Here is a 144179-nt window from a genome sequence, read left to right as displayed (position 1 = left end):
GGCTCTGTTGTGGAAAGACTGATACATGTTTGATAGTGGTAGTAGACACCCTCACACATAAGGATGGCTCTGTTGTGGAAAGACTGATACATGTTTGATAGTAGTAGTAGACACCCTCACACATAAGGATGGCTCTGTTGCGGAAAGACTGATACATGTTTGATAGTAGTAGTAGACACCCTCACACATAAGGATGGCTCTGTTGCAGAAAGACTGATACATGTTTGATAGTGGTAGTAGACACCCTCACACATAAGGATGGCTCTGCTGCAGAAAGACTGATACATGTTTGATAGTGTCTTGATGCTGTATTGTTTGTCCTTCCTGTTCTAATACTTTAATGTTACCCCTTCCTTGTGTTTTTTGTAATAAATAATTATAACAAATTTAAAAAGGTGTGGCTTCAGGACAAGTTTCTGAATGTCCTTGAGTGGCCCAACCAAAGCCCGGACTTAACCCCGATCTAACATCTCTGGTGAGACCTGAAAATAGGTGTGCAGCGACGCTCCGCATCCAGCCTGACAGAGCTTGAGAGGATATGCAGAGAAGAATGTGAGAAAATCCTCAAATACAGGTGTGCCAAGCTTGTAGCATCACACCCAAGAGGACTTGCGGCTGAAATCGTTGCCAAAGATGCTTCAACAAGTACTGACTAAAGGGTCTGAATACTTATGTAAATGTATTATTTAAATGTTTACATATTTGCAAAAAAAATATAAAAATGCTTTTTGCTTCGTTATTATAGATTATTGTGTGTAAATTGATGAGGGGGAAAAAACAATTGAATCCATTTTAGAATAAGGCTGTAACGTCACAAATTGTGGAAAAAGTCAAGGGGTCTGAATACTTTCCGAATGCACTATAACTGCACATACTTCTGTAGGATATCCACAGAGCTTTAGGGTGGTATTACAGACACAGCCTGCGTAGATAGTGTTCATATGTGAAATGTAGGTTGTGACATACATGCACTGGTGAGCAGACGGAGTACAGTACGGGCAACAGCTAACGAACATGAGTTATTAATAAGTACGTGCAAATACAGCATTTTGTCTTGAAATGTGTGAAACAACAACATATGATGAGAAGTGAACTTAACACCCTAAGACATAACAACACACACACACTTTTTCAGTCAGCTGACTATTGTACGTAGTCCTGACAGTATTTCAGTTTGTCTTAAATGAGGAATGACCAGCACAGCTCTGAGATTACTTCTTGCTCAGACACGCCAGCGTTTTCACAGATTCAACAGAACACTCTCTTGCCCTTGGGCCACACAGGGATTGGGATGGAAAGCCGTTGGAGATTCCCCCAGTTAGTTTGAGGTATTTCAACCCATAATGCACTGCTCTACAACTCCCTCCTGGATTTTAGTCCTCACACCCATCCCCCATTGCCTTTTCCTGTCCTACAAATCCTTACTTGCTTTGTCACAGCGATACTGTGGGCAAGTGACAGCAGCACAGACTGAGCGTTAATGGTTTCTCCTGCCCGAATCAGATTTTTCCATGCAGGGCCATTCCCCTGTGTCCTCATTGGTACCCTGGTAGGAGAGAAATGAAACTTGACACGCATGTGCATTACACAATACATCATCATTTTCTCTTTGATAATACTACAGTCTATCTGTAATACTATCACAGATAGAACCAAGGGCCCCCCTTTGAACAACACCTATGATACCAGATAGATATGGTATGTTATGTATGTTTATTATAGTGTATCATTGGAGGCTGCTGAGGGGAGGACGGCTCATAATAATGGCTGGAATGGAGTCAATGGAATGGTAACAAACACATCAAAGATGTGGTTTCCATGTGGTTGATATATCTCCATTGACTCCATAGCAGACATTATTATGAGCCGTCCATCCTTCAGCAGCCTCCCCTGTAGTGTATGTATAACATACTGTAGGTACCCATCAGAGATCAATTGAAATGCTTTATGATATGCCTCTCTAGGCCTCCACCTCAAGAGCAGGTGCCGCCATAATATATTGTGTTGGGACCAGGGGTTGGAACCTAAATTATTTTCCAATCGTTTCGTTCTGAACAGAACCCTTATGTTTTTTTTGTTCCTTTCCACTGTTCAAACTAAAAAAGTAATATTTTATATTGTTCCTTTCTGTTCCTTTTTAAACCTCTGAAATCATCATCATTAAACCTGTGAAATTTATATTAATTCAACATTAAATTACTTCATTGCCAATCAATGCGGATAGTGCAGCTTGCTATGGAGCACGCAAGCTATTTACAGATGAGTGTTGGGCGCTAGATTTGACTGAAATTTTGCAGCTGGAGAGAGTGCGAGAGAGGGTGAAAGAGTAGGCCTGGCTTAAAGCACAGGGCATCTAGCTTTTATTTAATGTATTATCTGAATTAGGCTCACAGAATTATACCTATGGAGGAGTGGCTTCTATGAAGCAACTTTGAATGTCTTTGAACTTGGACCAGCTAGCTTGTGTGTACAGAGGGGAACAAGAATTCAAATAAAAACTTCTTACCTTTTTGTAGTTAATAAATCCAATGTGAAATGTGGTAACTATAGTATCCTTAACGAGCATTGAAAATGTGAATCCATTCTTTAATTAAAAATCTCTCTACTTAATTTCTGAATCATGCTTGTAATGTCAACAGGCTATTTGACTATGCTTCAGTGGGGGAGGGGCCTACACATGAACACACACTGGCAAAGATTTTTAGCTGGCAGGCAGACACTGGAATAAGTTTCAGAGTGACAGAGTGAGGGCTTTGCATAGGTGATTTGTTATGGTTTTTGAGGGACTGGAAAAAATTCCCGGAATGTAAATTTATGTTATTAACCGGTTCCCATGGTTTTAAAACAACAGTTATATTCCGAAACAATATACAGTAGATCACTTTATTTCGTGGTGCTGATTCTGTTCCTCCCAAAATGTTCCCTGAACTGGTTCCAACTCTGGTTGGGACCAGAACAATCAGAACAATCTTGTCTACTCATAATATGGGGCCAGGGAAATAATAATATGTAGTGATTTACATTGCACAATATCGGCTTCATACATATGAAGCAAATTAATGAAGACATGACGAATCCCCAAGAAAATCCAACTATAGTGGTTTCCTCTCCTCCTCTTCTTTCCTTCTTGCACTGATATGAAATCAATTGGACAGTCAAAAGGAAGTTCCTGGTTCTTTTCCTAATTAGGGAAGATGAAGGAGAGTAAATGTGGAGAGTAAATGTGGAGAGGAAACCACTTCAGACTATGGAGATGCACCCAGAGACACCTCTAGAATGAGACTCTCACCTTTCCTCCAGGCAGATTGAGGTGAAGGAAGTCCCAGCCAGCCGTCTCACTGGAAAAATGGGAGCATGTTACCCGTGGCAGAGGAAAAATCAGAGCACCAAAAATGGAGGCTCAGAGGAACCCTGTGACGCCATCTGAGGAGGGGGGGTGCTAAAGTCTGTTACGCTAAAACCACCAGAAGGGTACAATACATTGACTGACACGGTTATCTAGATTTTAGGCACCATAGATGAATGGCACGGTCATCTAGGCACGGCAGATTTCACACTGTTGGCATCCCTCATTAGTTCCTATTTTCTCAAATATCAGCGGTACCACTAATTGAGTGCCAAATGAAGTGCACCATGAAGGGACAATATGTACAATACAGCTGAACACACATGACATTGTGCACACAATATGCACTCAGAGAAAGGTTGCAATATCAATAGACAGACATTGTAGGACCAAGGACAGGCTCAGTAGGATTAATCTAAGTGCTGGTTGAATTCCCTCCATCAGATCGTCCTGGCTGCTTCTGACCTTGGCAGACCATACACAGCTGGGAAGAGAGTGGAGAGAGGCTCTTCTTCCCAGGCCTGGATGTCGATACAGTGGAGCTTCTGCCCACAGAGAGAGAGAGAGCGAGCTCAGCCAGGCTCCGGTAATGGCTCTCATGGTGGAACAGAATCAAGGCTGATTGGTCCAATCAAAGACCGAGGCTAAAATAAACTCTTCTGGGTCTGTGGGGCTACATGGCACAGTTCAGTTCCGCTCAGTCCATTGTGGCTTAGCCCAGACATTCCTGACAGGCAGTGTTTCTTCTACTACAGCACACATGCGCACACACACACACACACATTATCATTTCAAGAGACAGAATCATTAGATAATTTGTTTTGGGACTGTCCATATATAGCTTGTTTTTGGTCACAGGTCCAGGAAGGGCAGAAGAATTGCAACATTTACCTGGAGTTAACTCTGCAGATAGCACTACTGGGTGATTTGAAAAGTCATAGTCAATCAATCAATAATATAATAATACTTTTAGCAAAAATGTTATTTTTAATTTACAATCTGTATAAACTATGAGAACGTTCGTGAAACATCACAGCACAGTTGAAAAATATATGGCAAATAGAAATCCAAAAGAGATGGTGTTAAGCGATAGATGGGAGGGGTTGAGTGGAGATGAAGGGTGGGACTAATAACAACAAGATAACTAATGTATACTGTGTCCAGAAAATGTATATAGGTTCGGTACTTTTGTGAAACAGCACAGTTAAAAATATATGGCAAATAGAAATCGAACTGGATGGTCTTCAGAAATAGATGGGATGGGTTGAGGGTAGCAGAAGAATATAGGAGTAAAAACAAACAAAAGATAAATATTGTTAAATTGTTTAAGCTTGAAGTATGGAAGGAGTGGTAGGGTTAGTGGAAAATAATTAAGGAAAATATATTTTAAAAATATGTGTATATGTATGTATGTATGTATGTATGTATATATATATTTATATAGTACCAGTCAAAAGTTTGAACACACCTACTAATTAAAGGGTTATTCTTTATTTTACTATTTTTTACATTGTAGAAAAATAGTGAAGATGTCAAAACTATGAAATAATACATATGGAGTCATGAAGTAACCAACAAAGTGTAAAACAAATCAAAATATATTTTATATTTTATATTCTTTTATATTCTGTCTTGATGACGACAGCTTTGCACACTCTTGGCAAAAAAAGTATCATTAGAACCTTCATAGGAGCATCGTTAAATCTCTGAGCTGTTTCCCAAAACCATTGTTATTAACGTTGCTCGTGGTCTAGCACCTGGCTCAGACCACCTGTAGAACAGTCAAGTGCGTTGTTAGAGGCTTTTTTTGCTCTCTCGCATCACTTTATACACAGAAGATCTCCACTAAACATAGAATAACATGATTTATCCATCTCTCTATGACTGCTGATCATTTCAGAACAAAGTTGACTACAAATACAATGTTGCCAATGTCTTTGCAATTGATACAAATAAGCAACGTATAAAAGGATGCTTCAAATTAAAACAGAGATGACTACATTCAAACATAAACAGTAGGCTATCGGCCTATTTCAGTCATATTGAAATAAAAAATGTTGTTCAATCAATGAAGTTATATCACGATGTATAGCCTAACATGTGCGCAACAAAGTGCTAAATCTGTGTTAATTTCCTACAGGGCACACAGTGGTTGAATCAACATTGTTTTCACGTCATTTCAATGAAATTACATTGAACCAATGTGAAATAGACATTGAATTGACGTCTGTGCCCAGTGGGTTGTATTGGGTTACCATAAGTATATGCCACCTCAATATTTGCAGCCGTCGGTGGTAATAGGAGCTTATTGCCCCAGCAAGTTATGACAGCCTCTGGTCCTGTAACAGACAAAAATAACATTTGTAGTGCTTTTAATAACCGTTTGTCTAAGCTGACCATCTTTTTGGGAGAATGGTTTCTGAAAATACTTCAAGTTCCACTAGAGGGAGTCCTTTATTCACCTCTGAACAGATGGCAGATAATAATGCACTTTAAAAAAGAAACTTTCACAGCATGCATACTGCCCTGCATCCCACTGCTGGCTTGCCTCTGAAGCTAAGCAGGATTGGTCCTGGTCTGTCTCTGGATGGGAGACCAGATGCTGCTGGAAGTAGTGCTGGAGGGCCAAAAAATGGTTGCTCCCTTTCTACTGCAGCTTTCTGCCCCCCTCATTGTAGAACATTTGACCCACATGTTTTATTTATTTAACAATTACTTCTGGTGCTATTCCTAAGATCTGGAAGGCGGCGCATGTCCTCCCCCTTCACAAAGTGGGGATCCTTCTGACCTAGATAACTACCACTCCATTTCTAAACTATCTTGCCTTCCAAAAATATTAAAGTCACTGGCAAACTGTCAGCAAAAAACTGTTTTTTTTTACTACAAATGATAATGTTAATGTGCACCAGCCTGGTTTAAGACCTTGTCATAGCACCGTTTCAGCAGTTACGCTTGTCTTAGATGATGTGTTAAATTGCTTAGATCATAGGAATTACTGTGCTGCCATATTTACAGCCCTATCCAAGGCCTTTGATACTGTCGACTATCTCCTACTCATGCAGAGGTTGTCTGAAGTGGGACTCGACCAGGCGTCTTGCAAGTGGTTTGAGAACTATTTGTCAGACAGGAAACACAGTATGCTTTCTGATGGTGTCAAGTCAAGCTGCCTCGATATTTTTAAAGGAGTCCCGCAGAGGTAGATTTTGGGACCTGTCCTCTTTAATATTTACTGTATATAAATAATATTGGTCTATCTGCAAAAATCATCTGTATGCATAAGACACTGTTATGTACTCTTTTGCCCCTACTATTGACCAGGATGTTAGAGCTGCAATTAGATTTTGTTGCCTTGCACAAAGCCTTGTTGATTTAAATTGGTACTTAATGAGGAAAAACTAAATGTATGTGGTTTTCTAATTCTCATAGAAATATTTCAAATGGTTTACACATTTATGCATTGAATAGTTATTTTATTGTGCAGATTCCTGCCAATAAATATCTGGGCTTTTGGATTGACAAAAATTTGAATAAAAAAAAAACATACGGATGAGCTAGTTAAGAAGCTGAGATTTAAAATAGACTTATTTTATTTCACTAGATCATGCCTCTCCCTAAACAGCAGGAAGCATGTTGTACAGGCAACCTTCCTGCCAGCTTTTGATTTTGGTGACACCATTTATCAGAATGCAACAGCCACTACTCTAAATTCCTGGATGCAGGACACCATAGTGCACTTCGCTTTATCACAGGTGACAGGTTTAATACTCATCACTGCATGCTTTATCAGAAGGTTAGCTGGACCTCTCTTAATTTCCATAGATCACTTCACCTCTCCCTTCTTGATTACAAAGCTGTTCTGCACAAGCTTCCAACATATCTCACTTCTCTGTTAAAGTATACAAATACGGGGCACCAAACTCACTCACAGGGTTGGGCCCTCGTGTCTCTACCAACCTATGTAAATCAGCCTTTAGTTTTAAAGCCCCCAAATGTTTAGAATAATTTACAAACATCATTCAATCTTGGATCTCTGGTGCCAATAGGGCAGTTTAGAACACTGATGAGGGATGAATTCAATGAGGTGTGCAAGAGTTTTGGTTGATTGTGGTGGTTAATTAACACTATCGTTCAAAAGTTTGGGGTCACTTAGAAATGTCCTTGTTTTTGAAAGAAAAGCATTTTTTTTGTCCATTAAAATAACATCAAATTGATCAGAAATACAGTGTAGATATTGTTAATGTTGTAAATCACTATTGTAGCTGTAGATTATTAATGGAATATCTACATAGGCGTACAGAGGCCCGTTATCAGCAACCATCATCCCTATGTTCTAATGGCACATTGTGTTAGCTAATCCAAGTTTAGCATTTTAAAAGGCTAATTAATCATTAGAAAACCCTTTTGCAATTATGTTAGCACAGCCGAAAACTGTTGTTCTGATTAAAGAAGCAATAAAACTGGCCTTCTTTAGACTAGTTGAGTATTTGGAGCATCAGCATTTGCGGGTTCGATTACAGGCCAAAATGGCCAGAAACAAAGCACTTCTTCTGAAGCTCGTAAGTCTATTCTTGTTCTGAGAAATGAAGACTATTTCATGCGAGAAATTGCCAAGAAACTGAAGATCTCATACAATGATGTGTACTATGTGCTTTTCTTTCAAAAACAAGGACATTTCTAAGTGACCCAGAACTTTTGAACGGTAGTGTATGTTGTTGAGACGTGTAGTAGTATAGCGCCGGAGGACATAGCCGCCGTTTAACGGACTCCTAACCAATTGTGCTATTGTGTGTGTTTTTTCACGTTATTTGTAACTAATTTTGTACATAATGTTTCTGCCACTGTCTCTTATGACCAAAAAGAGCTTCTGGATATCAGGACAGCGATTACTCACCTCGTACTGGACAAAGACGCAAAGGATTTACTTCAGACACCCGACAAGGCCCAAATCCCCGTCATTCACATGAAGAAGAGACAGAGATATAGGGGATGTAGGTCGGGGTGCCTTGTAAGGATCCGACGGTGTGTACGTAATCTGCCTCTACCATCAGTCCTATTAGCCAACGTGCAATCATTGGATAATAATAATGGATGAGCTCCGATCAAGACTATACTACCAACGGGACATTAAAAACTGTAATATCTTATGTTTAATCGAGTCGTGGGCTGTGTTTTCGGTGCATCGGCAGCTGCCTCCGGTAAGACAAGGGGTGGCGGTCTGTGTCTATTTGTAAATAACAGCTGGTGCACGAAATCTAATATTAAGGTTTTACTCGCCTGAGGTATAGAATATCATGATAAGCTGTAGACCACACAATTTACCAAAAAGGTATTCATCTATATTTTTCGTAGCTGTCTATCTACCACCACAAACCAATTCTGGCACTAAGACTGCACTCAATGAGCTGTATAAGGCACTCCTAGTGGATGGGGACTGTAATGCAGGTGTCGTGTCTTCAGTATCCTTAATTAAATGTGAAGACTTATTTTATCAAATCAATTCTCTATGTATAATTATTATTACATGTTTAAACTAATCATGTAAACTTTAATTAACTAGGAAGTCGGGGCACCACGGAAAATGTTGAGATTACAGAGTTATAATTTTCCAAATATAACTCTTCAGATATTTTATTATCTGATCAATTAGTCTTCTATTAATGAATTATTACATGTTACCTTCCGTCAGTCTTATCTGAACGTTGTACAATTCTTGGTTATCTTCACGAACCCTAGCATAAATTATAAATCAGCGATATACAAATTGGCTTACTTATTTATTTACTAACTATTCAAATCACAGAAATACAAAATACAACAACCAAACAGTAGGTATTATACATTGGGTTGCTACATGATACAAAGAAAAGTCCCTAGCGGATGAAACCGATATGCGGCTTGGTAGACAAAAGAAAGGGGTGGGCAGTTCAAGAGCAGAAAACTCAGAGGATATTTACACTTGTAAAAATTGCTAATACTTTACATGAACGACCGCTCAATCGAAAAGAAATTGCAAATTATATTTACGCCCGTATGTCGTTGTTGTCTTCTCTGTGAACTCTGGTCCGAAACGCAACGAGTCTCTCTCGTTGCGTTTCCCCAAAAATCAAAGTATTTCGTGGTTGTTAGAATGGAGCTTCGGAGTACCATTCAGAAATGTTCTCATAGATAGATGTTTCGGCGGTTGTCTGTATTCTCGTCCTAAATTTATGGAATTTCTAGCTGCAGACTAGTAATTTGTGTCATCTAGAATTTCTCACTTATTCTATAACGAATCGATATTCTCAGAGTTTAACCATTTCCAGCTGTGTAGCCAATGCTCCACGTGGTATAGTCTTGTCCTTTGGTAGAGTTGTAGTTTAAACCACTTCACACACCAGCGTCACCCGGCATGTTTGGTCTTAGAAATTTAACCATTGGCAACTTTAGCTTACACTGGGGTTTGCGTGGTCTGGTGTGAATTTCATCAGGAGTGGGTTTTATACGTTTCAGTAGAAAAGGGCGGTCCATGACACCTTATGTGATGTCTGGGCTCATGGGGGTGTGGCCACTGACTAGTTCATCTTTATATAAAAATCCATACTCTCATTTAGAAGGTTAATATCACATTAAATCTTTTCACAAATAGTTTCATGTTTAATCACATACTTTTCACAATATTTAGATGTAAACCTGACAGATGGGAAATGTACACTTTAAGAGATACTGTTATGTGTGTTTCCTGTCCTTCATGAGATCACCAAATGAAACACACTCCTCATAACTGACGCTTAACTGTCCACAGAGCATTCCCACATTCTCAAAAGTCTTCTTCCCAAATGAGCGGCGTTGTGGCATTAAGTGATGGTTGTATGGGGAACTTGTTAATGGCTCTATCACTTCCTAAGTGTCAAAGAAAATTAGGAATGAAAGCCTAAACAAAAGAAATACAAAATATAGTTATCACACCTTAATCATCTGATTGGACTATTTTCTACATACACTCAAAATCTTGGCAAAATGACCCTATCATGGCACTCTCTCACTCTCAGAAACTGAGAGAGGGTTTCTGCCAGGAATTTATGACCTGAGATAACAACATTTGGGTTTAGGTGAGAGAGTGAGGGGGGGGGGGCACGATCTAAACTTAAATCCGTTTTACAATTTTTTTACCAGAATGTTACATGTGCAACCAGAAGACCACCTTTACTCCACACACAGAGACACACACAAAGGGGCGGCAGCGTAGCCTAGTGGTTAGAGCGTTGGACTAATAACCGGAAGGTTGCGAGTTCAAACCCCTGAGCTGACAAGGTACAAATCTGTCGTTCTGCCCCTGAACAGGCAGTTAACCCACTGTTCCCAGGCCGTCATTGAAAATGAGAATATGTTCTTAACTGACTTGCCTGGTTAAATAAAGGTAAGAAAAAAAAAAAAAGCTCTCCCTCGCCTTCCATTTGGCAAATCTGACCATAACTCCATCCTCCTGATTCTTGCTTGCAAGCAAAAACTAAAACAGGAAGTACCAGGGACTCGCTCAATACGGAAGTGGTCAGATGACGCAGATGCTAAGCTACAGGACTGTTTTGCTAGCACAGACTGGAATATGTTCCGGGATTCTTCCGATGACATTGAGGAGTACACCACATCAGTCATTGGCTTCATCAATTATTATACCTTTATTTGAACAAGGAACACTGACTGAGACCAAGGTCTCTTTGTTATGGTTTTCTTCCGTCAAAAGAGAGTCGGACCAAAATGCAGCGTGGTTAATACGATACATGTTTTATGACGAATAAACACAACAATACAAAAACAACAAACGGAACATGAAAACCTATACAGCCTATCTGGTGACAACTAACACAAAGACAGGAACAATCACCCACGAAACACTCAAAGAATATGGCTGCCTAAATATGGTTCCCAATCAGAGACAACGAGAATCACCTGCCTCTGATTGAGAACCGCCTCAGGCAACCATAGACTTTGCTAGAACACCCCGCTAAGCCACAATCACAAAACCTAAAAAAAAACATACATAAACACAACACAAAATAAACCCTTGTCACACCCTGGCCTGACCAAATAAATATAGAAAACACAAAATACTAAGACCAGGGCGTGACAGAACCCCCCCCCCAAGGTGCGGACTCCCGGCCGCACACTTAAACCCATAGGGGAGGGTCCGGGTGGGCGTCTGTCCACGGTGGCGGCTCAGGCTCGGGACGTGGACCCCACTCCAACCAAGTCTTAGTCCCCCTGTAACGCGTCCTTTGATTGGCGACCCTCGCCGCCGACCTTGGCCTAATAACCCTCACCAAGGACCCCACTGGACTGAGGGGCAGCTCGGGACTGAGGTAGAAGCTCGGGACTGAGGGGAAGCTCGGGACTGAGGGGAAGCTCGGGACTGAGGGGTAGCTCGGGACTGAGGGGTAGCTCGGGACTGAGGGGTAGCTCAGCACTGAGGGGAAGCTCAGCACTGAGGGGAAGCTCAGCACTGAGAGGATGCCTAGTACCGAGAGGAAGCCCAGTACTGAGAGGAAACTCAGGCAGGTAGTAGGCTCTGGCAGATCCTGGCTAGCTGGTGGTTCTGGCAGATCCTGGCTAGCTGGTGGTTCTGGCAGATCCTGGCTGACTGGCGGATCCTGGCTAGCTGGTGGTTCTGGCAGATCCTGGCTGACTGGCGGATCCTGGCTGACTGGCAGATCTGGAAGATCCTGGCTGACTGGTGGATCCTGACTGACTGGCGGATCTGGAAGATCATGGCTGACTGGCGGATCCTGGCTGAATGGCGGATCCTGGCTGAATGGCGGATCTGGAAGATCCTGGCTGACTGGCGGATCCTGGCTGACTGGCGGATCTGGAAGATCCTGGCTGACTGGCGGCTCTAGCTGCTCTGGCTGCTCCATGCAGACAGGCAGCTCTGGCTGCTCCATGCAGACTGGCAGCTTTGGCTGCTCCATGCAGACTAGCAGCTCTGGCTGCGCTGAACAGGCAGGAGACTCCGGCAGCGCAGGAGAGGAGGAAGGCTCTGATAGCGCTAGACAGGCGGGAGACTCCGGCAGCGCTGGAGAGGAGGAAGGCTCTGGCAGCGCTGAACAGGCGAGGCGCACTGAAGGCCTGGAGCGTGGTGCTGGCACTGGTGGTACTGGGCCGAGGACACGCACAGGAAGCCTGGTGCGGGGAGCTGCCACCGGAGGACTGGTGTGTGAAGGTGGCACAGGTATATACCCCAACCAGAAGCCATGGATTACAGGCAACATCCGCGCTGAGGTAAAGGGTATAGCTGCCGCTTTCAAGGAGCGGGACTCTAACCCGGACGCTTATAAGAAATTCTGCTATGCACTCCGACTAATCATCAAACAGGCAAAGCATCAATACAGGACTAAGATTGAATCGTACTAAACCAGCTCCGACACTCATCGGATGTGGCAGGGCTTGCAAACTATTACAGACTACAAAGGGAAGCACAGCCGTGAGCTTCCCGGTGACACAAGCCTACCAGATGAGCTAAATTGCTTCTATGAATGCTTCGAGGCAAACAACACTGAAGCATGCATGAGAGCATCAACCATGAAGTGCTCTGAAAGTCCCAGAAATTCTAGACCCACTCCAATTTGCATACCGCCCCAACAGATCCATCTATTTTTTTATTTATTTTTTTATTTCACCTTTATTTAACCAGGTAAGCCAGTTGAGAACAAGTTCTCATTTACAACTGCGACCTGGCCAAGATAAAGCAAAGCAGTGCGACACAAACAACAACACAGAGTTACACATGGAATAAGCAAACATACAGTCAATAACACAATAGAAACGTGTGTGCAAATAAGGTAAATTAGGGAGGTAAGGCAATAAATGGGCCGTAGAGGCAAAGTATTTACAATTTAGTAATTAAACACTGGAGTGATAGATGTGCAGAAGATGAATGGGCAAATAGAGATACTGGGGTGCAAAGGAGCAAAAAAAAAAATAACAATATGGGGATGAGGTAGTTGGATGGGCTATTTACAGATGGGCTAAGAACAGGTGCAGTGATCTGTAAGCTGCTCTGGCAGCATATGCTCAAAGTTAGTGAGGGAGATATGAGTCTCCAGCTTCAGTGATTTTTGCAATTCGTTCCAGTCATTGGCAGCAGAGAACTGGAAGAAAAGATGGCCAAAAGAGGAATTGGCTTTGGGGGTGACCAGTGAAATATACCTGCTGGAGCGCGTGCTAAGTGTGGGTGCTGCTATGGTGACCAGTGTGCTGAGATAAGGCAGGGCTTTACCTAGCAAAGACTTATAAATGACCTGGAGCCAGTGGGTTTGACGACGAATATGAAGCGAGGGCCAGCCAACGAGAGCATACAGGTTGCAGTGGTAGGTAGTATATGGGGCTTTGGTGACAAAACAGATGGCACTGTGATAGACTGAATCCAATTTGCTGAGTAGAGTGTTGGAGGCTATTCTGTAAATGGCATCACCGAAGTCAAGGATCGGTAGGATAGTCAGTTTTACGACGGTATGTTTGGCAGCATGAGTGAAGGATGCTTTGTTGCAAAATAAGAAGCCGATTCCAGATTTAATTTTGGATTAGAGATGCTTAATGTGAGTCTGGAAGGAGAGTTTACAGTCTAACCAGACACCTAGGTATTTGTAGTTGTCCACATATTCTAAGTCAGATCCGTCCAGTGGTAATGCTGGACAGGTGATGCTGGACAGGTGGGCAGGTGGTGTCAGCGATCAGTTGAAGAGCATGCATTTAGTTTTACTAGCATTTAAGAGCAGTTGGAGGCCAAGGAAAGAAAGTTGTATTGCATTGAAGCTTGTCTGGAGGTTAATTAACACAATGTCCAAAGAAGGGCCAGAAGTATACAGAATGGTGTTGTCTGCATAGAGGTGGATCAGAGAATCCCCATCAGCAAGAGCGACATCATTGATGTATACGGGGAGAAGATTCGGCTTGAGAACTGAAACCTGTAGCACCCCCATAGAGACTGCCAGAGGTCCGGACAACAGGCCCTCCGATTTGACACACTGAATTCTGTCTGAGAAGTAGTTGGTGAACAAGGCGAGGCAATCATTTGAGAAACCAAGGCTTTTGAGTCTGCCTATAAGAATGTGGTGATTGACAGTCGAAAGTCTTGGCCAGGTCAATGAATACAGCTGCACAGTATTGCCTTTTATCGATGGCAGTTATGATATCGTGTAGGACCTTGAGCGTGGCTGAGGTGTACCCATGACCAGCTCGGAAACCAGATTGCACAGCGGAGAAGATACAGTGGGATTCGAAATGTTGGTGATCTGTTTGTTAACTTGGCTTTCGAAGACCTTAGAAAGGCAGGGTAGGATAGAAATAGGTCAGTAACAGTTTGGGTCTAGAGGATGACCGCTGCAGCTTTCCAATCTTTGGGGATTTCAGGCAATACAAAAGAGAGGTTGAACAGGCTAGTAATAGGGGTTGCAACAACTGCGGCAAAAAAAAATTGCAACCCTTTCAGAACATCAGCTATCTGGATTTGGGTGATGAAGAAATGGGGAGGCTTGGGCAATTTGATGTGGGGGGTGTAGAGCTGTTGACCGGGGTAGGGGTAGCCAGATGGAAAGCATGGCCAGCCGTAGAAAAATTATTATTGAAATTCTCAGTTATCGTGGATTTATCGGTGGTGACAGTGTTTCCTAGCCTCAGTGCAGTGGGCAGCTGGGAGGAGGTGCTCTTATTCTCCATGGACTTCAGTGTCCCAGAACCTTTTGGAGTTTGTGCTACAGGATGCAAATTTCTGTTTGAAAAAGCTAGCCTTTGCTTTCCTAACTGCCTGTGTGTATTGGTTCCTAACTTCCCTGAAAAGTTGCATATCGCAGGGGCTATTCGATGCTAATGCAGTACGCCACAGGATGTTTTTGTGCTGGTCAAGGGCAGTCAGGTCTGGAGTTAACCAAGGGCTATATCTGTTCCTGGTTCTACATTTTTTGAATGGGGCATGCTTATTTCTGATGGCGAGGAAGGCACTTTTAAAGAATAACCAGGCATCCTCTACTGACGGGATGAGGTCAATATCCTTCCAGGATAGCCGGGCCAGGTCGATCAGAAGGCCTGCTCGCTGAAGTGTTTAAGGGAGCGTTTGATAGTGAGGAGGGCTGGCCGTTTGACCGCAGACCCATTACGGACGCAGGCAATGAGACAGTGATCGCTGAGATCCTGGTTGAAGACAGCAGAGGTGCACTCCACACTGCCATTTCCCACCGGGACAAAAGGAACACCTATGTGAGAATGCTATTCATTGACTACAGCTCAGCGTTCAACACCATAGTGCCCTCAAAGCTCATCAATAAGCTAAGGATCCTGGGACTGAACACCTCCCTCTGCAACTGGATCCTGGATTTCCTGATGGGCCGCCCCCAGGTGGTAAGGGTAGGTAACAACACATCTGCCACGCTGATTCTCAACGTGGGGGACCCTCAGGGGTGAGTGGTCAGTCCCCTCCTGTATTCCCTGTTCAACCATGACGGCAAGGCCAAGCACACCTCCAACACCATCATTAAGTTTACCGATGACACAACAGTGATAGGCCTGATAACCAACAACGATGAGACAGCCTACATGGAGGACCTCAGAGACCTGGCAGTGTGGTGCCAGGATAACAACCTCTCCCTCAATGTGATCAAGACAAAAGAGACAATGGTGGACTACAGAAAAAGGAGGACCAAGCACACCCCCAGTCTCATCGACAGGGGTGTAGTGGAGCAGGTTGAGAGCTTCAAGTTCCTTGCTGTCCACATCATCAACAAACTATCATGGTCCAAACACACAAAGACAGTCGTGAAGAGGGCACAACAACGCCTGTTCCCCCTCAGGACACTAAAAAGAGTCCTTAGATCCTTAAAGAGTTCTTCAGCTGCACCATCGAGAGCACCCTGGTTGCTTCACCACCTGATATGGCAACTGCTCAGCCTCCAACCGCAAGGCACTACAGTACATCACTGGGTCCAAGCTTCCTGCCATCCAAGACCTCAGAATTGCCCTAAAAAAATCCCTAAAAAGACTCCATCCACCCTAGTCATACTGTTCTCTCTGCTTCCGCACGGCAAGAAGTACAGGAGCTTCTACCCCCAAGCCATAAGACTCCCGAACAGCTAATCAAATGGCTACCCAGACTATTTACATTCCCCCCCCCATTTTTAAGCTGCTGCTACTCTCTGTTCATTATCTATGCATAGTCATTTTACCTCTACCTACATGTACCTATTACCTCAATTACCTCGACTATCAAGTGCCCCCGCACATTGACTCTGTACCAGCACCCCCTGTATATAGCCTTGCTACTGTTATTTTATTGTTGCTATTTAATAATTTGATATTTTTCTGTTTTCTTCTTTTTTATTTTTTCATTTTTTACTTTTTACTTTCTTAACACTTATTTTTCTTAAAACTGCATTGTTGGTTAAGGACTTATAAATAAGCATTTCACTGTAAGTTGCACACCTGTTGTATTCGGCGCATGTGACTAATAAAATGTGATATTTTTGGTGTGTCTGTATGGTATATGCTGTATCTTGTAGTTTATTTTTGCTGTTTTATTGATTTATTGAATTATCATGTTGTGAGTTGTTTGTTCTCAGGGCAAAATTATGAATGAGATCCATATCTAAATTGGGCTCCCCTGGATAAATAATATTTGTCAGTTCCCCAGCTCTGTTCCCCGCTGATGCATTGATTGTTTTTTTGTCTTTGTTTTCTTCTATTCTGACGCTGTTCCTGTCTCGTTCCATGTCCGTTCCTTATTAAATGTTTGACTCCCCATACCTGCTTCGTCTCTCCAGCGTCAAATCATTCCATGTGATAGTTACATCTTCGCTGTTGTATGAAAGATGCATCGTTAAAAACCTGGAAACCTAAGTTCCATTGCTATTGGGAAACCGGGCCCTGGCCCGTGCTATGTCTATCTCCACACCAGCAGGAGTATAATGGAAAAAGCACACAAATGAGTATGGCTCTGGAAGAGGCTGAACCCAGCATGCCAGCCCAGGGCCCGGTTTCCCGATGGTTTTGGGAAACAGCTCAGTGAGTTAACGATGCTCCGATGAAGGTTTGTTTTAACAATGAACGTAGCCTTAAGATGCATTTGGTAAACCGGGCCCTGGTATAATCATCCTCACCATCTGCGGTTCAGCTGCACCTTTCAACACTCCTTGCTAAAGTCTGCACTCACACACAGACACACCACCACCACCATTGGATCTCATATGTTTGCAGAGAATATTCAACCACTCCTCCTGTTTGTACAGTATGAATTAAGGTGAATCATTTGAGTAATTGCACTGGTACAACCTATTGAGCTGCTAGACTGGATTTTTAAATTTATCTACTCAGTAGTGCCCTCTGCTGAGACTTTACAGTCTCAGCAGAGGGCCCCAGTGCAGTCAAAAACATGATTTGCCAATGTTTTATATATATTTCCAAACTATGGGGTTGGAATAATACTGTGAAATTGTGAAAATGATGATCACACCCTTTTACTGTAATAGATGTTTGTAAAGAAAATTTTGGTGGAATGGAGTTTTGGCCTTCCATGATGACATCACCATGATGTAAATTGGTTAACCTCTCTGCGCACCGAACCCGTTAGCGGGATGAAATTCGACAACATATGGTGATCGCTACATAAATAGTCATATTAAACATTCATGAAAATACATGTTTCGAAAGCCTAGAAACTTGCTAATCCAACTGCGTTGTCAGATTTTAAAGAGGATTTACTGCAAAAGAATACGATGCGATTATCTGAGGATAGAGCCCCATAAAAAACAAATATTTCAACCAGCACAGGCGTAACAAAATCACAAACTGCAATAAAATAAATAGTTTACCTTTGACGATCTTCCTCTGTTTGCAATCCCAATGCTCATTGTTACACAATGAATGGTCTTTTGTTTGAAAATCCATTTTTATAGCCTAACACGAAACATTTTGTGAACCACTTGTGTCGTGAATTCCGTCTCATTCCATTTTCGACGACACATTCGATGTAAATACACACACTAAACGGGACTTTTCCACTCATGTTTGGTTTCATTGCAATCAACTGATTTGTTTGTAACACAACCAAACCTGATGGGTCATTTGAAAGTGTTAGTTTGTAAATGTGAATGTAAATGTAAATATTTTTTTCATGTTTTTTCTCCATTTTTTGGGGGGTTGTGGTATTTTGTATATAGTTATTATAATCAAAATGTATAACTTCACCAATTTGGCCACTTGGGTACATTTGGGCTACTTGTGTGGGGACACCTGGGTGACTTCATGATAAATGTCATGTAGCACACTCATTTTGGAAGTTATCATTCTGAAACTTTGCACAAGTACTGTTCCCTCTTATGTTTTTCACTGAAATTGCCCCCATCATCCTATCTGAATGTTTGTTTTGTCTTGTTCATTTTTAAAGATGATGATACAACAATAAAAATGAAAAAACATATGTTTTTTTCATTGTATTATCTAAACCAGATCTATTGTTTTAAATTCTCCTACATTCAATTCACATTTACACCAACTTCAGAGTGTTTTCTTTCAAATGAAACCAAGAATATGCATATCCTTGGTCCTGGGCCTGAGCTACAGGCAGTTAGATTTAGGTATGTCTTCCGGCGGAAATTGAAAAAAGTAGGGGGTAGCTGTAATTAATAGACCAATAAGAAAGATAGTTCCTAGCCTTTCTGCCAATACCAGCAAATGTTCAGTTACCCCCTTTCCCTGTCAGACCACTCAGACCAGACAGTCCTACAAAATTCATGCTTGAGAAATTTCCCTTTGCTAAGAAACAATTTTATTTGTATTTTTTACCAAAACAATCACAATAAAGTACTGAATTGTTACCCAGAAATCATTTGATATTGAGATTAAACCAGCTGCATTGGATCTTTAATACAGTTAGTGTTCAATCTAAATTAAATTCAGAGGGAGAGAGAGAGAGAGAGAGAGAGAGAGAGAGAGAGAGAGAGAGAGAGAGAGAGAGGACATTTTCCAAGGCAAGCAACACAGAAAACAATTCCATCCCAGCTCAAATAACCAGCCTGTGACGAACGTTGTTGTAAGAATCGGACCAATGCGCAGTGTGCGTAGAGTTCCACATGTTTGTTAAATGAAACTCACAAAAACAATAAAGAGTAACGAAACGAACGTGAAGCTAGGCAGTGCTCAAGGCAACTACACACAAACAAGATCCCACAGAAACCTAGTGGGAAAGGGCTGCCTAAATATGATCCCCAATCAGAGACAACGATAGACAGCTGCCTCTGATTGGGAATCATACCAGGCCAACATGGAAATACCAAAACTAGAGTACCCACCCTAGTCACACCCGACCTAACCAAATAGAGAAATAAAAAGGCTTTCTATGGTCAGGGCGTGACACAGCCAGCATATTTTGCCACTGCCATTGACACCCAGGAGAAAATGGATCACGGTGTATTGATGAAACAGAGACTCATGTGAGTAGAGGGGATTTAAGATGAAATGGCAATGTCTGCCGCCCCAGTCTGTCTGTGGTAACATCACTGTGTATCCTTCTCACATATCCTGTCTCAGTGACATGATTGATGCGGAGCTAACACTGTGGTAGGAGGACATTTATATGTGACTGTGTATTGCACAAATAATATTGATGATATGAACCATCGCATAAATATAGACACAGAATGGTGGACAGGGTAAATAGTGTTGGGAAAAGTATAAGCTGGTTTAATTTAACTCATGAATTGCATTCTATCATCATTTCGCAGTAAATGTTGTGGGAATATTTTTATTAAGCATTACGATTATTCCGATTGATAATGATTTATTACATTTACAGGCGGATACCTTCAGGGCAGGCATTTAACCCAGCTAGCACATAACGTTCTGAGAACCATATGTGTCTTGGATTTTGGTGAGAGTGCAGTTGTCCTATGGTTATTTTGCATACAACCTTCCCACAACTTTGTGGGAATAGTGAAGGATAGTTGATTGGCTTTGGAAGCAAAGTAACAACACATTGTGGTCAAAGACTTAGTAACTTAGTTGTAACTATAAGTAGGCCACTCAGGAACATTCAATGTTGTCTTGATAAGCAACTCCATTGAGGATTTGGCCTTGTGTTTTAGGTTATTGTCCTGCTGAAATGTGAATTTGTCTCCTGGTGTCTGTTGGAAAGCAGACTGAACCAGGTTTTCCTCCACAATTTTGCCTGTGCTTATAGCTGTATTCTGTTTCTTTAAGTCTTTAAAAAAAATCCCTAGTCCTCGCTGATGAAAAGCAAACCGATAACATGATGCAGCCACCACCATGCTTGAAAATATTGAGAGTGGTACTCGGTGATGTGTTGTGTTGGATTTTTCCCAAACATAACACTTTGTAATCAGGACAAAAAATTAAAGTGCCTTATTGCAAACAGGATGAATGCTTTGGAATATTTTTATTCTATACAGGCTTCCTTCTATTTCACTCTGTCATGTAGGTCTACATCTACCATTCCAGTGTTTAAATTGCTATATTGTAATTACTTCGCCACCATGGCCTATTTATTTCCTTAACTCCCTTATCTTACCTCATTTCCACTCACTGTACATAGACTTTTTGTTTTCTTTTGTTCTGCTGTATTATTCACTATGTTTTGTTTATTCCATGTGTAACTCTGTGTTGTTGTATGTGTCGAATTGCTATGCTTTATCTTGGCCAGGTCGCAGTTACAAATGAGAACTTGTTCTCAATTAGCCTACCTGGTTAAATAAAGGTGAAATAAAAAATAAAAAAAATAAAAAAATGTATTGTGGAGTAACTACAATGTTGTTGATCCATCCTCAGTTTTCTCATATCACAATAATTAAACTCTGTACCTGTTTTAAAATCAAAATTGGCCTCATGGTAAAATTCCTGAGCTGTTTCTTTCCTCTACAGCAACTTAGTTAGGAAGGAAGCCTGTATCCTTATAACGACTGGGTGTATTGATACACCATCCAAAGCCAAATTTATAACTTCACTATGCTCAAAGGGATATTCAGGGTCTGCTTTTTACATTTTTACACATCTACCCATCTTTGCGAGGCATTGAAAAACCTACCTGGTCTTTGTGTTTGAATATGTGCTTGGAATTTACTACTCAACTGAGGGACCTTACAGATAATTGTATGTGTTGGTTACAGAGATGAGTTCATTATTAAAAAATCATCATTCACCACTATTATTGAGCACGGAGTGAATTGGTAAATGCCAATAGTTCGGGTAGCAATTTTTTTAGATGTTCAGGAGTCTTATGGCTTGGGGGTAGATGCTGTTAAGAAGCCTTTTAGAGCTAGACTTGGCGCTCCTGTACCGCTTGCCGTGCAGTAGCAAAGAGAACAGTCTATGACTAGCGTGGCTGGAGTCTTTGGCAATTTTTACGGCCTTCCTCTGACACCGCTTGGTATAGAGGTCCTTGATGGCAGGAAGCTTGGTAAAAGTCATGTACTGGGATGTACGTATTACCCTCTAGTGCCTTGCGGTCGGAGGCCGAGCAGTTGCCATACTAGGCAGTGATGCTCTAGATGCTGCAGCTGCATAGCCTTTTGAGGATCTGGGGACCCATGCCAAATCTTTTCAGTCTCCTGAGGGGGAATAGGCATTGTCATGCCCTCTTCACGACTGTATTTGTGTGTTTGGAACATAACATTTTGTTGGTGATGTGGACACAAAGAAACTTGACGCTCTCAACCTGATCCACTACAGCCCCGTCGATGAGAATGGGGGCGTGCTCGGTCCTCCTTTTCCTGTAGTCCACAATCATCTCCTTTGTCTTTTTCACCTTGAGGGAGAGGTTGTTGTCCTGGCAACACACTGCCAGGTCTCTGACATCCTCCCTATAGGCTGTCTCATTGTTGTCCGTAATCAGGCCTACCACTGTTGTGAAGTCGGCAAACTTAATGATAGTGTTAGAGTCATCAAATAAAATCAAATAACATTTTATTGGTTGTGCTTTTAAATTGAGTTTCCTGGCAGTGCAGTAATATCTAAGAAGTAATCTAACAATTCCCCAACAACTACCTATTACACACAAATCTAAAGGGGTGAATGAGAATATGTACATATAAGTATATGGATGAGCGATGGCCGAGCGGCATATGCAAGGTGCAATAGATGATATAAAATACAGTAAATACATGCAATATGAGTAATGTAATATATGTAAACATTATTAAAGTGGCATTGTTTAAAGTGACATATACATTCCGTTCTCAGCATCAACAAAACTATTTCTATCCTCCATCTTGTTAAGTGTGTTCAGGTGTGTTGGCCGCACCCACTAATTGCCATACCTGATCTTCCTTTAAAATGGGGTCTGTTTCAATAGACTAAAATGAATAGCTCTGTATGCATGGCATGCTAGCTCCATCCTGGTGGCGCAGTGGAGTAATTTGATGAATAGAAAGCAAAAGATTATAGGTGAATCTCGTCGTGTCACAACAAGAAAAAAATCTGTTTGCATGATTAATGCCTAAGGAAATTAATTTACATCTGCGCTTGGAGTTAAAATATGCTACCAGTGTCATTAAGTTTTACGGAAGTTATTCAAAAACCTCAAAATAACCTATCATTTTGATTTATATTCTCAGAGCATTAATATCTATAATCTCAGAACCAAAGTAAAACATTCTCAGAACCTCCCTGCAACCAAAAAATAAATGTTCCCTAAACAGGTAAAATGTTAATTATGTTCTCGGAATGTTGAAAAAAAGTTCAGTTTTACCAGTCAGGAAACTTATGGCTTCGCTCCCAGAATGGGAAACCAGAAACGTACGTTCCCACAACTTCCAAGGAACTAAATGTGCTAGCTGGGACTCAACCATACCAAGTTAAGCATTAGTCATGCAAATGACCACTTGATATATGAGCTGAAGTTGTGGAAGTGAATGCATGCAGTATAGGCTATCGGTGATATGTTGAACAGTTGAGTGTACATTTCTACTGGGCAAATGAAAATAGAGATTAAACAAAATGGACTTTACAGAATAAAACTGTAGCACATTGAAGCAGGCAAACACAACATTTGTCACACCCTGACCTTAGAGCTTTTTATGTCTCTATTTTGGTTTGGTCAGGGTGTGATTTGGGTGGGCATTCTATGTTCCTTTTTCTATGTTTTTGTATTTCTTTGTTTTGGCCGGGTATGGTTCTCAGAATAGAGTTTGCATATGATCAGTTAGTAAGCTGTGCTTAAATATTTGTATTGGTCTTCGGATGCACAATGTAATTTGTAATTGTTGACTCTCCACATCTGAGGGCTTTTGCTCTCTGAGGTATCCGTTCAAACTGCTTCAAAACCTCTAATTGGTCAAAAGAATTACCAGTAAAGAGCTACATTAAAAAATAATGTGAAGGTTATAATGGTACCAACTTATGTTTACCTATGTGAGCACCAATGGAAGGCAGTTCTTATTTCTTCTCACAAAGTTAGCTTAGCCACATCCCACAAGTTGCCTGCTCCGCTGCTCCTGTTTTTCGGATAGCATCTTCCCAGGTCCAGTAGAGTAAGCTAAACTCTGTGTGAGTTGTGTGTACTGTCAGTCTGTAACTAACAGCCTGTGACCTGTGAGTCGAAGCGTGAAATTCGCTCTCCCAGGCTGTGTGAGCTCTCCCCTACTTATCCCTTTTATACAGGAGGATATTGGGCTTCCTTTTCTTGCACTGACTTAGCCCCCCAGCTAGTGTGTGTGTGTTGGCCACCTTACTTCGGTGCTAACTTTGTCACGATATCATCCACTGTTGTGCTCATTGAGGCCACTGGGCACTAGTTTTAAAACTATTTAAGGAAGGTTGTTAGCCTAGCCAGTTATACAGGCATCCTTCTCCCCTGGTATTACTAGAACGCTACAAGCTAGCTAGCTAGCTTAACAACTCAACCTAGCTGCCATTGTGTGTCGTCAGCTTGGCTTACCAAAACGACGGCACTTAAACATCTCTCCTGCTCCAGCTCTGCAGTAGCTAGGCTGTTCAATTTCTACCAGGTAATTGTAGCTCTCTACTTTTACTGTGTATTGTGGTAGCTACTCTGTAAGACACTTTCCTGGTTTCTATTGTATTAGTTAATTGGATTAATTTGTATATATTTGCATCATATATTTTTGTTATTTTTTTCTTCACATTCTGAGCTGAGAGAACACAGCTGAGTATGCAAGGCTGCTCCTCTTGTGAACTACAAATGGAAGACGGTCATGACCTGTGCCCTGTCTGCCTAGGCATTGGTCACCTGATAGAGTCCCTCTCTGATCCCTGCATTAACTGCCTGTGAAGCTGAGGGAAGTGCGGCTAGCCAGAGTTGAGGGCCTGGTTGCCATTGTTCACCAGGAACCATCCAGGGAAATCAAAAGAGGGAAATCCCACAAAGTGCCCAACCCTCCACTCAACGCACTCTCTTTGAGTCCTGTCTGCCTATGAAGAAAAGCAGACAACCTAAGTGTGACCTTATGGCCCAATCATGCCTAAGGTTTTATTAACCCTTCACATCAACCAAGCCACCGAGCCTACTGCACCCCTCCTTTCCAGAATACAGAGGAGTAACAAGCAAATATCCTGTGTCGTTTGTTCCCTCAAATACTATATGCAAGCCTTTGAGCACTACAAGAAGTCAGACCAGCTGTTCCTGTGCTCCGGTGAGAAGTCAAAAGGCCTTGCATTGCTCGGCTTTCACACTGGGTTGTGGATGTCATTGCTCAGGACTACAAGGGTATAGGGAAGCCTGTCATCGATCGGCTCATTAATCAAAGGTTGGCAGTGCTATTCCTCACGATCTTGTTGATGTGAGTCATCCGTACTTTCTTCCGTACTGACGGTCTAAAGGGTATAAAGTAGAACGGAAGTTACAAATGTAATTATGATTCTACAAATACCTGAAAGACCATCAGTACTTTGCTGTCACTCTGAATCTTTGGGCAAGAAGATTCTCTGAGACATTGCATGGTCTGACGTACGTTTTTATATGAACCGCTGGGGAACATCTTCCCATGCTGTTACGTCACCGTGACTTTGACTTTGTGACTTTGTTGTTATTATTGCTTGCCTGCGTGGAGTGTGAGGGATACAATCCATACTTTCAACTGTACTGACGGTCTTCCAGGTATTCGTCTCATTCAACATGCCCAGCAGACACACTGTAAGTAATAAACTTGTAGATTCAATTAAATGTTCAATGTGACTAATGGTGAATTAATGTTTACTGGGGTTGTACGCTCTTCCAATAATAGCTCTGTTCTCTCCCCTGGGTCCCCAACATGCGTCTCTGGCTTATACAGAACAGTTTTCCTCACCATGCTGATTCGCATCAATAGAAAATGAATCCTCCTTGCTTTGTCAATTGATCGCACTCCGCTAACTCTTGCACTGTTGAGGAGAGGGACCATGGGACTGTATCACAAAAGCTTTGGAAAAGACAAGTGGTTCTACAGTATATAATTCAGGTTATAAGGGCACAATGCGAGACACAGATGCAGACGGTTTGAGTCTTTGATATTTATTACATCCAAAAGAGGTAGGCAAGAGAATGGTCATGGACAGGCAAAAGGTCAAAACCCGTTCAGGAGGTACAGTGTGGCAGGCAGGCTCAAGGTCAGGGCAGGCAGAATGGTCAGGCAGGCGGGTACAGAGTCCAGAAAACAGGCAAGGGTCAAAACAGGGAGGACTAGTAAAAGAGAATAGAAAAAGGCAGGAGCATGGGAAAAACACGCTGGTTGACTTGGAACACACAAGAAGAACTGGCCAAGAGAGACAGAAAACACAGGGATAAATACACCAGGGATAACAAGCGACACCTGGAGAGGGTGGAGACAATAACAAGGACAGGTGAAACTGATCAGGGTGTGACAGTACCCCCCCCTAGAGACGCCACCTGGCATCCTACCTGGGCGCATACCTGGTTGACCGGGGTGTCGGCGGTGGAAGTCGGCGATGAGGGCTGTGTCCAGGATGTCTGTAGCAGGAACCCAGCACCTCTCCTCTGGGCCATAACCCTCCCAGTCAACCAGGTACTGGAAACCCCTGACCCTTGGTTGAACTCCCAGGAGACATTCCACTGTGTATGCCGGATGGCCTTTAATGACATGGGGAGGGGGGGCCTGGGGACAGAAGACAAAGGACTGTGTGACACGGGCTTAATCCTACGCACATGGAACGTACGGTGAATACGGAGGGTATGGGGTAACAAGAGATGGACAGCAGTGGAACTAAGGACTCTAGAGATGGTAAACAGACCAATGAAATGGGGGAACAGTTTGCGGGACTCTACCCGAAGGGGCAGGTCTTGTGTGGACAGCCATACCCTCTGCCCAATGTGGTAGCGGGGAGCTGGAGTCCGGCGGCGGTCCGCTTGTTGACGATCCCTGGAGTTGGTCTTGAGAAGTGCTACCCGAGCTCTTCTCCAGGTATGTTGACAGCGGCAGACGAACATCTGGGCCGAGGATATGTTGACTTCCAGTTCTTGTTCTGGGAAGAGTGGAGGCTGATACCCCATGGAGCACTCGAAAGGCGAGAGTCCCATTGCTGAACAGGGAAGGGTGTTCCGGGCATTCTCCACCCCGACCAGTTGTCGACTCCAGGTAGTGGGGTTGGCTGAGACCAAGCATCTTAAGGTGGTCTCCAGGTCCTGGTTAGCTCGCTCCGACTGGGGGTGGAATCTGGAGGGTAGGCTGGCTGATGCCCCAATTAGGGTGCATAACGCCTTCCAAAACTGAGATGAGAATTGAGGATCCCAGTCGGAAACCATATCCACCAGGAGTCCATGGATCCGGAAAACGTGCTGCACCATGAGCTGGGCCGTTTCCTTGGCAGAGGAAAGTTTGGGGAGAGGGATGAAATGAGCATCCTTAGAGAACCGATCCACCACTGTCAGAATTACGGTGTTGCCATCAGATGGGGGAAGCCCAGTGACGAAGTCCAGAGAGTTAACCTCTCTGGGGTAGGGGGCAGTATTTTGACATCCGGATGAAAAGCGTGCCCTCTCCATGGGCACAGAGAGGCTGAGTGGGAATACCAAGCTCTGAAGCTATCGTTGCATCCATAAGACATTCATCAGCCCCAGAGTCAATGAGCACTCAATGAGTGCAAAAAAAAGGTGTGCGGGTGATGGGAATTAGGGAACTTCCAGTCTGGCTCACCAGAGTACTTGTACCCACCAGAGACAAGGGTTTCCTAACAGGGCAGGTAGCTATATAATGTCCTGCTCCCCCACAGTACAGACAACAGTTTGAACTCAGCCTACGTGAGCTTTCCCCAACCGATAACCTAGCTCTTCCCAATTGCATAGGCTCAGGAGTATCCAACTCATCCGTCATTGATGATTCACAAGGGAGCTCGGGTGGCTTCAGATCCTCTTGGAAAAACTGCCTTCGGGAACTTACGGATTCCTTCAAAGGTGAGCGAGCCATAGCAGATGAACGAGTGTGCCCGAGACCTTCTCTCACTCTTGCGTTCCCTTAGGTGTCTATCAATTCTAATGGTAAGGGCAATGAGGGAGTCGAGGTCCACTAGTAATTCCCAAACAGCTAGCTCATCTTTTACCATCTCAGATATTCTGTGAAGAAAGGTATTGAAAAGAGATCCGGATTCCAGGCACTCTCGGCGGCCAACATGCGAAAATCAACCACGTAGTCTGCCACACTACGGGAGTTCTGACGTAATTCAAGAAGTTTACTGGCCGCCTCTCTCTCGGATACTGGAAAATCGAATACCTTCCTCACCTTTGCCATGAAGTCCTCCAGATGACATCAAATGGTGGATTGTTGCTCCCAAACTGCCGTAGCCCAGGAGAGAGCCCTTCCTGACATTAGCGTAATAATATATGCTATCGTCGACTGGTCTGAAGGGAAGGAAGATGGCTGCAGCTCAAAAATAAGGGAGCATTGAGAAAGAAAACCCCGCAGATTCCAGGATATCGCTTCGGAGGTAAGCAGGGTTCTCAGGGAGCCGGGGTAGGCTGTACAAACCCACCACTGATAGTAGACAGGTTACTGGGTGGTTGGGAAGTCTCGGAGGTGGCAGGCTGCCTATGAGCTAACTCACGGATTCGCTCCATGATAGCCTTGAACCCTTGGTCGTGACGTTGCGTCAAGGAACGAAGTCCTTCCAAAAGCTCCAACAGTAGCTCCTCATGCCTCCCTGCAGGGAGACTGCATGGTGGAGCTGGTCCAAGTCTGCTGGGTGTGTCATGGCCAGTTCGTACTGGTTTGAGTCTTTGGTATATTATATTTATTACAGAATGGTCAGGCAGGCGGGTACAGAGTCCAGAAAACAGGCAAGGTTCCAAACAGGGAGGACTAGTAAAAGAGAATAGACAAAGGCGGGAGCATGGAAAAAACACGCTGGTTGACTTGGAACATACAAGACAAACTGGGACAGAGAGACGGGAAACACGGGGATAAATACACCAGGGATAGCAAGCGACACTTAGAGGGGGTGGAGACAATAACAAGGACAGGTGAAACTGATCAGGGTGTGACACAGGTGGATAATAAATCCACTGTGAACAATTAGGTGAATATACAGTATCAATATCTTAATTGGCCTGCCATACTAAGTGACTTTCCCATGCATTAGTGCTAGGAGATTATTGTCACAGATCGACTGAGATCACACTGCTGCTCCAAATATGAACCCCATTCATCTTCTCTGCAGAACAATACAACCCACGTTCTCTCTGCGATGCTGAATTGTCTTCAGCCGGCCAATATGGGGCTAATGAAAATCCACTAGCTGAAGGCTGGGAGAGGCAGATTGTTTGAGAGCTTTGGTCTGTGTACAGGGCTCAGAGCCTTAGCTCATAATACAGGAAAATATAGCAATTTGATGCAGAGGCAGAAACCACTGTCAATATCACTGCTCCCCTAACTTAGACACACAGCCAACAAACATCTCTGGCTATTATTACATTAGGCAAAAGTGCAGCTATCTGTGTACCTAGACTATTGACAAAAGACATGTGAGGAAAACAAGCATGGTATTTCGTCTGGTCCATTCTATTTTAGACTTATGAGGTTGGTTGTATTCACAGACATGGGGAGCAGCATCAAAGGATGAGAAGCTTTACAATAAAGTGGGTTAACTGGTCTAAATATACAGTTTTTAGCGATAGGCAGGGCATCGTCCACCTAGCAGGATAAACGACCCTGGTGAATGTCTACTTGTAAATTATCCATAGACTATATGGACTATTGTTTTCCCCCATTGACTCCAGAAATGACTGTCTAATGCTATTGTTCCTCTCGTTGTTTCTTCCACACTTTTAGTCAATATCTCTGTGGTGATGGATCACTTATACCAACCACTATGTAGCAATACCTGTAAACACCCACCTTACACATTCACTGTCGGACCCCCTCACACAGCTGTGGCACCACCACATTCACCACCTTCATCATCCATCAACACCCCGTCCACACACCTGTTGACCCAATGAACACAAATGAAATGCTCCTGAAACTACTCTTCCTTGATCTCCCTGCTTCTTTCATCTCTTTATCGTCTGGCATCTCTAGGGAGACCTGCATGGGCCGTGTCTCAGTGGCTGGGGAATACATTGCTTTTGTCAGGCTCCATTTCACCTAGCAGACTGATCTCATAGACTAGCGTAACATAGTAAACATAAATCTGATATAGTGAAATTAGAATATGTTACATTTGGCATGGCTACATAAGACAGAAGGTTACTTAAGGCAAACAATGAAAGGAGGGTGGTTGGTTGGTTGTAACAGTCTCTGTTTCATGGAAACATGGCCCACTTGGGATATGTTGTCAGAGTCGGTACAGCCACCGGGTTTCTTCATGCATCGCACCGACAGAAACAAACACATCTCTGGTAAGAAGAAGGGCGGTGGTGTATTCCACATGATTAATGACTCATGGTGTAACAATAACAACATACAGGAAGTCAAGTCCTTTTGTTCACCTGACCTAGAATTCCTTACAATCAAATTCTGACCGCAGAATTATCTCTGATTATCTCGTCGGCCCTGAAATAACTTCACTGGACTCTATGTAAACTGGAAACCATATATCCTGAGGCTGCATTTATTGTAGCTGGAGATTTAAAAAACTTTGTAGTTTAATAGCGATTAAATAAATCACTTACTTTTGAAGATCTTCCTCTGTTTGCAATCCAAAGGGTCCCAGCTACAACATGAATGGTCGTTTTGTTAGGTAAAATCCTTCTTTATATCCCCAAAAGTCAGTTTAGTTGACACCATCAATTTCAGTAATACACTTGTTCAACATGCAGACAAAGAAGTCCAAAAAGCTACAGCTAAACTTCGGCCAAACAAGTCTAATGACATTTCTATTCAATCCTCAGGTACTCTAAAATGTAAATAAACTATCATATTTCATACGGAAAGTAGTATGTTCAATAGGAAAGGAAAATTAGGAAGTGCACACCCTCTCCCTTGCGCGCCGAAAGAATGATTTTGTTCCGGTGCTCTTCTCACCAAAACTCCAAATCTTGCTTGTTTTTCAAAAAACAAGCCTGAAACCTTGAATAAAGACTGTTGACATCTAGTGGAAGCCATAGGAATTGCAATCTGGGAGACGGATTTTACATAGAAACAATTGGTTTCCATTGTAAGAAGCTGGGACCCCAAAAAAACATTTTTTTTGCTTGCCATATCAATTCTGTTATAGTCTCAGAAATTTTAACAGTTTAGAAACTTAAAAGTGTTTTCTATCTGCATATCCTGGCTTCTGGGCCTGAGTAACAGGCAGTTTACTTTGGGCACATCAGTCAGGCAGAAATTCAGGAAACTGGACCCTATCCCTAACAAGTTTTAACAAAGCTAATTTGAGAACAAGACTACCTAAATTCTACCAGCACATTGACTGTTGTACCCGCTCGAGCAAACACTCGACTACTGCTACTCTAACTTCCATGATGCATACAAGGCCCTCCCCCGCCCTCCCTTTGGAAAATCCGACCACGACTCCATCTTGTTCGTACCGTCCTATAGGCAGAAACTCAAACAGTATGTACCTGTGACTAGAACCATTCAACGCTGGTCTGACCAATCGGAATTCACGCTTCAAGATGGTTTTGATCACGTGGACTGGAAAATGTTCCGGGAAGCCTCAGACAATAACATTGATTTATACGCTGACTCGGTGAGTGAGTTTATTAGAAAGTGCATTGGAGATGTTGTACCCACTGTGACTTTTAAAACCTACTCCAACCAGAAACCGTGAACCACCGCATTCAACCATGGAAAGAGGTTGTGGAATATGGCCGAATATAAACAGTGTAGTTATTCCCTCCGCAAGGCAATCAAGCAAGTGAAATGTCGGTATAAGGACAAAATGGAGTCGCAATTCAACGGCCCAGACATGAGAATTATGTGGAAATTACGGACTACAAAAAGAAAACCAGCCACGTCACGAACCCCGACGTCTTGCTTCCTGTCACGTCCTGACCTTAGTTCCTTTTTTATGTCTCTGTTTTAGTTTGGTCAGGGCGTGAGTTGGGATGGGCATTCTATGTTTTGTATTCTATGTTTGTATTTCTGTGTTTGGCCTGGTATGGTTCCCAATCAGAGGCAGCTGTTTATCGTTGTCTCTGATTGAGAACCATACTTAGGCAGCCTGTTTTCCCACTATGATTTGTGGGTAGTTGCCTTCTGTCATTGTATGTAGTTTACCAGACAGAACTGTTTCGGTTGGTCTTTTGTTACTTTGTATTTTTTATGTTCAGTTCAGTTGAATAAAATGACGAACACTTACCACGCTGCATATTGGTCCGATCCTTCCTACTCCTCCTCAGAAGAGGAAGAAAACTGTTACACTTCCAGACAAGCTAAACACCTTCTTTGCCCATTTTGAGGATAATACAGTGACACCGACGCAGCCCGCTACCAAGCACTGCAGCCCCCCCCACTCTCCTTCTCCGTGGCCGAAGTGAGTAAGACGTTTAAACGTGTTAACCCTCACAAGGCTGCTGGCCCAGACGGTATCCCTAGCCACATCCTCAGAGCATGCGCGACCAGCTGGCTGGTGTGTTTACGGACATATTCAATCGCTCCCTATCCCAGTCTGCTGTCCCCACATGCTTCATTGTGGCCACCATTGTTCCTGTACCAAAGAAGGTAAAGATAACTGAACAAAATAACTATTGCCCCGTGGCACTCACCTCTGTCATCATGAAGTGCTTTGAGAGACTAGTCAAGGATTATATCGCCTCCACCCTACCTGCCACCCTAGAACCACTTCAATTTGCATACCGCCCCAACAGGTCCACAGACAATGCAACCGCCATCACACTGCACATTGGCCTATCCCATCTGGATAGGAAGTTAACATACACATAGGTTGGAGTCATTAAAACTCATTTTTCAACCACTCCACACATTTCCTGTTAACAAACTATAGTTTTGGCAAGTCGGTTAGGACATCTACTTTGTGCATGAATCAAGTCATTTTTCCAACAATTGTTTACAGACATATTATTTCACTTATAATTCACTGTATCACAATTCCAGTGGGTCAGAAGTTTACATACACTAAGTTGACTGTGCCTTTAAACAGCTTGGAAACAGCTTGGAAAATTCCAGAAAATTATGTCATGGCTTTAGAATTTTCTGATAGGCTAATTGACATCATTTGAGTCAACTGGAGGTGTACCTGTGGATGTATTTCAAGGCCTACCTTCAAACTCAGCACCCCTTTGCTTGACATCAAGGGGAAATCAAAAGAAATAAGCCAGAATAATTGTAGACCTCTACATGTCTGGTTCATCCTTGGGAGCAATTTCTAAATGCCTGAAGGTACCACGTTCATCTGTACAAACAATAGTATGCAAGTATAAACACCATGGGAACACGCAGCCTTCATACCGCTCAGAAAAGAGATGCGTTCTGTCTCCAAGAGATGAATGTACTTTTGTGCGAAAGTGTAAATCAATCCCAGAACAACAGCAAAGGACCTTGTGAAGATGCTGGAGGTACAAACAGCTACAAAATATCAGCAAGGAAGAAGCCATTGCTCCAAAACCGCCATAAAAAAGCCAGACTACAGCTTGCAAGCCGAAGAACACCATCCCAACCGTGAAGCACGGGTGTAGCAGCATCATGTTGTGGGGGTGCTTTACTGCAGGTGGGTCTGGTGCACTTCACAAAATAGATGGCTTCATGAGGGAGGAAAATTATGTGTATATTGAAGCAACATCTCAAGACATCAATCAGGAAGTTAAAGCTTGGTCGCAAATGGATCTTCCAACTGAACAATGACCCCAAGCATACTTCCAAAGTTGTGGCTAAATGGCTGAAGGACAACAGAGTCAAGGTATTAGAGTGGCCATCACAAAGCCCTGACCTCAATCCTATATGAAATTTGTGGGCAGAACTGAAAAAGTGTGTGCGAGCAAGGAAGCCTACAAACTTGACTCAGTTACACCAGCTCTGTCAGGAGGAATGGGCCAAAATTCACCCAACTTATTGTGGGAAGCTTGTGGAAGGCTACCCAAAACATTTGACCCAAGTTAAACAATTTAAAGGCAATGCTACCAAATACTAATTGAGTGTATGTAAACTTCTGACCCACTGGGAATGTGATGAAAGAAAGAAAAGCTGAAATAAATCATTCTCTCTCTACTATTATTCTGACATTTCACATTCTTAAAATAAAGTGGTGATCCTAAATGACCTAAGACAGGGTATTTTTTACGAGGATTAAATGTTAGTAATTGTGAAAGACTGAGTTCAAATGTATTTGGCTAAGGTGTATGTAAACTTCCGACTTCAACTGTATATATTTGAATGGGAAGAGACTGTCACTGGCAGACATGGTTACAGAACCAACAACAATATTTAGTATCCCCTGCTTGTGAAGGAAAGCACATGAGCTAATTATAATACACAAAGTCAGCAAAACAATGAAATCATTCTGTCATTTCCTAAAATTATGAATAAGATACTAATGAGATAGGCCTACACCACATGACCAAAAGTATGTGGACACCTGCTCGTCTACGATCTCATTCCAAATTCATGGCGGCTGCTCGGCCATTGATACCCATTTCATGAAGCTCTCGATGAACACTTATTCTGCTGATGTTGTTGAGTGAGGGACAACTTCCGGCGCTGACAGAGATGGCCGCCTCGCTTCGCGTTCCTAGGAAACTATGCAGTTTTTTGTTATTTTACGTGTTATTTCTTACACTAGTACCCCAGGTCATCTTAGGTTTCATTACATACAGCCGAGAAGAACTACTGAATATAAGATCAGCGTCAACTCACCATCAGTACGACCAAGAATATGTTTTTCGCGATGCGGATCCTGTGTTCTGCCTTACAACCAGTGTAACGGAGTGGATTACATGCAGCGACCCAAAAAAACGACTCAGAAAAAGAGGGAAACGAAGCGGTCTTCTGGTCAGACTCCGGAGACGGGCACATCGTGCACCACTCCCTAGCATTCTTCTCGCCAATGTCCAGTCTCTTGACAACAAGGTTGATGAAATCCGAGCAAGGGTAGCATTCCAGAGGGACATCAGAGACTGCAACGTTCTCTGCTTCACGGAAACATGGCTAACCGGAGAGACGCAATCCGAAGCGGTGCAGCCAGCGGGTTTCTCCACGCATCGCGCGGACAGAAACGAACATCTTTCTGGTAAGAAGAGGGGCGGGGCGTATGCCTTATGACTAACGTGACATGGTGTGATGACAGAAACATACAGGAACTCAAATCCTTCTGTTCACCTGATTTAGAATTCCTCACAATCAAATGTAGACCGCATTATCTACCAAGAGAATTCTCTTCGATTATAATCACAGCCGTATATATCCCCCAAGCAGACACATCGATGGCTCTGAACGAACTTTATTTAACTCTCTGCAAACTGGAAACTATTTATCCGGAGGCTGCATTCATTGTAGCTGGGGATTTTAACAAGGCTAATCTGAAAACAAGACTCCCTAAATTTTATCAGCATATCGATTGCGCAACCATGGGTGGAAAGACCCTGGATCATTGTTACTCTAACTTCCGCGACGCATATAAGGCCCTGCCCTTTCGGAAAAGCTGACCACGACTCCATTTTGTTGATCCCTGCCTACAGACAGAAACTAAAACAAGAAGCTCCCACGCTGAGGTCTGTCCAACGCTGGTCCGACCAAGCTGACTCCACACTCCAAGACTGCTTCCATCACGTGGACTGGGAGATGTTTCGTATTGCGTCAGACAACAACATTGACGAATACGCTGATTCGGTGTGCGAGTTCATTAGAACGTGCGTTGAAGATGTCGTTCCCATAGCAACGATTAAAACATTCCCTAACCAGAAACCGTGGATTGATGGCAGCATTCGTGTGAAACTGAAGGCACGAACCACTGCTTTTAATCAGGGCAAGGTGTCTGGTAACATGACTGAATACAAACAGTGCAGCTATTCCCTCCGCAAGGCTATCAAACAAGCTAAGCGCCAGTACAGAGACAAAGTAGAATCTCAATTCAACGGCTCAGACACAAGAGGCATGTGGCAGGGTCTACAGTCAATCACGGACTACAGGATGTCTTGCTCCCAGGCAGACTAAATAACTTTTTTGCCCGCTTTGAGGACAATACAGTGCCACTGACACGGCCTGCAACGGAAACATGCGGTCTCTCCTTCACTGCAGCTGAAGTGAGTAAGACATTTAAACGTGTTAACCCTCGCAAGGCTGCAGGCCCAGACGGCATCCCCAGCCGCGCCCTCAGAGCATGCGCAGACCAGCTGGCCGGTGTGTTTACGGACATATTCAATCAATCCCTATACCAGTCTGCTGTTCCCACATGCTTCAAGAGGGCCACCATTGTTCCTGTTCCCAAGAAAGCTAAGGTAACTGAGCTAAACGACTACCGCCCGTAGCACTCACATCCGTCATCATGAAGTGCTTTGAGAGACTAGTCAAGGACCATATCACCTCCACCCTACCTGACACCCTTGACCCACTCCAATTTGCTTACCGCCCAAATAGGTCCACAGACGATGCAATCTCAACCACACTGCACACTGCCCTAACCCATCTGGACAAGAGGAATACCTATGTGAGAATGCTGTTCATCGACTACAGCTCGGCATTCAACACCATAGTACCCTCCAAGCTCGTCATCAAGCTCGAGACCCTGGGTCTCGACCCCGCCCTGTGCAACTGGGTTCTGGACTTCCTGACGGGCCGCCCCCAGGTGGTGAGGGTAGGCAACAACATCTCCTCCCCGCTGATCCTCAACACTGGGGCCCCACAAGGGTGCGTTCTGAGCCCTCTCCTGTACTCCCTGTTCACCCACGACTGCGTGGCCATGCACGCCTCCAACTCAATCATCAAGTCTGCGGACGACACAACAGTGGTAGGCTTGATTACCAACAACGACGAGACGGCCTACAGGGAGGAGGTGAGGGCCCTCGGAGTGTGTTGTCAGGAAAATAACCTCACACTCAACGTCAACAAAACTAAGGAGATGATTGTGGACTTCAGGAAACAGCAGAGGGAACACCCCCCATCCACATCGATGGAACAGTAGTGGAGAGGGTAGCAAGTTTTAAGTTCCTCGGCATACACATCACAGACAAACTGAATTGGTCCACTCACACAGACAGCATCGTGAGGAAGGCGCAGCAGCGCCTCTTCAACCTCAGGAGGCTGAAGAAATTCGGCTTGTCACCAAAAGCACTCACAAACTTCTACAGATGCACAATCGAGAGCATCCTGGCGGGCTGTATCACCGCCTGGTATGGCAACTGCACCGCCCTCAACCGTAAGGCTCTCCAGAGGGTAGTGAGGTCTGCACAACGCATCACCGGGGGCAAACTACCTGCCCTCCAGGACACCTACACCACCCGATGCTACAGGAAGGCCATAAAGATCATTAAGGACATCAACCACCCGAGCCACTGCCTGTTCACCCCGCTGTCATCCAGAAGGCGAGGTCAGTACAGGTGCATCAAAGCTGGGACCGAGAGACTGAAAAACAGCTTCTATCTCAAGGCCATCAGACTGTTAAACAGCCACCACTAACATTGAGTGGCTACTGCCAACACACTGTCAATGACACTGACTCTACTCCAGCCACTTTAATAATGGGAATTGATGGGAAATGATGTAAATATATCACTAGCCACTTTAAACAATGCTACCTTATATAATGTTACTTACCCTACATTATTCATCTCATATGCATACGTAGATACTGTACTCTATATCATCGACTGCATCCTTATGTAATACATGTATCACTAGCCACTTTAACTATGCCACTTGGTTTACATACTCATCTCATATGTATATACTGTACTCGATATCATCTACTGTATCTTGCCTATGCTGCTCTGTACCATCACTCATTCATATATCCTTATGTACATATTCTTTATCCCCTTACACTGTGTATAAGACAGTAGTTTTTTTTAAATTGTTAGTTAGATTACTTGTTCGTTATTACTGCATTGTCGGAACTAGAAGCCCAAGCATTTCGCTACACTCGCATTAACATCTGCTAACCATGTGTATGTGACAAATAAAATTTGATTTGATTTGATTTGAGTGTTGCAACCGAGGACAGACAATTTTCCCACGCTACACGCTTCAGCACTCGGCGGTCCCGCGGCTAAGCTGTTGTTGCTCCTAAATGTTTCCTCTTCACCGTAACAATAACAGCACTTACAGTTGACCTACTCTAGCAGGGTAAAAATTTGACGAACTGACTTGTTGGAAAAGTGGCATCCTCAGACGGTGAAACGTTCAAAGTCACTGAGCTATTCAGTAAGGTCATTCTACTGCCATTTTTTGGCTATGGAGTTTGCATAGCTGTGTGCTCGATTTTATACACCTGTCAGCAACGGGTGTGGCTGAAATAGCAGAATCCACTCATTTGAAGGGGTTTCCACATACTTTTGAATATATAGTGTATATAAGCAATATAACAATTGAGATGTACAAACTATGGCATAAGGGAATGATGAGCTGATAAGAGGCATGCCGTAATATCGAATAAGACATTAATGAGTGAGCTAAGATGGACGTCTTGAGATGGTTTGGGATAAGTTGGACCACAGAGTGAAGAAAAAGCAGCCAACAAGTGCTCAGCATGTGTGGGAACTCCTTCAAGACTGTTGGAAAAGCATTCCTCATGAAGCTGGTTGAGAGAATGCCAAGAGCGTGCCAAGCTGTCGTCAAGGCAAATTGTGGCTACTTTGAAGAATCTCAAATCTCAAATATATTTTCATTTGTTTATCACTTTTTTGGTTACTACATGATTCCATATGTGTTATTTCATAGTTTGTATGTCTTCACTATTATTCTACAATGTAGAAAATAGTAAAAATAAAGAAAAACCCTTGAATGAGTAGGTGTGTCCAAACTTTTGACTGGTACTGTATATACAATTTTATTTTTAGCTAAACAGGTGGGGCTTGAAAAAGGTAACATATCATATGTTCTGCAAATTCGTAAAATATTGTATATTTTGCTCATTCGTAACAAATATCATACAAATTGTAATCACAAATTAATAGACTTCTCAGGTTTACGTACAGAATAATATGAAATGCTCCAAGACCAGGTTGCCGTTTCCCTCTCCACTCCACTCCACTCCCGTCCCCTCCCCTCCACCACACTGGGGAAGCAGGCTGATTTGTGAATTTAACAATTGGTTAAGATCAAGGCAGAAGGCTCCTTTTAACTTCTTTGTCTGGGCCAACTTATCTCCGCCGCTGACCTATAAAATAGATGTGAGGGCCGGCGGTGCGGCGCTCTACTGAGTGCCGACAAACTGACTTTCTCATTTAATGATCTATTCAGCTCTGCCCACTTAGATAAAGATACTCTTGCAAATGAATGTCTTTGCTTCAGGCCATGCCGTGTGTGTGTGTGTGTGTGTGTGTGTGTGTGTGTGTGTGTGTGTGTGTGTGTGTGTGTGTGTGTGTGTGTGTGTGTGTGTGTGTGTGTGTGCAGCCGCACAGGATGCATTAGCTATTAACTGTCTTTATAAATGTGTAACTGATCCTTAGTCATTGGTTGCATATCTCAAAGTGCAGGGTGCTTGGTTATGAAAGTTAATGAGGATAATGTCCCCCCACACACACAGAAACATTAAGCCATTCATGGCCTGATAGCTACTGAGCAGATAACAAAAGTGAAATAATTAAATTCAATATGAGTATGAATATGAATAGAATTAACATGTCAGTCAACCATACACTGACACTGAACAACACACTGACACAGATAAAAGGAAAAGCAGACACAAAACTGTCAATATATCAAGGGATTGACATCCTTCCACAGTTCAGTGTTCATATATCTTGGTAGCACCAGCCCTCAGCTCAGTTAATGACAAACGCAAGGAGCTCTTATCTGCACATCTTGTAACTTAATCCAAGGTCACAGAGCAATAGTTACAAAGAGGATTGCATTACATCTGGAGAGACACTTCTTGTGTTTTCCAATTACACAGATTCTTCATTGGCTAGACATGGGTTATGGGTCCCCAATCCCTATTTCCCTACATACATGCGCTTTGCAAAACAATTGCTGTATTTTTTATGTGATGATTTTAGATATGGTGTGATTGTGACTTGACTTGCCATTTTCTTAATTAAATAAATGTCATTATATTTAACCCAATTCCGTTGACAATTTTCCATTTGTCTTTAGCAACAACATCATACAGTATCTTCCCTTTCATTTTCTGGTCAATGATTTAGAATGTCTGACAGAACATAATTAGTCATTGGAGATAGTAAATCAGGGTGTGTGTATAAAGCAACAACAATCATATATGGAACTACAAAACAAACCATGAGGTCAGAGAAGGAAAAAAATGTGACAAGGAGCACTTGTTGCCATACCTACCCCTGGTTTGGTGGGGTAGATAGGTGGAGTTTGTCCTACACCTGAAATATAAGCTGACCTACAGGTAGCCAAGAACTCATTGAAGGAGTTTTCTTCCTTCTCTCTCCTTTTTGTTCTCACAAACTGTCCTAAATATAATTATGCCAAAGTTCAATGTGCATAAGCAAGGGCAATAGAGGAGTGGGGACATTGTGGAACTCTCCAGGAAGGGTATTACAGCAGGTTCATGTTGCAGATTATAACTACTGAGAACAAGTGAAGCCACACACCTGAGAAGGCAATAACACTAAATGTGAGTATACACCTTCCTTGTATTTTTAAGATCTAGAGGGGTAAAAGTATATTTAATGACATAAGACATTCTACAAAATGCGTTGCTGCCTGCTGAGTTAATTTACAACTTCACATAATTGCTTATTAACCCTGGAAAACAATAAGGAAAAGAATATTCCTAAACTTTCCGTCACAAGGAGCTCTATTATTGTACTTGCGGTGTCATGCTAACTGGCAAATAAAGAATCTTAGATTTACAAAAATGTAATGGTTTTGCATATAATATTAAAGAGACCCTGTTTGAATGTACAGTGGGGAATACATACAGTATTACACAATATTTAGACATTTGAGGAAATGTTTTTGGCTCAGTGATGTACTATACATATGTCAACATCAGATGGAGGACATATCAAAACGGTTAGTCACATATGCTCGTTGTGAAATTAGGTGTGTGGAGATATTTTATCAATCTCCTAATTCCTGGATTAAACCAACTAACTAGTAGCTCCAGTGAGAATGTTCTTGTTACTGACATTTGTCCAAATGCCAGTTAATGCTTGAACTATTCCTGAACTGTGTTACCTACTGTGTCCTAGTTTGTTGCAATTGACTAACATTGTTACTTCTTCTTTTTCAGCCTCACTGCTTGCCATGCAAATAGGTTGACAAACTATCAACCAAAGAGAACACACTTAAGACCAATATGTCCACCAAGAAGGCAGATTTCCAGCGGAGGATTGTCTCCAAGGATGGACACAACCAAGTGCGCATTGACAATGTGGAGGGCATGGTAAAGCTCTATCTCCATGACATCTGGACCACGGTGGTGGACATGAAGTGGCGCTACAAGCTCACACTGTTCTCCTCCACCTTCGTCATGACCTGGTTCCTCTTTGGCGTAATCTTCTACTTCATCGGCATGGGCAACGGTGACTTCAAGGGTGAGCTGCTGTCCAACCACACGCCGTGCATCATGAATGTTGAGACCCTTACCGGCGCCTTCCTCTTCTCCCTGGAGTCGCAGACCACCATTGGCTACGGTTTCCGCTACATTACCGACGAGTGTCCACTGGCCATCTTCGTCCTGGTGGTCCAGCTGGTCACCACGGGCCTGGCTGAGATCTTCGTGACCGGGGCCTTCCTGGCCAAGCTGGCACGACCCAAGAAGCGGGCCGAGACTATCAAGTTCAGCCAGTCGGCGGTGATCTGCCGGCACGATGGCAAGCTATGTCTGATGGTGCGTGTGGCCAACATGAGGAAAAGCCTGCTGATCCAGTGCCAGCTGATTGGCAAGCTGCTTTCGCCCAACGTGACCGAGGAGGGCGAGAAGACTCTGATCCACCAGACAGCTGTGGACTTCTACATGGACTCATGCGGGGAGTGCCCCTTCTTAATCCTGCCCCTCACATTCTATCACGTGTTGGATGAGAGCAGCCCGCTGGTGGGGCTGACCGCGGAGAGGTTGCGGACGCGCGACTTTGAGCTGCTGGTCACCCTCAACGCCACCATGGAGTCCACGGCAGCCACGTGTCAGAGCCGCACATCGTTCGTTCCCCAGGAGATCCTGTGGGGCTACGAGTTCAAGCCCGTGCTCTTCAGCACCCCCAGTGGCCGGTACGTGGCCGACTTTAACTTCTTTGACAAGGTGCAGTTAAGCAGCGACCCGACACTCCTCAGCAACAACACAGAGAAGCTGAAACTGGAGGAGGTGTACAAGAAGGAATAAGGGAGGACACTCAAACATGTTGGACACACTGGTAACGAACATGATACACTTTAATGGTTGTTTTACCATAGTTACTGTCTAGAAACAATTTGGAAATACACCCAGCTAGCAAATTTGGTTCCTTGGAAGTTGTGGGAACGTATGTTTTTGGTTTCACATTGGTTATGGGAACGAAGCCATATGTTTTCATAAGTTTAACATTTTTACCTGTTCTGGGAACATTTATTTTTAGGTTGCAGGAAGACCCTGGGAAAGTTTTACTCTGGTTCCTTTAAAGTTTTTCTGGGAGGTTTTATTAAACCTAAAACCTAGCTTAGTTTGGGTTAATGTTATTGAACTCCAAGCATTTCCTTAAAGCATTAATCATGCAAACACATGTATTTTTTATTGTGACACAGCATCTGTGGGATTTGAACCTTTGAACCTTTGATCTTCTGTTTTCTATCCATGGAATTAGTCCACTGCGTCAAGGAGCTAACATGGAATATTTTTTACACATACAAAGCTGTTCATTTTAGTATGCTCATACACACCTAATTTCAAAGGAAGCGAGAACTCATTAATTAAGATCAGACGTGACCAATTACTGGCCGCGGCCAACACACCTGAACACACTTAACAAGATACAGGCTAGAGAGAGTTTTGTAGATGCTGAGAACATAATGTATATGTTTTTAAATATCAATCTTAGAACATTCTCTAAACGTTACAAAAGTTTATTTGAGGATTTGGATAGAATGGATAGAATGGATGACTTTAAATATAACCATGAGGAAGCCTGTAGGAAACATTATACTGAAGTCCTGAAATTCCCACAGAATAACATTGTTTCTTAATGTTCTTGGAACAATTCGATAATGTGACTTTGAACATGACCATGACCACACATTGACTCTGTACCGGTACCCCCTGTATATAGTCTCGCTATTGTTATTTTACTGCTGCTCTTTAATTACTTGTTCCTTTTATTTCTTATTCTTATTAATATTTTTTTAAACTGCATTGTTAGTTAGGGGTTTGTAAGTAAGCATTTTACTTTAAGGTCTACACCTGTTGTATTCGGCGCATCTGACTAATACAATTTGATTTGATTTGAGGAACTGTAATGCTGAAGTACTGAAATTCCCACAAAAGAACGTTGTTTCTTAACATTCTCTGAACTATTTGAGAACATTCCCAATGTCAAACCAGTTGGAGAACGTTTCTAGAACATTACCACCATTAAAATGAAATGTAACCATGTTTGAACTTTTAGGAAACGTTCTGTTAAAGTAATGAAATACCAAGAAAATAAGTTCCTTAAATGTGCTGAGAATGTTCCAAAGAAACTATCTTGCATTAATCCCAGAAAGTTGTGGGAAGGTTGTTTCTAAAATAACCATAGGACAACCACACTCTCAACAAGCTCTAATAACCATATGGTTCTCAGAACGTTATGTGCTAGCTGGGCACAGTACTCATAAACCTAATGAGTGAATGCTGACAAATTTACACAAAATAAATAATGTACCTGATCAGTGTGCATCTGGTCAGAGTACATTCATGTGCTGTGTACTGTATATTTGGCATATTGTTTGTATTTACAAGCTTTATAATAGGAGTATGTGGACATGCATTCAGAGTAAGGACTGCGTCTCAGGTGCTGGTGTTTGTGTAATTGAATTTGTGGCAGTAACTGTATTAGAAAAAAATTATGGAGGATTCCAGAAAAACAGGACAAGATGTTGTTACTTTTTATCACGCAAGTTGTATATTTTAAGGAATTATACATATTTCACTCAAAAGGTAGATGGGGATATAGCAAAACTAGTTTGAGATAATGGCTGTGTAATGCTTAAAAGCTGTGTTCCATCTGTATCTCTGAATAAACCATTGGCTTTCAAGAATATATGATCCATATACCATAATGAGATTGAAGGGATGTTTTATCTATAAAAAAGCTCTAGAAGATTCCATTACCCCCATCCCACACTGCTCTACTCCTCATCTCTGTTGTTGTGGCAACACTCAGGGTAGAGCCAAAGGAGGTTTGTCGTTTGGTTGTTGGAACACATCGACTGTGTTGGGTCAAAATAATGGGGGCAACTCCTCTTTATACTGCATGCAGACAGGGCACAATAACACACAATCTGTCACCTTCCGAGACAAGAGAGGACAACACTTTGGTTGAAGATACTTTATTAGAAATGACACAGTAGAAAATCTATCAAAGTATATCATTTTTATGGTCCCTTTAGTAAACAATCTCAGTATCTCAGTCCTGTTTCTCAGCTTACAAGGCTGGCAGCTTATAAGTGTTCTACCCAAGCCTGCATCCCATAAAATAATACTGAACAGGTCTGAAATGACTTGCCTGGCCGACACAATCAGTTTTATATTAGTATATATAGTTTATGTTGTAAACTGTTTACAGAGCATAAAGTTCAAAGGCCACAACTGCCTTCTTTAGTCTATTTCAATGACTTTTTTGTCACTATATCTATTATAAAAACATTGTCTGTGTCTTTGGCTGGCTGAGATCAACTCGTAGTGTATATATTGCATAAGTTATAAATGTATCATATAAAAAGAAATATAACACTGACTTGTATACTTCAATCTAACAAACGCACAGCGTTCGCGACTCAGAAAAACAATAATACAAAATTGGAACTTTGTAAAATCTCTTCAGCTGAACTGGGAGTTTCTGTGGTAAGTCACTGTGGTCAAGAAAACTCCTCCTTCCTTATAAAAAGATTTGAGGTCACACACAAAATTTTACGAATCGTGCTTAATTCCAGTTTTTCAAAATTTCCAAAACACAGATGAATTGATTTCAAGGCACTCTCTTTAAGAATAACAGTCAAGTAAAACAATCTTCCCTTTACGTTCAATAATGCCATACGCACTACTATGTAGTATAATAATACTGATAAGACATAAGGCAGTTTATATCCAAAGGAATAATACTTCATTTTTCACATATTTCAGTGTCTTTCATGATCCGCCGTCCTCTCTGATGTTGCCCCACCTTTGTTCACAAACAGTCTGTGAGTACATGCATGGTCATGTGACATGACCATCTAGCACACATCTACCCAAGGTGTTTCCTGCTGGTGCTTGTTTCACAGTTTACTAAAGCCAAGTTTAGTACTTCTCCCTACTTCCTCTGAAGTACACACTCATCTGCCACACCACACCCCTCTCCACACTTACATCTTACTTATCTTGCCTCATCATTACAGTCTTTGATATGTTTACTTCATTAAATAAGGTAGTTTAATAGTTTTAAAACATATATAATAAGTAACTGTTCATGCAGCTATTGTATTTTTGGGGTATATTTAGCGACCTTTATAAAAAGGACATGATCATGTTATATAGTCCACTGATAACTCCCTTTTAATTCTACTCAAAGACTTATCTTTCACTGTTCTCAGAAGCTACATGTCGCACAATGCCCTTGCTCATAGTAACGTCCACTATTGCCCTTTTTACATTTACAGTTTTCCCTCCTATCATCTTATAGCGACATGTCTGTAGCCCTCCTCTTAATCCTTTACGGAACCTTGAGTTTCCTCACCTGCTCATGCCCTAGACTTACACCAGTTACCCTACCTCTACCAAATTTCTTCATTATTGACCCTGCCCCTGTTTTTGTTTGGTTCTGACACTATCCAAACAGAAACCCTTTGTGTTTTCCCATTTCTTCCTCCAGTTTTAGCATAGCAAGATGCCCTTCCCTTGGCAGGTCTAATAGTACGTGCCCAGGTGGGAGGGCATGTGAGCGCCTGGGTGCCGGGTGTTGGGGTAGATACCTCCAGTGGGAGAGTTCCAGTAGGGGTTGGGGCCAGCAAAGAAGCTGGAGGAGTTGACGGGTAGCGCTTGGGGGTGGGGCGTGACGAAGTTGACCTTCTGCTGGTGTGTATGGTAGGTGCTCATGTAGGACAGATCGGAGGGGTACTTGTACATGGAGGACTCTGGCGGGTGGGGCTGCAGGGCCTGGGCGATGCCGTGGAAGTCAAACTTGTAGGCGTAGCGCTTGCCGTGCACCTTGGTCATGATGTTCTTGTCGTAGTAGTAGCGCAAGGCACGGCTCAGCTTGTCATAGTTCATGTTGGGCTTGCTCTTCCTCTCGCCCCAGCGCCTCGCCACCTCATCAGGGTCGGTCATCTTGAACTCGCCATTGGTGCCCTCCCAGGTGATGCAGCCGGAGTTGGTGCTGTCTGACAGGAGCTCCAGCAGGAACTGCCACAACTGTATCTGTCCCGAGCCTACAGGCAGAAAAGGTGTCAACACAGTTAAAATGACTAATACAGGCCGGGATTCAAACCGCACTATGTCGACATCGCACTGCACTTCACTTTCAAAGGCAATTTCCTTGATGTTCACGATCGCATTCAGGGTAAACGCTGCGGATGTCAGCTCAAGCGTAAATTACCTTTAAAGCTCAAGAGTAGTGCGATGTCGGCGGATTGCGGTTTGTTTGAGTCCCGGCCAACGTCTGGACAGAGACAGGAAGTCAACAGGTGTAACAGTTACTTATACAGTCGGGACAGAGTCAGGGAGTCAATATTGTAACAATTATAATACAGTCTGGACAGAGACAAGGAATCAGCACGTAATTATTTATAATACAGTCTGGAGAGAGACAGGTGGTCATCACCATAACAACTACATACAGACATGTTACAGTCAAGACCACAACAACAACTTATTGCAACAGTCACCACCATAACAGCTGCTCATATAAATGGTTCCTTTGTTAATGAATTTCTAAAATCGTACATTTTATCTAATGAAGTGATAATCACTCACACCATCCATAAAACTCACCGGGGTTTGCCAGCCTGCTGCTTGTGGGCCCCAGGATCTGGTAAGGATCTAAGAAGGGAAAACATTCACATTAGTAGGAGAAAATATTTTTTTCAGCTCAATCACCATCTATTTCAGAGTACTGTTCAAGCTAATATCTTACCTAGCTGAGGCCTCTGCTCCTCTGTTTTGGTGACAATGACTGGGGAGGGCTGGGAACCTTGAGGGATAAAGTTCCCAAAATATTAACAGGGGGTAGGTTTCCTTGAGGGCAATGTTCCAAGTGTATACAGTGGAGAAATATATTATTATATTGAGGTATACAATTTCCTGTTCTCTGATTCTGCCCAGCCTGTTTTGTTTACATCTAGTCCACAGGCTTGTAAAGATGTACCCTCTTAAATGAATTGTGATGAGTGCCATCTTTTGACAAACGACTGATGTATAGGACATTGTGACTCCTTACCTTTGGTGGAAGACACAGCTTGTGTAGGCCATCCAGCTCTTCTGGCTGCTTCATATGCCAGGTCTGTAAAATAACAGTAATGACAAGTCAACCTGCTGCCTGCAGTTATGAACCTTACCCCTAGATGGCCCTATGATAAAAACAAAAACATGATGTGGAAAAGGTGTGTTGACACCTTTTCTGCCTGCAGGCTTGGGACAGATACAGTGCATTTCAGTGGGTCACCTCATCGGTCTGAGGTGAGAGTGGTTGATTGCCAGAAACGTTCCATAATACAAGGGGCCTAAACACATAGGCACAATTACTGCAGTCTGGAGGATTATTTTAAGGGCAGAGGATGCTTGTGTTGAATATAAACAAATTAAAGCACCTCAAATATTATTTTGACAAACGTCTTCTAAACACCTTTGTATATGAGTATTTTTGTACAATAATCAAAATGTAGTACTTTGTCTGCAAGGTGTGTGGTTCCTTGTTTCTCTTTTACCCATGTACTTTGCTCCTCTAAGTGTAATTGGATGTGCTCACAGTAAGCTCTTATGCCTCATCTACATAAACTTGTAGGAGTGATGAATCACCCACCTGGCCTAGTGGAGACTCTGGGGGAGTTGTCAGTGGGATAAACGGGAGTGTTGGGGAAAATAAAACTGGCACCTCCTGTGGAGAGTGAAAGAGAGGATAATTAATGAATTACGTAAATTATTATGTACCCGTAATGTCACAACTTTTCATGACACATTGACTGAACGTTCCATATCCATGTGGGGAGGGATTTCGTGCAGCAAATGGGTAATTACAGCACTATGCATCAACGTTAGACTTTAGCACATGCCTTCATCTACGCTCTACAGCCACAATGCATTACTGCACCAGCATACAGTAACTTCTGCACCACATAACAAAAACACATTAGAAATAATAACAACCAGTATCAGATTAGATGACTTGATGCATAATCTGATAATCATATGAATACAAAAAAAGCAGTGTGCATGTACAGTATATAAAAAGTGCACTGTATATACATAGGTGGGCACTGTGTGAGTGTGAGGATACTGTGGTGGCGGGAGCAAAGCCAGAGGTAGAGAAGGGGGGGCAGGGGTCTCCTTACCTGTGTTGCGAGCATGCATTAACCGCGGGGAGTTTTGTAAGGCTTTGTCAACATCATCGGAAGTCAAGTGAGGAAGTGGAGCTGAGAAATAAAACATTCTTTTGAAAAAGAGATGAACCAAAAAAAGAAAACAGCTCAAAACAACCTATGATGTGCAAGGAGTGATGCGTTGGGGGGCGTCAGCCATGATAAACACAGACCTTTAGCGATGCACTAAGGTAAGGGCTGCTCTCAGAACTGCCATAGAGGCAACATTCAACAGGCAAGGAGCAGTACAGGGAGATAGTGGGTAAGGAGAGGGGAAATGGAGTGGGAAAGAGAGAGCGAGAAAGAGAGAGAGCATGTAAGTGTGGAACACATCGCCATAGCGAGAGGGGAGACAATGGCAGGGAGGACCAACCCAAATAAACAGTTAATCACTCGTGCCCACATTCGTCTGTGAGAATCCATCGCTTTTCCCAATTTTCCCTCCTCCAGAGTAAATTCGGCGAGCGTGTGTACACACAAGGGGGAAAGAGGAGCAGAAACCATTACCAAAAACAAAAGGAGGAGAGGGCATTCTTCCTTTCCCTCCCATCACTAGTGTTTTTTCCAGTCAAAGAGACCTCAAATTCAAAGCCAGCCACCGTCAGGGTCTGTGAATAGTGTAGGTGTGCCTACCCACTCCCTTCAGACCATTTTAAATCTAAAGGCAAACGAAAATAAGTAGGCCTATTGGCAATTCTCTCTTATCAATTTCAAACTGCCCACAGTATTTAAATGAGGGGGTGGGAACTGTTGATTGCACTAAAAGGAATGTATAAGAAAAGGTCATTCAAAAGATTTTGATGAGATGTGTTTCAAGAGAACTTCAAGCACAGGATTGTGGAATAACACAAACAGTTCAGAACGTGGTGGTACGCAAATCTAAACTCTGGACTCCTCCAGCTATCTGTCTGTCTGTGTGGTCTGTGTGTCTGGCTATCTTTCTGTTTTGTTCCTCTCTTTCTCCCATCACTTACCTCATCTGTACATCTGTGGCTAAACCCTACCAAAACCAACACTGATATCAAACAATCAAAACCATTAGCAGTCATCATGAGAAGAGTAATGGTTCATTGGAAAGTTGTCTGCACCATCAAATGGAACTTGGACTACCCTATACTTGGAGAGCAGAGAGAGACAGACTATCAAAGATACACATAATCTCAAGAGTCTGACAAACCTTCTCCAATGACTATAAACAGATACTTATCTTAAGATGGGTGTCAATTAGGACTTTGATGTAGTATATCTACTCCTCTTCAAAAACATGTTAATGATTTTATTATTGTTACACTACTGCCACCATTAATCCTACTACTACTACCCAACTACTCCTACTGTCACATCTACTGCTAACAATTTAAAAACTGTGTGTGTGTGTGTGTGTGTGTGTGTGTGTGTGTGCGCGCAAGTGAACGAGCATGTGGATGACATGCACAAAAAACGTGTGTGTGTAGAGGGGAGGTGAGGTGCAGTGGACAGGAAAGCAGGCCTTGGAGCAGTGAGTCATTCAGCCAAAGCAGCAGAAGCAGCAGCAACAGGGACTCCTTCACCAGGTTGCATTCTAATCTGTAGTCAAGCAAAATAGCTGAGGCCCTCTGGAGTACGTCAGTGAGAGCTAAGTTTGATTCACACAACACACAGACAGGACTACTGAGGCTCGCTACTGGAAGGCTGCAGGATCTGCCCTTTCCCCTAACTTTAACAAGCAGACACTTTGTTAATGGAACAAGTGTATCATGTATCTCACACTCCCCTTTCTCCTTAATAATCTAGGCAAGTCTGGTTTTAGAGAGCCAGAGTGTGTACAGGCTTTGGTTTCAGGTCAAAATTTAAAGCACCTTATGCCTGCTTACCTTATAACCCCCCAGGACAAGTTTCCTACCTTACCCCTGGTATAGAGGTAAAGAATGGACCACCAGACTACAGCAGCCCTTCAGTAGTAGCCCTTTGTAGCATTTCTCTTTACCACCTGCCAACGCATTGTGTTGGTCAGCTGGGGAAAATGGACAGAAGGCTGGAGCACGGAGAGGGAGGAGAGGAGAGAGGGATCATGAGGAGGAGAAGGAAGATACTAGACTCACTCTCTCTGAGGTAGTGCAGGTGGGAGAGCAGGATGTCTGCGTTGTAGCTGAGCGTGAGCCTCTGGAAGTCCTCCTTGCTCATCTTGCACAGGTCCTTGCCGTCCATGTTGTGGAAGAGAGCCACGTCCACATCCAGCAGGCCATACTCTTTAACTGCCCACTCCAGCCACTGGCGCACATGCTCCGTGGACCAGAGTGTGGGATCTGCAAGGCCATGGACACAACATAGGAAGGGGGATGTGTTAACACTATAGAAGGGGTAAGATGCAGCGAGTAGCAATATTTAACTGGAGCAACTTATCCCACCACAGAGAAAAGAGAATGGAAACTCTCATAGTAAACTCTCACGTTTATACTTACCTATTTTCTTACAGTTCATACTTCCTCTCATTATTTATATGATAATAGTTGAGAATACATTTGCAATGAAACTGGTTTTAACAAACAACATTTTATAAATAAATGTTAATTTGTGCAAATACAGTCCAATTACATGAGTACTGTATTTAGAACGATGACATTCTCTTTTCCAGAGATAAGACCCCTGTTACCAAACACACACACACCTAACAAACTTAACAGGATCTAAAAAACAGCTGACAGGTACAGAAACAAACCACACTGTCGTCTGGTCCTCCATTCCAGCAATATTTAACAGTACCTGTAACTCTGTATCTGTGTCCCAAATGGCACCCTATTCCCTACATAGTGCACTACTTATGAGCAGAGCCTTATGTGCTCTGGTCAAAAGTAGTGCATCATATATGGGATAGGGTGCTATTTAGAACGCAGATGTAACCCTAGCTCTCTGAGAACGAGACTAGGAGCCTCTAAATATTTTTTTGGGGGGGGCTGGAAGCCAGAGTACTTACACAGGCTCAGAGAGCAAGGGGCAACGGTAACTCATCCCGCGGTACAGAGACACGAGGCAATGATCAGTTGGGCGAAGGGGAGGCTGGCCAGCACTCGCTCTCCTCAGCCCTCAGGTCTGTCTCAGTGCAATATTGGAGGACTTAACCATCCAAACAATATAGTGGATGTGGCATTAAGCAGTGAATGCACTGTAATGCAGATGGAATTCAGATGGGACAGAAACTATAGAGGGGTGGACTCAAGTACTACATATTATAAACCGGGTGGTTAGAGCCCTGAATGCTGATTGGCTGACATCCGTGGTATATCAGAACGTATACCACGGGTATGACAAAATATTTATTTTTACTGCTCTAATTACGTTGATAACCAGTTTATAATAGCAATAAGGCACCTCAGAGGTTTGTGGTATATGGCAAATATACCACGGCTAAGGGCTGTGTCCAGGCACTCCGCGATGCATTGTGCCTAAGAACAGCCCTTAGCTGTGGTATATTGGTCATACAGTATACCACACCCCCGTGCCTTATTGCTTAATTATATCATAGGCAATACACTTTTGCATAAAGTTTCTGTATTCTCTCCAACAATATATTATCCTATATGGCAGAGATGTTGGGTGGGGCTCTAGGGCCTCTTAAAATGCACTAAGGGGTGCATTGCGCATCATATAGGAACAGATCTGTATGTATTTGAAGTTGAAATGCCCTACCCAAGTCCCTATACCAAAATATCAGGAATGTGTTTCCTATACGTAGAGCAGAGAAGCCAGTTTAATATTGACCTCCCATTACATTCCGTGGAGCAGTGTGTGGCTATTGTCCTCTAAATTAACAGCAAAAACAGGATGTTCTTAACATGTCGCGTCATTGTCCTTGTCAGCTTCAGTTGGAGAGGAAGTTGCACTATGCCAGAAAAACTGTGTTGCACAACCTCCAGATAGAGAGTACAGTGCCCCGGGCAGTCAATGGACAGGTTTGTCTTTGGGAAAATTACTCTAAACTATGTTTCTCTATGGTTATTTCCCATTGGATACATTACTGTGGGGCGGCATGAAGCCTAGTGGTTAGAGCGTTGGGCCAGTAACCGAAAGGTTTCTGGATCAAATCCCAAAGCTGACAAGGAAAAAATATGTTGTTCTGCCACTGAACAAGGCAGTTAACACACTGTTCACCGGTTCGCCTTCATTGTAAATAAGAATTTGTTCTTAACTGACTTGCCTAGTTAAATAAAGGTTACTCTGTGACAAAGGCTAACATAGTATCTAGTGTGACCTTTGGTTTGAGCTTCATGTACACTATGGGTCAAATGTTTAAGAATATTCAAGCGTTTTTCTTTATTTTTACTATTTTCTATTTTCATCAAAACTATGAAATAACACATATGGAATCATGTAGTGAACAGAAAAGTGTTAAACAAATCAAAATATATTTTAGATTTGAGATTCTTCAAATAGCCACCCTTTGCCTTGATGACAGCCTTGCACACTATTGCATTCTCTCAACCAGCTTCATGAGGTAGTCACCTGGAATGCATTTCAATTAACAGGTGTGTTCTCTTAAAAGTTAATTTGTGATTTACTTCTTAATGCGTTTGAGCCAATCAGTAGTGGTGTGACAAGGTAGGGGGGTATACTGAAGATAGCCCTATTTGGTAAAAGACCAAGTCCATATTATGGCAAGAACAGCTAAAATAAGCAAAGATAAAAGATAGTCCATCATTACTTTAAGACATGAAGGTCAGTCAAACGGAAGATTTCAAGAACTTTGAACGTTTCTACAAGTGCAGTCGCAAAAACCATCAAGCGCTATCATGAAACTGGCTCTAATTGAGGACCGCCACAGGAATGGAAGACTCAGAGTTACCTGTGCTGGAGAGGATAAGTTCATTAGAGTTACCAGCTTCAGAAATTGCAGCCCAAATAAATGCTTCACAGAGTTCAAGTAACAGACACATCTCAACATCAACTGTTCAGAGGAGACTGTGTGAATCAGGCCTTCATGGTCGAATTGCTGCAACGAAACAACTACTTAAGGATACCAATAAGAAGAAGAGACTTGCTTGGGCCAAGTAACACAAGCAATAGACATTAGACAGGTGGAAATGTGTCCTTTGGTCTGGAGTTCAAATTGGACATTTTTGGTTCCAACCGCTGTGTCTTTGTGAGACGTGGAGTAGGTGAACGGATGATCTCCGCATGTGTATTTCCCACCGTAAAGCATTGAGGAGGAAGTGTTATGGTGTGAGGGTGCTTTGCTGGTGACACTCTCTGAGATTTATTTAGAATTCAAGGCACACTTAACCAACATGGCTACCACAGCATTCTGCAGCGATACGCCATCCCATCTGGTTTGGGCTTAGTGGGACTATCATTTGTTTTTCAACAGGACAACGACCCAACACACCTCCAGGCTGTTGTAAGGGATATTTTACCAAGAAGGAGAGCGATGGAATGCTACATCAGATGACCTAACCTCCACAATCCCCCGACCTCAACCATTTAAATTGGGATGGGGTTTGGGATGAGTCGGACCGGAGAGTGAAGGAAACGCAGCCAACATACGCTCAGCATATGTGGGAACTCCTTCAAGACTGTTAGAAAAGCATTCCAGGTGAAGTTGGTTAATAGAATGCCAAGAGTGTGCAAAACTGTCATCAAGGAAAAGGGTGGCTATTTGAAGCACCTCAAATATAAAATATATTTTTATTTGTTTAACACTTTTTTGGTTACTACATGATTCCATATGTGTTATTTCATAGTTTTGATGTCTTCACTATTATTCTACAATGTAGAAAATAGTAAAAATAAAGAAAAACCCTTGAATGAGTAGATGTTCTAAAACTTTTGACCGGTAGTGTAGTTCACAAAAAGTGTATTCATTAAAACCCTTATACACAGCCTCTTGGGATGCGCAGTGGTTAAGGGTGCTATACTTCAGCTGCGCCACCAGAGACTCTGGGTTTGCGCCCAGGCTCTGTCGTAACTGGCCCTGACCGGGAAGTCCGTGGGGCGACGCACAATTGGCCTAGCGTCGTCCGGGTTAGGGAGGGTTTGGCCGGTAGGGAAATCCTTGTTCTTGCATGATTTCAACCTTCGTCTCTCCCGAGCCCGTACGGGAGTTGTAGCGATGAGACAAGATAGTAGCTACTAAACAATTGGATACCATGAAATTGGGGAGAAAAAGGGGTAAAATTCACACACAAAAAAGAAAAAAACCTATGCACATAGGCCAGGATTTTATTTATTTTTGATGCATCAAGAAGTGACTATCTAATGCAGATCTATGACTTTATATCAAAGAAAAAAGTGTAAATTCTGAAATATTTACGAAGTTAGCACCTAATTTCAAAGGTGCTTTATTTTGGCTATTCTGATACCTTTTTACCCAAAAGACACAGCACAGCCTCATGGATGTTCCAGTCAGGATTCAGTGCTGTATTCTAGGTGTGTGTCTTTGAATGGGGAACTGATAAGAATACTTTTCTCCCATTTGGCAGGGACTCACATCCCCCCTCTACCCTGCTCCTTACTCCACCCAGTTGGACCGACACCATAGGAAACCGTCTAGACAAGGAAAAGCACACTCTGCAACAAAACGCTGGGGCTTCTGTGCTGCAGATAACAGGAAGTCTCTCCTTGTGACAGATGAATGTATGTGAGAGACATGAGGTCCCCTAATCGAAAGCAGTGAGTGACTCACATGACTGATTGGGACTGGTATTGAAGGCTCCTTTAACCGCAGAGGGCAACGCCCTGCTTCTCATTCTAAAGCAAGTCCTCTTTAGCTATGTTTACATGTGTACATAGGACACATGAGCTCGTGAGCTAGTTCACATCAGACGAGATATCCATTTTTATTATCATCTCAACTGAAGACAGGTGAGTCGACCTAAGGTAATTGAGAAGATCTAACTAAGAGCTTCAGCTGTCTAAAGAAAAGTGTTCTGGTGTTCAAATCACTGTGGTGTCATTTGATGTGTTAAGGTGCTCTGTTACCTGCGGGAACAATGACGCGGCGCTCATTGGTGGTCATGTTGGGGGGAGTGATGTGCTTGTCCTCCAGGTAACTGCTGTAAGTGACAGGGGTGCTGCCCTCTCCTCCACTGGACAGCTTCCCGTTCTTCCCCACGCTGCATTCGTCAGGAGAGTTTCTGTCAGGACAAAACACAGAGGGGAGGAGTTGGGTCAGTCACAGGGAGGCGCAGTCATCCACATATGGGCGGAGTCAATCCCAGAGGGGCGGAGTCAACCACACCTGCAATGCTCATCAAGACTATTGGTTTACCTAACTGGTAACACTACACTGGAACATCTGTTAAAAGACTGTTTATAAACCATTAGTAATTTGTTTGTAAACCGTTAGTAAAATGTTGGTTGATGATTATCTATCTGTATCTATGTATTATCCCATGCATTCATGTTGACCCAAAAATCTCCACATAACATTGCTAGTGTGTGCCTTGATGCTCAAACAGAGGAGACCGTGTAATTGTGATGTCAACTCTCCTCCCACCACAGATTGCGAAACAAAGTATTCTCATATTTTTCGTGTCTATCATTCCAATCCATTATTCTTTCAAATATCTCAGCTATGGCTGCAACCTGTGCCCACAGCTCTCCTGAAGCCACATTAAAAGACGAATCTCCACTAAAATAAAGTGGAGGGAGGCGTGCCAGGGGCCCTGGGCCCCATAAGTGACCCCATTCCAAATGACTCTTCTGCCATTATCATAGCTTCTGATTCCCCTGGGGCGCGGCCACCAGATGGGATGGATTACCCATGGAATGTCATATAAATTCATATCAACCTGTTGTGGCCAAGATATGAACCATTTTGGAACCATTTCTTGGAATCTAAGTCATGTGTCAACCAACTGTTGGCCTCTCCTGACCCAGCCTTGATGGAGAATATGTCCTTGCCACGGGTACAGCCCCCAGATGCATGTGATTTGGGAATAGCTGTTTCAAAGTAAAAACACATACAAGTGATTTATTCTCAGATCTGCTGGAGGAGGGATTTTTTAATCCAGTCGTATTTCAATAATCTTAGTCCCAAAGATTACAGTAACTATTTTATGGCACTTTCATAAAGAGACATTTTATACTTCTTCTGTGAATTAATTGCCTATACTGCTGTTAGTCTCAGACTGTCCATTGACAAAATGTTGATGGCCATTTATTTTTCCTACAGGATTATTCTTATAACCGGAATGATCCAGTTTCCAGATTGTAATGTTAACATGAGACTTTGAACTGAAATTACCACATTGCTGCAAAGTGGACCACCTTAAATACCTTGTTTTTCACTTGGCAGAAATTCTGCCTCCCAAAGGGGGTCTCACTTGTGTCCATAAATGTTAACAACTTGACTGCAGAAACTAGAGACCCCATTCAATGGGGTTCAGAAGGTCAACATAAAAAACCAGGTGAAAGCTTCACTACAAATATTTCCCGTGGAAGACAATAGCCGCTTTCAACCAAACAGCATAACCTGAGTGATTACCTTCCTCTTCCCAGAAGATGGAACTCTCATCATTAGGGAATTCATCATTAAGCCATAAAGATATGGTATCTGGATCTACGAGTTGAGCAGGGGGTGAGAGATGTCCAAGGTGTGACTTGTACTGAAAAGTCCCTCGGAATTTGTCTGATTGAAAAACATTCTGCCAGTTTGAGTTTGACAAAAAAAATGGAAAAGAACGTCTGATACTAAGCCAAAATAAAACATTAAATATGAACAGGAAATTGGGGGGAATCAATGGTCTTATTTACTATCGCAACCCTGTTTTAAGGATCAAAACAAGCCTAGACCAATTAGTTTTATAGAACATTTGCTCATGCACAAATCATACTTTACATGCATTCCCAAAATGTAATACACAATGCCCATACTTCTACAGTTTTTATCATATTTCATTTCAATCAATACAGAGAGAGAGAGAGAGAAAATAAGCAACAGAATTCATCTTTGCTAATTCAAAATGCATGCTTTTTTCTTGCATCCCAGTTTCAGAAGAAAAACCAAGTATCTTTTGCAACTGGAGAGGGAGACAACGAGATTTCCTTTATGTAAACAATTTAAGCATGATTGAGGTTAACAGTTTGGGCAGAAGATCATACTACTGCACCCTTCCAAAATTTTATTGTGAAAGTATCTGATGTTCATTTGACTATGGAGAGCAGCCATGTCACCACATGTACTGTTCGAAAAATATCACAAGAACTGGGGATGTTATCTATTATTGTGAAATGAATTGAGATTGTATTCAAAGGGCGGCGACTGTGGTAAATTTGAGCTAATTAGCCAAAACAAATGAACTATGTTGGGTTAGAATGTCTGATTGAAGATGAACGCAATGGGATCGATGGAAAACTAGTATATCTGTGTGTCTACTGTGGAAGTCTCAGTGTCTGTGTGTAGACATATGCATTTGTATGTGATGCAGCGAAGTGCGCTGCAGTTCAGCCCTGATTAGTGTGTGTGTGTGTGTGTGTGTGTGTGTGTCCGTCCGAGCCCATTGGACACAAGTTCACTCACTCTATTGTCTCCCACCCAGTATGAGTCACCATCAGAGGCTTACGGAGGCCAAGCAACTGTAAACTGCTCTCCACTGGGCCCAGACACATGCTAAAACACATTCAACCCTCTATCACTGTAGAGAGAAAGAAAGAGACAGATACAGAGAGGCAAGGACTGGAGACAGATATCAAGATAAGAATGAGCGAGAGAGAGAGAGAGACATAGCGAGGTAGACAGAAAGAACAAACAATCCAAGGGAATCCTAGCGTAGAGGAGTGCAGGCGTCTCGTCGACCTTGTATTGAAGCTAACTTGTTCATTGTTCTCCAGGTTTGGGTCAGCTAATTAATCTGCCAAGAGGTTGGGCTCCCGGGCCCACTTCACTTCCCATAAACCCTGCTGCTGCTCACTGAGGGTACTGGGTGGGGGGTGATGGAGGGGGGAATGGGAGGGGAGGTCCACAAACCCATTAAATCCAGATAATGAGGGTAGCCTCAGGACCCCTGCTAGCCCCCATGTCAACATTCCCCGTAATAATTTCCATCGCTGAGGCTATCTGTCACCCAGCTGTACCCTTACGCTACCTCCCTTTTCTAAAGCTTCAGCCATAAAACCCCCATTGCCATGCCATGTAACACAATCTTTAAGATGATCAACTCTGGAAACTAGGACCAAACTCCTGGGATGTCGGAGTGCTTTGGAACACTCCGGGTTGAGCTTTGGGTCCCCAGATGCTAGCATACACATGGTGTGCGCACACACAGACACACACACACACACACACACACACACACACCTGTCTTCCCCCCTCCAAACACACACATACATTTATGTGGCAGTACAGTAGGCCTCCCTCTAGTAGCCTAGTGAATGGAGGGGAGGATGGTGGTGTGTGCAGGAGCAGCAGTGCTGTCTGTGTTGATCTCCGCTGTAAATCTTCCTCTGCTCCCTGACTCGTCACTAATTGGAACAATCTTTCCCATGTCTCACCGCCAGATAAATAAGGCCCTCTGCCTGGGTGTCTGTGGAGAGGCCTGCTCCAAAGATGGAGATGGCTGTGTGGTGATTGGAGGGTGGCTAGATGGATGGAGGGGGGGTTCTTGCGCGTGTGAGATGTGTTAGAAATATGACTGCAGTGGCGGTCCTTCTATATTTTTTTGTGGTACAGCTGTTTTGAGTTTGGGTTTCCAACAGCAGCAACTCTGTCTTGGATTGGGTCTCAGGCAGCTTTGCCAGTTTTTTTTCACCCACTGAAAACCTCAGTCAAGTTCCTTGTCTGTTTGGCAAGTAGCTTGGCTGCTGGCTGTTACTGTGTAAGCCAGGCGAGACTCTTTACTATTGATGGGCGTAAACAGCAGACGTCCCTTTAACTGACTCTATACCACCGCATTGAATTTTCTGGCCCCGTAATTCAAAATATTTACATTACGACGTTCGATTTCAGGCCGCATCGACCCACTTGTTTAAAGTACATTAATAGAAATGCAGACAATAGACAGGAAATCAGGGCCACAGGCAGCCTGGCTGCAGCCCAGTGCACAGTGGACCCCAGGGTGTAAAGCACTGTGTCACTTCGCCCCTTCTAATGCTAGCACTCTCCAGAGCTCACACGATATGGGCCAGACATATGTAAAAGTGAAGCTAAAAGTGGACTGCTGTACCTGTTGCCGTTGACCTGTCCACTGTTGCACTCCATCTTGATGGTGACGCGGGCGGGCGGCTGGGACAGCCAGTCCTGCTGGTGCACCCTGGGGCTCATCTTGGCCGTCTGGCCGTACTCGCTGGCCGCCGCCGCCGCCATCTCAGCCTTGGCGTGGTGGGGCGTTCCGTAGGTGCACTCGAACAGCGACTGGTCCTCACTCACCACCGACAACGCTTCCTGTACGCAGAAAGAAAGAGCAAAGACATATCCCTCTTAGATTTCTATTACAATCAAAGCTCCATTCACTTGGTTTACAATCAACTGGTTCAGATTCATTAAGTGTGGATTTTGGCATGAACCGAGTATGATTGATTTGTGATCCTAGGGGCTCTGCTCAAATTGCAGGTAATTTGGGACCGGTCTGTGATTTAAACCCTAAGCTCTATGCACATATGTGGTGGATATAACATTAGATTGCAGTCTGATGAATACCTCCTTGTGAGCTCATTGTTTTGTGGGTAAAATGGCAGACAGAATGACCCCTGGAAAACTCACCTGAAAACCAGGCCCCCTCATTATAGAGGGATTACCATGGCCAGTAAAAGTGCTCCAGTTTCATTCACTTCTACCTGGGTTGAATTAAGAGCACAGAAGTATACGCTATGATTAAACCAGCTGGGTGTCTACCAGGCTCTATATGATCGACAACATGGGCAAAGAGTACCAATATTAACCAACCTGACCCTCTAAACTACCACATGCTAACCCTCTTGATCATTAACGTTTCACAGGCATTTTGTCCAACTTTTTGTCTTCCTCACAGGACAATTGCTACATCCTGGCATCACAGGTCTGAGCTAAGTTCACCCGGTGCCATCTAGATGGGATAGGCCTCCTAAAGAGTCTGGGTTACTTCCTGTAATTTTTTTGGGATGTTTTCCCCTTTTTTTCTTAGTTTTCCCCTCTATTTATACAGGTTATTCATATTGAAATTAAATATATTTTACATGAGAAATCTGTTAGGTTCACCTGCTAGCCACTGTCGCCCAAAGCCTGCTTTAGGGGGTTTACACTTTTGATTTCTAATTAAATACTCTGTGCCAATGGCATAAAAAGTTCAAAACCAACAAACATTTTATTAAGTGTTTTATACTTTCTCAACTGTTCAGTTATTCCCTATCCCAAGACCCCCAATTTAGCTGTAGAAAGACCTGAGAGTTTTTTTTTGTAAATTTCCAGGTATTCTTTAGGTTATTGGGTTAGGTCAAGGCATTCTAAGCATATTCAGCCATTCTTGGGGAAATGTAAATTGAGACTCTACTTCAACTTTCATTCCAACATCCATTTGTTGTGATGTCAGGAGACCACAGTGCAGACCACACTCATGATTATCTCATCACTGGGTATACTCCCTCTAACCACAAGGCCTCAGTCAGGTCGCCATGTGTCCTTCATCCAAGAAAGATGGAATCATATGCAATACAAAACACTTTTAGGATTTGTACATTTAAAGATTAAATACATGTTCTAGCCAAGGAGTTAATTAAATCTTGATTAATCTAGTGTTTATCCTTCATTTATTTCAAAGCCATTCCTGTCTCCTCCCATCAACCTCAAATGAATGGGATCCAACAGTAAAAATCCATTTAACACCAATGACTAACACAAACACATATTTTCCCACAAATGCCATGACATGGCAACCTGTCTCTAATTTTCCCAGTATTGTTCATAAAATCTCTTAGCCAAATCCTGTATTGCTACATATACCTCAGAGGGCTTCCATCTGAGTCAAACACCAACCCTTCTCTTCTCTTTTTTCTCTGAGCTCGTCAGCCATCCTCAACCTGCCCTCCTCTCTCTCTCGTGGAAGGAGTGCCCCTCCAACATCTCGGTGTAAGTGACCCACCCTGATCTCAAATCACTTAGGAGGAAAAGGAAGCTGTGTCGGAAAGCAGATTAATCTAGTGGGGACTGGTCCTCCCTGATATGTCAGCTGCAAACCACATTACAGAGCAGGCTCGGCTCATTGACCGTCATCTGAGAGCGGGTCCAGGGGTTAGAGATAGAGGAGAGCAGAGCATAATATACACGAGGTGACCCCAGCCAGCATGAATAAGGGGCACACACACACAGCTTTTGTTCAACCAATGCAAACAAAACAAAACCACATCCATTCACAGCTAATGTTCAGCCACACAGCTCCATACTTCCTGAGCTTTGATCCTATGGAAAAGACCATAAAGCCAGGAACTGACCAAAAAACAACCAAAAGATAGGCCACAAAGAGATCCATCATCAATCACAGCTGGGATTTCTGATAGATGTGTAGCCATCGAGTGCCATTTTAATGCAGTCTGTTTACATTGTGTCTGGGAACAATTTACAGATTTAAGATTTTAATGTGATCACCTTGTTGCAGGAGAACTTGCCTGAAATGTAGAAAATGCTATACTTGTACTGTATTTGGGGTATAAAAAGGCTTCAGAAGTTTGTAATTTCCACTATGAAAATTCAGAGTTGATTTACCCTTATGAAAAATGTATCAACCCCTACAAAAATGTCCACTAATTATAATCCACATAATAATTCACATTTCTTGTTGCTGTAGGACTATTATTTTCCTGCTGTAGCAAACTGGATCAATTTAAGATCCTACAACTGGAAACACTGGAAACCAGTTATAAAATATTTGGCCATCCTGAAGCCAACAGAAATATGTGACAAAATAACATGACACTAAATACTAGATTTAGCGATCACAACATAGAGAAGATTCAGATATTCCATAAACACCAAGACAAAATGAAGCAAACATAATTTGCCTTTAGATTTGAACTAAACTAGCTTAGATCACAACAACACAAGAGTCTGGCCAGGTCTCCATCTTGCCCCAACTCAGTACAGTACATTCCTCTAAGGTCCATTATTCCTCTTCTATGGAAAATGAGAGATAGTTTCACAACCTTAGTGTCATGGTCAAAGAAAATGAACACAGAATTAGGCAGGGAAGAATGAGGCTGTGCTGAGCCCAGTTTTCCTATCGAACAGTGTCCACCATAGAATAAGTCATATAATGTACACATTCAGGGAGGTCCTCTATGGGAGCGTGTAGTGGAGTTCCAGGGGCTGCAGTATGGCCGTCTGGGTAGGGAAATGAACTGCTGACCAGAGGGCAGCTGGTTCAAATCAGAACTTGAGCCCCTCTGAGGCAGTATAGTAAATTACCCTCCATAAATATTGTGCTTTATAAGTGGAAATTGGTATAGTACACTTAATTTCACCTCATATAATGTTGTGTATATCACATTTAACAACAGTCAAAATCATGTTAGCCTGAGCTGGTTTACAGTACTTTATGGTGCACATTTAGTCCTAAAACAATTCTTCCTAAACATGCTCCAGTGTCTCCAGGGTCATTCTGACCTTATAAAGTGACATAGAGAGCCATATTCACAGTGTATGAGTAGCTCTAGTCCTGTACTCCCTCTCAATGGAGCCATTGGACCCATTCATGGAGAATGTCCCAGGCAGCCTTCCCAATGAGACATGGTGTGGTGTGGCTGAAGACAGGAAGCTCCCCTTCTCCCAGCATTTCCTGTGTTTAAAGTTCCTTTTAGGGGAGGGATATCGGGAGGTGGGGAGCGCATAACAGGAAGTGCTCATCGTTGGCATTTTGATTGTGGCTGAGATTTGGAACACTAATGGAGTTTATGGCCGGATGAAGAGAGGGAGAAATAGAAAGAGGGAGTGGGAGGGAGGGAGTTCGCCCTGCAATTTCTACACAGCAGGCCATTGGGCAGTTCACCGCAGGTTGACGTTTATTTTAGTCTTGTCCTGGAGGCAGAACTGAGCAATTTCCCCTTAGATAGGCCAGCTGCAACATTGGCAATTGTAATAATTCGCTTTTTGGTCTAAAGGGTTAGGGTTAAGGTTAGGTTTGAAATCAGATGTCATGGCTTTGTGGCTATGAGAGCTAGTGACCACTTTGCAGGGCTGCCTCCAGAACAAGATGCAGTAACATCAGTAGTGCAGGTTATGGCCTTCAATCGGGGGCAGCCATTCTGGATGTTGTTTTAGCAGCTCCCTCCCTGATTCCACCAATTAAGACCACCTTAATTTTCATTTGGTCAGACAGGCAATATTGGGGTGTCCTACTATGAATTGACAGAGACAAACCTCCCAGTCCAAAACACAAGATCTGTTATTTTTCAAACAGGAAGAACACCTGTGTTACATTTCCACGAAAGCCGTTTTGTTAGCATTGAAAAGCAGTCTGATTTGTACATGACTGCTGGAAAACATGTTTTGTTTCGCAATAGGATACCACAGAGAGAATGTTTTTGCCTAGTAGAGATCCTATGATGAATAACTTCCAGGGGCCTTGATTTGGCAGTAACGTGTTATGGAGAAAGAGACGGAGCTTATGTGTGAAACTATAGTACAGGATGAAACGTGGAACGGCAAAAGCCTGGAGAGTTTCAATTTGAAAAATTATGGGTATTTTTATTTCCATAGGTCAGTGACAAAGGTTGGCCAGAGACTCAGACCTCACAAAGACACAGAGGTTGGTTGGCCACAACTTCCTGAATCCCCCTCTGATATGTGTATTACACACACATATACACACTATCTGCATTGTTTGCCTCAGTTCTGTCCATAGGCGGGCATGATAAACTGTTTTGTTTGTGTCCTGATATCCTGATGTGGTTGACTCACTGAACTGAATGCTACACTCTTCATTGTGTAATTAATTGTACATTGTATTAAGTGTATTTCTATTTTTTTAACACATTTAGGACTAAAGAAGTGGCTATGGACCAGCAAAGTTAACAGGTTGGTCTACCAAGAACATTTATGATTGGTAAGGGATGAGATCTGTTCTCTGATTTTTTTCTCCCTTATGTTCTGTGAACATTGCTTTCTAGGTGTGTACTAGATACTAGAGGACCCAACTCACTGACCCCAGGTGAACTGTCTAAGATGATAGACTGTCCACTGGTGCCATAACGTGTCTTCAAGCTGAGAATAGTGTGACTAGTGTGACACTATCAAAACAACATGACGCAGCTTTTCAGTTGGTTGCGTTATGCTCATTTCAGCAAAACTATTCCCCAATCGTCTTGTGCTATTGTGACAGAGAGTATCTATGTCCGTTGTTCAGAATACTCTTATAGTCATCCATAATAATCTCAATCAGATGCAATGAAGTTCGCCACCACCAAACCTGTTCCACAAAAAGCCAGCCAGTGCATCGAGAAGGCGTTTATAAACAGTAGTCACTCTCCTCTCTGCCTGGGACTTCAACTCAACCACGGTCCCAGTGCCACAATATCACGGGTCACAAAGGAGCAAGCTCCCTCGCCAAACATTTGGGTTCTACTTCCAAACTGTACCTGTTTGCATTGAATACCAGCAAGACAGCTGATTATGTAATTATGGCTTCCCTGCTTTTGTTTTATTGCTCACACTGTGACTTGGCTGTAAACATCTTGTGCTGCCACTGGCAGACGCAGAGGGTGGAAATATTAGACGCCATGTTGAATTAGGTTTGCAGGTGACTGACTCCCTAGCAGGACTCTAAATTAAAACATGTAATGCGTAGCACTGGAGCTCCCAACTTTAAAGTTAGGAGCACAACATAAAATGTAGGAGCACCAGAAAAAATATTTTTGTTATATTGATTGAGATATAGCCTATGAGTTCCAGCTACTTATGAAGCATGTTGTGCCCTAGATTATTTGATTATTATAAAAAGCAAAAAATGCTTTTGTCCTCTGTCCATTGTCTAATTGGTGTTGTTACAGTAACTACACAAGGGTAATTACTTGATAGACTAACACTAGGATAGCCATGTCAAAGTATGAACTATTTACTACTACTAGTTACCATTCATTTTGATTATGATGTTAACATAGGCATTAATGCAACAATAACAGTAGCATGATAAAATGTCTTCAGAGAATTTAAACCTCACATTATTTCAGTTCCTTCAGCACAGGATTGCATTTTTCATTTCAAAGTATAATTTTCGCAGATGGTTCTTTGACAAGACAAATACTTATGACTCACCCCCCCCCCCAAAAAAAATTACCAATACATAAGAATGCAAAAAAAATGTCAATTTCTTTTTCTTATTTTTTTTTGTAAAGGTAAAAATATCAACATCAAAAACATAATAGACGTTAAAATTGGTGCCTCTCCATAATGGATCAAATGTTCAAGAAATGTAAATTACGGTTTGTTTCATTTGTTTGTAAGACAAGCCAGGTCAAATCAATTCAGCGTCTGAAAGAACGAAATCTCAGATTTTGTCATTAACCCAAAGATTTTTGAAACCGTACAACCCATCCGCATAGGAAAAGGGAAATTTGCAAGGAAATCTTGTCGCACCTCTATGGCAGAAGGGTGTTACCCTTCTGTGTGTTTCTTTAAAGTGCCACGAAAACTAAAACAATGCCCAAGCACTACAGAAAATAACCAATAAAAAGCCAAAACTTTGGCGAAAAAAAAATTAAAATGTACTTACCTTAATGGTGCTGGCCATATTTGTTCAGGACCTCTCAGTCCTGGTAAAACACACTGGTATAAATTCTAATTTAATTTTTTTCTGGACAGCAAGCTAGTTGAGGTTCCACTAAGCGGTGTTTGGAGCGGATGAGATTGTGCTAACGTTGGGAAGTGAAGTCAGCCAATAGCAGGAAGAGGTTTCTATTGGTTCTGGCCACCGCAACTCGAAGAAACAGGATATTTGGGAGAGAGGAGATAAGAAGGGCTAAAAACAATGTTGTTATTCTTGATGTGTGTTAGTAGTTTTTATTTTTAAGTAAGGAGGGGTAAGGTTGTAGAGGGGAGACTAACTAAAGGCTGATCTAAGAGTAGGTTCTCTACTGAGGCAGGCAGATGTGAAGTGTGTGTGTGTGTGTGTCACACACATAAACTGGTGACAGGATGCAAATGTCTGATCATACGATCCATACTTGATACGCTTGCCTGCCATATGCCTCTATAGATGGCTACAGTGAGTACAGCACCAACCTCTCTTGCACAGAGCACTCAACACTGTTAAGATAATTTCACCACTTTAGAAAAAGGGGCATTTCAACATTACTCTACACTTAAACCATTTTTAAAATCAGGTTTAAGTATATTCCAGTAGAAATGAACCTTTATAAACTCACTTAAATAACAGGTTACATGTATGCATCAATGTAGTAGGCTACCTGCATAATAAACAGAAAAACTGAATGTCCACACAATGAATGAATATTAATTGAATGGAGAATGAGATGTGAGCAGCCCGGCCCTCCTTTCTTCGGGGGGTCTGGTTGGGTCTGGATACTAGAGGTGAGAAAGCAGCAAACCTGAGCAGGCCTGATAAGGAGGTGAAGTCAAGGAGAAAGTCAAAGAGAAAGTAAGAGAGGAAATCAGAGCGCAGCCTGACATCCTGCTGCCGACCTCTGTCAAAACACACCCGTGACTGACCACCCCTGGTCCTGTACGTTGATTACACACACACATACAAAACACACACACACAAACAGGCAGGGGCAGACCCACTGCACTGTGACCTCTGACCTGTGACCACTCTCAGGTGTACAGTTGAACCACAGTTCAGACCAGAAAGCCCTCGAGGTAGTACTCCATTCAACTGACCACTGTGAGGCTCAGGGCCATAGCCAGGGTTAAAAATTTGTGAGCCGTGAGGTTCACAGTGTTTGTAAACCAATCGTGGCGTGGCATCATATCATTTACACAGAGGAATTATTTTCCAAGATGGCGTAGTAGTAGGACGTGTGTGTTTGTCTTTGTCTTATCCCGTGTAAATAGCCGGTCTTTTTCGTATATATCTTCATCTCACTTTCTATCTACGAACTAAATATACTTTCCTGCAACCCTCCTCACCCAATGTGGTACGGATCAGCCTCACCCAGAGCATATCAGACTGCTTCTCTCTACCACATCACCAGATTCCTGCCGCCCTGGATCATTACACCGGATTATCACAGCTAGCTGCAAACGAGTGGCTACTGTTAGCTAACGCCTCTGTCCCGAAGCAAGCACCAGCTAGCCTTAATTTATTTATTTTTATTTCACCTTTATTTAACCAGGTAGGCAAGTCTGGCCAAGATAACGCAAAGCAGTTTGACACATACAACACAGAGTTACACATGGAGTAAAACAAACAGTCAATAATACAGTAGAAAAATACGTCTATATACAATGTGAGCAAATGAGGTGAGATAAGGGAGGTAAAGGCAAAAAAAGGCCATGGAGGCGAAGTAAATACAATATAGCAAGTAAAACACTGGAATGGTAGATTTGCAGTCGAAGAATGTGCAAAGTAGAGAGACATAATGGGGTGCAAGGGAGCTAAATAAATAAATACAGTAGGGGGAGAGGTAGTTGTTTGGGCTAAATTATAGATGGGCTATGTACAGGTGCAGTAATCTGTGAGCTGCTCTGACAGCTGGTGCTTAAAGCTAGTGAGGGAGATAAGTGTTTCCAGTTTCAGAGATTTTTGTAGTTTGTTCCAGTCATTGGTAGCAGAGAACTGGAAGGAGAGGCGGCCAAAGGAAGAATTGGTGTTGGGGGTGACCAGAGAGATATACCTGCTGGAGTGCGTGCTACAGGTGGGTGCTGCTATGGTGACCAGCAAGCTGAGATAAGGGGGGACTTGTAGATGACCTGGAGCCAGTGGGTTTGGCGACAAGTATGAAGCGAGGGCCAGCCAACGAGAGCGTACAGGTCGCGGTGATGGGTAGTATATGGGGCTTTGGTGACAAAACAGATGGCACTGTGATAAACTGCATCCAATTTATTGAGTAGGGTATTAGAGGCTATTTTGTAAATGACATCGCTGAAGTCGAGGATCGGTAGGATGGTCAGTTTTACAAGGGTATGTTTGGCAGCATGAGTGAAGGATGCTTTGTTGCAAAATAGGAAGCCAATTCTAGAAATAACTTTGGATTGGAGATGTTTGATGCGAGTCTGGAAGGAGAGTTTACAGTCTAACCAGACACCTAGGTATTTGTAGTTGTCCACATATTCTAAGTCAGAACCGTCCAGAGTAGTGATGTTGGACGGGCGGGCAGGTGCAGGCAGCGATCGGTTGAAGAGCATGCATTTAGTTTTACTTGTATTTAAGAGCAATTGGAGGCCACGAGAGTTGTATGGCATTGAAGCTCATCTGAAGGGTTGATAAGTGTCCAGAGGGACAGAAGTATACAGAATGGTATCGTCTGCGTAGAGGTGGATCAGAGACTCACCAGCAGCAAGAGCGATATGATTGATGTGTACAGAGGAGAGAGTCGGTCCAAGAATTGAACCCTGTGGCACCCCCATAGAGACTGCCAGAGGCCCGGACAACAGGCCCTCCGATTTGACACACTGAACCCTCAGAGAAGTAGTTGGTGAACCAGGTACTACACACGCCTGTGAAGAGGGAACGCAACACCCTGCTACAACTCAACTCAACTCCCCAATCAATGGGGGCCAACCAATCAGCTGCTTGGGGAGAATTCAGGAAGCCTAGGGAACGTAACACCAGGCGAGGCAATCATTTGAGAAACCAAGGCTATCGAGTCTGCCGATGAGGATGTGGTGATTGACAGAGTCTAAAGCCTTGGCCAGGTCAATGAATACGGCTGCACAGGACCTTTAGGACCTTGAGCGTGGCTGAGGTGCACAAATGACCAGCTCTGAAAACCAGATTGCATAGCGGAGAAGGTATGGTGGGATTCGAAATGGTCGGTAATCTGTTTGTTGACTTGGCTTTCGAAGACCTTAGAAAGGCAGGGTAGGATAGATATAGGTCTGTAGCATATAGGTCTGTAGCAGTTTGGGTCAAGAGTGACCGCAGCTGCTTTCCAATCTTTGGGAATCTCAGACGACACGAAAGAGAGGTTGAACAGGCTAATAGGGGTTGCAACAATTTCGGCAGATCATTTTAGAAAGAAAGGGTCCAGATTGTCTAGCCTGGCGGATTTGTAGGGGTCCAGATTTTGCAGCTCTTTCAGAACATCAGCTGACTGGATTTGGGAGAAGGAGAAATGGGGAAGGCTTGGGCGAGTTGCTGTGGGGGGTGCAGTGCTGTTGACGGGGGTAGGGGTAGCCAGGTGGAAAGCATGGCCAGCCGTAGAAAAATGCTTATTTAAATTCTCAATTATAGTGGATTTATCGGTGGTGACAGTATTTCCTATCCTCAGTGCAGTGGGCAGCTGGGAGGAGGTGTTTTTATTCTCCATGGACTTTACAGTGTCCCAGAACTTTTTTGAGTTTGTGTTGCAGGGAGCAAATTTCTGCTTGAAAAAGCTAGCCTTGGCTTTTCTAAATGCCTGTGTATATTGGTTTCTAGCTTCCCTGAAAAGTTGCATATCATGGGGGCTGTTCGATGCTAATGCAGAACGCCATAGGATGTTTTTGTGTTGGTTAAGGGCAGTCAGGTCTGGAGAGAACCAAGGGCTATATCTATTGCTGGTTCTACATTTCTTGAATGGGGCATGTTTATTTAAGATGGTGAGGAAGGCATTTTAAAAAAAATAACCAGGCATCCTCTACTGACTTTACTGACTCTACTGACTGCTTTATGCCTCTCTCTAATGTCAATATGCCTTGTCTACTGCTGTCTTGGCTAGTTCTTATTGTTTTATTTCACTGTAGAGCCCTCAGTCCCGCTCAAAATGCCTTAGATGGCTCTTTTGTCCCAACCCACACACATGCGGAGACCTCACCTGGCTTAACTGGTGCCTCTAGAGACTAAATCTCTCTCATCATCACTCAACGCCTAGGTTTACCTCCACTCTACTCACATCCTACCATACCATTGTCTGTACATTATGCCCTGAATCTATTCTACAACGCCCAGAAATCTGCTCCTTTTATTCTCTGTCCCCAACGCACTAGACGACCAGTCCTTATCCTACTCCTCCTCTGTTCCTCTTGTGATGTAGAGGTTAACCCAGGCCCTGTAGCCCCAGTTCCACTCCTATTCCCCAGGCGCTATCATTTGTTGACTTCTGTAACCGTAAAAGCCTTGGTTTCATGCATGTATTAGAAGCCTCCTCCCTAAGTTTGTTCTATTCACTGCTTTAGCACACTCCGCCAACCCTGATGTCCTTGCCATGTCTGAATCCTGGCTTAGGAAGGCCACCAAAAATTCTGAAATTTCCATCCCTAACTGTAGAGAGAGCCTGCAGAGTTCTGTCATGCTATCCAGGTCTGTGCCCAAATAGTTTGAGCTTCTACTTTTAAAAATCCACCTTTCCAGAAATCAGTCTCTCACTGTTGCAGCTTGTTATAGTTATAGACCCTCAGCACCCCAGCTGTGCCCTGGACACCATATGTGAATTAATTGCCCCCATTTATCTTCAGAGTTTGTACTGTTAGGTGACCTAAACTGGGATATGCTTATCACCCCAGCAGTCCTACAATCTAAACTAGATGCCCTCAATCTCACCCAAATTATCAAGGAACCTACCAGGTACAACCCTAAATCCGTAAACACGGGCACCCTCATAGATATCATCCTGACCAACCTGCCCTCTAAATACAACTCTGCTGTCTTCAACTAGGATCTCAGCGATCACTGCCTCATTGCCTGAGTCCGTAATGGGTCCCCGGTCAAATGACCACCCCTCATCACTGTCAAACGCTCCCTAAAACACTTCAGAAGCAGGCCTTTCTAATCGACCTGGCCCGGGTATCCTGGAAGGATATTGACCTCATTCCGTGAGTAAAGGATGCCTGGTTGTTCTTTAAAAGTGCTTTCCTCACCATCTTAAATAAGCATGCCCCATTCAAAAAATGTGAATTAAGAACAGATATAGCCCTTGGTTCACTCCAAACTTGACTGCCCTTGACCAGCACAAAGACATCCTGTGGCGTACTGCATTAGCAGTGAATAGCTCCCGGGATATGCAACTTTTCAGGGAAGTCAGGAACCAACATACACAGGCAGTTAGGAAAGCAAAGGCTAGCTTTTTCAAACAAATTAGCATCCTGTAGCACAAACTCCAAAAAGTTATGGGACACTGTAAAGTCCATGGAGAATAAGAGCACCTCCTCCCAGATGCCCACTGCACTGAGGCTAGGAAACACTATCACCACCGATTAATCTACAATAATCGAGAATTTCAAGAAGCATTTTCCTACGGGTGGCCATGCGTTCCACCTGGCTACAGTCTTCCACCCGCCCGCTCGTCTAGCATTACTCTGGACAGTCCTGACTTAGAATATGTGGACAACTACAAATACCTAGGTGTCTGGTTAGACTGTAAACTCTCCCTCCAACATCTCCAATCCATAATTAAATCTAGAATCGGCTTCCTATTTCACAACAAAGCATCCTTCACTCACGCTGCCAAACATACCCTCGTAAAACTGACTATCCTACCGATCCTTGACTTCAGCGATGTAATTTACAAAATAGCCTCCAACACTCTACTCAGCAAATTGGATGTAGTCTATCACAGTTCCATCCGTTTTGTCACCAAAGTCCCATATACTACCCACCACTGCGACCTGTATGCTCTCGTTGGCTGGCCCTTGCTTCATATTCATTGCCAAACCCACTGGCTCCAGGTCACCTATAAGGCAGGGCTTTACCTAGCAAAGACTTATCTCAGCTCACTGGCCACCATAGCAGCACCCACCTGTAGAACGTGCTCCAGCAGGTATATTTCACTGGTCATCCCCAAAGCCAACTCCTCCTTTGGCTGCCTTTCCTTCCAGTTCTCGCTGCCAATGACTGGAACAAATTGCAAAAATTACTGTAGCTGGAGTATTATATCTCCCTCACTAACTTTAAGCATCAGCTGTCAGAGCAGCTTACACAGCCCATCTGTAAATAGCCCATCCAACTACCTCATCCCCATGTTGTTGTTCTTTTCTCCTTTGCACCCCAGTATCTCTACTTGCATATTCATCTTCTGCACATCTACCACTCCAGTGTTTAATTGATAAATTGTAATTATTTCGCTACTATGACCTATTTATTGCCTCACCTCCTAATCTTACAACATTTGCACACACTGTATATAGATTTTTCTATTGTGTTATTGACTGTACGTTTGTTAATCCCATGTGTAACTCTGTGTTGTTTGTGTCATACTGCTTTGCTTTATCTTGGCCAGGTCGCAGTTGTAGTATTTTGTACCAAAACCAATAAATATATGATAGCACTTTTAACTTGTGTTACAAGTATTATTGGTGGGTGTGCATTTTTGGGAATGTCTTTTTTACAGTCTATGGGTGTACATTTTGTAAGACTGAAATGTTGCAATTATTTTGCGTATTGTCTTTCAACAGATGATCACAAGATGTACCCAAATAGCATTAAGAAAAACAGGAGGATGTTGTGTTGCTCAAATTGTGCTGGTTTTCACAAGTTTCTGCTGTTTGTTGTTGCATCACCACATGAAGTAATACTATGAAGTGTGTGAGAATCTCCAACAGCCAAATTAGGCCTACATCTCTATAGTCTTTCATTTTATTTCAGTTTTTAGTCTCTCTTTCTCCCTCCTCCCCCATCCATATCTCCTGTTGTCTGACTGGTTTTATGGCCTCCTGCAGGAAGTCTGTAGGATGTGACCCCTGTTCTCCTCTCACACTAAATCTAGGCCACCCAACAATGCTGACACACACACACATGTACACACGCACACACACACACCTCAACCATCCCAACCCTCCACCTCACCAAATCCCACCCATCCTACCTCTAGTACCCATCACCCAATACCACCATACCCCCTCACTCCCCTCTACCATATACATCTCCACCTTATCTCCCTCACCCCATCTCCAGCCTACTCTCCATCCACCCCATTTTCGGTATACCCCCAGTCACCCCCCTACTCTTGTACCCTCCACCCCATCACCAGCAGTCATGACCTGGAAGTGCTAACTCCACAGGTGGCTGGGAAGCCATGCTTCTCCCTCTCATAAGAATGTCCTGTACTATATGCTCACAGACACAAACACCTTTCTCTGGGACCATCTATAAATACAGCAGCCTCCGACGGTGCTGGGCTTCACCCCCTCTAGCCCTGCTCCCCACAACACATCCTCTACTTCAGAAGATCCGGAGGAGGAAGCTTCAGTATAGACTTGTGTGCGTAAAGAGACAGATTGATGATGGTCTTGGAAAAATGCTTGATGTCACAATTGAATGTCTTGTTGTATGGGGGTTAGTGTGGTGGCAGCTGAACAATAGAGGAAGAGTGTGAGGTGCTTGGTCACATGCTGGGTATTTGTGGATTATGGAGCACTTGGGCACAGGGCTAATACATAATCCCCTATTAACGGCTCCATCTACAGGCAGCTTGGCGAAACAGCACCCAGTACACAGGCAGCGTTCCTAAGATGTGTCTCAATCACAGGAGGTTGGTGGCACCTTAATTGGGGAGGACGGGCTCATGGTAATGACTGGAGCAGAATCAGTGGAATAGTATCAAGCACATGGTTTCTATGTGTTGCTCTGTTTCAGCCATTATTATCAGCCGTCCTCCCCTCAGCAGCCTTCACTAGTCTCAATGGTATGCGTCTCTAAAAAGTCGTCCATGTAAGTAGGTGAGGTAAAAGTGTAGCCTGAGAGAAACATATTTACATTTCAGGCCGTGTTAAGGCTCTAACGATCTACCTTTCTCTCTTTCTCCCTCTATCAATGAATGATTCCCACTCTGAATCAAGCTACATAACTTATTCTCTGTTTACCTCCTACTGGAGCTTAATAGGGCTTCTCCTTTGAACCTCATCTGATGTAAACTACTGTAAACAGTGGAAGGTTGCTCTCTAACGTTCAACCTAATGGCCAGGTATGTGTGCCTCTTTTGGCACAGGGATCATAAACTCCATTAAGAGTTGGCTGGCTCCTAGAGCACCACCATCACTGTCTGGGAGTGAAGGGTTGAACAGATCTCAGTCTGTGTGCTGGTAGTCTGCCTGGTGGTCTAGCTGTAATTGCCCTGTGGGGAAGCAGGTTGGTCACGAGAGCGAGAGCAGGAAACCAGCATCCCTCCACCCTCCGACATACACTACATGCCCGGCGGCCACCGGCTTTTATGGAGATACCTACAGCATGGGTAGTAGTACACCTATTGTGATGCTTTATATGCGTGTTTATGACCTGTCGTTAACATTAGTAAGGCTCCTAAGTGGCGTAACAAATTGTGCATAAACAATGTGCAGGTTAGATTACAGTTCATGCCAAGTATTATACTTTTGGAACGGACGACAGAGTTAATGGCTATATCATGCTAGTCTGCATTGGTTTTCCTATTTACTGCAGTATTACTTCAGCAGCAATCACAATAAAAAGTAAAGACGTGACCTCCCGGGTGGCGCAGTGGTTAGGGGCGCTGTACTGCAGCACCAGCTGTGCCACCAGAAACTCTGGGTTCGCGCCCAGGCTCTGTTGTAACCGGCCGCGACCGGGAGGTCCGTGGGGCGACGCACAATTGGCCTAGCGTCGTCCGGGTTAGGGAGGGTTTGGCCGGTAGGGATATCCTTGTCTCATCGTGCACCAGCGACTCCTGTGGTGGGCCAGGTGCAGTGCACGCTAACCAAGGTTGCCAGGTGCACAGTGTTTCCTCCGACACATTGGTGAGGCTGGCTTCTGGGTTGGATGAGTGCTGTGTTAAGAAGCAGTGCCGCTTGGTTGGGTTGTGTATTGGAGGACGCATGACTTTCAACCTTTGTCTCTCCCGAGCCTGTACGGGAGTTGTAGCGATGACACAAGATAGTAGCTACTAACAATTGGATCCCACAAAATTGGGGAGAAAAAGGGGTAAAAAAAAAAATGTAAAGATGTAAAAAATACTTTCTGCCCAGGATCTAAATAAACAACATTTCAGAGAATGTGCATCAAATTTAAGAGCAGCTTTTGACACTCGAAAGCCAATGTGTGAGAGCTTTGAGCTCAATGCATGAAATGCACTGTAAAATAAAGTTATCAATATGATTTGCTATTAATATATAAAACAAAACCGATGGGCATGTATCATTTCCATTTAAGAACAGTATCATATACACAATAAAATATGATGACAAATGAATTCTAACCATTGGTTTCCCTCAGGCTAGCTCTTTCTCGGTTCTTAACCTCAGTAAAACGCTGACTGAGCACGGTCATCCCGCCAGCCCAGAAGTGTTCCTTTTGAAGCTGAAGGAGTGAAAGGGGACATTTAAGGATCACTTACATCTAAACACAGCCTAGCAGTATCCTGCAGCAGCACTGCACAGATGCTCATTTAGCATTCTACAGCCTCCTGTAGCATTGCCTTCATACAGAGGGAGGGAGGGAGAGAGAGAGGAGAAAACACCATATGATTTGAATTAATCACCGTGGCCAGACAGTTATATTAAAAATAACATTTTTTCCCCCTGCTTTCGGTCACAATGGTTCGTCTGTTGCTTGACAAAACACTGGCCTGAAGCTGACGGTATAATGGGCTATGGGCGCTTTCTGTTTTTTTTTCTGGCAACTCACACAACCGTCATGCGTTTTCTATTTGACAGGATTGGACGACACAGGGAACCAGTCACAGCACAGGCTGTATGGACCCTGCCCCTGAAGTGATAGGATAAGGTTTTAGACACAATACCTTGCAACTCATTCCTAATACAAACAAGGTTTTGTACACAGACACCTTGCACGTGTCCTTCCACCTACATTGATTTAATAGGAGATATTAAGCCATGGCTATTTCAAAATAAGCACAGATCAGGCTTTTCTATGTGTACCCCATAAAAGTGTCCCAAATATGGCCTTTCAGGTCACAGTGTAGGCCTGATGTTTGCAGTCGAGGAGTAATAATAGAAAAGGACTCAAGTAAAAGTTAACCAGTATAAACCTACTTGAGTAAAAGTCTAAAAGTATTTGGTTATAAATATACTTAAGTATCAAAAGAAAATGGAATTGCTAAAATATACTTAAGTATCAAAAGTAAAAGTATAAATCATTTAAATTCCTTATATTAAGCAACATGTTTGTATTAAATATATTTTATTTTATTTACGAATAGCCAGGGGCACACTCCAACACTCAGACATTATTTACAAATGAGGCATTTGTGTTTAGTGATTCCGCCAGATCAGCGGCAGTAGGGATAACCAGGGATGTTCTGTTGAATTGGACCATTTTCCTGTCAAAATGTATGATGGAGGGAGCATCATGGTTTGGGGCTGCTTTGCTGCAGCTTGCTATCATCAACGGAAAAATTTATTCCCAATCTTATCAAGACATTTTGCAGGAGAATGTAAGGCTATCCGTCCGCCAATTGAAACTCACCAGAAGTTGGGTAATGCAAGTGGACAACGACCCAAAACACAGAAGTAAATCAACAACAGAAGACAATACACCTGGAGTGGCCCAGTCAGAGTCCTGACCTCAACCCAATTGAGATGCTGTGGCATGACCTTAAGAGAGCAATTCACACCAGACATCCCAAGAATATTACTGAACTGAAACAGTTTTGTAAAGAGAAATGGTCCAAAATTCCTCCTGACCGTTATACAGGTCTAATCCGCAACTAGAGAAAACATTTGGTTGAGGTTATTGCTGCCAAAGGAGGGTCAACTAGTTATTAAATCCAAGGGTTCACATACTTTTCCCACCCTGCACTGCGAATGTTTACACAGTGTGTTCAATGAAGACATGAAAACATATACTTGCTGGTGTACTATTAGTTTAAGCAGACTGTGTTTGTCTATGGTTGTGACTTAGATGAAGATCAGATCTAATTTAATGACTAAGAGATGAGTAATGCGAGATGTGCAAACATTCTTAAAGTGGCTTTATTAAAGTGACTAGTGTTCCATTTATTAAAGTGGCCAATGACATCAAGTCTGTCGGTAGGCAGCCGCTTCTGTGCTAGTGGTGGCTGTTTAACAATTTGATGGCCTTTAGATATAGCTCTGTCCCAGCTTTGAAGCACCTATACTGACCTCGTCTTCTGGATGGAAGCGGGGTGAACAGGCAGTGGCTCGGGTGGTTATTGTCCTTGATGATCTTTTTGCCTTCCTGTGAAATCAGGTATTGTTGTAGATGATTTGGAGGGCAGGTAGTTTGCCCCCGGTGATGCATTTTGCAGACCGCACAACCTCTGGAGAGCCTTGCGGTTGTGGGCGGTGCAGTTTCCGTACCAGTTGCCGTACCACCCGACAGGATGCTGTCAATTGTGCACCTGTAAAAGTTAGTGAGGGTTTTCGGTGACAAGCCAAATTCTTTCAGCTTCCTGAGGTGTTGCGCCTTCTTCACCACACTGTGTGCATGGACCATTTCAGTTTGTTGGTGATATGTACACAGAGGAACTTAAAATGTTCCACCTTCTCCACTGTTGTACCGTCAATGTGGATAGGGGGGTGCTCCCTCTGCTGTTTCCTGAAGTCCACGATTGTCTCCTTTGTTTTGCTGACCTTGAGTGAGAGGTTATTTTCCTGACACTACACTCCGAGGGCCTCACCTCCTCCTGTAGGCTGTCTCGTCGTTGTTGGTAATCAAGCCTACCACTGTTGTGTCGTCTGCGAACTTGATGATTGAGTTGGAAGCGTGCATGGCCACGCAGTCGTGGGTGAACAGGGAGTACAGGAGGGGGCTGAGGACACACCCTTGTGGGGCCCCAGTGCTGACGATCAGCCGGGTGGAGATGTTGTTTCCTACCTTCACCACCAGGGGGAGGCCCGTCAGAAATACCAGGACCCAGTTGCACAGGGCGGTGTCAAGACCCAGGGTCTCAAGCTTAATCATGAGTCTGGAGGGTACTATGGTGTTGAATGATGAGCTGTAGTCAATGAACAGCATTCTTACATAGGTATTCCTCTTGTCCAGCTAGGGCAGTGTGATGGCGATTGCATCGTCTGTGGATCAATTGGGGTGGTATGCAAATTGAAGTGGGTCTAGGGTCACAGGTAGAGTGGAGGTGATATGTTGGTCAGATGTACCAAAAGGAGGGCGGGGGAGGGCCTTGTATGCATCGCGGAAGTTAGAGTAGCAATGGTTGAGCGTGTTACTCGCTCGTGTACAGCAATCGATATGCTGATAGAAATGAGGTAGCCTTGTTCTCAAATTAGCTTTGTTAAAATCCTCAGCTACAATAAATGCAGCCTCAGGATATATGGTTTCCAGTTTGCATAAAGTCCAGTGAAGCTCCTTGGCCGTCTTGGTATCCGCTTTCGGGGGGATATACATGGCTGTGATGATAACCGAGGAGGGTTCTCTTGGGAGATAATATGGCCGGCATTTGATTGTGAGGAATTCTAGGTCAGGTGAACAAAAGGACTTGAGTTCCTATATGTTTTTACAATTACACCATGAGTCGTTAATCACGATATATACACCCCCGCCCTTCTTTCCTACCGGAGAGATGTTTATTCCTGTCGGCGCGATGCACTGAAAATCCCGTTGGCTGTATGGACTCCAACAGCATGTCGCCAGCTAGCCATGTTTTTGTGAAACAGAGTATGTTACAATCCCAGATATCTCTTTGGAAAGCAACTCTTGCCCTTATTTCGTCGACTTTGTTAGCTAGGGACTGGACATTAGCAAGTAATATACTCTGAAGTGGTGCGTGGTGTGCTCGCATCCGAAGACTCACTAGAAGACCGCTCCGGCACCCTCTACTCTGGTGGCATTGTTTTGGTTCAAATGCCCTGAGAGGTGCAGACAAAGGATCCACTTTGGGAAAGTCGTATTCCTGGTTGTAGTGCTGGTTGTGCTGGTAAGTTGACGTCTCTCTGATATCCAATAGTTCTTCACGGTTGTATGTAATAACACTTAAGGTGCTCTGGGCTAACATGTTAATCATGTGCCTATGAACCTGAGTTGTGCCTATGAACCTGAGTTATACTGTTTTGCCCTAGCAGGAAGCCCACTGTGAGCAGTTCATCCTCAGCACAAATATAAATATCGCTGTCCAGTTTACCTCTGATAAGCCTCCCAGTAAAGCAATAAAAACAATCAAGAATCCCAGGAAAACACTAAAAATACCTCACATTAACATGTGTAGCCTAAGAAACAAGGATCATGAAATCAATAACTTGCTAGCAACATAAATCATTCATAAACTGGCTATCTCTGAACCTCACTTAGATCATTCCTTTGATTATAGTGGTAGCAATACATCATTATAGCATCTATAGAAGAGACAGGAATGCCTGTGGAGAAGGTATTGCTGTTTATATTCAGAGTCATATTCCTGTAAAGCTTAGAGATAATCTCATGTCAAATGCTGTTGAAGTAATATGGCTACAGGTTCACCTTTCTCACCTAAAGCCTATTCTTGTAGAAAGTTGCTATAGACCACCAAATGATAACAGTTAGTATCTGGATAATATGTGTTAAATGCTTGAGAATGTATGTATCAACAGAGAGGTATATTTACTAGGTGACCTAAATATTGACTGGCTTTCATCAAGCTGTCCACTCAACGAAAAGCCTGCAACCTGGTTCAGGTTATCAGTCAACCTACCAGGGTATTTACAAACAGAACATGAACTAAAATCATCCACTTGTATTGACTACATCTTTACTAATGCTGCAGAAATATGCTCTGAAGCAGTATCCACACCCATCGGATGTAGTGATCAAAATATAATAGCCATATCTAGGAAAAACAAAGTTCCAAAGACTGGAACTAAAAGAGTGTATAAGCGATCATAGAAGTGGTTTTGCAATTATTCCTATGTTGAAGATGTGAAAAATATTTGTTGGTCTGATGTGTGTAATGAGGAACATCCTGACGCTGCACTTGAACCATTTATGAAATGTCTTCTTCCGGTTACTGACAGGCATGCGCCCATAAAGAAACTGACTGTTAAAATGGCCAAATCTCCATGGATAGATGATGAATTGAAAAATGTAATGACTGAGAGGGATGAGGCTAAGGGAATGGCAAATAAGTCTGGCAACACAGCAGATTGGCAAACATACTGTACAGTAAATTGATAAATCACGTAAGTAAACAAAAAGAAGAAGAAACTATACTATGGAGGAAAGATATATGACATAAAAAATGATAGTAAAAAGCTCTGGCATACCTTAAATAACTCAGCTTCATCGAGGCTGTTGGCTCATTCATAACAAAGCCCTTTGATATTGTCAACTACTTTAATAACTTTTTTGTTGACAAGATTAAAAAAACTTAGGCATGAAATGCAGACAACAAATGCTGAGCCCTCATGTTCATGCATAACGGACTAAAAAAATGACAGACAAGCATTTGAATTATGCAAAGTTAGTGTGGACGAGGTGAAAACATTGCTATCTATAAATAAGGACAAACCACCTGGAACCTACAACCTGAATGGTAAATTACTGAGGTTGGTAGCGGAATACTTTGCGACTCCTATTTGCCACATCTTCAATTCAAGCCTAGAAGACGAAGTATGCCCTCAGGCCTGGACGGAGGCAAAGGTCATTCCGCTGAACAAAAATAGCAAAGCACCCTTTACGCAACAGACGTCATCAAAGTGCACAACAGAACAGTGTACTGTCTACACTCGGTTAGTTGTTTTTATGAAATAGTTATCATTAAATCGTGTTTAATCATAGCTAAAGTTTGTATTGCTATGGGTTCAGCGATGCGGTCAGCCTTTACGGCTGGGACCGCAAGTTTGTGTCCCAGATTCCTGTTAAGTAACAGTTAGCTGCTGCCATCATGGAAACGGAGCAGGCTAACGCTAGCAGTGCTAGCCCAACGGTGTTTATATCCACGGCTGGGAACAAATGCTTCAGGTGTGAGATGATTTCCACACAATAAAAAGATGAAGATAAGGTGGAACTGGAAAATGGACAGGGATTTGTCTGCCCTAAATCAGCTTGCATCACCATCAAGCAGCTTAGCGAAGAGATCCTCCGGCTGTTAGCTAGGCTGGGATAAAAGGATGAACTGCTTTCTAAATACACCGACCATGCTGTAACCCAGGCAAACCGAATCTCAGTTTGAAATGTCTTCTATAGCAAAGCTGTCGGTCGATCTGTTCCAATCCAACGGACCGATGTTAAGATCAACGCCGCGGCTTATGGGAGACTGGACACTCGCAAGGTATAGGAGATCAGAGAGGAAGTCTGGCCACCCATCATCTATCCAAGAAGATCCAATTCAGCTATCAAACAGTTTTGCCCCGCTTGAGACGGTCCTACCAGCCACGGGAGTCAGCATGGATCATGGGTGTATACAGTCCCTTCGGAAAGTGTTCAGACCCCTTGACTTTTTCCACATTTTGTTTAGTTACAGCCTTATTCTAAAATTGATTAAATAAATACAAAATCCTCATCAATCTACACACAATACCCCATACATTTTTGCAAATGTACTAAATATAAAAAACAGAAATACCTTTACATAAGTATTCAGACCCTTTGCTATGAGACTCGAAATTGAGCTCAGGTGCATCCTGTTTCAATTGATCATCCTTGAGATGTTTCTACAACTTGACTGGAGTCCACCTGTGGTAAATTAAATTAATTGGACATGATTTGGAAAGGCACACACCTGTCTATATTTTTAATTTTTATTTCAACTTTATTTAACAAGGTAGGCTAGTTGAGAACAAGTTCTCATTTGCGACCTGGCCAAGCTAAAGCAAAGCAGGTCGACACATACAACAACACATGGAATAAACAAACATACAGTCAATAATACAGTTGAAAAAGTCCATATACAGTATGTGCAAATGAGGTATGATAAGGGAGGTAAAGGCAATAAATAGGCCATGGTGGCGAAGTAATTGCAATATAGCAATTAAACACTGGAATGTTAGATGTGCAGAATATATATATATATATATATATATATATATATATATATATATATATATTATATGAAGACTCAGGCTGTAACGTAACAAAATGTGGAAAAGGGGAAAGGGGCTGAATACTTTCCGAATGCACTGTACCAACAGCCGGCGGCCGCCCAGTGGCACCCTCCCCCACGGCCACCGCAGTTCAGCAGGTAGCTTCCTCATCGGATTCCATCATGACCACCATCATTGTGGGCGACTGGTGAGAGATTTTGGCCTGCCTACGGTCTGTGGACCAACCAAGGTCCACTGTCAACCAGGAGCCCGTGTCCATGACATCAACTCTCTCCTGCCCACGGTTCTGGCCAACTACTCCAATATTGACCTTCGTTTTAGGCAATCTAAGGAACTGAGGGAGGACTACAAAAATGTTTTAAACACCCTCGCTGGCACAGGAAAGAAAATAATTTTCTCTGGCCTCCTCCTGTGCTATCGAAGGGGTTCGGAACGTTTTATCAGACTCTTTGCCCCGAACGAGTACCTGAAGAAATGACAGGAATGTCTCTTTTTGTGACAACTTTGATTTGCTGTGGGAGCAACCAGCACTTTTTAAAAGAGACGGGATTCACCCTAATCACAGGGGTTCCAGGAATATTTCCAGCCACATCGCAAACTGTTTTCGAGACTGACAGACAGGGTCTGGTTGTGCTAGTCTAGTTCTCCCTGTCAGAAAAAGCAACAGAAGACTTGGAAGGCATATCAACTCCTGTAGAAATGGCACTATGGTTATTGTGAGTAACCTAATTTATGTTCCTTTAACTCCGACCTCTAGTGAGTTTATACAAACTATCATCTCCTACCATTCTGTTAGATTGGAGACATGAAAACATGGTTGTAACATTAATAATTTGGTTGTTATTCCATTGGTTACCTCGAGGCAGATGCCCCAGGGGAAGTGTGGCCACACTCATTGAATATGCCGCTTTTAAATGTTAGCGCAATCACTAGTAAAACTGTTCTCATGAAAGACCTCATTACTGAGCGCAAAGTTGATTGCATGTTTCTCACTGAAACATGGCTGTCATCAGACTGTAGTGCCACTCTTATTGAAGCCTCCCCCCGGACAACAGCTTTTCATACTAACTGAGAGCATTTTTACTAATGCTCTCAACTGTAAGGAGATTTCGTTTGGCGACTTTGGGTCTTTTGAGCATCATGCTATACTGTTTAAATGTCAGGCACCAGTGCTGGCCATAACCCTGTGTAGGCCACCAAAGCACTGCCCCACTTTATTTTACTGATTTATGTTAACTATTGTCTATTGTCCTTGAGAACTATGATAAAATCATTGTGTTGGGCGATTTTAATATTCATGTTGACAAAGAGACTGACTCCAAGGCCATTGAATTTATGAATCTTTTGAGCTCTATAGACTCTATCCAACACGTTACTGGGCCCACCCATAACCACGGCCATTCTCTGGACCTGGTTATTACCAAGGGATTTTCTAGTGACATATCCTTTATTGTTGGTGTAGCTTTTTCTGATCACCACTGTCTATTTTTTACTACCTTGCTACCCATAGCACAGGGTAATACTGCATTATTAAGAAATGCTATCTTACCTCGGTAGTTGCTACAGATTTCATTGAGTGTATGAACAATACTCCACCACCTATTCTGCCTTCCTCTTGTATTGATTTATTTGATAACTTTAATAGCAAATTACGGTCAACCATTGATGCCAATAGCTCCAGTAAAGTTGTAAAAGGCCACATCCAAATGGAGGATGAGTGAGGAAACTAATCAATTAAAAAGAAATTGCAGAAAGGCAGAGTGGAAGTGTAGAAAGTCAAAGTTCCAGGTCCATTGTGATATTCTGAGAGAGCATCTTGGCATATATAACAAGACAATTAGAAATGCCAGGCGGGCTCATTTTTCTAACTTGATCACTACTAATCAGAATAATGAGAGAGTGCTCTTCTTGACCATTGATGGCCTGATAAATCCTACCCCCTCAAACCTATGTGAGCTTTCCTCCGCATCTAAATGTGATGAGTTTGTGGCATATTTCAGAGATAAGATATCCAACCAATTCGGCTGGGTATGAGTCAAGGAAGACCTGATGACAAGTTTGATGATATGTGCCCTAGTCCAACACGCAAAGGCACTATGGATTTATTTTCCCTGTTTCACCATAGCAGTTTTAGTGCAGCTTGCACTTCTTCAGATATGCAATTAAAAACTGTTAGGAAGAAGGTGGTGGGGATATGATGGAGAAGGCAGGTAGAAGGTTTAAGTTGTGATATCACTTTCCTGAGCAAAGTATTAAATAGAGCCATGACTAAATGGAACTCTGCCACCCCAGGTAACTAAAGCTAGCATTAAAACCAGAGTTTCAAAAACTGATAAAAGAACATCTTACAGCACATTTTCTATTGTATTTTGCATTGTATTATGTATTGCATTATGTATGTGAAATGTGGTTGGATACGACTGTGATATTATGTGGTTGTCTCGCAAAGAGGAATGCATTAGCTGTGGGTTGCTCTGGATGGGAGCACCTGCTGAATGGCTAAATTGTAATGTAAATGTAGTGCTATGTATGTATATTATTTATTTGATTTGTTGTGTTGTTTCCTGTTTTGACCCCAGGAAGAGTAGCCGCTGCCTTGGCAGCAGCTAATTGGGGATTCTAATTAATACTAAAATACTAAAGCACATTTTTTTTAATGCTCTACATGCTTCAGCACTCGAGGGGTCCCATTCTGTGAGTATGTGTGGCCTACCACTTTGCAGCTAAGCCGTTGTTGCTCCTAGACATTTCCACTTTACAATAACAGCACTTACAGTTGACCGGGGCAGCTCTAGCAAGACAGAAATTTGATGAACTGACTTGTTGGAAAGGTGGCATTTTATGATGGTGCCACGTGGAAAGTCACTGAGCTCTTCAATACGGGTCAATCTACTGCCAATGTCTGTCTACGGAGATTGCATGGCACTGTGCTTGATTTTATTCACCGGGTGTGGCTGAAATAGCGAAATCCACTAATTTGAAGGGGTGTCCACATACTTTTGTAGTGTAGATTCTTGAAAGGGAAACATTCTTCTCTACTGGCCAGTCTGGAGTAGATACCTATAAGTCTACCTGTGTTATCACAAGGGCAGAGACCCAGGCAGACTGCCTGCCATGCTGTGATAGATTTCATTTGGCCACACCCAGACCACTGGCACGCTAGCCCTCCATGAGTCACGCCACAAGACTTTCGGGGTCAAGCCACAGAGCAGGAAATCACCGCCAGAAAGAATGTCCATGGCCAGGAGGGGAGAGGGACAGGATTCCTGCCTTCTCGCGTCACTGTGCCAATTTATACTACATACTCAGCCAGGACCAAGTCAACAATAAACAACAGATTTAGTCCTGTATTGCGCTGAGCAGGTTATGAAGCATATTATAAATATGGTATGATACATTGTCATGTATCCATAGATACTTTTATATTCGGTGGCAACCTACGCTTAAGCCAAATGTGCAAACAGACAATCAAGTCACCAATACCAAAAGGTTCAATACATTTGAGTGCATGTCAGACATTATTTCTTTATAATTGTGATTTATTATTTTAAGAAATACAATTCCTAAAGACTATACATGTTTATTATTGACTTATAACACCTTTATAAACCCAATATAGACCATACCTGACCAGTAAATGTAACCAAGACATAAGTATTGAGGGAATGATTTGACATTGAAGATCACACTGTAAAAATCTCCAACATAGGGTGGTGAGCCCTCAAACAAACAATCCGTGCTAGAAGACAAGCAGCAACATAGTGTATCGGCCACAACAAAAAGCCCTTCATCCCAACCCCAACCAAACCCAACCAGTGGGATTTCCCAGAACCTCCAGTCCAGTCTATCCCTCTAGCTGTCTGCCGGGACACTACCAGACACTCCAATAGTAATTTGGCGTGCTGCAACAAGTGGTGCCTTTGAGTGCAACCTGCTGCAGGCTGGCTTCCAGACAGGGCCTCTGCCTTGGTCTATCGCGCCATGCCAGGAATGAAGCACTTAATGGTTTTTAGCTGATTGGGGCCGGTGTGGCCCTGAGACACTACACACAGTGTGCTGAGCACTTGTAACCCTAAGTGGGACAGCATCAGTCATCCTGATTGTGGAAATAAACAATAATTCCTGACTGCTGCTGTTCTTGTTGCTTCTGGTTCTAACAGACTGGCCCAGCCTGTGCTTGTGCCTGTGCCTGAGCCTGAACCCAGAGCCTGCACACTGACCCTAGAGAGACTCTGAGGTTTAATTATGCTCTTCGCATCCATGAAACCAGAAGTTTGTGCTGCCAATTAGGTAGAAAATGACTGGGAATACTATTGTATGGAGGATGGAATAGCTACATCTAGTTGTTAACGTATAGGATTGTAGTTTATGGTCTAGTTATTCCACTGTGATTGGACAGGACTATGTAATAAATTGATAATCCTAACTTGAGGCTCACAACTCTCCCATTGACATCAATGAAAGATATCCACAAAATGTGATAATGGAGAAGCAAAAGAGTGAGAGAAACAGACAAAAGATGAGAGAAGAATAAGAAGAGAGATCAGAGAGGAGAAACTGGGAAGCAACTGGGAAGAGGACATGAGGAACAGGACAAGACATGAGAGAAGAAGAAGGAAAAGACATGAGAGAGGAAATAATGAAAGAGTGGGAACAACAAAGTAAACAGGGGAGATTAGTTGAGAGAGCAGAGAAGAGATAAAAAACAGAATCTAAGAGAGGAGGAGTGTGGGATCAGTTACCTCTGTGCGCTGCGAAGCCCTGTCTGTTTCTCTCTCTGTCTCCAGCTGCCAAGCTGAGCAGCACATCTGGCCTGGCTGCCTTGCTGCTTGCAGCCGGGGCTGTGCACACATGTGAGTGCGTGTGTCAGCGCCTCGGTCACAACTTGGCAACCACTCCGGCCCCGCGCCGAGGCTGCCGGGTAACAAATGACTGAAATATCTACCCAGCTTTGCTCCACATGCCTGGCCTGCACAGAATTTAAACGAACGTGACCAGACCACAAGTTTGCTTCTACCCTATACTCCCCCTCCTCAGACTTAAAAAACACACACGCCCGAAAAATCCAAATACAGAAAAAAAGAGAGAGAGAGAAAGAGAAAGGGGCTATGGTCAGATCTCCGCACAAATACAATTCCTGAATGCCAGATTTCTTGGAACGGCTGGTGTGGCTTCTGGCCCGCTCCTCTTTGTCGGAGTGTCTGAGTACCCGCAAAACACAGGATCAACCTTGTAGAAAAAGCCCATGGAGTTGGTGGAATAATCCTTTAATTCATGGCCACTTACTCAGCTGGGCCAGGGGCACTTTAATTAGGTCAGGTGGAAATGTCCGACAGATCTCATCTCCATAAAAGGAGGAAAACGCCATCGCTTGATTTCGCTGCTTTCTCTTCCTTAACTCCATCTGCTCCAGAAGTTCTCGAAATTGAACCTAATACAGTGGCCTGAAACGCATAGTTTACAGGGCACATCAGGCCTGCAAGTCACATTATGCTGGCTTGCAAAGTCATGTGTAATTCCTATTGGATTTCAACAAGAGTGGGGATACCCAACAATTAGAAATTGTATTCACTCACAACCTTAATTCAGAATGACTGCCAGGGTTGAGAAGACTTAAGATATCAAATTGAATCAACACAGAGGCAAGAAATCAATGACGGAGGGACTAATCCAATTAACAACCCAAATAACACTGTAGCAGTATCAAAATGCAATCAATACATACAGTACTAGTCAAAAGTTTGGACACATACTCACTCAAGGGTTTTTCTTTATTTTTTACTATTTTCTACATTGTAGAATAATAGTTAAGACATCAAAACTATGAAATAACACATATGGAATAATGTAGCAACCAAAAAAGTATATTTTAGATTTTTCAAAGTAGCCACTTTGCACGCTCTTGGCATTCTCTCAACCAGCTTCACCTGGAATGCTTTTCCATCAGTCTTGAAGGAGTTCCCACATACGCTGAGCACTTGTTGACTGCTTTTCCTTTACTCTGCAGTTCAACTCATCCCAAACCATCTCAATTAGCTTGAGGTCGGGTGATTGTGGAGGCCAGGTCATCTGATGCAGTACTCTCCTTCATGGTAAAATAGCCCTTACAAAGCCTTGAGGTGTGTTAGGTCCTGTTGAAAAACAAATGATAGTCCCACTAAGCGCAAACCAGATGGGATGGCGTATCACTGCAGAATACTGTGGTAGCCATGCTGGTTAAGTGTGAATTGAATTGAAGCACCCCCACACCTCCTCCTCCATGCTTCACGGTGGGAATCACACATGCGGAGATCATCTGTTCACCTACTCTGCATCTTACAAAGACACGGCGGTTGGACAGGCTGACCAAAGGACAGATTTCCACCGGTCTAATGTCCATTGCTCATGTTTCTTGGCCCAAGCAAGTGTCTTCTTCTTGATGTCCTTTAGTAGTGGTTTCTTTGCAGCAATTCAACCATGATTCACTGAGGCCTGATTAGCACAGTCTCCTCTGAACAGTTGATATTGAGATGTGTCTGTTACTTGAACTCTGTGAAGCATTGATTTGGGCTGCAATTTCTGAAACGGTAACTAACTTATCCTCTGCAGAGGTAACACTGGGTCTTCCTTTCCTTTGGCAGTCCTCATGAGACAGTTTCATCATAGCGCTTGATGGTTTTAGCGACTGCACATGAAGAAACTTTCAAAGTTCTTGAAATTTTCCAGATTGACTAACCTTCATGTCTTAAAGTAATGGAATGTCATTTCTCTTTGCTTATTTGTGCTGTTTTTGCCATAATATGGACTTGGTCTTTTACTAAATAGGACCATCTTCTGTATACCAACCCTACCTTGTCACAACACAACTGATTGGCTCAAATGCATGAGGAAAGAAATTCCACAAACTAACTTTTAACAAGGCACTCCTGTTAATTTAAATGCATTCCAGGTGACTACCTCATGAAGCTGGTTGAGAGAATGCCAACAGTGTGCAAAGCTGTCAAGGCAATGGGTGGCTACTTTGAAGAATCTCATATTTGGATTTGTTTAACACTTTTTTAGCTACTACTGTACGTGATTCCATATGTGTTATTTCATTGTTATGTCTTCACTATTATTCTACAATGCAGAAAATATTAAAAGAAAAACCCTGGAATGAGTTGGTGTGTCCAAACTTTAGAAAGTGCCTTCAGAAAATTTTCACACCTTAACTTTTGCCCCATTTTGTTGTTACACAGCCTGAATTTAAAATTGATAAAATTTATTTTTGTTGTCACTGGCCTACACACAATACCCCATAATGTCAAAGTGGAATAATGTTTTTTGAAATGTTCAAATTAATTAAAAAATCAAAGCTGGCTTGAGTCAATAAGTATTCAGCACCTTTGTTATGACAAGCATGAATAAGTTCAGGAGTAAACATTTGCTTAACAAGTCACATAATAAGTTAATATAATAAATAATGTATTCACTCTGTGTGCAATAATAGTGTTTAACATGATTTTTGAATGACTACCTCATCTCTGTACCCCACACATACAATTATCTGTGATATGTAAGGTTGGACCCAGGTGCAGAGATGAGACCAGACGAGGAATCAGTGGTTAACGATAAACATAATAATTTACTGAGATACAGTAGCCGCAGGATCACAGTACACTTTTGAAAAATGTCATAAACACTAAATGTCAGCCAGCCAGCCAGCCAGCCAGCCAGCCAGCCAGCCAGCCAGCCAGCCAGCCAGCCAGCCAGCCAGCCAGCCAGCCAGCCAGCCAGCCAGCCAGCCAGCCAGCCAGCCAGCCAGCCAGCCAGCCAGCCACCACACAGTAAATAATTCAAGCTTCTGCAAAGGACAACAGAAAACACACCTTTTTTAACAGGGAAATCATAATGAGTAAATTGGACACACCTGAGTGTCGTTAATGTCTCTAGGACGGTCTCTGCCGCCCTCTGGTGACAGGTGGAACCATGACATAATCTGTAAGATCCCTCAGTCGAGCAGTGCATTTCAAACACATTCAACCAAAAAGACCAGGAGGTTTTGCAATGCCTCACAAAGAAGGGCACCTATTGGTAGATGGGTAAAAATAAAAAAGCAGACATTGAATACCCCTTTGAGCATGGTAAAGTTATTAATTACACTTTGGATGGCGTCCTTCCTAACTCAGTTGCAGGACAGGAAGGAAACCGCTCATGGATTTCACCATGCGGCCAATGTTGACTTTAAACCAGTTACAGAGTTTAATGGTTGTGATAGGAGAAAACTGAGGATTAATCAACAACATTGCAGTTACTAATTGACAGAGATGGCCGCCTCGCTTCGCGTTCCTAGGCAACTATGCAGTATTTTGTTTTTTATGTGTTATTTCTTACATTGTTACCGCAGGAAATCTTAGATTTTATTACAAACAGTCGGAAGGAACTATTGGATATTAGAGCAACGTCAACTCACCAACATTACAACCAGGAAAGACTTTCCCGAAGCGGATCCTCTGTTTGGTCCACCACCCAGGACAATAGATCGAAGCGGATCCTCTGTTTGGTCCACCACCCAGGACAATAGATCGAAGCGGATCCTCTGTTTGGTCCACCACCCAGGACAATAGATCGAAGCGGATCCTCTGTTTGGTCCACCACCCAGGACAATAGATCGAAGTGGATCCTCTGTTTGGTCCACCACCCAGGACAATAGATCGAAGCGGATCCTCTGTTTGGTCCACCACCCAGGACAATAGATCGAAGCGGATCCTCTGTTTGGTCCACCACCCAGGACAATAGATCGAAGCGGATCCTCTGTTTGGTCCACCACCCAGGACAATAGATCGAAGCGGATCCTCTGTTTGGTCCACCACCCAGGACAATCGATCGGATCCCAGCCGGCGACATAAAACAACGGCGCCGCAGAAGGGGCAGACGGAGCGGTCTTCTGGTCAGGCTCCATAGAAGGGCACATCGCACACCGCTCGCGAGCATACTTCTCGCCAATGTCCAGTCTCTTGACAACAAGGTAGACGAAATCTGAGCAAGGGTTGCCTTCCAGACAGACATCAGAGACTGTAACGTTCTTTGTTTCACGGAAATGGCTCACTCGAGACACGCTATCGGAGTCGGTACAGCCACCTGGTTTCTTCACGCATCGCGCCGACAGAAACAAGCATCTCTCTGGAAAGAAGAAGGCCGGGGGTGTATGCCTTATGATTAACGAGACGTGGTGTGATCATAACAACATACAGGAACTCAAGTCGTTTTGTTCACCTGACTTAGAAATCCTCACAATCAAATGCTGACCGCATTACCTACCAAAGGAATTCTCTTCGATCATAGTCACACTCATGTATACTCCCCCCCAAGCAGACACATCGATGGCCCTGAACGAACTTCATTTGACTCTATGTAAACTGGAAACTACATATCCTGAGGCTGTATTTATTGTAGCTGGGGATTGTAACAAGGCTAATCTGAAAACAAGGCTCCCTACATTTTATCAGCATAACGATTGCGCGACCCTGGCTGGCAAAACCTTGGATCATTGTTATTCTAACTTCCGCGAGGCCCTCCCCCGCCCTCCTTTCGGAAAAGCTGACCACGGCTCCATTTTGTTGCTCCCAGCCTATAGACAGAAACTAAAACAGGAAGCACTCGTGCTCAGGTCTGTTCAACGCTGGTCCGACCAATCGGATTCAACACTTCAAGATTGCTTCAATCACGTGGACTAGGATATGTTCCGCATAGCGTCGAACAACAACATTGATGCATACGCTGATTCGGTGAGCAAGTGCATCAGTGATGTATAATTTTGCACGCCCAATTTTTCAGTTTTTGATTTGTTAAAAAAGTTTGAAATATCCAATAAATGTCGTTCCACTTCATGATTGTGTCCCACTTGTTGTTGATTCTTCACAAAAAAATACAGTTTTATCTTTATGTTTGAAGCCTGAAATGTGGCAAAAGGTCGCAAAGTTCAAGGGGGCCGAATACATTCGCAAGGCACTGTAAATAAATTTGATTTAATGATTTGATTCATGTACATCATGTTATAGGTACAGTATGCTTGTAATCGTTAAGGACTGGGGAGTTTTTCAGGATAATAAAGAAACGGAATGGAGCTAAGCACAGGCAAAATCCTAGAGGAAAACTTGGTTCAATCTGCTTTTTACCAGACACTGAGAAATGAATCACCATTCAGCAGGACAATAACCTAAAACACAAAGCCAAATCTACACTGGAGATGCTTACCAAGAAGACAATGAATGTTCCTGAGTAAACGAGTTACAGTTTTGACTTAAATCTACTTGAAAATCTATAGTAAGACCTGATAATGGTTGTGTAACAATTATCAACAACAAATTTGACAGAGCTTGAATTATTTTGAAAATAATTATGGGCAAACGTTGCACAATCCAGATGTGGAAAGCTCGTAGAGACTTACCCAGAAAGACTCACAGCTCTAATCGTTACCAAAGGTTCTTAACAAAGTATTGACTCAGGGCTGTGAAGACTTAAGTAAATTAGATATTTCTGTATTTTATTTTCAAGAAATTAGCAAAAAAAAGTTTTTTTACATGTTTTCACTTTGTCATTATGGGGTATTTTGGGTCAATGGGTGAGAAAAATAATATTGATTTAATCCATGGCATTGCTGTAACACAACAAAATGTGGAATAAGTCAAGGGGTATGAATACTTTCTGATTTCACTGCATACCTGGTGTCCTGGCTGGCGCAGCAATAGAAATGTTACACTGAAATGGAGACATCTGCAGGTTTCCATACATTTCAATAAACTTTTAGAATTCTGAAGAAGCGTAGATGCCACGTCACGAAGCCCACATTTAATTCAAAGATACATTATTGGGCATGAATTCTTCAAGGAACCTTAAGAGATAAGGAACAACAATTGAATAACCTTCATTTATTTCAGTGTACTGTCATTCAGCACCATAATGAGGCACAGACCTATGGAGGACATCAAATCACACTTAACTTATACTTATTCATGTCTTCATGTCATTAAGTTGTTACTTGTTATGACCAAATGCTAGGTCATGCATGACAGACTTGTTAAGAGTGTATGAGTGAGGTACAGTACATGTAGACAACGTCGTAGACTGCAATCTGCAGACTCAACGGTCCCGGGCCTGCAGCCAAACCAAACAGATGAAATTCTGCTCTAGACCTTTATGACAATGAATAAGTACTCCACCCTCGGGACCACCCTCATAATCACACTGGCGCAATCCACAATGGCCCTATTGCTTCCCCTAAAGACATCTCCTTGTCATCCACTGCAACACCCTCTATGGATAGCATAATATTGACTCAACGCAATGCATTCACAGATCTAATCTAAAACGGCAAAAGGTGTTGAAATACCTCTACAATAATGTCACAATAGCGTTACACACAGGTGCAAGGGTAATAGGGAGCCCACACCTGCAGACTTTACCACAAAAGAAATGTTAACCTCAGGCTTCATTGTCTAATACTGGACCATGAAAAGCTATAATTCTGCACTATTTCCTTTTGGAGCAGTACTCTCTAGGCTGATATGAAACCCTATCCTGTGAAAAAGATCCTTGGGGGACCCCCATCTGGCAGTCCTCTGTATTATTGAGGAGAGAAGAGGAATTTAAGGAGATAAAAAAGTGTCTCTGCAGCCAGCTACCACGTAGCAGTAAAATTAACGCCCAGCAGTCACACAGTACACTGTCACGGCTTTACCAGAAGCAGACATAACACTGGTGGAGACAGTTGGCCCACTCTAATCCACTGGTATGGAGAGAGAGGAGGAGGATTGGAAAAGCAGTCCAGGTCAATTATTCCCAGAAGAGGCCATGAAGTTACTCACTCACACACATACTGTACATGCATACACACACACACACACAGTGTAGGTACTGCTTACACACTCTACTTCTCTGCTTTGATACACTTGTGTATATCCTCCATTCACAGTATCGAAATGAATGGAAGAGACTCAGATTCAGTCACAGGATATGTCCAATATGGTTCGGCAAGTACTCTCTACTAAAAATGAAAAGCAATATTTTCATGGTACAGCTGATCCAATGCAGTATGGCCATGGTTTAGTGTAGAGATGTTGCCTGGACTAGTGGACTTACTTTGGTGGGGCCTGCAGGGTCTGTTCCAGTCTGAATCATGACCCCCGGCTGACATCAGAGACACGAGCAGCACACACAGCCTTCTACCTGAGAGAGGGAGAGGGAGAGGTGGGAGAGTGAGAAAGAGATGGGTATATTGTCATTCATTAAACATATCTTTGTGGATGTACTGTATTATTGTGCATTATAGGGCCTCTTCAAATCATGATGGTAATGGCTTGCATCCCCTAGCTACTGGGGGACAGAACACCCATCGGTTAAAAAGGGTGTCTAGCCTTGGCAGGACCCTCATAGTCAACACACTGCTAAGACCCTGCATGAACGCTAACCCGGGCTTGGGGAAACGACTCTCGACAGAGACCTCCATTTAGAGCGATTTGGCGATCCCCTCAGTTCCAGAAATAAACAGCTTGTACGGTCACGACTGACTGTCGCTGTGAATGTCAGGCCTGTAAAGGCCTATTGTGTCATAATATGTGGCCCATTAGGGTTAAGCAGTAGGGCTGGAGAGATAGGCACGTCTCCCACTCTCTATGGGCTCTCCTCACCTCTCCTCCGTCCTACAGGACACATCTGGGAGCCATCAGGGAACAGACAGCGAGCGGCCCCGTGGCCACTGGGAGCTGAGCTGGTTGTAATTACTTATTAATCATAGGCTGTGTGTGTGTGTGTGTGTGTGTGTGTGTGTGTGTGTGTGTGTGTGTGTGTGTGTGTGTGTGTGTGTGTGTGTGTGTGTGTGTGTGTGCGTGTGCGTGTGCGTGTGCGCGTGCGCACCTGTGTGTAGGAGAAGGAGGTAGGCAGGCTAAGCAGCTCCTGGACAGCTCACACACAATTAATCAAATTCACATAACAATTGCAATATTCACATGTGTAATATTCATATCGCGAGAGATAGAGATCCATACTGTATTGCATGTAATATTTTGAAACGACACTGCGTGTAACGTCCATTTTTATAGATTACTCCGTTTATCGTCTCTCTCGGCATGTACACAACTGGACCGATTTCCTTTTCACTCAGTATTTCACCGCTACTGGTAGTGTTTGTAATACAAGATGGAGGAGAGCCTGTCTCTCATCAGAGATCGCATTTATTTTGTGATATTGCAAATTTGCACAAAAAAAGTTTAATTCAAGAAAGGAGAAGCATACTGTTTCAGGTGATAATAAAACATGTTTTATTTTAGTTGCTTTTTCCTCAACTTGTTTCTTTTACTATCTCTTACTTTCTAGCAAGTCAAGCTAGCTTACACAGAGCAGCCAACCTTAGCACTAGCTAGCTAAAAGCTAGGCTAAGTTGAAGATACTGTTGCTATTATTCAACATTATTATTAAAATGGTAATAATTTCTAGTACCTCATACTATGGTTTGGTAACTTACTGTTCTATTTTCGGACTGAAGACCAAGCAGAGTTTGAAAAAAATCAAAGTATACGCCATCTATTTCCTATGGAGCCTCGGACACAAGGGGGCACTGAGATGCCACTCTGTTGCGGACAGACCCCATTGAAACTAATGACATCCAGAGCAAGACAACGAACTGCAAATTTGAGATGTGTACTCTCGTCCCACTCTCCTCTTACGGCTGCTCACCCCATACACCAAGCCCTGCCCCCGTAAATCAAGCAGTTCAGTTCCTCCTCCACGCTGTTAGATTCACTTTATGTTTGCATGCTGTTCTGTTAGGTCAAATGCAGTCAACAGATTGTTCCCAACAAGAACAATGTTGCTTTGTTCTTTGCTTCTTAATATAAATCATTCTTTTTGAATGATTTCAACAGTTCACCCAAGTTTTTTGATCTACAATGAGTGTAAAAATCATTAGGAAAACCTTCCTAATATTGAGTTTCACCCACTTTTACCCTCAGAACAGCCTCAGTTCCTTGGGGTACGAACTCTACAAGATGTCTAAAGCTTTCCATGATGGTGGCCCATGTTGACTCCAATGCTTCCCACAAGCTGGCTGGAGGTCCTTTGGGTGGTGGACCATTCTTGATACACATGGGAAACTTTTGAGCATGAAAAACACTACAGCGTTGCAGTACTTGACACACTCAAGAACTAGTGGGGATAAACAACTCACGTCCTGTTGTAAATCAACGGAGAAGATCCAGGCTTTCCCTCTCCAAATTCACCAATGGAATGTCTTTGTCTCAACAGACCTTTTTCCCGCTGAAACTCTAACACTCCTGTGAGTGCCACAAGATGAAGATCATCAAAGATGAAGATCATCAAAGGTAAGTGATTAATTTTAACGCTATTTCTGACTTTGTGACGCCTCTCCTTGCCTGGAAAATGTCTGTATGGTTTTGTGGCTAGGCGCTGTCCTAACATAATCGCATGGTGTGCTTTTGCCATAAAGCTTTTTTGAAATCTGACCCAGCGGCTGGATTAACAAGAAGTTAATCTTTAAGCCTATGTATAACACTTGTATCTATCATCAATGTTTATGATGAGTATTTCTGTAATTTGATTTGACTCTCTGCAATTTCACCGGATTTTTGTTTGAGAATGCATTTCTGAACATAACGCGCCAATTTAAACGGGGGGTTTTGGACATAAAGATGAACTTTATCGAACAAAACAAACATTTATTGTGTAACATGGAGTCCTGGGAGTGCTACCAGATGAGATCATCAAAGGTTAGTGATTCATTTTAACACTATTTCTGACTTTTGTGACACCTCTCCTTGGCTGGAAAATGTCTGTATGGTTTTTGTGGCTAGGCGCTGTCCTAACATAATCACATGGAGTGCTTTCGCCGTAAAGCCTTTTTGAAATCGGACACTGTGGTTGGATTAACAGGAAGTTTATCTTTAAAATTAGGAATTTTAATTCTGAGATTTCTGTTGTTTGAATTTGGCGCCCTGCAATTTCAATGGCTGTAGGCCAGGTGTTCCACTAGGGCTAGCACCGTTCCCAGAAAGGTTAACAAGAAGCCACGTTGTTCTCATTCTGCTAGGGACCTGTTTTTAGAGTATTACATTTCCAATCAATAAATAGTGCAGAGTGTGTATGTTTATCCTGAGTTCCCATTTAATTAGCTAGTAAATAAATAATTAAACCAATTTGTGTAGTACTGACTCATAAGTAAGGCTCGGGTTTTTGCAGATGCAAGGAGGTTACAACTGTTCAGAATGGTGATATGATACGAGGTTATAATAATAAAATAATAAAAATGAATTGACTGTGATAGGTAAAGACCTTTTAGAGTTTAATTCGGGAGATGGTAACTCTTTAAGATCTGTTCTCGTGGTGCCACAGATCCTAATTAGTTAATTGTTACTTGATTAATTGAATTGGGTAACAATTAAACATAGTTAGTTAAATAGATATATAATTCTTCAAATAAATGTTAAAATCAAGTCACGACAGTGTTCAAAGACACTTAAATATTTTGTCTTGCCCCTCTTTTATCTTGCCCCTCACCCTATGAATGGCACACGTCTTAATTGTCTCAAGGCTTAAAAATCCTTCTTTAACCTGTCTCTGATTGAAGTAGATGTGAAGTAGTGACATCAATAAGGGATCATAGCTTTCATCTGGATTCACCTGGTCAGTCTATGTCATAGAAAGAGCAGGTTTTCCTAATGTTTATACACTCAGTGTATATCACAAGTCAAATCGCAATCACAGCATATTGTGTTACCCTAATGCCACTTACCTCCAACAATTACACTACATGTAGATTATTTATAGAAAAAATATCTCACCCCAAGAGTGAGTGTGTGTGGGTGGGTGGGTGGAGGGGGCAGTTTAAGCAGCTCCTAGGTTATTATTTATATAAAAAAACATCTTACCCAAAGAGTGTGTGCATCTTTCTTTTTATTTTTCTGAGGCACACTGGTACAGGCACCAGTGGAGCTTGGATTAAAGGTAGGTGTTGCTACGACGATGGCCTAGAGGCCTGGTGACATCATACCCATTTCGTCCGACCATAGTGGCCTCCCACTCACTCTGTTGCCCTACTGTCTGTAGTACTTTGATACCCTGTGGGGAACCAAAGGCAACCGGAGTGCCGATTTATCATCACACACATATATGCCAAAGCACACACACTTATCATAACAGCACACACTGAGCATGGAGCCACGGCACACAGAGAACACAGAGAACACTCCAACACATTCCAGAACACCCACGAGGACAGCCACCACAGCAAACGTAGCACACACATACACACTTACACAATTATATAGTTGGTGATGGCCTATAAGAAACATGATATTGGTATCAGCCATTAATCTCTTTCATAGCAAGTTTTCTGAGCAGAAACTGTAAAGACCTAGTGTTACATTCGACCCAACATTATCTGTCTCTAGTATCGCCCAGAACCGTGCTTAATGATATATTAGCAGTGACCATTCAGCCATCATTACAATAGACTCTCGCAGTTTTCCTCAAATCTTTCACAGTTTCTCATCTGGACATCTAGGTATTTTGCTCATGATTAGGACGTCTCAATAGACCATGGCACTAAGATTAAAACACATAGTGCCTCTCATTGACTGAGCCTCTAACCCCTTACCCCTCTCATTCTGGTGATGTTTCTAGTGGGGACCCCCAACCGAGAGACACACACACTCTTCCCCCCCCCCAGCACATGTGGCCCTAGGTTTAGTGAGTGACAGGCAGACCCAGGGGAAAAGTAGTGCTGTGCTGCTACTGCAGCCAGTGGCATGTCATTTCAGCCAGAGCACTTATAATTATCCCGTTTTCTTTGACCAAAATAAAACTTTCCAGAGATTTAAAAACGCCCCAGGCGAGGAAAAGAGTGGCGAGTGACATCACGGCCGAGTAATGGATTTTAAAGTGGCTCAGGTTTAGATTTCTGAGTAAGCACTAAATTGAAAAGGTATGGGGGTAAGAAACGTAACAAGCGTACACTCAATACCATATGGACACTATATGTGCAAACGGGGGACTGCTTGGTCAACAAATTGACTTGGTTAGTATGGCCTATTTTCCTTAATTTAATACAAATTAAAGGCCAGCCTGACTCTTTAACTAATATATTATCGCTGCTATCTAAATCCATAGCAATGTCCACAATTGAGTATGACAACAGCTTTGAAAACTAATTTGTCCTTGACGTCGACGGACATGATAAATCAGCAATGTGGATTAAAAATTCCCAAATTCCCTGAAATGGAGAACCTTATAATATAATTGGTATATATTTTGATTAGCTGTGGTGCTGCTGATGACACTGTGTGTTGTAAATACAACCTTAGAATCAGCCTGTTATATTAACAACCAAAGCTAAAGGACATGGAGAGCTGGCCATACTGACCTCATCTGTCCCAATCCATCTCAGTGGTGCCATCATTAGGTTACAGAGACCACAAACTCCACCATTTAATGTCACATCAGTTGGAAAACAACAGAATGTGCCCGATCACCTCTCCCAGACTCCCACGCAACCTATCTTTGGCTATTTTAAAACCCATTTAAAGGCATTTAGTGAGGAACCCACCCACACTCACATAAAATGCCATTTGCACAACCTAAATAATTTATACTTCCTCTGAAAGAAAGGGAAAAAAGCACAGATCTGGATCAGCGACCTCAAGCATTTTCAGTCATCTGTATTTAATTAATATTTTATCTCATCATACTTCTCTATAATGGCCACAACACCTCAGTGTGTGGCTGTGCTGCATGGCTAACTGACTGTGTTGGTTTACAGTTAAACAAAACTAAATAATGAATTTCAAACAATGAGATATTGGAGAGTGTGTTGTGAACTATATCTTTGTGAGGTGAACTGTGTCTTTGCATTGAGTACTGGAATAAAACAATACTTATTGAAGGAATACTGTTTCAGCATACTCCAGCACTGCAGGGTAAAGCCACCCAAAGCAGTAGAGCGGGTGGTCTTATCAGCCTTGCTCTAATAGTCCTTAAAGAATTACACTACTTAGCATATTTTCAGCAAATTAGGCACATATGGTTGTGGAGAAGGTTGGCTCGCACACACAGACACACAGACAGACACAGACGCAGACACACACACACACAGACACACTTTGGTCTAGCGATTTGCCTGTCAGAAATGTTGCCTCATTGCTCACTGTTGTGCTGTTGTTTTTACCACATGATGAAGGTGCAAAGCTATAAGTGCAAGGCATCAACATAACTTACTTACAAGCGCTATATGAGCACTGTCTAGGAAAAGACACCACCCTAAATGTTTGCTGACAAAATACTACCACAATATTCTTTCGAAAGATAAGGGCTGGGAATTGCCAGGGACCTGACGATACGATATTATTACGATACTTAGATGCCGATACGATATGCATTGCGATTCAATACTGTGATTTATTGCAATGAAATGTTCTAAACATATTGCTCACCATATGTCTGCTGCAGAGGGACAAGAGAGAGCTATGAGAAAACAAGTTTTGATCAGTCATGGAAATAAAAGTTCTGCAATAAAATTTGCTCCCTATTTGAAAAGAAGATGGAGAACAAGTTATGAAAGAAAAATACTGGAGTTTTATTGCAGGTACAGCCAACTACCGCAAAAATAATAATGCGATAGTCAAAACGGTAAGACATACCGTTAAAAAAAAATATGTAACTGTATCGATATTTCCATGTCACTAAAAGATACAGTATATTATTATATAGTATGCCTGTTGATGTCTATATCTGCAGATATAGTCCATGTCATCTATCTCACTTTCCTCAAGGATGGTCTGTCTCCACTTCTATGCTTAGAATAGCATAGGCCTATCTGGTGAACACAACATCTAAACAAATGTATAATGAGCACCAATAACTTTGGGTTCTTTTAGCTTTTCACAGTGCATGGTGAGCGTCATCTCATCTGGCTGCCTGGAGCCATAAAGCATAGCATTCTAACCCCATACATGCCTGTGGCCCTCATGGTCTCTGTGGTACTCTCCACATATAGGCTAAAAACAGAAGGGTAATCCAGTCTTCTCACTCCCTGTGGACCGCTAACACTACGATAAGTTTCACTTAACAAACTAATTCTCTCTTTCAACTATAGGAAAACGACTGCTTGGTAGAACTTATTCAATGATTGGCTTCGTATACATTTCTAATAGAGCTCACCATAAATCCATCCATGCATCCATCCAACCATCTGGCTAGCTTGCTGGCTCTTTGTCTTTGTGTCTGTGTGTTTGTCTGTCATCCTCTGTCTGTCTGTCAGGCTGGCTGTCTGCCTCGTTGTGCATAGCTTCACAGAAATTAAACCAATACACAGACAATCTGGTCATGTACAGAGAATCTGTATCAATTCTATGAGTATAGCTGGGATGGTGGAATTTAAGCCTGGGGTAAAATAACTGCATTCAAGGCTTCATGTAAAGCTGTAACAATATCATTGCTTTGAGTACACCTATGCATGCGTTGGATATTTCTAGATCAGTGCGGCAAATTATTCAGCCTTCCCAACTAACCACAAACCTCTTTCATTTGAAATGTAACAGTGTCAGTATGATGCTGAGGGAGAAACAAGAAAACAGCATAAATACTTAATACCACTAAAGAGGTATTAAGGTCTTATATGTCACATGAAGAAAAGCGTGAACACCGTGACACTTTACATTGAAAAATGGGCTTTGGGAAAACTAATGCAATGTGAATGAATGGCTGATTGAAAATAAGTGCACACACAAATCCACATGCTTTTTGCCATCACATGTCAAATCAAATCTGTGTTTTGAATACAAGAGTCAAGGAGCCTTATGCAGAGTAAAATTAAGCCAAATAAATATACACACATAACCCCAATATAATGACTCATATTGAAGTAAGTTGAGAACATAAACGCTAGGGCTTGGCATTACCAGGGACCTCGCGATACAATATCATCACGATACTTAGGTGCCAATTCTATATGTATTGCCACTCAATTCCAAACATATTGTTCACCATGTCTGCTGCAGAGGGACAAGAGACAGCCAGGAAAAAAAATAGTTTTAATCAGTCATAGAAATAAAAGTGCTGAAAAAATAGTTATGATGGAAAAATACTGTAGTTTTGGTGCAGGTACAACCAAATAGTGCAAAAATAATATTGTGCTTTTGTCAAAACGACACGATTGATATATCGTCACTAATACTTTTCCGATATGTAACGGTATCGATTTGTCCCCTCATTACTAATAAACACATGTTTATTAGTATGCATGTATGCATGTGTATATTTATATATTTATTTCTATGGGACAATCAAAAAATTGTACAGGTAAAGCACCACCCTAGTTACGGCTACAATATAATATGGGATATTCTCTGGCATCATCTGACATAGCTGGTATCATTCCCCTTAAGAAACGTGGTTCTCGGGTAGTAGCAGGCGGCTTGATGACAGGCGGCATGTCTTTGTACTTCCCTACCGATCCAATAGAACATGTCCACTACAGAGGAGGGAGAGAGAGAAAGAGAGAGACTCTGCTGTGAAAGGAGGTGATTACTTGCAGGTGGGGTGAGCTCTCCTCCTCTCTCTCACTCACTCACTCAGTATATTCCAGCAAAGTAGATTACTCATATCTGACTGAACTTTCACTTCTATAGTAAATCAGCTCTGTACATTTCCATGTACTACATTCTCTTCGCTGCCAAATTGTATTTTCCATATGAGTGGAAACCAACTTAATCTCTATGTTGTGATATACCGTACAGTATATGAACTTGTCTGAATAGCCCTGAGTAGGCTGAATAGTCTACATCATTGCAAGCCATTCATCGTTTTGTCTGTGGTCCCAACATTGATTTATTTTACTTGTTTATCTAGTGGAGACTATATATACTTCCACTATGAGAATGGTGATGATTATGCTAACAAAGTGTTTCAAATCACAAACTCAAATCACCATCTACACCATACCACTGCTGAAAAACAGGGCCAAAGTAACAATACCTTTACGGCAACTCATTCAGGATGAGTCAATGGGTTGGTTTTGGGGTCTAAACTATTGACATCAACCGCTCATTAAAATGACAGTCAGTGCTGTCATTAAGGTGACCCCCTTGTTTTGCTCCTGCCTGGGGCAAACACTTTTTGTTTTCCTGGGGCAAAAGTTCAGGATATCACCAAGTTGCTCTCCGGGGCTGTGAGTCAGTCACCGGGGGCTGATACTGTCATGGTTCATGTGGGGTTGAATGACATTATGAACGGCAGCTCAGAACATCTGAAGATGGATTTTAAAGAAATTATTGGGTCACTACTTGACACCAACAAACGCCCCATAATATCTGGCCCCCCTCTGCCCTCGTGGCATTGAATGGTTCAGCAGACATTTATCTCTCTGTAACTGGCTATGAGACTATTGCAGCTCTGTGGGTGTAACATTTATTGACAATTTTGATACCTTCTGGAAACAAAGCTTGTATTATAAGGAGGATGGGATCCACCCAAATCATGTAAGGCTGTGTTGAGACAATGATTTATTAATGACCCAAGCCCAGCTCATTTAATCGCTACCATTGTGTCGCTGAGTTGTAAGAATGCTTCAGCAAATGTACATTATCCCAGGGGTGTTGGAAGACACCATGTAAGTAACCTAATGTATGTCCCTCTTACTGCCCTGCTGATCCTACACCTATTGTATGCAGTAATCATATGCCTATTAACCAAGGTTATACTGGTAGAACTGAGGTGGTGTGCCCTAGCAGGAAGTTCACTGTGTGCATAAATAACCCGAGCATGTCTACCTCTGCTAAGCTTCCCTGTAAAGAAAGAAAAACAATCAAGCATCCCAGAAAAGTGTTAAAAATAGCCCACGTTAACATTTGTAGCTTAAGAAACAAGGTTCATGAAATCAATAATTTGCTAGTAACAGATGACATTCATATTCTGACAATCTCTGAAACTCACTTTGATCTACAGAAATGATCGAAATGCCAAAGGTGGAGGTGTAGCTGTTTAAATTACTGATGATTGGCTGAGAGAAATTGATGATAAAATGATTGTGGGGAGTGTTTTGTTAGACTTCAGTGCTGCTGTTGACATTATCGATCTGTTGCTGGAAAAACACATGTGTTATGGCTTTTTCACCCCCTGCTATATTGTGGATAAAGAGTTACTTGTCTAACAGAACACAGAGGGTGTTGTTTAATGGAAATCCAGGTAGAATCAGGAATTCCCCAGGGCAGCTGTCTAGGCCCCTTACTTTTTCAATCTTTACTAACGACGTGCCAGTAAAGCGTCTATGTGTCTATGTATGCGGATGACTCAACACTATACACGTCAGCTACCACAGTGAGTGAAACGACTGCAACACTTAACAAAGAGCTGCAGTAAGTTTCAGAATGGGTGGCAAGGAATAAGTTAGTCCTAAATATTTCAAAAACTAAAAGCATTGTATTTGGGACAAATCATTCACTAAACCATAAACCTCAACTAAATATTGTAATAAATAATGTAGAAATTGAGCTGTTGAGATGAAGATACTGCTGTATCAACTGTCATGGTCAAAAGATGTTGATACAACAGTAGCTAAGATTGGCAGAAGTCTGTCCATTATAAAGCGATGCTCTGCCTTTTTATCAACAAGGCAGGTCCTACAGGCCCTAGTTTTGTCGCACCTGGACTGCTGTTCAGTCATGTGATCAGGTGCCACAAAGAGGGACTTAGGAAAATTGCAATTGGCTCAGAACAGGGAAGCACGGCTGACATTTGGATGTACACAGAGAGCTAACATTAATAATATGCATGCTAATCTCTCCTGGCTCAAAGTGGAGGAGAGATTGACTTCATCACTACTTGTATTTGTGAGATGTATTGACATGTTGAATGCACCGAGCTGTCTGTTTAGACTACTAGGGAGTTTTTCCTAGCCACCGTGCTTCTGCACCTGCATTGCTTGCTGTTTGGGGTTTTAGGCTGGGTTTCTGTACAGCACTTTGAGATATCAGCTGATGTACGAAGGGCTATATAAATCAATTTGATTTGATTTGGTTTGACTACTAGCACACAGCTAGGACACCCATGTATACCCCACAAGACATGCCACCAGAGGTCTCTTCACAGTCCCCAAGTCCAGAACAGACTATGGGAGGCGCACAGTACTAGATAGAGCCATGACTACATGGAACTCTACATCAAGTAACTCATGCAAGTAGTAAAATTAGATTTAAAAAACAGATACAAATATGGAACAGCAGGGACTGTGAAGCAACACAAACATAAACACAGACACATGCATACAAACACACAATACAATACACACTATACACACATGTACACATGGATTTTGTGTTGTCAATATGTGGTAGTAGAGTAGGGGCCTGAGGGCAGACACTTAATATGTTGTGAAATCTGTTGTGAATTTATTGTATTGTTGTAAAAAATGTGTAACTGCCTTTATTTTGCTGGACCCCAGGAAGAGTAGCTGCTGCCTTGGCATAATAAATAAAAACACAAATACATATTAAGATGACCATCAGTCCTGTGGTTACTGAGTTGACCGGTAAGCTCAGTGTACAGTCGTGTGGTCCAGCAAGTTTACCACGTGATAAAAGGTTTTTAACGGGCGAGGGGCAGCCCATAAAGCACCTCTTTACCATGGTTTACCATGGCCCCCGAGCACGTCACACCCTCGGCACAGCCACTGCCCTCGTAATGGCTCGGGCCCCCTCTTGCAAGTATGCTAGCAATTAGCCACGATGATGTGCTGAGCAGGATATCTAAAATTAGGTTTTACTACCTATAATGGAAGATTTGCGGGATGGTTTCATTTGCAGTCTCTGGGTGAAGAAATTGCAGCTTGCTGAACAAAAACAAAAGCACTGGCCCTGGTTCATGTGGATGGTGAAGCTTAGGTAGAGGGGTACAGGATAAGGGACGTTGGTGTTGCAAAACAACTGGTGAACATATCGCCATGAGCACAGACAGACTCATACTTGTGCGATGTCTCGCTCACACTTATGCACATACAGGATCACACTGCACTCACACTCAATCATACACACACACGTCACACACACACGTTTTCAATTAGCCAACCATGCCTGTGCTGTGTCTGTGCAGAGGCATGTCATTCCTTCCTAGTGGTTCAGCCAGGCCTGGCCTTTATGGCCGTGTACAGAGTCATTCCTCCGCTTTTATACTGTAGTTGCCTGCAATGTGTCACAGTGGCCGGCTGCGACACTGCTGCTCTTCATTTCACACATAGATATACGTGCATGTTCACATTCAAACAGCTACACTGATACACAGACAGATATTCACATTGTACTACTGTATGGCTGTGACTCTGAAGATTCTACTGCTCTTTGTCTGTAACATAGCCGTACCTCAATTCACTCTCTTTTGCACACACACACACACACACACACACACACACACACACACACACACACACACACACACACACACACACACACACACACACACACACACACACACACACTTGCATGCATGCACACACACAGTACAGACACACACACAGTACAGGATGTGGTGTCAGTGAGGACTAGAAGGCCTTAGACTGCCTTTACTCTGCTCAGCTCAAAGATGTGGCGAAGACCCAGCCCACATCACTTCAGCAGAAGAGGACACTTCAAGCTATAATTGTAAGAAATACCGTTTCCATATTTCTATTCTGACAAAAAAAAAGCAATAATTCACGTAAGAAACATTTAACATCAACAAGTTTGGCTCCTTCTTTAGCCCAATGAAAACGGCCATTACAGTATTTGTTCTGGTCTTCGTAATTTAACATTGGCTGCTAAGGCCTGTCTATCCTATTAACCAATTGTTAATCTATACCAGTGATAGAGGATGATAACATCTCCTCTGTACAATGATAGAAAATGGGTCTCTCTTTCTCTCCCGCTTCTCTCTATCTCTCTCTCTCTCTCTCTCCCTGTGACATTGAACCAACAACCCTGACAGTAAATGCATTCCCATAACCAGACAGACTCAATCCTTTTATACACACTATCATTACTGTATTTCTACTGTATGAGGACCATCCTGGGCCCCTCTCATGTCCTCTGCACCCTTCCTTTCCACTACTGTGCCACAGCTTGTGGGTGACCAGACAGGTCTGTGGCTGAGGTGAGGAAAGAGCTAGGCTAGACTAAATGATAGAGGGTGTGTTGGGGGCCAATATGAGTCAAAGCAGCCCCACGGGCAACGAGGACTAAATATCACCACATCCACACCACACTTCTCAACACTCGCATCACACCTTACTCACCATCACCAGCCCAACCACTCACTCATATGTTACTCAATATCGAGGTTGGGGCGGCTGGAGCATGACAGGGGTTAGATTGGTTAAGCTGTCTGCCAGGTGCCCTGACAGTGGTGAGTTCTTGGAGTGATTTTTACCTAATTCCACCCCTGGATGGTACACATACATGTAGTATTATGTGTGAAGCTTAAATCACTAATAACCATTGACTGGCTGTAACAATTTACATAAACATTTATAACATTTTTAAAAATGCATCGATATGACATTAACCGCAAATTATGATGTCTTTTGTGAATGCTGATGGCTCTGCTACAACGGATTTTCCATTTGAAGTGGAGGAAATATTTTGGCAGATAAAAGATATCAACACCTCTCACAATGAGTTATTTTAGTGGCAGGTAAGAAAAGTAACGTATTTGGAATTAGGTGTAAATGAAAAAACAACATTGAATATTTTCCCAACATGTGCACTTTGTTGGATTATTGGATCAGTTCTTTCACACAAAAACAAAGAGTATGCTGGGTAAATGTTCAGCCAAAATCGAACTCAGAAGATGTGACAAATGGGCTGGAAAAGACCTGGCAACCCAATGTTAAATGTTGCCTTTGGAATGGTGATCTAAATTTTGATACGATAGAGGAGCAAACCAGATGTTGCAAAAATGATCCCCACCACATAAATCACCAAGACATAAGCTTACAAAACAGCAGTAAATGATTTAATTATGCATAATGGTCAGGAGTGTGTGTGTGTGTGTGTGTGTGTGTGTGTGTGTGTGTGTGTGTGTGTGTGTGTGTGTGTGTGTGTGTGTGTGTGTGTGTGTGTGTGTGTGTGTGTGTGTGTGTGTGTGTGTGTGTGTGCGTGCGTGCGTGCGTGCGTACGTGTGTGTGTTGTCAAATGGGCTTGAAAGAGCGGCTGATTCCGCATGTGTTTTTCTGCTGCTCATTATGAAAAAAAATATTTGAGTCTTGGGGGTGTGGTTCATTGTGGGTGTGTTATGTTCGCTTTATCGTATCCTGGCAGTTACTGTTGTTTGTCCCTCTTGAGTCACGGTAGCAACAACATAGCCACTACCACTTCCTCAAAAAAGTCCAAATTAATCTAAGATAAATCAAGAAATCTGTAATGAATTTTGCCGAGGAGGTCTTAGTCTCACAATTTTACATCTAGCTGAGGTGTTTGGTGCAGTTTTCTGAAGTAAAAAAAATGTGCATGAAAAAGTCAGTGCACTGCAGACAGTATCAAGTCAACAGTATCAAGTCAACTGCTGCTGGCTGCGCTCAGGACTGATTTCTAAGAACGTCTAAAACGTAATCATCAGCAAGCTGTCAAACTATCGTAAATGAAGCACAAGCTGCTACACACTGTTTATCAGTGCCCAAAATCACTAGCTAGCTGTTCCATCTCTGTGTTTGTCAATGAAGCTATCTACTATTAGCTAGCATTCACATTGAGCAGGCAGGCCGGCCACATTAGCTAAATCATCTTATCAAGTCACTGGCAAGTGGTGACGTGTGCTTCGGTGACATTTTGTTGTTACAACTTTCTCATGATCTATTACCAGAGTGTGTGTCTGTCTGGCAGTGTTTCATAGGGAATCATGTTACAAAACAGGTCGCGGCGGGTCACAAGATGCTCGCGAATGGTTTTTGAAATTTGGAATATTGACAAGTGGCAGTTGGGATGCAAGTGCGCATAGTATCAATTCTCATTTTGCCCAAAACAGTGGCTTAGGAGCCAAGTTTTCTTTCCAGGGGTGGATTGGCCATCTGGCAATTCTGGTAAATGCTAGATGGGCTGGACCATTTTTTTGTTGGGTGGGCTGTTTGAAATTGACACACACAAAAATATGTTATATTTAAAAATAAAACATTGAAAAAGTGACATGGCCTGGTGGCCCATGGGCCTGTTAGGATTTTTTTTAAAGATTTTGAGCAATTCTCTGTTATACTAATCTATAACTAGCCTTTGGCTGATCAGTGGACAATGGCTGGCTCACCTACCGTTTTCTGATAGGCTGAGCTGACGCTGAGCTGATGTCACGCAAACTCACATTCAAATCCAAATGCGGCATCAGCAAAGAGACTTAGTCCGTCTCTGTCATCAGTTAGACAGCCAAGATCATAGATCGTAAAAAACTGAAAGTGTGTCTATAACGTAGAAAGAGCACATTCTACATTGTCACCTCACTCCAAACTTCAAATGTTTTGGGCAGATAAAACCATGATTTGGTCAAACAGTAAAGTGCAATATCCTCCTGTAATGAAGGTGTCTGCCCTGCCCCTGATCCTGTGCCCTTGCTGGGGCCTGCTGCTGTGATGAGCTTTGGAAGCTTCATCCCTTGTCCCTGTCGATGAGAGGAGGGTCTCAGCTTTCTGTGGGTATAATTTATATTTCTTAACTCTCAATATTCAGTTCAATAGCAACTATTTTACAACCAAGCAATTTGATATGGCTTTGAGATATGGAGCGGCACGTGTGTGAAATGCACACCAGCCATTGTGAGGGTATAGGCCTATAGGTCTCGTGGGTAGTAGCCTGCAACTGAAAAAAAAACATTTTTTTATGACATTACGTTTACTGTTGGATGAATACTTGGCTACGAGCAGTGGGTTTTATATTTAGAGTTAGCAGTCTATTTAAAGTGTTTTGAGTTGTTAAAACCAAAATGAATTAGCCTATGATATTAGTTAGTGCGCATAAAGATGTATGTAATTCATCTATATTGAACAAAACAAAACATTCTGGAAATTCTGGAGTTCTATTTTGACAGTAAAATATAGCAACTATAGTCTAATTGTCAACCCAAAATTCATGACAATCCCTCGATTAGGTTGCACATCAAAAAATCTTGAATAATTTATTCCTGCTTGGACGTATTAGATGAAACAACTTGTTTCTTGAATACCTCAGCAGTCAATTTATTATACTTATAATACTTAAGAAAGACTATGAATGACTTTATAAGATGATTAGTCATGATTTGGGATCCGTCCATGATTACTCCTGATTTGGGGGGGGTGAGTTGGCGGAGCGCACAGTGGGCTGGTGTGAATAAAATGTCTGGGGTGGAATTATTCAGCATAAAATGCTGAATTTTTGTCCGCCCCTTGTTCTTTCAACATAACATTGGGCATGTACAGTGCCGCCTCTGCCTATAGGGCCCCTCGGCCGCTAGGGGGCCTGACCTAAAAAAGGAACACAGGGGTCTCAACTTACTGTTGAGAGTTATGCAAGTAGAATAGCCAAGGTGCAATTTTTTAGATAGCTAGGTAAGGTAGTCTAGCATTGACCACCAGGGGGCCCCATTGATTTTGTTAGTCACTCACTCAGATATCATATGAACATGGCATAAGTCATGGTAAAATGTGTAGAACTGCAGGAAATTAGCTTTAAACCTGAAAATATTTATCCTCCTCATGGCAAAATGTGTAGAATTGTAGGAAATTATCTTTACCATTGCAAAACAAATGATGCACTGCCAAGAGGAGGGGCACTAAAATGTTTTGCCTGAGAGGCCTCCCAACCAAATCTTGCTTAGTGCACCATAAAGCCTATGGGCTCCCTGGCGATATGTTGTCTTATGTAAACAAGTCAGAGTCAGAGGTGCTGCGTATTGGGCAGGTCTGTCTCACTGTCTGGAGGTTCGCTAATATGATTGGATAGAGCGCAATCCTCGCAGCTGTACAATGCCGTGTTATTGGGCAAGTGAGCATGATTGTAATTCAAGCCCAACCCTCACGTAAGTCATGACAACATCAGTCAGAACTCTGTTTTGGAATATACTGACTTTATTACCAAAATTATCCTACTTATACTGTTTAGTCAATTTTGGCACTGGAATAAATGTTTCTGACAAATATCAATGTTTTCAACCAGAGAAGTTGCTTTTTGGGTCGTTCTATGAAAAGAGTGCCTTTTGCATACCTTTGATATTGTGGAAATTGTGTACCAATATTGCATTTGAAAAGCCTGTTATATTAAATGAAGTGCCTTTTACTGTAGACCACATGGAGAATTCAATAAATCAGATTTTTTTATATGAATAAAGACTTGCTTAGGTGCTAAAATTCAGCATTTTGACATGTCCCTCTGTGCACCCTCTGTGCACCCTCTGTGACTTCTAGGAAGATTCACTTAACCCCAAATTTTTAACCCACTTAACCCCAAAATCACCATCATTGTAAAGCCCTAGTTATTTTGTTGCTTTGACAAAGTAATTTCAGAAGATTATTACTTATTTAATATATTAATTTATTAACATTTGTCCCTCATTTTAAGGTCAACCCTCTTACGTGACCTGAACTCTCATTTTGATACGGTGAAACGATTCCTTTTTAAATATGTTTTGCAAAAGAACATTGAACATGTAGTAGTCAAATCATAGAGTAAAAGCAGGTGAGCTAGTTCTACCCTTTTTGGTGGTTTATAAGCGGTTGATAACATTTTTAAATCACTGTGTAGATTTAATTCTAAATTGATTTAATTATTTGTGATTCGGCACTGAAAGCGTAGTTACAAAAGGTATGTCAATACTATATTGTGTTCATTATAAAAGTAGCTGATTAACTGAACTCATTATTGAACAGGTAAATTAAAGATTTAATTGTCTTAATGTGTAATGTCTATGGTTGGAGCATGGTTGGATCAAGCCCATTCCAAGATTAAGCAAGGCCCTTTCCTTCAATCCAGGAGAAATATAGATCAATTAACAGAGAGCATGAGACTAATATTTAAGAGTCTCAGACTAACACTAAAGAAAAGTATTATTATTAATTTATCCTGGTAGATTATTGAGAACATTGTCTTTTACAATAATGACCTGGCCAAGAGTGTGCAGTGATATACTGAATCAATGTCAATAGTGACAGTGGTTTAAGTCGCTTTGGAGAAAAGTGTCAGCAAAATGACAATAGTTTCTGTATAGTAGGCCACAGCATACTTATAAAGTCAGCAGAAAACAATAGTAGAAAATTATACAAAATAGAAGTAAAAAAGATAGGGCCTACACATGTAAACACAGAGGTAAGAAGGCAAAACAACAAAAAGGACGGATGTGGGATAAAACAGTAAGTGGTGAACAATCATTCATATTGTTGATAAAAAAATATACACTATTAGCTCACAATTACCATAACCACAACACAACAACTTTTGTCAGTATTGCATCACCCATTTCTATACTTTCTTTCCTTCTTTCCCGTGCTTTGTAATGGTTTGATTAAAAGGTCTGCCATAAATGTAGCCTTCTCATCGGGGAGTGACCAAAATATCCTACCTGTCAACTGTCACTCACGGACCATCACTTCAGAGCATCATGCATCATCATTGAGAATACTCAATGCAATCCCTTCCTTAAGTTCACAAAAACTTTTTCATAAAAAATTTGTGATAGCAAACATAATAATTTAATCATTGATATTAAACAGCTAGCTTCCAGCTCAGCTTCGGCGCAAAGCGACATGTCCTAATACATCAACTTTCTTTGTAAAAGCTTTCATAATAACGCTTGGACTTACGGTTTGTTACGGTTTGGTCGTGAAACGTCGAATCGTTGTCGGTGAGAAAAACTAAAGCTGCCACGATGTTTCAATGAACTGCTCTTCAATGCGACCAAACTGCATCTACTACTAAGTATTGGAGAATGAAGGCAAGTCACACACAAAACACAACTGCGCACGAGAGAGAAAGAGAGAGAGCGCGAGAGAGAGAAAGAGACAGAGAGAGAGAGAGAGAATGGATGGATGGATGGGGGAGGGAGAGAGTTGGTCGGCAGCTAGAGTCGTAACTGAGGAGTAAAATACATGTGACAGAGCTAATTGACTTTAATGATAAAGTAATTGTGTCAAATTGCTAACTCTCCAGGCTTAAAGAATCCCCCTCACGATGTGAGGTCAAGCATCAGGTTCCTGGTGAGAGGTCTCCTTTATTAAAACAGTAGTGTCTCTTAGAGCAGAGATGTGGTAGAAATGATAATCAGCAGTAATAAGCAAGATATATTCAAAGGTCCAATGATAAGACATGACCACAAAATTATTTGTAATAATTTATGTAAATGTCAGGGACTTACATAATTTAAAAAAAACATTTTAATGCATTTTGGTTTTGCATACTGACATGCATGGCTTTTGTCATTGAAATAACCACAATTATTGATAGGCCTACAAATAATGATTTTTCAAACATTGAAAAACATGGTAATAATGGTAATAATCACATCTTACATTATGCAAGAACACACTATAATAATAATAATTTTTGTAATATCCACTTCGGCGCTCTGTTTTCAAGGTTTAAGGTTTCAAAGGGAAAATACTTTGTGTTTTTATTTGCAAAACAATACCATTCTGCAGAACAAACTGCCCTTTGGTGACAGTTTTGGACAGGGTCTAGCACACAGAAGTCTGCTTGTGACAGAGGGGTGTTTTCAATGAAAGCTAAGTTATTTTAGCTCCAGACATGTTTACATTTCTGTGGTTTAGTCTCTAACTTTCCCTCTTTCCCTCTTTTTTCCCTCTCTCATTTCAGAATGGTGCACCACGAATGAAGGCTCAATCCCCTCTGCACCCAGACATTCCTTCAGTCTGCCAGAAAATGAAGAGGAGGAGGGAAAAAAAGGTAGAATATGAAAGAAACACACACACACACACACACACGCGCGCACACACATGGACCCCCAGGTCTGGGTCAGGGGAGATGCAATGGGCACTAAGGGCCCCGTCCTCCCCCTCTTCCCCTCACCCCACCTCTGTTTGAACACCCTGAATCATTCTGATCCCTATACTTGTTGCTTGTGCAAAAACAACTTATGGCAATTGTCTATATTTTCTTAGATGCTCTATAATCATTTGCATTATCAAAATGGGAGACACCAGAGTAATCTAATGGTCATCTAAAGAGCACTTTTACTCCGAAAAGATCCACCCACCAATAATGTACCAGTAGATGGATAGTTCAATATTGAATCATGTAGTACACTTAGTGTACAAAACATTAGGAACATATTGCTAATATTGAGTTGCACCCCCATTTGCCCTCAGAACAGCCTCCATTTGTCAGGGCATGGTCTCTACAAGGTATAGAAAGCGTTCCACAGGGATGCTGGCCCATGTTGACTCCAATGCTTCCCACAGTTGTGTCAAGTTGGCTGGATGTCCACCGTTGGGTGGTGGACCATTCTTGATACACGCGGGAATATGTTGAGCATGAAAAACCCAGCCTCATTGCAGTTCTTAGTACACTCAAAACAGTGCGGCTGGCACCTACTACCATACCTCGTTCAAAGGCACTTAAATATTTTGTCTTGCCCATTCACCCTCTAAATGGCATACATTCACAATCCATGTCTCAATTTTCTCAAGGCTTAAAAATCCTTATTTTTAAATCCTTCATCTGCACTTATTGAAGTGGAGAGGTGACATCAATAAGGGATCATAGCTTTCACCTGGATTCACTTGGTCAGTCTACAAAATATCATGGAAAGAGCATGTTTTGTACACTCAGTGTATATTGTAATCTGATATTAGGGCATGACTGCACATTTTTTAAATACAGTACTTTCAATTACTTGTGGTGCATTTGTTTTAGCTTGACCGGCAGACAAGGCGGAATTAATACTTTTGGGGCTATTCTATTGGTTCCATTGTGCTGAGAAAGCTAAATCAAGTGCACCTGACATATTTAAAAGCATTTTACATCAATTTGCCCCAGACCTGCAATGCATCCAGGTAAGGTGTGCTCGATACACTTATGTGCCCTTCCTTCAAGTATCTATTGTCCCAGTAAGTCAGTAAACAGAATATTGGCAGACTGAGCCAGGATTTACTTTCTTGTGACAGCCAAGCAGAGGTCGTTCCACTTTAGTCAAATCATGGAAACAAACATCAATCCTTATGTACAGTACACAAAGAATGCAGACATAGAATTCTTCCCTCTAAACAAACAAAATTGAAATATTTAGGGAATTAAAATCCTCCCCTAGATAGCTTGAGGCACACAGAGCACAGTGGTGCAGAATTGACAACTACCAGATGGCAAAATGAACACTGGCTATCTGAAAAAGTACCCAGATGGCTCAATGGCACTTTGCTGTCTGAGATAGTTTTTCTGTACCTGTGTAGAAAAGTTAGTTCACAGAGCTAGCCTACTGTGATGTGTAGTGTAATCTTGCCTGCAACTTATAGCCTTTAGCTCAGAGAGCTAACAGTGCTGATTGACAATGACAACCCATGTACAATGTCTTATTGGATAAACCAACAGGACCCTTGATCTGAGCTCTTTTGGTTTGAATGAAGACAATCAAATGATCTGTTGAATGAGAAAAATAATCTGTTGTCATTCATCACCATATCTGCTTCATCCCCACATTAAACATCTATGCTCAATGAAATATTAACCATTGTCTTGTCATCAGGAAAAGTTCAAATAAACCAAGCATGAATGTTGCTGACATTATTGCACTTTCTGTCATTTTTCAGTAGCTATGTCATGTGTAGATACTTTGAGGTTGTAGAGCCTAATGGTCCAGTGGTTAGTGTTGAGTGATAGGGACCTGGGCTAGACTGTCCTGTGTAAAAGGGGGTCTGTGTGACCCCGCCATGGCACCCAAGACACGCCACTCTCGCCGCTCCTAGATGACACGTGTGGTGTGTGAGTAGAGAGCGACAACACTGCCACATCTGGCCTGCCACAATGTGTTTCACATCCCTCTCTCCCCCCAAATAGGGAGAGGGAGAGGACGAGAGAAGGAGTGGGGGGCAGAGAACCAAACCTCCCGGCTTCTTGGTGTTTTGTGTAGAGTCTGTTCTGTGTAGAATCTGTTTTCAACAGGGAGGGAGGGAGGGAGGGAGGGAGGGAGGGAGGGGGAGGGAGGGAGGGAGGGAGGGAGGGAGGGAGGGAGGAGGGAGGGAAAAAAGAGCAACGTTGAGTCTAGACAGTGGAGGTTGGGATTGAAATCTGGAAGCCATTGACTCCAGCTCGGTGCTCGGGGTTGCCTCTCTCTCTCTGCAGAAAGGGATCGCATTTCACTGCCTAATTACACATGAAAAATGGTCACATAATTTTTTCACTCTGCTTCTTGTTTTTTTTACACACAACACTGGGTGGGGGAGGCTGGCTCTGAATAAACTGTTGTGCCCAGATCATGTTTTAGGATATCAGTATTAGTATAGTTAGAGGCTGAATTGTGTGCCCATTGTCAATAGCCTTTTTAAAAATAACTGTTTATGCTGTATGGATATATTGTTATCTCTGGATACATTTAATGTAAATGTTTAATGTACACTCCAATGTGTCAAATCATACAAGCCCCTAGACAAGGCCATCTAAACTATAATGTGGTATTTTTGTAATTGAAGACTAGTTCAGTATTATGATTTTAGCTAATTATAATCAAATTATTGCATAAATAAGTATGAATAAATGTGTGAACCGGTATGTACATTTCAGCCATAAAATTAAGCAGAGTAATTGGACTGAAAACCTCAGCTCATTTCAATTTTTTTCTGGTATACATTTGCAGTCTATTTTTAGTTGATTTCGACCAACAGAGGGCGGTATAGCCAAGCAAATAAACCCCTGCCAATAAAAACAAATGGCTGCATGTACCCTTCACAGAACTGTCAATTGAATGGAGATGTAGAAATGGGTCATTCTATCACAGACTGATGATGTCAGTCATAACAAAAGTTTTATATGGACAGATGACCAGGTAGATTTAGTGTTAAGATTCAAATGTATTTGGTACTCTACCTTTTACAATGCCCATTAGGCTTACATTCATTCCACAGATTGAGCCTTAGGCTCAGGTGAGTCTCTGTGTTTCTGTGGACCAGTGGATCTTAAAGAGAACTAGGCTAGTGCTCGTCAGGGGAGATATTTAGTAAGGAGAGGAACATTTGATTCCAACATACAGTAGCTAAGTCATGACCACATGTAATACACAATGGTTTTAATGGTACACAGTGGCACCAATCCTTCCAGGAGTCGATATGGTAACAGTGACTGCCTCTTAAGTGTGAAACGCTTCAGTAAAACTTCAAAAAAAGGGGAAACGTTACTATACAATGAGTATCAGCTTCAACATGTGCCGTTCTCTATGGAAAAGCCATCATGCACTCAGGACTGAAAAAAGACTCCAGTGAAAATACAAATATGCAAACTCCTATTTTGGTATGCCGCGCAGTCATCTGCTGAGAGACTCTCTGTCGGTGAGTGGCAGTGTTCTGAGCGAAGCAGCAGATCGACTCTGTGAGATGATTTTATGGAGGAATTTCTCATGGTGGGTTCACTCCAGGGGGGCCTGACGGTGGGGCAGGGATCTGTCCATCCAGATGCCTGAGCTCATTTCACTGCTGTGTGTGCACTGTACTCAGCTTTTATTTCTGTTGAACTTGGACGCTCAATCGTTCAGGCTTTGCAAATACTCCAAGAAAAGAAAAGAAGAAAACTTGATGAGTCATGCAAAATAAAATGGTGAGGCCAAAACAAAGCCGTGAAAAGAAAAACACTGAAAAGAAAGTAGCATCACTCAGGGTGTGATGTGTTGGTCATGTTAGAACGTGTCATGATTTTGTAGGATAAGCTTATCTGGGAAACACATAGAATGTCTTATGGGGAGGAGTTTGAGAGGTCTTCTGTGTAGGTGCCATTAAATACATTGCCCTCTTGTTAGACATTATGTGTACCAAACAATGAAGATGAGTGATGGGTCGTGATGGTTGGTCGTGAGTATGAGAAACCTTTCATTGCCACTGTTTTTGTAGTCTTTCCCAACATCCATAACTGACCAGGGCGGAGGCCAGCGTTCACAAGAGAATTTGATTCACGGTTCCAAGATAACTGTTTCCACATGCTTCTCTTTATATCAATCAGTGATAGGCTCCAGATTTGCAGTAGATTAATTGGCAGCCAGGTATCAACATCCTTAAACAAACTATTTTCAAAGCAGGTCTATGTCCTGTCAGCAGTCAGCACACACCCATCCCTAGTTCTTTCTCCATCTCATTTCCCTCCTCTCTCTCTCCTCCATACCTTTCTCTCCTTCATCTCTCTTTCCCCCTTATCTCTATCTCCCTCATCGCTCTCTCTTTCATCTCTCTCCCTCTCTTTTCACATTTAGCACTGAAACAGACAGAGAAGGAGTTGGGAGTTGCTTAGCAACAGTAGATGCAATGAGTGCAATGAAAAGCTAAATCATGTTTTGCAGACCCGGGCAACTTGCCCTGCGACCCAACAATGTTTTCAATAGGGCAGATTAATATTTTCATTGGTTGAACGATGTTACATAAAAATGAGTGCTTTACATAATTTCTCATTGTCATCTGACCTCTCATGGCTGTTTCAATACAGGGCTGCTGTCCATTGAAATTAAGCAATAGTCATTGGGATCCTCATCTTCATCATACTGTATGTATGAATTAACAGGTTGATTTCCATACAAGAGAAAAGGGGAAACAGAGCATGGCGTCCTTCAGTGAGGTTTTATGTCTATAATATAAGCAGTGGCAGGTAGTCTAGTGGTTAAGAGTATTGGACCAGTAACCGAAAGGTTGCTGGTTTGAATCCCAAACTGACTAGGTGAAAGGTCTGTCGTTCTGCCCTTGAACAAGGCAGTTAACCCCCAACAACTGCACTGTGGATGTTGATTAAGGCAGCCCCAATGCATTTTTCTGAGTCAGATGGGTTGGGTTAAATGCGGTAGACACATTTTGGATAAATACATTCGAGTTGTGCAACTGGTATCCCCTTTCCCTAATTGCTCTAGATGAGAGTGTCTGCTAAATGGTGTAAATGTGATATCAAGGTAGACATTCTAAGGGTTAGTACTGTGCTCCACAACTTTTGTAGATCAGCAATTAATTTCAAGGCTATGTGCCAGCATTCTGAAATGATTTCCTTTTATTCATTCCTGGTTTTTGTGTAAGTGTGATTTTTAAAGGTGGTCACTGCAGGCTTACAGACCTCATAATAAGAAGAAATACCTCAATCTCACTAAGACACAAATGGTAACACTTTATTTGAGCCCTCTGTTATGTTCAATGAAGGCTACCAAAGTCTGGCCCTCTACTATTCTACTACCTGAAACTTGGGTACAATTCCAAAGATGAACCCCATCCTCCAAATGGATTGAAATATGTCAAAGCATTCCACACATAGAGGTAGAACTGACTAAACACCTGATATACTTTATGTTGATGAAAATGGTCCATGGCCTGTAGAACCATGCTAGATACTGCATGTGTCCAACAGACTGGCATGTACAAATACTACATGATTCAAAATAATTACAGCAAATTTTGAGGTTATTTGTTACAAATCAAAACACAACCTTCTCAACCAAGCTTGGACATTGAAACTTTACTAATCTAAAACTTCTCACCCAAAGGTTTCATTTAAAGACTTCCTCCAGTGATTTTTAAACGTTTATTGTTGAAAAGCGATATCCCAAGTATAAATACAGTAAATTACACACACTAAAGGGTAAAAAAACATGTTATCATCAAAAAACTTCAAGGTGAAGGGCATTCAAAGAGTTGGTCTGATGGGAATTTCTGATGTCATCGGTCTCCCCTTTGCTTGAGGAACAATAGAGGAGCAATAGAGAACATAAGAGCAAAGCCCCACCAATCACAACGAGGTTTACCAAATTCCACACCTCTGGAAGAGTTCTCAACTACATTTGACTGAAAGTAGTGGGGAGGGCACTTTTTACAATACGGATACACCCTATTAGTCAATATCATTTACACTGTATCATTTAGGGATGGGGGTATCCACTCATGCAGACATGATGGGAAATGCTGTGATATACAGATGTTAAAACTTCTTATGGCTGCAAGGGGCAGTATTGAATAGCTTGGATGAAAGGTGCCCAAAGTAAACTGCCCGTTCCTCAGTCCCAGTTGCTAATATATGCATATTATTATTAGTATTGGATATAAAACACTCTGAAGTTTCTAAAACTGTTTCAATGATGTCTGTGCGTATAACAGAACTCACATGGCAGGCAAAAACCTGAGAAGAAATCCAAACAGGAAGTGGGAAATCTGAGGTTGGTCGAGTTTCAACCCAGCCCCTATTGAATACACAGTGGGATATGGATAAAGTTGCACTTCCTAGGGCTTCCACTAGATGTCAACCGTCTTTAGAAACTTGAATGAGGCTTCTACTGTGTTGTGGAGATGGATGGGAGCTCTTTGAATCAGTGGTCTGGCAGAGAGCCAGGTCCTGGTCATGCGCATTTGACATGATAGCGACCTGCGTTCCATGGCTTCTCTACAGACATAGGAATTCTCCGGTTGGAACTTTATTGAAGATTTATGATAACAACATCCTAAAGATTGATTCTATACTTAGTTTAACAAGTTTCTTCGACCTGTAATATAACTATTTGAAGTTTTCGTCCAACGTTCAGATGGACCTACATGAGCGTTTGGATTTGTGTACTAAACGTGCTAACAAAAGTAGCTACTTGGAAATAAATAATGGACATTATTGAACAAATCAAGCATTTATTGTGGAACTAGGATTCCTGGGAGTGCATTCTGATGAAGATCGTCAAAGGTAAGGGAATATTTCTAATGTGATTTCTGATTTCTGTTGACTCCAACATGGCGGATAATTTTATTTATTTTCTGAGCGCCGTCTCAGATTATTGCATGGTTTGCTTTTTCCGTAAAGTTTTTTTAAAAATCTGACACAGCGGTTGCATTAAGGAGAGGTATATGTATATATCCATGTCTAACAATTGTATTTATCAACATTTATAATGAGTATTTCTGTCAAATTATGTGGCTCTCTGCAATATCACCGGATGTTTTTGGAACTAGTGAACGTAACGCGCCAATGTATACAGAGATTTTTTTTATATAAATATGAACTTTATCAAACAAAACATACATGTATTTTGTAACATGAAGTCCTATGAGTGTCATCTGATGAAGATCATCAAAGGTTAGTGATTAATTTTATCTCTATTTGTGCTTTTTGTGACTCCTCTCTTTGGCTGGAAAAATGGCTGTGCTTTTCTGTGAGTTGGTGGTCACCTAACATAATCATTTGTGGTGCTTTCGCTGTAAAGCCTATTTGAAATCGGACACTGTGGTGAGTTTAACAACAAGATTACCTTTAAAATGGTATAAGATACATGTATGTTTGAGGAATTTTAATTATGAGATTTCTGTTGTTTTGAATTTGGCGCCCTGCACTTTCACTGACTATTGTCATATCGATCCTGTTAATGGGATTGCAGCCCTAAGAAGTTTTAAATAGACCAACACAAAATAATCAGGCCATACTTAATGTTCTTGTTCTATAACTTCCTGATCTTTCTCTGGCCCATGTTTTGGATCTAGGCTGAAACATATCAGTGAACAAAAATATTGCTGTTGGTTAATTGATTGATTGATATCCTTGAGGAAACTTTTCTCATCTTTTTTATTTATTCTCAAGTGGCACTGCCTTTGAAACCTCAAAGTATAAGATTGACAGGGCCATTCCACAATTGGCTAATATGAATTACTGACCTGAGTGTGTTTTCGATCAGCATTCATCCCTGACAATATTACTGGATAAGTGCGTCAGAGTTGCTTGGCTTCTGCACGTTTTCAGCGTTAATATTTTTTTTATTTTGACAGAACTGCAACACTGTTTACATCCGGTAAAGCGCGTTGAATATGTTCCACTATGATCATTTTCCATTGCTTACTACACGCTCCTCCCACTGAGTTACATAGCGCGCTATGAAAACAGCAAAAAAAAGCTGCACTTCCTCATTGCCTAGATACACTCGTCAAGCACGCACGAAGAAACAAGGCTGTGCATTGTTTTGATTTTCTACTGGTCAGTGTATCTGGGAGGTACAAAAACTCAAATACAGCATAGGCTTGCGCACATACAACACTGAATAGGATAAATATTCAATATCGAAAAGGAATACAATTTAACGTTACACTGTTGCTGTTTTGAAGAACAGCCGATCAATTCAACAGGTAGGTCCCTGATTTGTGTCTCTTCTCTCGTTCTTTGATCTATTCCCAGACAATGTGCCATTTGACTCTGTACTGCTTTCCTGAATAGTTTGTTTCTGTTCTACATGACATTTGCGATAATTGTTTCTGGTGGAATAATAACCAACGGTAAATCCCATTCCATGCCTTGTGGTCTATGCGACATATTATTTAAATTAGGGTAATGATTCATTTATCACTGATATTAAATATATCTTTACGAATTATTCAACATGGCTATGTCAATAGAATCACTATTGAATGTGTGGCCGCTAATCTAATATGAAGGACCCCCCCTACCATGAGGGGCCTTGAGTCATTTCGGGACCGATTAAACTTGTGACCAATGAGAGAATTATGCAATATTTCTGTCTCAGACATTCGTGATGTCATAATGATAGTGTGTGTGTAATTGTTGGCCTAATGTAAAACATATATTTTTAACATGTTTCAGTAATTCCCCAAACTAGCCAAATCAATAGCCTATTTATTCAATTGTGTTCAGGTTGCTTTGGAAAGTGTGCCAATGCATTAGGATATTGAATTCAATGTGCAGGCTTTATTTGTATAATGTACTAACACAATTTAGGCACTATTAAGCCATTATGTGCTCAGTATAAAATAAGACATTGTAATATACTCATATTTATACATTGCATATTTTGTTGTTGCTATTTAGGAGAACAGTTGATCTATAGGTTGCATGTGAATTCATTGTCATTGTAGAGAAACGTATTACAACCCTCAGAGACAGATACAGTATCATACAAATTTCCATTCAGTGTGATGTCATTACTGATGTGATTAGTGTTGCTCATAAACTTTCTCTCTGTAATTTACCTGAAGATTACTGAAGATGTGTGACCTCAGCATGGACAAAGTGGCCCCCTTGTCCACTGGCTATCGCTCCAGCCTCAAGGTGAGACTTCACAAGGCTGTGCCACTAATATAGTAGATAAGTAGGAAAATCACATACATCGTAGTGCTGGAGATGGAATTGTGTATAGTAGATATAGGACCACTGTATCACAACTGATTCTGCAAGGCTGGATCAAAATCCTGCACACCCAATAGCTCTCCAGGACTGGAATTGGAGCACCCTTCACTCAAGGCTATTGGGGAGTTAAGAAAGCACGGATTCCAAATATCAGCAGAGATTTATTTTTAAATCCTGTGTGTTGCAGCACACTTGAGTCTGCTATTCCTCTCCCCATAACTTTAACCATAAAATAATAAATGAAAAGTAAGAGGACAAAGCCAGGCATATTAAATGTGAAGATAATTGGGAAGCTGATGGAGGAGAGGCTCCCAGTCTTTCCACCTTCTCTACGGCCACTAACTCAATTGGTCACCTTGGTAACTAGCAAGAAAAAAGGCTCTCAAGACATTGAGGGACCTGTTTGTGCCAGCCTATTAAACAGTTTATGGATAAAAAAGGATGATGTTTTGTGGGGAGTTATTTGTATAAAAAATCATTGTGCCTTACAGTATTAGACAGGTGCACAAATGGCACTTTAGCGTACATCTTTACTATAGATGTCCTAATGATTTGTTAAGGTTTCATGTGCGGCTTGGTTGTATAACGTCATAAGAAGTCTCATCAGCATCTGTAAAATGCTGAGATGGGTACAGTGCAGATTCAAGCAGAGCTCATCTTAAAAGGGCTTGTTTTTACCTAATAGAATTGTGAAGAAGAGCCTGGTTTGTCTAACCTGATTTGAAGAGGGGGAACGAGAGAGAGTGAAAAGGGAGAGAGAAGGATAGAGGGAGGAGGGGGTAGAGTTTTTTTCTCTCAAAAAGCAACAGCCTACGCTGTGTTATAAACCCTCAGAGCTGAACTGCTGCCAGCTGCATCAAGGGGAGTTTCTAGTTCTGCTACGGAACAGGAAGACTATGTATGGTCATCCTCTCCCAGCGGTTCAGGGCCAGGCTTAGCTGGGAGAATGAGAAAGGCCTGATGTGTTTGACTAATGATGACAGATTGGCTCTACTGAAAGGGAGTGCCCACATACAGAGTTGTTTCTGTCAATACTTTTGCCTGCTCTGTTATCTTTTGTCTTTTATCTCACTTTATGTGACTCCGTCTAAAGAAGTGAATAAGGTATTTCCTAAATGATTCACAGTATCTGTGAGTGATCAGGTGTTGGTCATCCGTTCAGGACGATGCTTGTCTCACCTAATATATCCAATTATGTAGACATACAGTAGAATGGGGCTTTCTCAAATCATCAGGCAAAATACATGTTTTGTGTCTTTTAATTTAAACTTACAGTATGTTGTTTTTTATGTGTTTGTCCTCCACAGCGGCAGGCAGCGTTTGACCTTTTTGAAGATCCCATGTCTCTGTTCTCGGGATACTTCCTCCCCTCAGATGATGAGCAGTCTTTTCAGGAGGTGCCCTCTGGCCTCAACTGTGTCTCACATGGTACGCCACCACCACAACCTACCAATGAGTGCCACATCACTCTAGCCCTCTACTTTACACCAAAACACTTTCATAACACCAATACCAACTAATCACCCCAGGCCAAAGTTAGACCAAACTCTATTAGGAAGATTATTTGCGAGACATGAGGTGACAAAGTTAACAATGTAGTGATTGCTGGCATACAAACAGTTTTAATTCATGATTAACAGAAAAACAAGTGTTTATTTGTGGTTAACAATTATCCATAACCCAAACTTTGTTAATCAATCTCATCCGGTTGCATGGCAGCTAGCCCACTTAAATTGTCTGAACCCTATTTAGATTTTTTTTGAAGGCCCAATGCAGCTGGGGGTTTTTTTCAATCTCAATATTAAATCATTACTGGGTAACAATTAGGTACCTTACTGTAATTGTTTTGAATTAAAATGAAACAAAAATTGCTTCTTTGCAAAGAGCAATTTCTCAAGCAAGAATTTAGCTGGGAGTGGTCTGAGTGGGGAGGGGGAAACTGAAAACTAGCTTTTATTGGCAGAGTGGTTTGGACCTCTTTCTTATTGGTCTATTAACTAATTAAACACCTGGTGATGTCACCAGGCATGCCAAAACTCCATCCTACCTAAACAGACTGACATTTTAGGCAATCAAACAGCTCTTGCACTAAAAGGGCATCGTCATAATTTTCTAAATTGCACAGTATTATTCTAACCTCATAGTGTGTAAATGTATATAAAACACAGGGAAATCATAGTTTTGGCACTGGGCCTTTAAATGGAACTTTATTTCTGAGTTTGTATATGTATGAGTAGTGTTTTTAAGGCTGTTGTTAGTGTGCACAAAACAGAGTAGTGTACAACCAATTTGGAGCTGAATCAACTATGAACAGTATTAGGATGTGGCATACTGTACAGTGTTCATTCTTGTTTGCATTGACAGACCTGCCTATTGTGTTGAGATCACACCAACTTGTGGTTTGTGTTGCGCAATGGAGGTTATTATACAGATCACTATGCTGAGAGCTTTGCCATTTCTAAAAGGCCATTGTTCTTATAGCATTGACAGTAAACCCTGCTCATATATGTGTAATCACATACGCAGGCACAAAGGAAATGCGCGTTTTTTACTGATTTGGGTCTTTAAACAATTATCACACTGTTAAAGCAATGTTATTACATAAGAAAGGTCTAGAAAGGTTGATTAATAGAGTAATCAAACATTTGTTTTTGTAAACTCTCCAGACATGGGCCCTTGCTCTGTTCCACTTTTGACCCCGTGCAGTAAGGCAGTGATGAGTCAGGCCTTGAAGGACAGCTTCAGTGGCTTCTCCAAGGTCCAACGCTGCTGTGGCATCTCCAACAGTGAGTCACTTTCTACACCTCAGTCTCATTGTCCTTTTTCTTCATTTCTATTGAAATGTTTTTACAAGGATGACAATTTGCTAATTTCCTAGCTAATTTTGAACTGGTTTGGAAGTCAGTCATTTTGGGCTCATTTCGAAAGCTTTGCACTCACTCCAGCTTCCACAATAGATTAACTCCTCATTCTTACTCGTTAACACCATGTTTGTATGACATTTTCCCACTTGTTGAGTGTTTAAGTATTTTTCTTTTCTTCCCTTCTTTAAAGGACAGGTTCACCTTTTTTAACCAAATCTCTATTTTTGATGTAAATAGCATGTTATAGAAGTATCCAGACACTTTCTTTGCGATTTCACTTGGTTTGGAGAAAGAGAGCTCCCCACCAGCAATAGACTTCCTCATTGCTCATTCTGCAATATGGGGGCCACAGATAAACATGAACAAAGGCTCCAAAAACACCCAAATATCGCCTTTTAGAAATGGCAAAGCTCTCAGCATAGTGATGCAGGTCTTTAGATGTTATACACATGAAATTGTGTAATTCCGAACTTTATACACAACTTTATATTCCATTTTATTGGACTCAGGCGATACTTTTCCATGTGCGAGCATGCACATGCTTTCTCATTTCTCGTGTCACCACAATGGGAACCAAAAAATACATAAATGCTCGCACACAGAAAAGTATCGCCTGTTTCGGAAATGACTTATTTGTTCATGTTTATCCATACTGCAGAACAAGCAATAATGAAGTATATTGCTGGTGGGGTAAGTTTCTCAAAACCAAGTGAAATCTAAAAAAAAACTGTGTCTGGACTCTTCTATAACATGCCATTTACATAAAAAATTGAGATTTGGTAAAACATTTTGCCTGTCCCTTAATCATTAAAAAGTAAGCCTAGCTAAGTAAAATCAAGTCAAAGACTGGTGGATTTTGGTGACGTTTCCATGGAATTGTGAATGAACATTTTAGTCATTTAAAATGGCTGTATATTAAGCCATATCTTTTTTCTTTCTCTCTTTCACAGACCCCCATAAGTGGACCAAGCAGCACGTGATGCAGTGGCTCCACTGGGCAGCCAGTGAGTTCAGCCTGGCCAACGTCCACTTCTTTAAGTTTGACATGAACGGCCAGGAGCTGTGTGACCTGGGCAAGGAGAGCTTCCTGGACCTGGCCCCAGACTTTGTGGGCGACATCCTGTGGGAGCACCTGGACCAGATGATGAAAGGTAACAGTGGAATTTTTTAGTCAGATGGTATTTGTGTGGAAGGAAGATGGGGGAAAGAATAGGTGGAGTCGTCAGTTTTTTTTGTATTCAGGTGGAAAGGGTTTCTTTATTCTGTAGAATTACTGTACCCTTTGGCTAAATGATACACTCTAAAATCAAATAACAGTATTTCTGACGGTTCCTGACTTTATCCTCCGTTTTCTTCCAGAATGTCGAGAGAGAGAAGAATCCAAAAGCCTCAGCAGTGTTGTGCCCTCAGTAACCAACTGGATGAGCTCTGTCGGTGAGTGTCCAGTAGAAAAACATACTGAGCACCAGAGGGTTCAAATCCAAGTAAACATCAGATAGACAAAACAGTTTGGCTTCAGCTTCATTTGAACAGAAGCCTTAAAGGCCCAATTCAGCCATTTAAAAAAATCTCAATATCAAATCATTTCTGGCTAACAATTAAGTACTTTACTGTGATTGTTTTAATTAAAATTGTTTTAAAAGAAACTGTCTGGGAGTGGTCTGAGTTGGGAGGGGAAAGAGAGAGAGGTTAGAAACGTTCTTATTGGCCTATTAACTAATTTACTGTCTAGTGATATCACTATTCCAACCTCAGTGTGGAAATATATATAAAACATAGAAAAATCACGCTTTTGACCGCACTGGGCCTTTAAGCTGTCCAAAGAGGTCTCTGAGGTCTCTGATGAGATGAGCTAAGTGGGCATATGTTCTTCTTTACAGGCTTCAGTCTGGAGGAGACCCAGTGTGCCCTGCAGGTTCCTGACAACAGCGGTAGTCTGCTGAGAGAACTGTTTGAGACTGCGGACAAGACTACCCTGCTGAACCGAGATCAGGAGTTCTCCATGTTCTCTAAGCCCCAACTGAGCACGGTCAATGTCAGCTACATCAGGAGCAACCCAGACGCAGGGCAACTCTGCAAAGCCTGTGAGTAGGCCAACTCACTGTTGTCTAGAAGCTATTAATCAATGTTAATTCATTAGTGTTCATTTTCCAAGGGAACACATGTAAGCGATTCCCAACAGATATTTGAATTCAGTGATATTTCCTTAACTTGATTCAGTTTCAGTTGAACTAACCATCTCTGTGCTTTGTTTATCTACAGTCTCGTCCCAGGACCAGAGTTTGTGTTCATTGGAGAGCATGGACAGCTTTGAGGGGCCAGAGTCCATGCTGCAATCCTGGGGTAGCCAGTCTTCCCTGGCGGACAACCAGAGGGTGCCGTCCCACGACAGCTTTGAGGACGAGTGCAACAGCAGCACCCTGAGCCTGGGGAATCAGGGCCTATCCTTCAAGGACTACGTCCAGGAGAGGAACGAGCCTGTGGAACTGGGAAAGCCTGTCATACCTGCTGCCGTGCTGGCTGGCTTCACTGGTGAGTTTATGAACCCGCTGAAACAGTCAAACCCAGCTCATCTTGTATGAAATACTATCTATCTCTCTGTCAACCCCAGTTTCAACTCCAGTTCAAAACAGTACACTACAGTTGTGTATACACAAACTATGCCTTTTGATCGCCGTCTGACTCCTATGCCTTTTTTCCCCTCTCAACAGGAAGCGGTCCTATCCAGCTGTGGCAGTTCCTGCTGGAGCTCCTGACTGATAAGAGTTGTCAGGCCATCATCAGCTGGACCGGAGACGGCTGGGAGTTCAAACTCACTGACCCAGATGAGGTGAGTGTCAATTGGCCTCATACAATATGTGTATATCAGGTTGTGGAGGAGATAGCCACAAGGGTTTACATTAGGGATGTACCGAGTACTCTGATAAAAAGATTATCGCAACGGATATGGAGAATTTTCGGAATGCGATTATGACAAGTATTTTTTGTAATTAAAATAGTAATTGTCAGCTGCCAGCACGCATCTCTCTGTCCCTCAAAAAGTGTGAAGCCCTTTATGCTCTAAATAACTATTGGCTAGTTCTTCCATCTGTAAGAAACAAGCAGGGTATCGTTTGAGCCTGCTGCAATGATTGGATTAGAAAAAGCCGTTCTCCCTCTGCACTTATTTCCCCAGACAGACATACGGGGCGCTCCGTCTCTCTCACTCATCTCAGGGCACATTACATCACTTCTTACAAACATTGTGTGTGAATCAGAATTGCTAGTGATTGTTGTTCTAGCTATCAATCTATTTATATTAGTTATACTTTGCTGAGGACATATGTTTGTTTTTGTTTGTGTACTTACTAAGTAGCTTAAATAAATATGAATACAATTACAAATACGAGTATGACGAGATTGGCAACACAGCTAGTTTACAGGACTAAAAAAGTCTTCAACATAAGAGCCATCAGAAGACATCAAGATGTAGTGTAAGACTCTGTTTTCCATTGGTGTTTATCATTCTCTCCTTCCTCTCCCAGGTGGCTAGACGCTGGGGCCGCAGGAAGAACAAGCCCAAGATGAACTACGAGAAGCTGAGCCGTGGCCTGCGATACTACTACGACAAGAACATCATCCACAAGACCTCGGGCAAGCGATACGTCTACCGCTTCGTCTGTGACCTGCAGAATCTTCTGGGCTACTCGGCCGAAGAGCTCCACATCATGCTAGGGGTCCAGCCTGACACTGAGGATTGAACCAACTGGTGTTTTATCGAAAGGGAAGGGGTTGGAGATGTAGCCAGTGGGGCTTCACTACCCCAACTTAGCAAAAGTTGCTAATGTTACAGGCCATCTGAAAGTAATTCTGGTCATTGAACAGGTGGCACTGATTGATGTCCACTGATAGTGGCTACACTGGTGGGCAGACAGTGAGCATCTCTAATTTGGAGAGGCAGCTCATGTCTCGGCTCTTGCGCCATCAATGTGCATCGTTGTGCAAGCTTTTGTTGAGAGGGGTGCCAGTATTTAAATCAAGCATTCCCTCTGGGTGAAAGTGTTATTGTGCAAGTTGTAATGGATCAGCTCTGTATCCATCTGCAAAGTGGAGAGCTGTTAATTGCACAGATGACAATGGTGATCAATGTAACATAGCTGATTTTTTTCATTCTTGCTTTATACTCAGCAAGTATGGTGTTTACGGAGTCTGAGCAGTGGACATTTAGACTTACTGTGAAAGATCTTGAGGTTACCAAACAAGAATGCTTTTGAGGTGGCGGATCCAGCGCCTTAAATAGGAGTTTTGATGGAGAATGTATTCATGATTTTATGGAATAGCTAAGATTGCCTTTACTGTTGTGCTTTTACTAATGCATTGTCCTGCTGACAAGCTTGCAGCGCAACTGGAATTACCAGTCATTGTGGCTATTACATTTCTCCTCTATCAAAAAGGAAATAATTTAATTATTGTTCTATAAATATGAATATTTTGTCATGTTTGGCGAGTTAAACACAATTCACATGTGAATATGGCTTTAAAGGTTGAATGTAACGGTGTAGCAGCTATCAGAATTTATTTTTGTAGCAGGTTTATCAGGGATAAATTTGTGAATTGATTGTTTATTTATTTTTATGTGACCAAAGCGACATGTGGATGTATATGGTTTATTCTAAACTATAGTTGCATTTTGTTGTATGTTTTTATATTCTGCACCAAAGTCCCTGTGTATATATTATATTGGTACTACTGTACCTGTTATAAATACGATGAATATTCACTGTGTGTTTTACTGAAGAAGATAAAGCAGCCTTTTTGAAGTTGTTGTACAGATGACAGACACACAAAAATGGCATAATTTTGGCATGGGTACGGTCTTATTCCCTTCTAGCCCATGTGTGTTTATGCTGTTCTCTTAATCATTTTAGTCGTCTTCTATTAATTGATATTGTATAACCCAATGAAAAGTAAGATCATCTTAAGAATTCTGTTGTTGAAATCTTAAGAAAAATAGAACATTTTGAACTGACATGTGAAGCAACAGGGTTATTGTATATTGTTTTAGAATAGAATGTTGGTCTTGCTACAACATCTAAGCTCTGAATATATCATTGGCAGCGTGACATGTTGTGCTGTTTGCTGTAACTAAAGATGTGCATGTCATCGGCATGCCAAAGACCTGTGTAACTTATTCATCAGAATGACTTTACTTAAATTACTTTGTCAGCATTTCAGTGGTTTTTAAATGGAAAATGGCTTTGACATTTTAATAAAAGCTTTATTTTTATATGGTATTATGTTTCTTTTATTGCCTTTTGGTAGCTTAATATAAGGAGGGGTAGCTAATTAAAGATCCATGGTTTTTAAAGAACACTTAGTTGAGTACCAAAATGTGTGGGAGTTTCTTAAGCCCTTAAGATAAAAATCTGTCACACCAAGAATTAAGAAGTGTTTTTTTTTTTTATTGCCAAAGTACTGAGTTTTTTCTTTGTTTCTCTGTGTTAAATCTATTGTCAATCCACAGCTAGTCTCAATGCACATTAGACCATTGAACATTTTATCTTACCGGATACTACTTCCATCTCCAGCACCTTTGCCATTTTCAAAAATGCCATGCAATGTACGGTATGAATTTCTCACCAGTGCATAGTCTTATGAAATAAATTGCCTCATAGTGTATGTGTGCAGGATTTTTACATTTTAAAAATGTATTTAACGTTTATTTAACTAGGCAAGTCAGTTAAGAACAAATTATAGTTTACAATGACGGCCTACACCGGCCAAACCCTAACAATGCTGAGTCGATTGCGCGCCACGATATGGGACTCCCAATCACGTCCGGTTGTGATACAGCCTGGATTCAAACCAGGGTGGCTGTAGTGACGCCTCTAGCACTGAGATGCAGTGCCTTAAACCACTGTACCGCTCAGGAGCCCAACAATCATCAAACACCTACTGTATGTAAGCCCATGGATAAGCTTAGGAAGGTTAGACTTTTCGTTGTGAAGCTCGCAATGTTCAAGGCTGGGGAATGACGCACTTTATTATATTTATGCACTATAATCATGTTGTCTTTTGTATATCATTATCAGTCATTTATAGCTACTGATCAATATGTGTAGTTTTAGGGCTGGCGCAATGACCGTATAACCGTGCAACCAACAGTTATGGATGAAGACCATCATAAATAACCTCCATAACCGTTTTAAAATGATAGAAGAAGAAACGTGTGGAACTGTTGACTGAAGACGGGACGATATTTGTGAATTTGAGTCCGTTTCTGCCGTAACATGGACTCTTAATAATTCCTGAAACAAGCAAAGGAATCTTCAGTTGCCTAAGCAACGCACCCCACAATGCAGCAGCAGCTCACTATTTATATGGCTTCAATAGCTGCAGGAGTGGAGGAGAGGAGAAAATGTGCACAAAAAAAAAACTAATTTGAACAGTTATTAGTAACGGTAACCGTGGTCATTTGGCTGGCCAATTACCGTCATCCAAAATTCCTTAATCATCACAGTCCTATGTGTTGATTGACCCAGGCAAAAACACCCACGTAAAAGGATACATTCCAAAGGGAAGGTGCATAACGATGGAGGAATTCAGGTATGACATCATTGTTTTAAGTACTACCCACAGAGATCTTAAACTACGGTGTGCGACATGTTCAATGTGCCAGTAAATCGTCAATGTTCCAGTAAATCAACACAATCTCCTTTTTTGGTTTTTCAAATTGCTGCGTCTTGGAGAATTTGGATAATGTATAGAGAGCAATGTACAATACGGCGAACTTAGCAAACGATGCCTTTTTGGTAAGTACATGGGGGCCGACATCTTTATGCACTTTCGGCGTTCTATTTACTAAGTAGTTGAGGCTGTCGAGGAGAGAACGGCTCATAATAATGGCTGGAACATAATAATCTCATGATCATTAATCGAAATATGAAATAGTCACGTGAAGCTCTAGCTACATGAGACGTGCTGCCTCTTTCCTTTTGAGAGCATGTGGAGTGAGATCTCTCACATATCTGATATGTCCAGACAGCTCCCCAGTCCCGGCTCTGTACACAACTGTACACAACACACTCTCCACACACAGCCCAGCGAGTCTCCGACAGCTGTGTCAACATGGCCTACACTGGGCCCTGTCGTGGTCCAGGGTATTCACCTACATGACTCAAAGACTCACTGTCAACATCTGTCTCCACAATAAAGTGTGTGTGTCTGTGCCTGCGTGCGTGATTACACATATATGAGTAGGGTTTACTGTCAATGCAATAAGAACAATGAGTTCTATCTGTATAATAACCTCTATTGAGCAACACAAACCACAAGTTGGTGTGATCGCAACACAATAGGCAGGTCTGTCAATGCAAACAAGAATGAACACTGTACAGTATGCCACTGCCTAATACTGTTCATAGTTGATTCAGCTCCAAATTGATTGTAGACTACTCTATTTTGTGCACACTAACAACAGCCTTAAAACACCACTCATACATATTCAAACTCAGGAACAAAGTTCAATTTAAAGGCCCAGTGCAGCCAAAACTGTGATTTTCCTGTGTTTTATATATATTTCCACACTGAGGTTGGAATAATACTGTGAAATGATAATGATGCCCTTTTAGTGTAAGAGCTGTTTGAAAAGATCGCCTGATAGTTCAGCCTGTTTTGGTGGGATGGAATTTTGGCATTCCTGGTGACATTAGACAGTCGTAGATAGTCATAGCAAAATTCTTGCTTGAGAAATTGCTTTTTGTTAAGAAGCTATTTTGGTTTATTTTTTACAATTTTAATTGAAAACAATCACAGTAAGGTACTAAATTGTAACCCAGAAATGTTTTGGTATTGAGATATAAACGGCTGCAATGGAGTGTTGCAAAATAAGTGTTGCAAAATACATTTAGAAATCCATGTTTTTCAATTATTGCACCCACACTGCTTGCGTGCGCCAACAAGCGTCTGCGACGCCAAGGGCTAAAATATTTCTGACGCAGATCGCGCTGCATTCCTGCCTCCCCCATCTCCTCATTGGTTTATAGAAGCAGGTACACACGAGCCATCTCCTCATTGGTTATACCCACGTGGTTGACTGAAAGACTAACGAGGTCAGTGCGGTAATGCACCTAATCTATGAAAGTTGCCAATCTAAATATAAAGTCAAGAGAAGAAAAAGCCTGGATGGAAGAGAGATGACTAGAAACGATTCGGTTGACCGTTTTATGTGTGGATTAATTGGCAGACTAGAGGACCTTGTGCATTTCAGGTAAAATAACAACTCAATGTTTATATCCCAGGACGAATTAGCTAGCAACAGCAAGCTAGCTAAATAGGACAAATTAGCTAGCAAGTGCAAGCTAACTAGCTAAATTGCCATATATGTTGAATGCTTTTCGACCTGTCCCCAAATGAATGTAATTGGTTCAGAGTTTGTTTTGATATATTAACCTGCATGTTGTGATCGTTTGGTGTGGGGGCACAAATTTAATTTATGCACGATGGCAAAAGATGCTACACGTGCGCAGCCATTTGGGTTCCGTGTTTAAGAACAGTAACTAAAGGAAAGTAACTAAACATACATTTGCTTGACTGATCATACCTCTTCGGATTTTTATGTTGAGTTAACAAAATACATGCCATAAGAATTACAATACTATATTTCTGATCATTTCCACAAACTCTCCCACATCTTATAGTCTTACAAATAATATTGGTAAAAGATAGTGAGATAATACTGCTAAGGAAATGAAAAGTGAACATAGTGTTTACTGGAAGCAGTAACCTCCATATGACAGACTCAACTCAAGTGCTGCTACAGTAGCAGCACCCACACACAACCTTAACCTAACATGCTGCAGCTATTGTGTTGATCCTGCAGTCTAAGACGAACACATGACTTTCTCTCTGCATTGTGTGCCTGACATAACATATAATACACACTCATCTTTTGTGGAACATGGTGTTCTACAGTGAAGGGCAACACTGAAGTGTACAGAACATGGTTTCTAAGGAATGAGTGGAGGAAGCAGAGTATGTGAGTGCAGTTGAGTGTTTAGAAAATCCTGCTCATCGCTCACAGCGGGCACTCCATGTCCTTTCCAACCGCTCTGGTAAAAACGGCTCCTCACTGCTCCATGATGACAACGGTGGTAGGCCTGATTACCGTCAACTATGAGACAGCCTATAGGGAGGAGGTCAGAGACCTGACAATGTGGTGCCAGGAAAACAACCCCTTCCTCAAGACAAAGGTGATCGTGGCCTACAGGAAAACGAGGGCCAAGAACGCCCCCATTCACAATGACAGGGCTATAGTGGAGCAGGTCGAGAGCTTCAAGTTCCTTGGTGTCCACATCACCAACAAACTATCATGGTCCAAACTAGAGGTCGACCGATTAATCGGAATGGCCGATTATTTAGGGCCGATTTCAAGTTTTCATAACTAAATTCATAACTGAATTTTTGGGCGCCGATTTGCCGATAAAAATAAAAAAACAATGTTATACCTTTATTTAACTCAGCAAGTCAGTTAAGAACACATTCTTATTTTCAATGACGGCCTAGGAACGGTGGGTTAACTGCCTTGTTCAGGGGCAGAACGACAGATTTCCACCTTGTCAGCTCGGGGGATCCAATCTTGCAGCCTTACAGTGAACTAGTCCAACGCAATAACGACCTGCCTCTCTCTCGTTGCACTCCACAAGGAGACTGCCTGTTACGCGAATGCAGTAAGCCAAGGTAAGTTGCTAGCTAGCATTACACTTATCTTATAAAAAAACAATCATAATCATAATCACTAGTTAACTACACATGGTTGATGATATTATCTAGCGTGTTCTGCGTTGCATATAATCTGACTGAGCATACAAGTATCTAAGTATCTGACTGAGCGGTGGTAGGCAGAAGCAGGCGTGTAAACATTCATTCAAACAGCACTTTCGTGCGTTTTGCCAGCAGCTCTTCCTTGTGCGTCAAGCATTTGGCTGTTTATGACTTCAAGCCTACCAACTCCCGAGATGAGGCTTGTGTAACCCAAGTGAAATGGCTAGCTAGTTAGCGCGCGCTAATTGTCGTTGTGTTGCTGGTTCGAGCCCAGGGAGGAGCGAGGAGAGGGACAGAAGCTATACTGTTACACTGGCAATACTAAAGTGCCTATAAGAACATCCAATAGTCAAAGGTTAATGAAATACAAATGGTATAGAAGGAAATAGTCCTATAATTCATATAATAACTACAACCTAAAACTTCTTACCTGGGAACATTGAATACTCATGTTAAAAGGAACCACCAGCTTTCATATGTTCTCATGTTCTGAGCAAGGAACTGAAACGTTAGCTTTCTTACAAAGCACATATTGCACTTTTACTTTCTTCTCCAACACTTTGTTTTTGCCATATTTAAACCAAATTGAACATGTTTCTTTATTTACTTGAGGCTTAATTGATTTTATTGATGTATTACATTAAGTGAAAATAAGTGTTCATTCAGTATTGTTGTAATTGTCATTATTACAAATACATTTTAAAAAATCGTCCGATTAATTGGTATCTGCTTTTTTTGTCCTCCAATAATCGGTATCCGTATTGGCGTTGAAAAATCATAATCGGTCGACCTCTAGTCCAAACACACCAAGACAGTTGTGAAGAGGGCACAACAATGCCTATTCCCCCTCAGGAGACTGAAAAGATTTGGCATTGGTCTTCAGATCCTCAAAAGTCCACAGCTGCACCATCAAGAGCATCCTGACTGGTTGCATCACCGCCTGGTATGGCAACTGCTCGGCATCTGACCGCAAGGCGCTACAGAGGGAACGGCCCAGCGTACGGCCCAGTACATCACTGGGGCCAAGCTTCCTGCCATCCAGGACCTCTATACCCGGCGGTGTCAGAGGAAGGCCCTAAAAATGGTCAAAGAATCTTAGGGGCCTTCCTCGGGAGCCTATAGCAGTACACAAGTATACTACAATTGCATGCTGGGCCGGGCATGCCATGAGCTCGTGACTTGGAGCGCTACTGGAGCGAAATTGGATCAAGCGAGAAGGCTCACATTCCAGCATTTAGGAAACTCTCTCTGAGCTCCAGTGAAATCGGACATGGTCCATTCCTAGCTCCGCTCCAGCTCCGCTCACATACTCTGGAAGGAAGTAGTAGCATATATGGTTTGAAGGAGTACAGGTCTGTCATCTACAAGCAATTATTACTGAAGCAACTGCTGCTTCACCCTCTGTAATGTGATTCCTGCTCATGTTCAGATAGTGAACTGTCAATTGAAATTGGCTGATGCCTGCAGCTCTGAGTATGTCCTCAAGTAAGTAACCTATAGATATACAGTGCATTCGGGAAAGTATTCAGAGAATTTTCTACATTTTGTTATGTTACAGCCTTCTTCTGAAATGGATTAAATAGTTTTTTCCCCTCCTCAATCTACACACCATACCCCACAATGACAAAGCAAAAACTGGTTAAGAAATTTTTGCAGATTTGTTAAAAATAAGTAACTGAAATATCACATTTACATAAGTATTCAGACAATTTATTCAGTACTTAGTTGAAGCACTTTTGGCAGCGATTACAGCCTCGAGTCTTCTTGGGTATGACGCTACAAGCTTGGTACACCTGTATTTGGGGAGTTTATCCCATTATTCTCTGCAGATCCTCTCAAGCTCTGTCAGGTTGGATGGGGAGTGTGGCTGCACAGCTATTTTCAGGTCTCTCCAGAGCTGTTTGATCGGGTTCAAGTCCGGGCTCTGGCTAGGCCACTCAAGGACATTCAGAGACTTGTCCCGAAGCCACTCCTGCGTTGTCTTGGCTGTGTGCTTAGGGTTGAACCTTTTCCCCAGTCTGAGGTCCTAAGCGCTTTGGAACACGGTTTCATGAAGGATCTCTGTACTTTGCTCTGTTCATCTTTCCCTAAATCCTGACTAGTCTCCCAGTCCCTGCCTCTGAAAAACATCCCCACAGAATGATGCTGCCCCCACCATGCTTCTCGTGATGTGACACTTGGTATTCAGGCCAAAGAGTTCAATCTTGGTTTCATCAGACCTTAGAATCTTGTTTCTCATGGTCTGAGAGTCTTTAGGTGCCTTTTGGCAAACTCCAAGCTGGCTGTCATGTGCCTTTTACTGAGGAGTGGCTTCCGTCTGGCCACTCTACCATAAAGGCCTGATTGGTGGAGTGCTGCAGAGATGGTTGTCCTTCTAGAAGGTTCTCAAATCTCCATAGAGGAACTCTGGAGCTTTGTCAGAGGGACTATCGGGTTCTTGGTCACCTCCCTGACCAAGTCCCTTCTCCCTTTGCCCTTCTCCCCCGATTGCTGTTATTATATAACAGTGTTAGTTAACATTTGACAAATGCTCAGACAGTATGCTTTTTAAAAAGGGGTGTTTTTGAGTTTCTACCTCATGTCTCAATTGCTCTACAAAGATGAATGGAACCAGCATGCCTGTTTCTACCACATGGCAAATTCAAACCAGCCACCGGAGGATTCCACTGCGTACTCCAATAACACTGTAATAGCCTTTTTCTGGAAACTCCTTTTCATATCTGGACTGTTACCATCAATGGGCAGCACAACTGATTATTCATGGACTGTGACAATAGGCTTTACAACACACCAGATAGCACAATCTTAAATATCCCTTTATTACCCTCTACTATCTTTGATAACGTATTCTTATGAAACATTGACACAATGAGTAAGCCTACCTACAATGAGCATATGGAATTGTCAGACGTTTACTCACGGACTATGTTTTTGCCTCAGGGAGAGATGACAGACAGATAATACAACACACGCATACCATGCAATGAAAGGTGCGTTACTGTACACTACAGTAGGACACTTCATCACCTTCATTACACACAGCTACAATTCTCATGCAAAACATGTTATGGCATGGCAGACATGCTACAACATAATATGCTAGTTAGACAAAGTAAAATGCTCACAAACACAGTAAAAACTCCCTCTGATCAAACAGTGCTGTGTACTGTACTAAACTGTGTGCTGTGTTGTTTTCAGGGCACCCGGCGGCTGTTCAGTCCCAGGAACAGAGTTATGGGAGGCCCAGCTAGCCAGTTGCATCTGCAAGTCGTTTCCTGATAAACTGCCCCTGGCACTGCCATGGACGTCACACCCTAAATGAGAATAAGGCTATGTGCTGCTGGCCTCCAATCAATAGAGGTTGGAGCAGATCCCCAGCCACACACCACCCGCTTGCGCTTGTTCACTCATGTACACTCAGAGACAATCTCCCCACCTCAAACATTCAAAGATTTACAGACAGAAAAAATACTCTGTCCCACTCCAATGCACACTTTGGTACTAAAAAACACAGAGAAATATATACACATACGTCAGGGTTTCCTAAACTTTTTTGGCTCACGACCCCATTTTGATATCTGAACATTTGTGCGGACCCAACCATGTAAGCAAAAAATTGTGTAATTAACAGCCAATGTTTCCGTTTTTTTCGTTGGGGCTATGGCAGTCAATTGCAAAACATTCTAACAGAATTTCTGATTGTATTCTCAACTCACCATCATCTGACATAATTTATTTTATCTCACAACCACTAATGAGATGGGTGTGCTTGATGCATGTTGAAGTTACCTGCTGCACATCTCAAAGTTCTGCGCTCAGCTCTTTTGCTACCAGTTGTTCTCGGTGTATCAAATCAAATCAAACTTTATTTGTCACATGCGTCGAATGCAGCAAGTGTAAACCTTACTGTGAAATGCATACTTATTAGCCCTTAACCAACAGTGGAGTTCAAGGAGAGTTATGAAAATATTGACCAAATAAACTAAAGTATAAAATAATAAAAAGTAACACAATAGCCTAACAATAACGAGGCTATATACAGGGGGTACCATTCCCGAGTCAGTGTGCAGAGGTACAGGTTAGTTGAGGTAATTTGTACATGTAGGTAGGGGTGAAGTGACTATGCATAGATAATAAACAGCGAGTAACAGCAGTGTCCAAAACAAATGGAAACAAATGGTATCCATAGTAGCTCAGTGCGTTCATACAATGTGTTCATCTGGCAGAGGGAGACACATTCATAACTAGAGTGCAGAGGCCGGCCTGCCGTCCTGTGATAGATGGAGCCCCATCTGTGCAAAAGCCCACCATTCGATCCCATGGAATCTGTTTATCGTCAATATAGCCATGCAGCGCACTGAACATCCCCTGTGCCGATTCATGCTCAGGAATCGTGAGACTGAACAATATGTCTTTGTGAATTGCATTCCCCGACATGTAACGAACAAAAGTCAATGCATCTCGGGCCTCACAACTAACGTCCATTTGGAGAGCATAAGGTGGGGAGTTTTTGAGTTGTTCGGTCAGTTTCCTCTTGATACCTAGCTATAGCATCAATTCTTAGTTTCGCAGTTTTATCTGACAAAGGTATTTCAAGTTTCAAGCTTTAATGTCACATGCACAAGTACAGTGAAATGCTTTTCTCGCAAACTCAAAACCCAACAGTAGCAATGTATTACTGGAAAAAAAAAACAAGAAATAAGATGAGAAAATATGAAATACTGTAGTGATGGAGGTAGATCCTGTATGTACTAGAGGTTGACCGATTAATCGGAATGGCCGATTAATTAGGGCCGATTTCAAGTTTTCATAACAATCGGAAATCGGTATTTTTGGGTGCCGATTTGCCGATTTTATACCTTCATTTAACTCGGCAAGTCAGTTAAGAACACATTCTTATTTTCAATAACGGCCTAGGAACGGTGGGTTAACTGCCTTGTTCAGGGGTAGAACGACAGATTTTCACCTTGTCAGCTCGGGGGATCCAATCTTGCAGCCTTACGGTTAACTAGTCCAACGCAATAACGACCTGCCTCTCTCTCGTTGCACTCCACAAGGAGACTGCCTGTTACGCGAATGCAGTAAGCCAAGGTAAGTTGCTAGCTAGCATTAAACTTATCTTATAAAAAACAACCAATCATAATCAATAGTTAACTACACATGGTTGATGATATTACTAGATATTATCTAGCGTGTCCTGCGTTGCATATAATCTGACTGAGCATACAAGTATCTAAGTATCTGACTGAGTGGTGGTAGGCAGAAGCAGGCTCGTAAACATTCATTCAAACAGCACTTTCGTGGGTTTTGCCAGCAGCTCTTCATTGTGCGTCAAGCATTGCGCTGTTTATGACTTCAAGCCTATCAACTCCCGAGATGAGGCTGGTGTAACCGAAGTGAAATGGCTAGCTAGTTAGTGCGTGCTAATAGCGTTTCAAACGTCACTCGCTCTGAGCCTTGCAGTGGTTGTTTCCTTTGCTCTGCATGGGTAATGTTGCTTCGATGGTGTCTGTTGTCGTTGTTTTGCTGGTTCGAGCCCAGGGAGGAGCGAGGAGAGGGACGGAAGCTATACTGTTACACCGGCAATACTAAAGTGCCTATAAGAACATCCAATAGTCAAAGGTTAATGAAATACAAATGTTATAGAGGGAAATAGTCCTATAATTCCTATAATAACTACAACCTAAAACTTCTTACCTGGGAATATTGAAGTGTTTTTGTGTTAAACTTGTGTTAAAAGGAACCACCAGCTTTCATATGGTCTCATGTTCTGAGCAAGGAACTGAAACAATAGCTTTCTTACATAGCACATATTGCACTTTTACTTTCTTCTCCAACACTTTGTTTTTGCATTATTTAAACCAAATTGAACATGTTTCATTATTTACTTGAGGCTAAATTGATTTTATTGATGTATTATATTAAGTTAAAAGAAGTGTTCATTCAGTATTGTTGTAATCAGCCGATTAATCGGTATCGGCTTTTAAGGTCCTCCAATAATCGGTATCGGCGTTGAAAAATCATAATCGGTCGACCTCTAGTATGTACACACTGCCACTAGAGGTATGGGGAAGTGCCATATATTGTAGTTTACGTTTACCACAACTTCCACAAAGCAAAACCCACTGCTTTCAGTTGTTTACGTTGTTATGGAGTGGGCTGGCATGTCGGTTGGGTAGGTGTGCTTTATCTTAGAATATGGAATGCAAGCAGTAACTGAGGACATCTGGAAGAACATTACATAAGTCAGCACTGTCTTTACAGAGAGCTACACATTATGGGGGAAAACGGCACTACATTGCAGCCTGAGTCAGAGGTACTGTTACACAAGTGCTTTCCCTGGACTGGAGCTCTCTGGAGGCTGGTTGGAGGAGCTATAGGATGGGATTGTTGTAATGGATGGAATGGAATAAACAGAACGGTGTCAAATATGTTGTTTCCATACGTTTGATACTGTTCCATTTATTCCATTCCATCCATTACAATGATCCTGTCCTCCTATAGCTCCTCCCACCAGCCTCTTCTGATGCAGACATTTACAAAAATGAAAAAGGATGTATTATTTATGTGGACTTCAACAGAAGTGCCATCCTTTAGGCCATCCTTACCACGTATCAGCATTGAAGGAAATATGAAAATGTCCAATTTAGTGCTCAGAAAAATTAGTTGCTTGAAAGTGGTTTCTTAAAAACTTGACAAGAAACATATACCCTAATATTTACAAAATGTATAATTTTCTTGGATCTTAAAATGTCTCTTCGTGTCTATTCAAGTTTAAGTTGGCTGTAGAAGTAAACCTTGCATTGCTCTGGTATTTTTCCTGTTTAGAGTTACAGATTTCCTCCATTAGTTCCAGACAATGACACATAATAGCTAGCTTATGCAAGGGTTTCCTTAGTCCAATGGCTCTCTGGTAGCTTTTACTCCTTTATCATGGTGTCCTTAGAACTTCAGATTGAACCAATAGAATTCCTGATGCACTTTTATATTTGTTGGTTAATAGACGGTGTCCTCACACCTACAGTGTATATTACACATTGTAAGGAAAAATTATTTTATCACACATTCACTTTAGTTACACAAATAGATTACCAAAAATATAGTTTCATAGCAGCAAAGTGCATCAACCCCTGCAATTTCCATATGAATGTAACATTTTATCTACATATTATTTTGGTGCTCCTTTTTGTCTGTGCTTAAAATTATTGTGACACTACATTTGTAGCCTACACAGTAGCTCTAACCAAAACACTATGAGTAGTCAGGTTGTCAGAAACCAAAAACCTCTCCCTATCATCAGACTGGGCTGTGATGTCTGGCTTCTATGGTAACCATCCCCAGTGTTCATTTAGAGGTTCATTAAAATGCTCAAGCGAATCATTGCAACATGGTTTTATTACACAGGCGAAGCATGGCCTACAAACAAGAGGAAATTGGCTTTAGGCTTACCCTGGGAAACATACTGTACCTTTCATAGACTCATCAGTCACCATACTCATCATCATATCTCTCTCATTAGTTGAATAGTATGATAGTAGAGCATTAGGTGATGGCACGTTTACACAGTGCCTGGCAAACATACCATGCTGTCAGTTTCATGTGTCATTACAGATTTATGTGGTCATTAGAGAATGACGGGTAGTCATTGTAGCTGTCACGGTCAGCCTCATGTCACTCTTACAATGAAGGCACTGTAAAGGAGTTGATATGGCAGCACACAGCACACTT

General features: G+C 42.3%; 3 protein-coding genes across 7 annotated transcripts; 2 read left to right on the top strand and 1 right to left on the bottom strand.

Moving 5' to 3' along the window:
• Positions 1-40197: 40197 nt before the first annotated feature.
• kcnj15 (potassium inwardly rectifying channel subfamily J member 15) lies at positions 40198-43008 on the top strand. The gene is made up of 2 exons (XM_024393866.2): positions 40198-40456; positions 41078-43008. The coding sequence occupies exon 2, from the start codon at positions 41144-41146 to the stop codon at positions 42164-42166; it is 1023 nt and encodes a 340-aa protein (XP_024249634.1). The 5' UTR covers positions 40198-40456; positions 41078-41143; the 3' UTR covers positions 42167-43008.
• Positions 43009-44327: 1319 nt separating this feature from the next.
• On the bottom strand, positions 44328-113453 carry LOC112228499 (transcriptional regulator Erg). Of its 5 annotated transcripts, XM_024393867.2 has the most exons (12): positions 113301-113453; positions 94595-94681; positions 59700-59917; positions 55516-55670; positions 50646-50849; positions 48538-48618; positions 48009-48083; positions 47427-47489; positions 47124-47180; positions 46982-47029; positions 46587-46649; positions 44328-46419 (listed from the first exon to the last, which is right to left on the bottom strand). In XM_024393867.2, the coding sequence occupies exons 2-12, from the start codon at positions 94631-94633 to the stop codon at positions 45899-45901; spliced, it is 1524 nt and encodes a 507-aa protein (XP_024249635.1). In that variant the 5' UTR covers positions 94634-94681; positions 113301-113453; the 3' UTR covers positions 44328-45898. The 5 variants fall into 5 exon arrangements, with proteins under 5 accessions (XP_024249635.1, XP_024249637.1, XP_024249638.1 ...); XM_024393869.2 differs by lacking the exon at positions 46587-46649; XM_024393870.2 differs by lacking the exon at positions 48538-48618.
• Positions 113454-122541: 9088 nt separating this feature from the next.
• ets2 (v-ets avian erythroblastosis virus E26 oncogene homolog 2) lies at positions 122542-131916 on the top strand. Its single transcript, XM_024393873.2, has 10 exons — positions 122542-122771; positions 123636-123708; positions 125094-125214; positions 126453-126572; positions 127601-127801; positions 128010-128084; positions 128531-128734; positions 128913-129182; positions 129362-129480; positions 130175-131916. The coding sequence occupies exons 2-10, from the start codon at positions 123646-123648 to the stop codon at positions 130388-130390; spliced, it is 1389 nt and encodes a 462-aa protein (XP_024249641.1). The 5' UTR covers positions 122542-122771; positions 123636-123645; the 3' UTR covers positions 130391-131916.
• The last annotated feature ends 12263 nt before the right edge of the window (positions 131917-144179 follow it).

This window comes from Oncorhynchus tshawytscha, linkage group LG30, assembly GCF_018296145.1.
Source record: "Oncorhynchus tshawytscha isolate Ot180627B linkage group LG30, Otsh_v2.0, whole genome shotgun sequence".
Taxonomy (NCBI): Eukaryota; Metazoa; Chordata; class Actinopteri; order Salmoniformes; family Salmonidae; genus Oncorhynchus; species Oncorhynchus tshawytscha.
Note: the sequence above shows the minus strand (reverse complement) of the source record. Positions and strands in the feature narration are given on the sequence as shown.

Bases quoted from the DNA above. Each gene is read 5' to 3' on its own strand.
- kcnj15 (XM_024393866.2), top strand. From the start codon at position 41,144: ATGTCCACCAAGAAGGCAGATTTCCAGCGGAGGATTGTCTCCAAGGAT.
- LOC112228499 (XM_024393867.2), bottom strand. From the start codon at position 94,633: ATGATTCAGACTGGAACAGACCCTGCAGGCCCCACCAAA. The intron at 59,918-94,594 runs GTAAGTCCACTA...TTCTGCGTACAG, and splicing joins ACCCTGCAGGCCCCACCAAA to GAAGCGTTGTCGGTGGTGAG. The intron at 46,420-46,586 runs GTAATTTACGCT...TTCTGCCTGTAG, and splicing joins ACTACTCTTGAGCTTTAAAG to GCTCGGGACAGATACAGTTG.
- ets2 (XM_024393873.2), top strand. From the start codon at position 123,646: ATGTGTGACCTCAGCATGGACAAAGTGGCCCCCTTGTCCACTGGCTAT. The intron at 123,709-125,093 runs GTGAGACTTCAC...TGTCCTCCACAG, and splicing joins GCTATCGCTCCAGCCTCAAG to CGGCAGGCAGCGTTTGACCT. The intron at 125,215-126,452 runs GTACGCCACCAC...TAAACTCTCCAG, and splicing joins CCTCAACTGTGTCTCACATG to ACATGGGCCCTTGCTCTGTT.